This window comes from Schistocerca cancellata, chromosome 5 (assembly GCF_023864275.1).
Source record: "Schistocerca cancellata isolate TAMUIC-IGC-003103 chromosome 5, iqSchCanc2.1, whole genome shotgun sequence".
Lineage (NCBI taxonomy): Eukaryota > Metazoa > Arthropoda > Insecta > Orthoptera > Acrididae > Schistocerca > Schistocerca cancellata.
The window spans coordinates 794,210,632-794,354,810 of record NC_064630.1 but is presented as its reverse complement, the minus strand read 5'-3'; positions in this window follow the sequence as shown (position 1 = coordinate 794,354,810).

Here is a 144,179-nt window from a genome sequence, read left to right as displayed (position 1 = left end):
AAGGAACAAATAGATTGGAGGACGTAGAACTAAGTCCTCGGATTGAAAAGGGTGAAAGCCAGGGATGCTGTCTTTCACCAATGGTGTTCAATTTATACATCTAAGAAGCAATGGCGGAAGTAAAAGATACATTCAAGAGTGGGACGAAAATTCGGACATCAACAATAAAATCCGCTAATGTCATTCCTATCCTCAGAGAAAGTGAAGAATACTTACTGGTCCTGTGAATGGAATGAACAGTCTAATGAATACAGAATACGGATTGAGAGTAACACGGAAATGTGCAGAAGTAGTGAGAAGTAGCAGACACGAGAAATTAACACCAGAATTGGTGATAACGAAGTAGACGAAGTTACGGAATTCTGGTTCCTTGGAACCAAAGTAACATATGACGAACGGAGCAAGGAGGACATAAAAAGCAGACTAGCACAGGAAAACATTGCATTCCTAGCCAAGGTAACTCTACTTGAATCAAACATTGTCCTTAATTCGAGGAAGTACTTCTGAGAATGTACGTCAGGAGCACAGCACTGTATGATAGTGAATTAGGTACACAGGGAAAGCGAAATAGAAAAGAATTGAAGCGTCAGAGATGTTGTAATACAGAAATGTGTGGAAAAGTGGGAGGAGAGATTAGATAAAGAAGAGGAGCTTTTTCTGTGAAAAAAGGAAGATACGAAAAACGCTGACAAGAAGGAGGGACAGAATGGTGCGATCGTGCCGGTGTGATATGTGTTAAGACATCAGGAAATAACTTTCGTGGTACCAGAGGGAGCTTTAGAGTGTATAAACTGTAAGGAAAGACAGAAATGGAAATACAGCTTACATATAACTAATGATGTAGGGTACAAGCGCTGCTCTGAAAAGAAAAGTTTAGCGCAGTACAGAAATTCGTGTCAGGCAACTTCAAATTAGTCAAAAGTCTGATGGCTCAAGAAAATAATAATAATTTAAAGCTAGGTGACGAACTCTGAATTCTATTTGCTCACTGATTTTTAGTTTCCTGCCATTTGCCGTATCATTAGTCATACTAGCATTATCTATTAAGGGATTTAAAGCCTTAGAGTTTAGAAATAGACGGGCTACATGCTGTTTCTCTTTCTTTATTCATATGTGGCCCAATGGACACTGTCATTTAACTGCATTGTTACAAAGTAGTGTTTCACACACATATTTCAGTGCTGGAACAATTGCTATACTAAATGTGTGGGACTTACTAAGGGAACTGCGCCAAGGGACGGGCCTGAACGAATAGATTTTCTTTGTGTTTCCTCTACCTTCCAGTATTTTGTAGCCTCATTCAGTTAATTTACTCTCGTTTCTTCGAAGTATTAAAAGAGCATCTCATCCGTATTCTTCAAAGAACACATGCGAAATGATATTTTAAATATTTGATGACGTCTTTCATTCAACAAAAAGGGTGCTACCAGATGTCTGAGGGAAGCAAACATTTAATGAATAAAGAAGACACCATTAATAAAAGCACATGGTGCCCATTTCTTTCGGTGATCTGGCGTATACTGCGAACAAAAACTACTACTTTTTTAACCACCCATGTGAAACGCTTTGTATTTAGTTAGGTCACATACGTGTTCGGCCGTCCTTCTTTATATGATACGGGATTCGCCTTAATAAATTTACCAGAGAGCCAGGATGAGCATTTTCATATTACCTAGCAGACTTTGTCACTTTTATATTCCTCCCACTCTCCTCTGAACGCACTCTTTCACCTTGGATGTCTTAAAATATTTCGAAGCAGAAACTATCAAAACAGAATGTATGAACCGACTTACGTTTGGCAGACAGCATTTAAATTCCTAAGTAAAATATCGTAACTCTTAGCCGTACAGACTGAGTTAAGATGCGATGCAAAACATTCTGTTGTGCAATAAGGTAATGAGTAGATAAAGGCAACCATTGACAGACTCGGGAAATTAAAATTCCATAGCGCTGATTCAACTTGATAAATTTCATCTGATCCCTTAAAATCCTGTTTAAAATCCAGTGCAACAAATATCCCGATATCATAGTTACCAGAATGTTACATTGGGGGAAATTATTTCAATTACAATCATTCAAATAATTTGTAAAATCATTTAATATTCATTAGTAACCATGAAATCAATCAACAGAATTAATTTATAGAAATAGACCAAACGGACCACCTGTAATATGTATAACAATAAATGAACATAAAATTTAAAAGACGCACACACACACACACACACACACACACACACACACACACACACACACACATATACACACATAGTAGACATTATCTGCTCCGTGGAATACCTGACCACTAGACGCAGATCTGTGATGAAACTCACGTTAAAACAAGCGAGGAATATCGCAGTCACGAATTTTGACCTAGTTACACTTTGATAGATTTGAATGAAACTATGAACTCAAGAAGAAGGCCAACGTTTTAAGAAAATCTCTTACATCAATGGAAGGGGTAAGTGATGTACAGTCACTCATTACCGGATTGAATAGTTGGGTATTAGCCTAAAGAATAAGACTTTTATCCAATATGGACGAGCAACACTGTGACTGTGTTGAATACAGGTTATCAGATGTATCCGTAACCAGACATCTCGTTACAGTTGTCTCTGCAATACGTGAGCCAAAAGAATTTCTATCCCTCTTTCAGCAATGAATGTAGTCAAACCCATCAGCTGCGTCTGATAAGGAATGGAGGAAACTTTGGGCAAGATGAGCAGCCTGTACCGGTAGAGGCCACAGAGTTTACGGTAAATAGAGCGCAGAATACTTAACTACAGTGTTCAAAAATACTATGAAATTTGTAAATTGTGTTGTTTCGTATTCAATCGATACACTAAAGATGTTTTTAAGATGGAATTCCAAGTTAACTTTAGGAAAATCCTCCATATTAATTGTTGTTGTTGTTGTGGTCTTCAGTCCTGAGACTGGCTTGATGCAGCTCTCCATGCTACTCTATCCTGTGCAAGCTTCTTCATCTCCCAGTACCTACTGCATCCTACATCCTTCTGAATCTGCTTAGTGTATTCATCTCTTGGTCTCCCTCTACGATTTTTACCCTCCACGCTGCCCTCCAATACTAAATTGGTGATCCCTTGATGCCTGAGAACATGTCCTACCAACCGATCCCTTCTTCTGGTCAACTTGGGCCACAAACTTCTCTTCTCCCCAATCCTATTCAATACTTTCTCATTAGTTACGTGATCTACCCATCTAATCTTCAGCATTCTTCTGTAGCACCACATTTCGAAAGCTTCTATTTTCTTCTTGTCCAAACTATTTATCGTCCATGTTTCGCTTCCATACATGGCTACACTCCATACAAATATTTTCAGAAATGACTTCCTGACACTTAAATCTATACTGGATGTTAACAAATTTCTCTTCTTCAGAAACGCTTCCCTTGCCATTGCCAGTCTACATTTTATATCCTCTCTACTTCGACCATCATCAGTTATTTTGCTCCCCAAATAGCAAAACTCCTTTACTACTTTAAGTGTCTCATTTCCTAATCTAATACCCTCAACTTCACCTGACTTAATTCGACTACATTCCATTATCCTCGTTTTGCTTTTGTTGATGTTCATCTTATATCCTCCTTTCAAGACGCTGTCCATTCCGTTCAACTGCTCTTCCAAGTCATTTGCTGTCTCTGACAGAATTATAATGTCATCGGCGAACCTCAAAGTTTTTATTTCTTCTCCATGGATTTTAATACCTACTCCGAATTTTTCTTTTGTTTCCTTTACTGCTTGCTCAATATACAGATTGAATAACATCGGGGAGAGGCTACAACCCTGTCTTACTCCCTTCCCAAGCACTGCTTCCCTTTCATGTCCCTCGACTCTTATAACTGCCATCTGGTTTCTGTACAAATTGTAAATAGCCTTTCGCTCCCTGTATTTTACCCCTGCCACCTTTAGAATTTGAAAGAGAGTATTCCAGTCAACAATGTCAAAAGCTTTCTCTATATCTACAAATGCTAGAAACGTAGGTTTGCCTTTCCTTAATCTTTCTTCTAAGATAAGTCGTAAGGTCAGTATTGCCTCACATGTTCCAGTATTTCTACGGAATCCAAACTGATCTTCCCCGAGGTCGGCTTCTACTAGTTTTTCCATTCGTCTGTAAAGAATTCGTGTTAGTATTTTGCAGCTGTGGCTTATTAAACTGATTGTTCGGTAATTTTCACATCTGTCAACACCTGCTTTCTTTGGGATTGGAATTATTATATTCTTCTTGAAGTCTGAGGGTTTTTCGCCAGTTTCATACATCTTGCTCACCAGATGGTAGAGTTTTGTCAGGACTGGATCTCCCAAGGCCGTCAGTAGTTCCAATGGAACGTTGTCTACTCCAGGGGCCTTGTTTCGATTCAGGTCTTTCAGTGCTCTGTCAAACTCTTCACGCAGTATCGTATCTCTCATTTCATCTTCATCTACATCCTCTTCCATTTCCATAATATTGTCCTCAAGTACATCGCCCTTGTATAGACCCTCTATATACTCCTTCCACCTTTCTGCCTTCATTTCTTTGCTTAGAACTGGGCTTCAATCTGAGCTCTTGATGTTCATACAAGTGGTTCTCTTATCTCCAAAGGTCTCTTTAATTTTCCTGTAGGCAGTATCGATCTAACCCCTATTGAGATAAACCTCTACATCCTTGCATTTGTCCTCTAGCCTTCCCTGCTTAGCCATTTTGCACTTCCTGTCGATCTCATTTTTGAGACGTTTGTAATCCTTTTTGCCTGCTTCATTGACTGCATTTTTATATTTTCTCCTTTCATCAATTAAATTCAATTTTTCTTCTGTTACCCAAGGATTTCTACTAGCCCTCGTCTTTTTACCTACTAGATCCTCTGCTGCCTTCACTACTTCATCCCTCAAAGCTACCCATTCTTTTTCTACTGTATTTCTTTCCCCCATTCCTGTCAATTGTTCCCTTATGCTCTTCCTGAAACTCTGTACAACCTCTGGTTCTTTCAGTTTATCCAGTTCCCATCTCCTTAAATTCCCACCTTTTTGCAGTTTCTTCAGTTTTAATCTACAGGTCATAACCAATAGATTGTGGTCAGAGTCCACATCTGCCCCTGGAATTGTCTTACAATTTAAAACCGGGTTCCTAAATCTATGTCTTACCATTATATAATCTATCTGATACCTTTTAGTATCTCCAGTGTTCTTCCATGTATACAACCTTCTATCATGATTCTTAAACCAAGTGTTAGCTATGATTAAGTTGTGCTCTGTGCAAAATTCTACCAGGCGGCTTCCTCTTTCATTTCTTAGCCCCAATCCATATTCACCTACTACGTTTCCTTCTCTCCCTTTTCCTATACTCGAATTCCAGTCACCCATGACTATTAAATTTTCGTCTCCCTTCACTATCTGAATAATTCCTTTTATTTCATCATACATTTCTTCAATTTCTTCGTCATCTGCAGAGCTAGTTGGCATATAAACTTGTACTACTGTAGTAGGTGTGGGCTGCGTATCTATCTTGGCCACAATAATGCGTTCACTATGTTGTTTGTAGTATCTTACCCGCATTCCTATTTTCCTATTCATTATTAAACCTACTCCTGCATTACCCCTATTTGACTTTGTGTTTATAACCCTGTAGTCACCTGACCAGAAGTCTTGTCCTCCTACCACCGAACTTCACTAATTCCCACTATATCTAACTTGAACCTATCCATTTCCCTTTTTAAATTTTCTAACCTGCCTGCCCGATTAAGTGATCTGACATTCCACGCTCCGATCCGTAGAACGCCAGGTTTCTTTCTCCTGATAACGACGTCCTCTTGAGTAGTCCCCGCCCGGAGATCCGAATGGGGGACTATTTTACCTCCGGAATATTTTACCCAAGAGGACGCCATCATCATTTAATCATACAGTAAAGCTGCATGCCCTCGGGAAAAATTACGGCCGTAGTTTCCCCTTGCTTTCAGCCGTTCGCAGTACCAGCACAGCAAGGCCGTTTTGGTTATTGTTACAAGGCCAGATCAGTCAATCATCTAGACTGTTGCCCTTGCAACTACTGAAAAGGCTGCTGCCCCTCCTCAGGAACCACACGTTTGTCTGGCCTCTCAACAGATACCCCTCCGTTGTGGTTGTACCTACGGTACGCCTATCTGTATCGCTGAGGCACGCAAGCCTCCCCACCAACGGCAAGGTCCATGGTTCATGGAGGGTCATATTAATTATATCTGGTAATTATAAAAATGTGTGGTTGCTTGCAGCATTTGAGTTTAATAGAAGATAATGGTCGAAATATTCAAATAACTTACAGAAAAGCAGCCGGATGACGTTGACAGCCACCGATTTTTCGATAGGAAAATTTTTAAGAGAAAACTGCAGAATTTAAGCGCTGTGCAAGCCAATGTAAAACCTCCGTTACAGAGATAACACACACACACACACATACACACACACACACACACACACACACACACACACACACACACTGCAAACACCAGCACCATGAAAATAAAGATGCTCCGCTGTAGTAAGTATGTGTGCCACATATACTCAGTACTCCGGTCATCCACAGTCCTTATAGTCTTACCAATATATGACAAGCGACAAGTGCAAGGACCACGGTAGACACCCATCTTATAGAAACGAAGATCATTCTTCACAGAACCTGGAAGAATCATATTCGAAATGCTCCCTGCGTAAGCCAAAAATACGTAAGATTTTGGTGCTGTCTCGATATTATCATCACTCACCCAGTGCACAATTGGCTGATAGCGCAATACGGTGGAAGACAGATTAGACGTCCGTGGCGCTATCGACCGGGTGCATATTGATAATACTGAGGTAGCCCCAAAGTCTGTGGCCTTTCTCCTTTACGCTGAGAGCATTTAGAAGCGGATTGATCGTAATTGGGGGAAATATGTTCTGAAGTGTGTGTTTCGATCACCATCCTGGTCCTTTTACGTTCCGTAAAGGATGATCTTGGTTTGCATAAGGTGGATGTCCACCGTGCTCATAGTTACTTGATCATTGTATTCGGCGGTTGAAACTAAGGTGTCTTAGGTCTAAATCAACCATCAAAACGCAATTAGGGATAGAAATCTATTACTTTTATGTTTCACAAAGTAGCATTATTTGGAACTACGACAAAATGGGTTACACCTACATTTCGCAGTACTTATCTGAAACATGTAATATATTTCGAACCTACAATATGGACATTAAATGCAACGCTTAATCCTGTTGCGTTAGTAACATCACGCCATGGAGCCGCCAATCAATAAAATTCACATTATCGTTCCCTAGGGTATAAGTTATTACCTTACATGACGTCTAGTGAAATGGTTACCATTTTAATTACGACTGTTTATAAGACTTTCATATTTTCTCGATCCCTTAAAGACGAAAGTTATATTCTCACAGAGGCTATCTGGATCAAACTGGGAATCATCAGTGGTAACTTACGCCTTCTCGTGTGACAGTGGGTGGTGCATTTTCATTGGAATCTTATATTATATATGTGAAATTGGGACTGTGTATCCGACACAACTAAATCATCACCCATCAAAACACGGATATATAGGAATGTCAACTGGCTACGTAACTAAACGAGAACCTCAATGATCTCAGTTTATTACACACATTCATAATTAAATTTACAATAAATAGGTGGTTTAACAATCACTGAAAGAAACAGGTTAATGTCTTGGCGCAACTGGACAAGGTATCTAGAATGTGATTCAAGTGAATAAACCTTCATGTTTGTATGAGTCATACCGTGATTGCCGAAAGTTTACTGCATACATAGAGAAAATACTTCACAAGGATATACATGTGCACCTATTACCGCAGCTGAAAGGATGTTGGACATTTAATCGCCGGAAACTCTTCAGAATGAAGATCGAAATTATTATACGTCACTACAAATGATTCGTTTTTCCCTACAGTTCGCTTCGCTGCTGCAGCTGGGTGTCACTATCTCAGTGGCAACCGCGGTGGTGGTACTATATGTCACTGCGTCTGTACCAGCTACTCCTCACTGTCTCCATCTAAGTTCAGTTCAGCCACGTATGAGACTCTCGTTACAGACGAGCCTGGGGAATTCGCCTAGAAGGAAACTGTGCCCATGAGGACATTAGCTTGGGAGAAGTCTGCCCCCGAAGTAATTTTCCACTGAATGCTTCTGACAAACCCACTGTGGGCTCTCAGTTCTCCGATATTATGTAGTTACTGATTAACTAAATAATCATGCTTTCGAGTGATGACCCGTAAGAATTTGTCTTAACGTAAGACACGGTCTCTCCCTCACTTTTCCGGTGGTTAACTAACTACGAAATATGTTACTCTTGGCTCTTCAAAATTTGTTCCAGTGACTCCCATTCTCTGCCTCCTTTGTTAGACTGGTGGTCAGGCCTGAAGGACCTCTTTAAGAACAACCATAACAATTACTCTCACTTCTAAGTCTTTTATATGAACCAGTGGTAACCACTTTTACATTTCTTTAACCCCTCGGGTTTGTTGCTCCCGGGCGATGTGTCGGCAACTCACAGTCTTAAAAGGGGCCCTAATCGTTTTGTTCTCATTCCTGTTTCCAAGTTGTTATCTTAACAGCCGAGATTTTCTGCAAAATTTGGACTATCCTCTGTCCCTCTCCACAACTGTAATTCTTCTGGGACTCTACCGTTAAGTGGCACTACACAGCTTCCTCAAATATATCGCTGTTGTCCCTGCACATCCTAGAGATAAAATCTGCATTGCATGAGTTTGGACTTCTTTCAAAACACTGTCCAGCCCAGATCTAATAATTGCACACTGGGAAGAACGACGTTTCTGTAAGTATAAATGGCTTGTAGCTTTCCTCATTCTCCACAGAATCCATCTTCTTTCTGTTGTTGCTTCTCGTTTAGTTGTGCTTGCAAATTAAAGTAAAAATTGTAATCTAAGTAATTAGGTACTGGAGATTACTGGTCCAGGTTCACATTTCATTAGCCATTGAGGATTAATATATTCTGATTAGATTGACTTTTTCTTAAGGTTTTTACATGAGTTACGAAGCAGCATGAAAAAAAAAGAAAGAACGATCGTGTAATATCAGCATATAATGTACGTTTATACACTACCACCAAATATCACTGGTATAAGGAAAAGGTACAAAGTGACGACAGAGTGAAGCCTGTGGAGGGACAGCGACTTATACGGTGAAGACCGAATGCACCTGTACTGAAATGACTCATGAGTGGCTGCTTCGCAGACAGTTGCTCTATGTGTTACAGTTTGCTTTTTGAGAAATTTGTTTCGATAGCGTAACAACAAGCGATGTCTAAGTCAACAGCATGAAGCAGTATGCTGAAACATACCATTGCTAAAATGGTCATTCTGCGTCTATTAAGTGAGTGTCTCATGCCACTTTGTTTAATGGTGTTGGTTAGTCGTGGTGTGTTCTTAATGTCAAATAATAGTTCACATGTATGTCAGAAATATTACGATAGGATGTCAGCTAGTTATGAACATGTGATCGAAAGAGTTACATAATGAGGAGAGATAGTGACCTGTATGCAATCATTTCGTGATTCTAAATTACCATTCACTGGTATATGTTACATTAACTTGGTTTCTTCTTAGTTGTGTTGCCGCAAGTAATGAGATAGTAAGTGAATATAACACAAGTGTCAAGGTTCTGCTAATGTGCCATTTAATATCAAAAATGGTTCAAATGGCTCTGAGCACTATGGAACTTAACATGTGTGGTCATCAGTCCCCTAGAACTTAGAACTACTTAAACCTAACTAACCTAAGGACATCACACACATCCATGCCCGTGGCAGGATTCGAACCTGCGACCGTAGCGGTCGCCCGGTTCCAGACTGAAGCGCCTAGAACTGCACGGCCACACCGACCGGCCATTCCATGTCAATACTAGTCTTAAGGAGGGGTTTGAATGCCCCCACGCTATTTTCATTATGTGCTGTCACTATGGTGCAGTTAGACTAAGATGATCTACATCCAGAAATACAGTAAAGTTCCAAAATGGATGAGAAACTTTTTAATCCGGACTGTTTAAATGGAAGGACTCTGACAGTTTCTAGGATTAGTTGAGCTACCGTATGCTGATGATAATGCAATTGTATCTCAGTCCTAAGAAGAACTGGTGTTAATCCTGAATGCCTTCTCCACAGCATATAGAAAGATTGGTCCCAAACTCTCTATATGCAAAGTAAAGATTCTTCAGCAACCATCACCTCAGGAAAAACATAGAAATATCCATGGATTGATTGAGTCTTTAAGTAGTTCCCTTATCCTGTCTGTATCCTCTCTTGAAGAGCAAATATAGGTTCAGTTTCAGTTTTAATTGTACTGGTGCATAATTTTTCAGACTAATATATTATATCACATTCACAATGTCATTACTGCAACAGAGATCCTCATGTGCAATGCAGTCTTAATTCCCATTTTGCTTTATGGATCTAAATACTAAATACCATCTAAAGAAACCGAAACAATGTCACTTGCGATGCCTGAGGATTATTTTGCGGATGACATGATGACATAGACGCACAGAAAAGTGCTTTACTCTGCCTCAACAATGGCCAAAAGATGTGTGGCATGCCAAAGGTAACAATTTAAGGATGTAATTCAAACTAACCAGAAGATGTGTCACATAGAGGTGTGTTAACAAGTGGGAGACCTCAGACCTCAATCGTTCAATCTGGAGATAGCTAGTGAATTGCACTTCCTTTTGATGAAAACGTGTAACAAACTGTGCATTATAAGAGTCAGCGTAGAAATGGAAAGGTAATTCGGAGTCGAAATGGAAAAATAGAATCTGCTCCACCTGCAACCACCTCTCGTCACTGTGGCAAACTGTGTACCTCTCGCATTGGGTTGTACACCCACCTCTGTAGCCACATGGGATTAGAACAGAAACCTACTCGACTTCGAGTCTTTGCCATGACTGGTGATAGTAGAAAGAAACACAGGAAAATAGTTTCATGTGCCTCAAGATTCACACGTGGTTGGAACACAAATCCAGTCCACATCCAGTCGTTAGTGTGACTAGTGACACCGGTATCTATTAGAGGAATATATAGGAAAAGAGTTTCTCCGAACCCTCCAGAGTTTCGATGTATGATTGTTTTCATCTCACTGTTATACTGAGCAGCGACCTGTGTAACCGACGTCGAAGGTAACCTGTGCAATGCAATTCCTTATTGTAGACTGTGTCTCTAAACGTGAAAGGACAACTTGTGTGTTTCCTGTTCAACATAAACACATTGAGATAAATTGAGAGTTTCGCGGGCGCTTTGCCACTTTACGGTAAGTAACTTTGTCAGTACAGGAATTCGGCTCGGTACTGCTCCATACCAAAGTCATGTAATTCGAATATTTTTTGACGTTACAAGAGGCTGACGTATGCGCTTGTATCCCATGTCAGTCTGATCTGCCGCCACGGGGCCCAGGAAAGCAGGCAGAGGCTGACATTCAGGTACAGCTGAGTGTCAGAATATGGGCTGTTGCAGGGGGCAGGAGAGAGCATGCTTGCCTGCACAGGGAATCGGGACAACAGAGGATACAGAAGATTCAAAAGAGAGGATGAACATTAGACTTCTACAAAAATTTGGTTGCACAACATGCGAATGAAAAACCAAATCCACCTCCAAATTCATGGCCACGAGATGACATCTTTGCAGCTTTTGAGCATCACATTCTAACGCTGATATTTTAGAAGTTATCTTTGTTACAACAGTTCATAAAATCTACAGCAAATGAACATTGTGAGCATCTGATGTGTGATTAGAATGTTGCCAACGTCAGTAATCACCACAATACAGTGATTTTCAAATCAACTCCGTGCAGAAACAATAACAGATAAGTTTACTAAATTTATATGAAAAAATTTAGCCACTACTGTAAATTCTCTACAGATACACATAATATGAATGCAGCATGAGTTTGCCGGATCTTTTACTAGTGTTCATATGGATTATTAAAAATAATTTTTAATTTCAGAAGTATATATTACTTTGAGTTAAGTTTTTATATGTTGAAATGACAGATATAGCTCTGTATTAGTGAATTGCATTATTAAAATACTGTGTCCATATTTTAATGAAGAGGCACAAAGCGAGTGTAATATATTTCTTTGTCTATCAATATACTGTGCATATATGTAATATATCCTAGTCTACAGAGATATTTTACTAATGAAATATTCATTGAGAGAAGAAATATAGGTAGACAAGTGAGAACATGGAAACAGGATGTAGATGGAGCAATGTAAAGTAGAGATCTGTAATATGGAGACTAGCTGAACAAGGAGCAATAGAAAACTGGAAGCAAGAAATGGTGATAGCTGTATTAAACTCATGCATAATCTCTCCCTCTCTCTCTCTCCCTCTCTCTCTCTCTCTCTCTCTCACACACACACACACACACGCACGCACGCACGTATAAATAATATAAATCTGTGTGTTAATATTTATCGAGATACAGATACGCAATCATTTTAAGACGCTGCCCTATAGGCTACCCTGCATTACACATGTATTGTGTGGGCATGGTACTGACCTGCTTTGGAGGAGAGCATACATGTCATACCCCTTAGAGATAATCAGGTAGGCAGCCACCCATACTCCTATATATTCTCCCCCCCCCCCCCCCCCCTACGACAAGCCTACCCATTCCCATCTTTCAGCAGATAACAGTGTGTCAGTACATAATGGCAAGTCCACTAAAAGCGAGACCAACGTTGCACACTGAGTAATGTGACTGAATGACACTGACATGTCTCAACACTGGAGCTGAACACGATTCACATTTCCTCCACTGCAACAGACCCGCTGTTAATAGGCGAAATGTGCCAAGACGAAAGCACAACCCAATAGGTCGAGTTTGCACCTGTGCCAAACGCAAGAAAGTGTTACGCGCACCAGAATGGCCTCACGACAAGGAAAGACATCATACACAGATGTGATCAACTGCAGCAACATGTTGAACGTTCAAGTCTGCCGACGACTGTGCTGCGAGGTTTCAATAAATAACACCTCCCACTCAAGAGCACATTTGACTCCACTGCACGTGTGAGACACGGCTAAAAACATGAGACACAGTTAGAGCCACATCCACACATCTTTATGCTGGTCGATCATTATTTACCTCGCGAGACATATGCAGAGATACTAATTCTTTATGTGGGTGAAATGACGGCATTATGTTCACTTTGCAGCGCTAAACGGTTTCCTGCTGTACCATCCGGCATGTGTTATAAAAAATAGGCTGAAACACCCCCAACCCACCACAATGCTAATTACATGCATTCACACAAGAGGACACACCGCAGTAGAGATGTTTCTTACTACTAATAATACGAAAATATAATGCAATGTTCCAGATGACGTTCAGTTCAATAGCAACAACCATGCATACTGAAGTGATCAAATCATTCAAGATACCATATATACCTCTGAGTAGGCGCATGTTGCAAAGGCAGTGACTCCAAATACGTACAACCTCATTTCGTCGGTAATGATGTCCTCAAGCCCGACATATAATGCGAATACAACGATGGCTGACATGAATAAATATGTCCTGTCATACTATCTGTCATGCATGCATTTCATACCAAAGCCACAGGGTGCTAATAATTCAGAAGAGAAATCGAAGCAGTAGGTTTAAGAAGAAATACAAAGGACATTAAGTGAAATAGAAACTTATCTCGTATCTCCATCTGAAATATGGAATATCCACACAATTGTAAAAACTAAAATATCATGCGATGTGATTAATATCTCCAATAAGACACTGAAGAGGTGTGGTCCTATAATATGTATTCTACTTATTCTCTAACACGATGGATCATTAATTCATGCTGGTTTCCCCAACAGATTGAAATATTTCATTATTAGGCCTCATCATATATAGGGATGTTTGTAACTACCACCCACTGTCAGTCTGACAGTGATTATTGGTTACTGGAGGCTTCTCTGTATATTTTCCGATTTGTCGCCGGTTTATTTAGATATCCCACTGCTAAATGGGACATACTTAGGTTTCACTGGCGAACTCATCCAACGAACGTCTAGGTCATAGTGGTCGCAGTGAGCGAGTTGTATTTGAAAAGAGGAAAGGAGGCAGTTTCAAGGCGGCAGTTGTAAAGAGGGAGGTGTATGGAAGCAGTTGGATTGTTGTCATACGTGTACAGCCCGAAGTCGGCTTGTGATGTGGTGTGTGCATTTTATTATGAGTTAATCGGCACTGGCAAGTTTTATGCCCAGTTGTATCTCATTGTAAGGTCGTGTGAGTAGGCAGTGCTGAGCCGGAAGATGCCTGTTGGAAGTTGTTTGTATTAGACAGGCTGTTGTCCAATAATTCCATTGCCATTCAGTTGAAGAGAAAGAGTGCATGATATTGGTATTGAACAATGGAGAATCCAGGGTGGAATGTAACAATACCAGAGAAGGAAAGTGAGTAGCAACTTTCCTTCTCTGGTACTGATATTGGTATTGGTATTAAGGGTATCTGCAATATTAGTTTTGGAAGAGAAGCTATGTTTTTTTTATTGATTTTCATTAGCACATTTTGCTCTTGTCTTTGCACTTTGCTTAGCGATCCGACGTAAGGTGTTACTGCTTTCGTTTTCTTACGGCACGGAGTATATCTACTGGCAGTGCGACTGGCTAGGTTTCGCCTATCAGAGTGACGAATGGGCTGAGCTCAATATTCAGCACTAGTTACATTTGCGCCCAATCAGCCGTTAGTGAATCACTGCTGCCTGCATCTCGTGGTCGTGCGGTAGCGTTCTCGCTTCCCACGCCCGGGTTCCCGGGTTCGATTCCCGGCGGGGTCAGGGATTTTCTCTGCCTCGTGATGGCTGGGTGTTGTGTGCTGTCCTTAGGTTAGTTAGATTTAAGTAGTTCTAAGTTCTAGGGGACTTATGGCCACAGCAGTTGAGTCCCATAGTGCTCAGAGCCATTTGAATCACTGTTTTCATTCGCCAAGTAGGTAGGAAATATTTATGTATTTTATTCATATTTTCGTTTCAGGAATACAAACAAATGTAACTGTATTAAGTGTGAAAGATCCTTCGTGTTGTATTAATTTATGTGAGAAATTTCAATTTATTTACCTAACGTTATCTTCTCAAGCTTTTTCCAAAGCAGTTAAGAATAAATATTTTATGATTAAATTTTGTGTAGATTTTTGACTATTATTCCATCTATGGAATTTTTTACTTTTACTCCATCTATGAAGACTCCCAGTTTTACATTAAGGTCAACTTTGTAAAAATAATGTAACTGACACCGCCGAAAGATGAAACTGCTCCTGCCGAGTTTTTATCTTGTGCTGTACATGTGGTGTGGTATTGTCGGTTCATGTACGAATAATTGTACGTGTTATTTAATATTGGGCAGAACACATGTTGGTACCTGTCGAAAAGCCCAGGGGTTTTCTCAGATGCTCATCATCGATGTAGGTATCTTTTTTTAACAGGTATAATTTCCTTAAATCTCTGTGAAAGTAATGTACTCCACGGTTGTCACCCAACAGTGTAGCAATGGGATAACTTGAAGTTTGCATTTAGAATCGTAAATTATACTCAGTCATGTGCTTAAACATTCACTGAATACAAGGTGAAACCTTTAAATGGTAAAATATCACCAAATGGAGACTCCAGTGACTTATCGAAGGCCTCTGATAGTCTCATTCATAATATTCTATTATAAAAATTACAATTTTATGCTTCACAGACTTCAATACCTACTCTGTTTCGTACTTACTTATGAAAAAGAACACAGGAAGTTATCCTAGGTTGTTCGTGTAATGAAAAGAAGGTCGCCACATCATCCCCAAAGGGCTGAATTATAGTGAATGTCCCACAATGTTCGAAGGTTTGGGTTCTGTTAGCAGAAATTACAAGCTGTGCTGTGAAGATGAGCAAAGAAGCATCAACAGGAAAAATCGTAAATGAATTTTCTTTGAGAAAACGAGGTTCATCCAGTTTAATATTCCATATCCTAGAAATCTGGTATACCAATGAGAAATAATAGACTGGGTAAAAATATTAAATCCTCAGATAAGCGTGTTCATGAAAACTTAAAGTAGAAAAACTAAAACATTTGGGTTCAGTTACTCTTGACATAAGAATAATTGCCATCTTTACGCATATAGAAGTCAGTAAATTTATTTCATATATTTGTAACACTGATATTTTGTGGGATCCATCCTGGTGTAATCATTTAATTGGACTAGTAACATTCATTGCAGAACTGAAAGTAATAAAAATTATGTACAGGATTCAAGCGTGAATATCTTGTAGGCATATGTGTTTGAGGCAGGAGTATTAACCACAGTCTTGAAGTATATTTATTCACCTTTGGCGGTAACAGAGAATTCACGAGTACAACACTTGAATGGAAAATATTTGACAATCAATAAATCTGACTGTGGCGAGGAAGAGAGGTAATACCCAAATATAACAAAATATTTAGGGATAGTAGATGTAAAGCTTTATCTCCTCAGCAATTCATTACATATATATATATATATATACTCCTGGAAATGGAAAAAAGAACACATTGACACCGGTGTGTCAGAGCCACCATACTTGCTCCGGACACTGCGAGAGGGCTGTACAACCAATGATCACACGCACGGCACAGCGGACACACCAGGAACCGCGCTGTTGGCCATCGAATGGCGCTAGCTGCGCAGCATTTGTGCACCGCCGCCGTCAGTGTCAGCCAGTTTGCCGTGGCATACGGAGCTCCATCGCAGTCTTTAACACTGGTAGCATGCCGCGACAGAGTGGACGTGAACCGTATGTGCGAGGGCGTATAGTGGGCATGCGGGAGGCCGGGTGGACGTACCGCCGAATTGCTCAACACGTGGGGCGTGAGGTCTCCACAGTACATCGATGTTGTCGCCAGTGGTCGGCGGAAGGTGCACGTGCCCGTCGACCTGGGACCGGACCGCAGCGACGCACGGATGCACGCCAAGACCGTAGGATCCTACGCAGTGCCGTAGGGGACCGCACCGCCACTTCCCAGCAAATTAGGGACACTGTTGCTCCTGGGGTATCGGCGAGGACCATTCGCAACCGTCTCCATGAAGCTGGGCTACGGTCCCGCACACCGTTAGGCCGTCTTACGCTCACGCCCCAACATCGTGCAGCCCGCCTCCAGTGGTGTCGCGACAGGCGTGAATGGAGGGACGAATGGAGACGTGTCGTCTTCAGCGATGAGAGTCGCTTCTGCCTTGGTGCCAATGATGGTCGTATGCGTGTTTGGCGCCGTGCAGGTGAGCGCCACAATCAGGACTGCATACGACCGAGGCACACAGGGCCAACACCCGGCATCATGGTGTGGGGAGCGGTCTCCTACACTGGCCGTACACCACTGGTGATCGTCGGGGGGACACTGAATAGTGCACGGTACATCCAAACCGTCATCGAACCCATCGTTCTACCATTCCTAGACCGGCGAGGGAACTTGCTGTTCCAACAGGACAATGCACGTCCGCATGTATCCCGTGCCACCCAACGTGCTCTAGAAGGTGTAAGTCAACTACCCTGGCCAGCAAGATCTCCGGATCTGTCCCCCATTGAGCATGTTTGGGACTGGATGAAGCGTCGTCTCACGCGGTCTGCACGTCCAGCACGAACGCTGGTCCGACTGAGGCGCCAGGTGGAAATGGCATGGCAAGCCGTTCCACAGGACTACATCCAGCATCTCTACGATCGTCTCCATGGGAGAATAGCAGCCTGCATTGCTGCGAAAGGTGGATATACACTGTACTAGTGCCGACATTGTGCATGCTCTGTTGCCTGTGTCTATGTGCCTGTGGTTCTGTCAGTGTGATCATGTGATGTATCTGACCCCAGGAATGTGTCAATAAAGTTTCCCCTTCCTGGGACAATGAATTCACGGTGTTCTTATTTCAATTTCCAGGAGTGTATATATACTCGCAGCAATGTGGACATTTGACCCCACGCATTGTATTTCCACAGCTCTAGAAGAGCTTCCAAAGGAGGCAATTCCCAGATTCCCACAGAGTACCATCGGTACTAGACTCGTATTCGAGAGGATGGGCTCATAATTCGGGAGGACTACGGTTCACTTTTTTGACGGTCGTTCATATTCAAGTTCCTGTGGATTCCTTAAGTCACTTAGGGATAGGGTCGCAGTTCATTCATTTAAAAGGAGACCGATGCATTGATTTTCTTCTGTTACATGAAAGAGACATACCATGTCTGCCCAAAGTTACCAGACCGTTTCGTACTTATACTTTTTGATTAGTCTGATACCAATGTATTACTTACCCATACCACAGAGCTAATGCGAATAACGGAAAGGTAACTCACCAGTATCTGCCTGGCATCAGCCTCCCTTAAATAAAAGTATATATCCATATTTTGCAAACCAGAGTGAACTGTACGGGAAAGGGTACCAGTTTTTTGATTTCATCCTGTGCCATAATTCGTCCTGTGCCATAATTGCTTAAATGCAACTGTTTGTGCTGAAATTAGTATAATCTGATCCTCGCTGTCTCTATGGGACCGATATGTAGTGGGCTCTAACGCATTCCTAGAAACGTGTCTTAACTGAATGTCGATATTCTGTAAGTTGGATTTCGAGATCTAATTAACGACTACCCTCTGATGCCAGCCAGTATAGGGTTTTCAGCACTTCTCTGGCGCACTATCGCGCGCCAGGAAACCTGTGAACAGTTTTATAACTTTTCTTTGTGTTCGTTCAATAATCCCTATTAATCGTATTTGGTACGAGATCCGCTAGGTTTAGGAATATTCCGTGGTGCAACACACAGGCATTTTGTTAACGGCATAATTTATGTACTGATTCCTTTTTCCCAGGATCTCACCAATTAACTGAAGTCACGAACTTGCTTTATGATATCGTTCAGAGATCGCATTGCCAATGCAAAATCGACAACGTGAATCAATACCAGAGACTTTGTAATATTTCTGGCTTTACAACCATCATGTTCAACTGAAAAATGCTGTCTCAGAGCGTTTGTGATGTGAGCAGATGCATTAATGTGGTGTGAGGTACCGATGACAGATGGTTCGTTTGGTACTTGTGTCGTGACAAAGACCGCCTAAATTGCGGTCCCCTTCCTTCATTGGCTGCTGCATTCTGAAGTAGAGCGCCAAAATGTTGTAAATCTGTCATTAATATTGGAAAAAACTATGCAGTGGATTTATTTGTCTTTCCCATAAAAGCATCTCTCCATAGTAGGCTCTCATTCCATGATTTCGAAAGTGTTAGTTACCAGCAGAATAATAAACAATTGCTACACGGAAAGGCAGACGAAGCACTTCGGTGACCTTCGGAACCTGCCAAAGTTGGACAGTGGGCCATGCGGTTCGGCTTTAAGATTAGAACTGGTTCGGCAGTCTCGGAAGACCGATGTGTTGTCTGCTTTTGGTCGGTATGAGTTAAGACCTTAATTAGGAATCTATGCTTATTTGGATATGCAACTGAGAACTGATAGTAGCTACGCAAATACGCTGTTCATTGTTTTGTTTAGTTTATATGAATGGCTAAATAGAAATTACTTATGATTCATAAATTGGAATGTAATTGCGCAGTTTCTCGTATTCTGCTATTAAAAAGGGAATGGAATCCTGTATTATCAAAGCAACTGAAGATTTAATTATTCATCCTATATCAGTTCACCGCTAAGATAACCATTTCACTGCCTAGGTGCTGTTTTCTACACAGTAGAGAACAACTAAAGAAGACTGCAGGTTGGAGAACATAAGTACAACTTATGCATTCCACTCAGGGTGTTGAAAGCAAATAGACACCTCACGTGTACTGCAGTGTTGGTATAAATGACATAAGTGACACGTCATTTGAGGTAACACAGAGGACCTATGAAGGAGAGAAATTTTCGAGGGAGGGGTTTTATCATACACACTTAATTCCCTCTCACTAAAGATATCTCTCTCTCTCTCTCTCTCTCTCTCTCTCTCTCTCCCATTCATCATAATATCAGTGAGGCTTCACTGTAATCAATAAAAATAATCCCTCTGGGTCATTCCAGAACTCCACACAATCCCTCTCGTCATAGCAACGCCCTCACACTGAGGTCAATATAGTGTTGAACATGCAAGACCTCTGCCCAGTTAGAGATTCAACTGAAGCGTTAACATTATAGTATAGGACCCATGAGTAGTTGAAGTTTCAGGTGGGCTAATACTTTGGCTAATATTGAACATTGTACTCACCAGAACACTTCGTTAATTACTGCATTAAGCGGTACTTTGCTAATTCGTGACATTTGTAAACCATGCAGCACTGTTGTAGCAAAGATGTTTGTCTTGCTTCAGTAACTCTTTCATTTATTTATTTATGTAATAAAGTGAATTAATATTTCATGTGTTCCAATTTGATTAGCCTTCTCCCAGAGCAATGAAATAACCGACAGCTGCGGCGTCATGAACTTTCACCTGGTCACAACACACCTTACTTTATCTTTGCGCCTATATAATCGTTTGTAACGCACAGGTATTTGTATAGCTAACTGATATGTTAGTCACAGGGTAAAACGTTTTTCTTTTTCCTGAAGTGCACATTTATACATATATGGACATCATACGAAGATTTAAAAGTCAGGCTGGATATTTGTGCAGATGTGTCGGAAATTTTTCAAGGATATCATTATCATCGGCTAAAGTCTGAGATTAATTGAATCTTTTCCCAGATCATTAATATAAAACGTAAACCGAAAACGACCGAACACACATCTTTAGGGAACACTGAAGTTACATCTGCATCTGTTACGACTTTCGACCCAAGCTGCGATTATTTCTACCTCATCAGACAGTAGTTCCTTCACTTAGCGTTCGAATGGAGTTGAAGGAATTTCTTCTCAAAAATCAGTTTATACTACATCCAAGTGTTTGCCGTGATTAACGGCTTCGAAAACGTTCAGGTCATTCACGGCCCTGTTCTCGCTATTTAACCAACTGGCGCTACAGGTTGCTAGTAAACTAAGCTAATAGTAAATATGGATCACTCATTCCTTACCGTGAGATTACAAGAACGGATTCTCACCATAAAATCAAATTACGTAATAACTCCTTGGTTTTGCTTCTCACACAGCTTCCCATCCACGGGGACACCAAGTGGAAATTTCAATGAGAGGTTCAGTACGTCTTTATGTGCAATAGCGAGCTTGTGATTTAGACAGCACAGAACAACACCCGGATGGAATCTAGTGTTTACTTCCATGCTCCGCTCAAGCTCTGATGCACACTTCTAGCCAAGGTACAACACTGCCTCACTGGGAAGAGCGCAGGGTTATATCGGGAGTTCCTGTTACAAAGTGAGCTGACAGTCAAAGAGTCGGGAGCCGACGTAATTCCCGCAACCTCACGCATGCGAGCCGCCAGTTGCCACGAGACGGTCTCTTATACCGCTCTTCAAAGTTTCGCGCAGCACGTCCCACCACCTAGCGGAGAGGCAGAACACGCGCGGCAGCGGAATGTCTGAAATACACAGACACCGTCTCACTTTAAGTTTCTCTTAAGCGCTCGAGTCAAAAATCGGCATGATGCGATACACAAGTACGCGTTAACTTTGTCACTTCATCATTCCCCAAAACAAGAACGCTCTCTTTTTCTAATGAACTCGTCGCAGGGGTGATGTTAATCCTAACACTCTTTCCTTACTTCTTTCATTCACCTGCAGCACTAATACGAAATACAAGAGGTAACATGAATCTTGTATATTCCCTTTACGTACTTAGGGAATGGCGAAATCGCACTCATTTTTAGGCATATGTCTGAGTCTTTTGAAAGAGATCCTTTGACAATATTAACACTAAGTGCTTGCAATTTTTTACAACTATCGACACCAATAACACTTTCATTTTCCGCCTTCACCAAACTTTGTGTTTCACTGAAATCTCCGATACATAAATCATGTTAATAAATAGTTTCTGAAATCCCTTAATACATCTACAACATTTAAAAATGATTTCTGAGCATACCGTAAACATTACGCGCTGTAAAATGGGTAGTCTTTTAAGTTCATCGCTAAGGCGCACGAACAAAAATTACATCTGCTACTAAAAAGATCACAAAAATATGAAGCCCTAATGAAAAATATTTTCCTTTCTCTCTTAGTCTTTTCAGAAACAGTGCTGAATAAATGTCAAATAAAAAATCATGTTTGGTTTACTATGAAAACTGTGAAGCTCTACTGCTCTTTTCTCTGGTAAACGGAGCAGCCTCTGTGCGGGTTTCCTTGCTCACTTTGCACTGCTTGGAGTACGTTTACATAGAAACTAATATTGGCTATCTACATCTGGAGCTGCATGTCAGCCCCTGCTGAATCGACCCTTCAAACTCAACAACATTCGGCTACAAACAGCACTTGCAAATCCAATTGAAGTTTATTCGGCTGTGACAACGGCCTTGTCGCAGTGGATACACCGGTTCCTGTAGGATCACTGAAATTAAGCTCTGTTGGGCGTGGCCGGCACTTAAATGGGTGACCATCCAGCCGCCATGTGCTGTTGCCATTTTTCGTTGTGCACTCAGCCTCGTGATGCCAATTCAGGAGCTACTCGACCGAATAGTAGCGGCTTCGGTCAAGAATACCATCATAACGACCGGGAGAGCTTTGTGCTGACCCCATAGCCCTCCAGTGAGGATGACACGGCGGTCGGATGGTCTCGGTAGGCCACTCGTGGCCTGAATACGGAGTGCTTTTTATTCGTATGTCGTAACAAGTAGCGACCAACCAACTAATATCTCATTATTCAAGTATTAATTGCGTACACTAGGAATTTAGCTACATTGTTTGCTTTAAGTGAATGCAAGAGACTAAATAAAATAAGGGAAGGTATATTAAAATTTATCGACCGGTGGATACATGTCATCGGAGGCAGACCACAGTAACAGCATGACGAGAATAACCGTCTTAGTTCGGCCATAAGCGATTTAGAAAATTGCATGGGAACCCAAATGCAGGACGATACTGACGAGAAATAAGACGCGCCTTCTCCCCAGGGCCTGTGTGCTGTCTTAACAGAGCAGCAGCAGGGAGCTGGAGTTACCTAAGTAGTACCAAAGTTAACAGCTTCAAATAAACTAACATTAGCGTTGAATTTCGTCATGGTTGAAATTACCTCAGCTCTCCGGTAACCCACTAGCCGTGGAATAGTCCTCCATTCGGATCACCGGGAGGGGACTACTCAGGAGAATGTCGTCATCAAGAGAAACAAAATTGGCATACTACGGGTCAGAGCGTGGTTGTTAGATCCTTTAATCTGGTAGTTAGGTTACAAAATATAAAAGGCCTAATTATAAGCTGAACCTACATGGGATGGTAATTGGTGAAGTTCGATGGCAGGAGAAACAGGACTTCTGCTCAGGCGGATGCAGTTTTATAATTACAGTATCAAATAGGAGTAATGCAGGTGTGGGTTTAGTAATAAATAAGAAAATAGGAATGCTGCTAAGCTAGTATGAAAGCATATTGAAGGCCTTATCGCAGCCAAGACAGACAAGAAGCCCACACCTCCCACAGTAGAACACGTCTATATGCCAAATAGCTCCGCAGATTACGAACAGATTGTAGAAATGTATGAAAACACAAAAGAAGTTATCCAGGTAGTTAAAGGAGACTAAAATTAATTATTATGGGGCACTGGAATTCGATAGAAGGAAAAGGAAGAGAATAAACAATAGTAGGTGAATGCTAACTGGGGAAAAGGGAAGCAACCGGATATAATTCTGTACAGAGTGAAATTTCATCATTGATTAAACTTGGTTTAAGAATCATAGCAGAAGGCTGCATGCGTGGAAGAGTTCTGGAGACACCGGAAGGTTTGAGAGTGACTGCTCAATGGTTAGACCGAGATTTAGGAACCAGGTTTTAAACTGATCACAGGAGCATATATCTGATCACAATTTATTGGTGATGTACTGTAGACTGAAAAAGAAGAAATTGGAGAAAGGTAGGAAATTACGAAGATGGGACCTAGGTTAATATGAAAGAACCAGGGAATGTTGAGAGTTTCAGAGGGAGCGTCAGGCAACGGTTGACTAGAATATGGAAGGGAATACAACAGAAGACGAATGGGTAGCTTTAAAGGATGGACTAGTGAATGCAATTGAGGATCAAGTAGGTAACAGGGCAAGGCATAATAGAAATCCGTGGAAAACATGAGAGACAGTGAATTTAACTGATGAAAGGAGCAGCAAATAAAGCAGGTGACAGAGAAGACAAAAGTTTAAAAAACGAGACTGACAGGAAGTGCAAAACTGATAAGCAGGAATGACGAGAGGACAAATTTATGCATTTAGAAGCAAGGGCAAGCTGAATGGTGGAAGGTGTATATAGAAGGTCTATTCGAGGGAGATGACTTTCAAAGCAATATTATAGAAAGAGAAGTGGACGTAGATGAAGCTGAGGTGAAAGATATGATTCTGAAAGGTGAATCTGATAAAGCTTTGAAAGATCTAAATCGAAACAAGCCCCAGGAGTGGACAATATTCCGTAGTAACTGCGGATTGCCTTGGGAGAGCCAGCCATGATAAAACTCTTTTATCTGGTGTGCAAGATATATCAGACAGGCGAAATACTCTTAGACTTCAGGAAGAAGGTACTAATTACAATTACAAAGAAATCAGATGCCGATAGGTGTAAAAATTACCGAACTCTCAGTTTACCAAGGGATGTTTGCAAAATACTAACACGAATTCTCTACAGAAAAATGCAAAAACTGGTACAAACCGACCTCGAGGGAGATAAGCTTGGGCTACGGAGAAATTCAGGAACACTAGAGCCAATAGTAACCCTATGACATCCCATAAAAGACAAGTTAAGGAAAGGCGACCCTTCATTTATAGCTGTGGTGTCACCGCCAGACACCACTCTCGCTAGGTGGTAGCTTTTAAATCGGCCGCGGTCCGCTAGTATACGACGGACCCGCGTGTCGTCACTGTCAGTGATGGCAGACCGAGCGCCGCCACACGGCAGGTCTAGAGAGACGTACTAGCACTCGCCCCAGTTGTACAGCCGACTTTGCTAGCGATGCTACATTGACAAATACGCTCTCATTTGCCGAGACGATAGTTAGCATAGCCTTCAGCTACGTAATTTGCTACAAACCTAGCAAGGCGCCATAGCATATGATAATTAATATTGTAAAGCCTGTACAGTAACAAGAGCGATGTTCTACAATTGTGAATTAAAGTTAAGTATTCTACCAGTTACTCTTGTTTTGCTAGTCTTATTTCTCTGACCTGTTCCAGACCTCACGCCAGCCTGCGTGAGCTTAATCGCGTGCCTTTCGGCTTCCTCCAAACTCCGTGAATTGGCTCCTGCCAAATCACAACAATAGCATTTGTAGACTTAGACAATGTTTTTGAGGGTGTTGACTGGTACAAACTCTTCGAAATTCTGAAGGTAGCATGGATAAAATACACGGCGCGAAAGGCTATCTACAACTCGTACAGAAACCAGGCGCAGGGGTAAGACTCGAGGGCCTAGTTCACTAGGCATAGTTCACCTTCACATTTCTGCTAAGTCACATGAGTTATAGAGAAGAAATACAAAGAGTTTTAGTGTAATCACATTGTAATTGTTGCCTAAGCATTTTTATGTATATGTTGTAGGTATCCATATCGACAAATGGCTGCAAAACCCGTCAACTATGCAACAAACCAGGGATTTGGCAGCGGCTACGGCAAAGTCCAGAGATAGTCAACCATCGGAAATATCTGGCTGCTATACGACGCCGCGAGAGCTATTTCCTACAAAGAGAACATTATTGTGAAGTCAAAAAATTGTTTCATTTTGTCTGTGATGTGGTTCCTGGAGATATTGACATTGCCAGACAATTAGTTGAGATCCCGTTTCGCCATAGTGCGCGGTAGCTCGACCGATGTGGGATAATATTGGTAACAGGTAAATCTAACTCTGAGGGAGGTCGCAGTTAGCTTATTCTGAAATTTGTACGGCTTAGGAAATTCAGTAGTGGTTCTAGGCGGGAGGTTCTGCATGTTAGAACTTGATTAATTAAGCTGCGAATGCAGTTAAGAGGATTCGGGAGATCGCTTGTTTGTGTTAGGAGCTGTTTAGTTGTGAGGCTGGATGATTCCAGTGGAAGCTTATTTGCACTTTAGGGTTCTATAGTTCCGTGAAAGAGTCTGCTGGTCGGCTCCGAGGTGACAGAGTTCTTGTTTATTTGGTGGTTGTTGGTTGTAGGAATATTGTGATTTCCGGGTAGAGGCCTCGATGTAATTTATTTTTTGTTTAGCAGTCGCTAAGGGTTCATAGATTGGGAACTGTATCTTATTTAGCTACGGTACACAGCGTGTTATGTGAAGTTTACATGCAATGATGTGGAATTGAAGGTCAAAAAAGTTGGAACCATATTACGAGGCATTTTGTAACCATTTTAAGACACTTGAAGAGATCCGTGACGAGCAACTTTCGTAATTTTTTTGAAGTACTGGGACTACATATTGTCAACGCCTGAAGTGGTTGAGCTTTGAATCACAATTCAATTGCAGTATTTAAAGTAGCGGAGACGTGTAGGTTTTGTTATTATTATTATTATTATTATTATCGTTACTATCCGGTTCGGATGGACACTCAATCACACATGTATATGAAGTGTGTAAATGATAATTGAGGTTTTATCAATAAATAGAAAAGGTACCCAAGACTGGCAAAAGAAAGTAAAACTTAAACACTCGTCCACTAATTTCGTTGTCTGAGTCTGTTAACGAGTGCTGTGAGAAGCAACAAATTTTAAATAGTGGCGATATTTGAGGTATTATTTAGAAAGTTCTTTACTGACTATATGTATAGCAACAAGACAAAATTCCACGTACATTTTCTAGTTGTTCGAATGAGACTTGCATATGAGAAACTGTCTGTGAGTACGCTTGATGTATGACAGTATTTTGAACCAAAGATATTAATTATTCTTTGTGTTACATCAAACTAACTCGCGTTTGTTAAATGAATAAAACGTGAAATTTATTAAAAGGTGTCATATTTACTACGATTTAACTCCAAAGTGGAGATTAAAGAATAAAATTAAATGAAATGATCGTTAATATTTTAGTATTAGGAATTCTATGTCAGAGAGGCCATTTAGGTAATAGTGAGAAAGTGTATTATATCCTTGAGCCAGCGAAAGAAAAGGTATATTTTTACGCTAAATAAGAACACTTGAGAAATAATTACATGACAAAAGTATTAAAACAATTTAATCAGAGTTATTTCAACGAGGGCCTCAATATATACTGCAATCAGTAATAGTATAAGAGAATAAATCGACCGACCCTTAACATTTAGTTGGATTAATTAAACTGAATTACGTTGTATTATCGTATTGTGAAAGTACGGCTATGCATTAATTACGGTGGTTTTCTATTGGGAATAGCTCTGCTGTAGTAATTAAAAGGGTTTTTGAGAGTCTTTGTAAGTAATAAAATTACCACTAAAAAGTATTTTCGTTAATACGTTGTAGCTGTTAGTATAGGTTGTGTGGAGGTTTGAAAGTGAAAATACTGTTACGTTCTGTTTACGTATAAACCGTGGGTGTTATGTGGTTTTATTTAGTTTTCAAGTCATTGTCAGTCGTTAGAGTCTAACCAAGTTTAGGAACAATAGTTAAAGTCATCTCAGCTGATCTCAGAACGGTTCACTTTTTGCTACGTACTGGACACTGTGAAAGTTGTTGGACGCGACTGCGCATCGCGTATAGAAATTATTTTAGTTTTGCTGGATGTATGTATGTTAAATAACAGTGCGACGAGTGTCATTCTTATAATATGCTGATTAATAACGCTACTTACGTAGACTTACAGCACAAGCTATTCTAGATAGCGAGAGAACATTCTACAATGGGCGGACGACATCGTATACGTACCCTGTTGAACTCAGACATAGATCAAGGAGCACGAATGGGAGGCGTTTTGAAATGGGAGTGAAACAGGGTTTCCGCCTATCCGCAGTGTTCAGTGAGAAGAAAAAAACCTTCTAGATTTGCCGATGACGTAATTCTTTCAAAGCTAACAAAGGCCATGCTAGAAAATTCGAAATTTGTGGTAAGGACTCGTGAGATCATCCGTCCATAAGCTTACACACTACTTAATCTAACTTACAAGATACACACCCATGCCCGAGGGAGGACTCGAACCTCCGACGGGGACAGCCAAGCGGACCGTGGCAAGACGCCCGAGACCGCGTAGCTATTCCGCGCGGCCGCGATGCTAGAACAGTTGAACAAAATGGATAGTGTCTTGAAGGGACGATATAAGATGAACATCAGCGAAACCAAAATAAGGGTAATCGAACGTAGCCGAACTAAATCAGGTGATGGTAAGGGGATGAGATCAGGGAACGAGACACTTAAAGTATTAAATGATTTTCGCTATTTGAGAAGCAAAATAACTGACGATGGTCGAAGTAGGGAGTGTATAAAATGGTGGCTAGAAATGGCAAAAAAAGGGTTTCTGAAGAAGAGAAATTTGTATACACATATCAGTTAGGAAGCCTTTTCTGAAAGTATTCGTCTGGAGTGTAGCCATGTATGGAAGTGCAAAATGGACAATGAAGAGTTTGGATAAAAAGAGATAGGTTTCGAAATGTGGCGTTACAGGAGAATGCTGAAAATCAGATGGGTCGATCACGTAACTAAAGAGGAAGTCCTGAATGGAACTGGAGAGACAAGAAATTTGTGGTACAACTAAAGCAAAAAGAAACGGGGATCAGTTCATGATACATATTCTGAAACATCAAGGGATCACCAATTTAGTACTGAAGGGAAGTATGGAGGGTAAAAATCGTAGACGGAGACCAAGAGATGAATACACTAAGCAGATTCAGAAGGAAGTATAATATACGGAAGAATTAGTTAGTTGGCGATCAGTTTGGCATCAGAAAACATAAAGACGGCGTAGAGACAGTTCTGCCTCTGCGCTTGTTAATTGAAGCAATACAGAAAAAAAGTCGAGATACACTCATAGCATTTGGTCGATATAGAAAAAGCGTTCGACAATGTGAAAAGGTGCAAGATGTTCGAAATTCTGAGAAAAAGAAGAATAAGTTATAGGGCAAAACAGTAAGTATGAAACATGTACAATTACCAGTAGAGAATTATGAAACTGTAAGACCAAGAACGAAGAGCTCGGATTATACACTGTGCAGTTTTCAGTCTATACATCGAAGAATCAACGATGAGAATACAAGAAAGTTTCAGGAGTGGGAATAAAATTCAGGTTCAAAGGATATTAATCACAAATTTCGCTGGTAACACAGCTGTCCACAGTGAAAGTGATGAAGAGTTACAGGATCTGTTGAATGCAATGATCAATCGAGACTGTGGACTGGGGGTAAACAGGGAAAAGCCAAAGGTAATGAGAAATGGCCGAAATGTGAATAGCGATAAACTTAACAACGTAATTGGTGATAACGAACTAGCTGAAGTTACGAATCTCTGCCATCTCGAAGGAAAATAAGCCATGACGGATGAAGGAAGGAATAAAATGCAGATTAGTACAGACAAAGAAGGGAATGGAATGATCAATGTAAAGACTAAAGAGTATGAATTGATAGTAAACCACGAAAAGAAGAGACGATGAGCTGGATCAGAAAAGAGAATAACGAGAAACTTAACAACATAGCTAGTGATCGAGAAGTACACGAAGTTAAGAAATTCATCTACCTTGAAGGAAAATAAGCAATAACAGATGTAGAAGGAGGACATAAAATGCAAACCATTATAGCCAAAGGGGGGATTCCTAGCAAATGGACGTCTATTGGTGTCAAACATAGGCCCTAATTCGAGGAAGAAAATTCTGAGAATGTGTGTTTGGAGCACAGTAATGTATGATTCTAAACCACGGACAGTGTGGAAACTCGAACAGAGAGTAATCGGAGCGTTTGTGTTGTGGTGTCATAGTAGAATGTTGAAAATCAGGCGGACTGATAAAATAAGGAATGGGGCGCTTCTCAACAGAATCAAATATAAAAGGAACATATGGCAAACATTGACAATGACATGAGAGACGATAGTAGCACATATATTAAGACATCAAGGAATACCTTTCCTCGTAGTAGAGGAAATAGTATAGGGTAACTCTAAAGAAAGCAATGGAGAGAGAGTGGTAAGGGATATGATATTGCTAGAAGACTATAACAGACATCTGGAAGACTGAGGATAATGTGCATGAAGTTGATGACATTCCTTAACAACTAATAAGATCCTTGGGAATGCAACCATGACAATACAGTTAAACCTGGAATGTGAAGCATATGAAACAATAAAACCAACTGTATCTTAAAGAAAATTGATGATCCCAATAAAAATGAAGGTAACAGTTGACAACTTACTACAGAACGTTCAGTTTGAGCAAACTTCTCGCGTTTGCTGGCTGTCATTTGTTAAATCTGGATGTCCAATATAACAGCTGTGGTTGGTTCACCTTCTCTTCGCCACGCCATGATGACGCCCTTTCACAAAAGAGAGAAATAAGACCACACATCTTTCACTGCCAATTAAACCTTGCATTACTACAAAAATTAAGGACTGAGCGCGGCAGTAGAAGTCGCTTCAGCATATTAGCGTGTTACTTGCCGCTGCCACTACAATCTAAACTCTAAGGATTGGTCCACAGTGTTATCCCTCTATCAAGATCACTTAATGCATTATGTTGTTTATCAATTATTTTCTGCATCGTGTTCTTAAGCTTTTACCCATTTTTCTAATACAATGTTATAACTCTTTTGCTCTGCTAACTCTATATCTTATTTTTGTTCCTTATGAACAGCATTTGTAATTGCCGCAGCTCAACCAGCTAATGAGCCTGATACAGCAAAGAGTAATTTTAAATATCCACCTACATGTTGTGTTAGTCCAATAACTTCTGCCTTTTCATTAAATATCCGATAACCTTTTCCCATTAAAGCTATGTACTTCATCTTTGCTAAGTCTAGGTGTAACTGATTTTCATTTATGTTTATCGCTTGGTAGCACACTATACAGTGGGTTGTGTTTTAATTTTATTTTCCTAATACTACAGTCCACCTACCTTGTGATGCTTCGTAAGGTCTCCTCCAACAATCTGTGCTTGTAGATAATGGTTCAGCAGACAAAAAATGGTTCAAATGACTCTGAGCACTATGGGACTTAACTTGTGAGGTCATCAGTCCCCTAGAACTTAGAACTACTTAAACCTAACTAACCTAAGGACATCACACACTTCCATGCCCGAGGTAGGCTTCGAACCTGCGACCGTAGCGGTCAAGCGGTTCCAAACTGAACCGCCTAGAACCGCACGGCCACACTGGCTGGCTCAGCAGACAAAAGCAGCACTACAGAGTATTCAAATAAATACCTCCCATGCAAAGACTACATAATTCAAGCTTCAAAGCAGCACCTTTAAGCTCATAAGAATTTCATACATACAGTATTAAAAATAACTTGTGTGAAAAACTTTAATGACAACTTAATGACGTTACATTGCTTTTAAATAAAACTTTAAGTATATGTCAAGTCCCTGTTTTCGCCAAACTATTGTTGGTGCTACTTAGTTAGTGTCTTTGCAGCAAAGTTTAACACAAAGGAAGCTAGAAATTCACGAGTCCAACCCAAACAGTTTTCATATTCTATATGGAAACTGATCCACAGGTATTCATATGTTACTACATTAGGCCATTCAGAGTTATTCTAAAAAGAAGTCCGAAGCAAACTGTTCCGAGACATTCTTGAAACACGCCACACAATGTTTTAAGTAAGACAAGAATGTTCACTCACAAGTAACTTCCAAGCAAATTCTTCATGTACAGTTTCCAAATTTCCACTAAAACATAGTAAACTGTAGCTGCTTCACGATCACGATAAAGAAACCAAAGAATATAAGATATTCTTCGTCCAAAGAAAACATTATGTGGCTAGTTTCCACACTAATTTACATAATATGGCAGTTCCTGAACAGCTCCTAGGGACACAGAACTTCATCACAAAGCATGCAAACTCCTTTAATCATACTGGCGGGTGATTTAGGCAGCTAGCTAGTCAGATCCAACCTACAAATATTAGCAGTTATTCCTGTCATCTGTAAACCCACAATTTATCATTACAATTTATCGTTATTATCACAGGTTCCTGATTTCATGGACATGTTCAGTGACTGGTTTTCGATCGGATTTATTTTTAAAACATATGATAGTATTCCTCATTAATGTCTTGTACTCTCTCACATTATAGCTGATTTAGTTGATCTAATGGAATAAAAGGTTGTGTCTTATTATGAAGCTTTAAATAAATAGAATTATATGATTCTCAAGACTTACATTATTCATTTGGATTATTTAAGATAGTCCAAATTAGTATCTAAAATATTTAATGTCTTTCAGCAAATAATCTTTATATGATGATGGAATGGATCAATTGTCCTTTTATTTAAGAATTCTGATGCACAAAACTAATTAATCGTCTTCTGATTGTCAGGGCTCATCCTGTTAAAGATAGCCCTACAACAAAAGCTTTGCGCATATTCTTCATTCATCTCATCATTATAATCACCCTTTACTGACATATATTCACTACAAAAAATATTAAATATTTACTAAACATAAAAAAGCAATTGTGAATGGCAAGACTCTGAAAAAACTTATAGCCATCTAACACTGTTTGCTTTTCTTTTTTGCATGTGCCACGTCTCAATGAAGAGGAGGAAAAATTATCATTAAATACAGAGCATTCCATTCATTAAATTCAGGAAACATCTTGAGAACATCTATTTAATGCATGGGCAATTGAGATAGTGTAACTTTAGCTTCTTATGCTGTGTGTAGCATGTAGTACTGAAACTGTCATCCAGGTCATTCCATATCATTATATTCTATATCAGAAGTTTTGGCATTGTCCGTAAGGTTGTGTGAATTTACATCACAAGATGATTCACACAGTAATGTTTCATCAGCAATATGGTGTGCTCCTTTACATTGTTATACCAACATTTCTATTTCTGAGCATTTTTTTAATAAAGGCTAGTCATGGTTTATGCAAAAATATATTTTAATATACATTAGTATTATCGTCTATAGAAGTAAGATTTACAAAATGACTACACAAGAAGATAGTAATATAGATCTCAACTTTCGGCAGAAGGAGTCTACTGACATCTGAAAGTTGAAAATGCACAAGTTTTGGAGACTGATTTTGAATCGTGCTGTGAAAGTGACATAGGCGTTATGACAGATAATTTAGCATGTAAAATTGATGCTCATTGAGGTGATCTTTCACAAAGTCAGTTCATCAACCTGACAATAATATTTCACCTGAAGTAAATGTTCTGATAGGTGATATTTCTTAAGAAGGGAACATACTAATGGCTGGTCAAGCGAGTGATCTTATTGATTTATTGTGTGCAAGATTTTGAAGCAGTGAGGGAGACATAAACGCGCAGTTCGAAAAATAACCTACTAACACAGAGAAATTGACTGCTAATTTAAACGTGTTGTCATTGCAGTATGTCACTCCAGGAAACGATATTTCACAATTAAAGAAAGCTTATCTTAGACTTCTGGAAGCTGTGCCGACCTGGTCTAAAGATCAAAAACAATTATTACTTTATTTCTTTATTTCTAGGTCTGCATCATTTACCAATCGTGACTGGACAGACTGCATCAGGATTACATTTGTACGTATGTATACAACATACAGAAAAGTATTCACAATGAGGGCAGATATGACATATTAAGACAATATTATTTTGTACATTCACTTTGGTCAATAAAAAATTCTCCAATATAATATAATGGGTGTTCTTTCAAGTCCTGTGTAATTGTTTCGAACAGCCCTAGCGGCAGAGACTGCTCTTCTCAATCTTGTGTATTGAAATTTTAAAGCCTACCACTGGAAAACCATCTTGCGTTCCAGTCAGTTGACAGCTTGGTACTTCAGTGTTCCTCTTGTTGTGGGTGTCGTGATTATCAGTGTATTGCCTCCTGCTAAAATCACCTTGGTTTTCCTTTACACTGCTGAGGCACAGAAACACATATTGGCTGAATACTGTCACTATCCCCAAGCTGGTAAGAACAGGTTGGCAGTGATCCTGTTTTCTACTTGATGCAATGATCCTGACAGCATTTTTTGAAGCATTTACATCTCCTTACAAACTGCAGAGTATCCCCATAACAGCAGACCATAATTAATATGACTGTGAGATAGTGCCTAATAAAGTGTTAATAGGTACTGGTCAGTTAATACACCTTAAAAGGTATCGTTGGCCAGTTAGAAAATGAGGTACCGGTACACGAGGTAGAATATCGTTGTACTGTTGGAGCCTTAGGTGCTAAGTCATAAGCAGTCAAGTGCCAGACACAAGTAAACATTGTCATAGGAAATGGAGAGATGTTATGTATGTTCCTCTGTTCCTGCTTCTAAAATGTCTTGTTATCGACTTCTTGCTGGGTATGGTTTTCCTTAGAACAGGACATAAAATTAGACTTTCTTTTGGGTAAATTCTAATTAAGAATCGATGGCAGGGATACTGAAGTAGATTCAATGAAAATCTTTGTGGAATATGGTTATTAATACCAGAGAATGAAAGTAAAATTTTTAAAGGCAAAGGGTGTACGTGAAGATTTTTTCTGAAGCCACTATGGTTAAAACGATTATAATAAAGCATATATACAGGATAAGGCAATGGCATCTTCTTACCTTGATACACAACATCAACTATATTTAAGAAACGTAATACTGAAGTACTTACGTGTTTTTGAGGTGAAATGTGGCCCCATAAACATGCATATGAACTACATGGATGTGATGACATATGACACATTTTGTCGTAATTCTTTCTCTTTTCTGTGGGCGAAACGAACGGCTGTTGACCTATAACAAGACAATCCTTCAGTCGAAAGTAACTGAACCATCACATCCACCATACTGTTGCTCATTATCACAGGGAAATAAACCTAAAGGAAAATGTACGATTCGTTCTGGATGCATTTACTGTTAATAAAATAACTATACCAGTCTGCACGCAACCAGAAAATTTGGAAGAGCAATCACGAAAGTTTCATGCAGTACACTACTTGACTATCAAAGAAACCCGCTGATCCTATTGGCAATTCTTATTGTCAACTGATTCTGCTAAATATACAGCTTTTGTCCATGTTAGGAGAAGTTATCAGTACTGTGCTCTACCGCAACGACTTCACATTCTTGCGTATTTATTACTGCAATAGACGCAGTTCTCAGACCTGATCTCAAATTCAAAGTAACACTATGTGTTGGTTCGGTTTGAAACTGCTACACCATGAATATTCTACATCTACATCTACATATATACCCCTCTAGCCACCAAGCGGTGTGTGGCGGAGGGCAAAATTCGCTCCAAAGTCATATTTCCCGTCCCCCCCCCCCCACACCCCCCTTGTTCCACTCGTGGATCGTGCGAGAGAAAAACGACTGTCTGAACGCCTCAGTACGAGCTCATATTTCCCTTATCTTTGAATGGTGATGATTGCGCGATTTGAAACTTGGTGGTAATAATATATGCTCTACCTCCTCGGTGAAGATCGGATTTCGGAGTTTAGTGAGCAGCCCCTTCTGTTTAGCGCGCCGTCTTTCTGCAAGTGTGTCCGACTTCAAACTTTCTACGAGGTTTGTAACGCATTTGCGATGGCTAAATGTACCAGTCACGAATCTTGCCGCTCTTCTTTGGACCTTCTCAATCTCTTGAATCCGACCCAACTGGTAAGGGTCCCACAAAGACGAACAATACTCCAAGACTGGACGAACTAACTTATTGTAAGCTATTTCCTTCGTTGAAGGAGTGCATCCCTTCATGATTCTACCAATAAACCGCAATTTAGAGTTCGCCTTACCCATTACTTGGGTAACCTGATGCTTCCATTTGAGGTCATTTCGAATAGTCACACCCAGATACTTGACCGACGCTACCACTTCCAAAGACTGGGCATTTATTTTTTACTCGGCGTGGCTATGAAACGGCGATCCGTCATGGGGCTACATTGGAAATTCGTCCGCCAATGACAACACCGAACGGAATAATGTTTCGAAGAGGAGTTGAGCTGAGAGATGAAATGAGAAGGGAAATGGGGAGTCAGGGAAACACGCCGAAGCGAGAGGACAAGGGCGCTCTTCCAACTCGAACATCCGCCTTCCGACGCAGTGATAGCACAGCTTCGGCCACACAGCCGACGACGGGCAGACAAAGTGGCGATCTTACCTGGGACCCGCCGCAAAGCCGCGCTTCCTGATGAGGGCAGGCAACCCGCGCAGCACAGCTCCGACGCAACACGCCGCACCGACGCGGCGCCTGCCGCCGAAAGCAGTATACGACGCACGATAACGAAGAATAGTGAGACGATTCGTTCCACCCTACTTCTCCTTAATAACTGAGTCGTATACACGCCCAGTCAAATCGGCTCTGAGATTCATAATTTTGTTTCGTTTTGACTAAACAGCACGAAATTAAAAACTTTTATTTCATTTTTTGATCATATATGCAATCTTTTACTTTCATACATGAACCCCTTACTTACGAACCATTTGTGTTTGTTTTTTTTTCATTTAATTTCTCGAGTTCACTACCATTTTGGCACCCATCATGGGGCTACCTGATTGATGATTTTCATAGTATGTGATGTCAGAAAATAATTACTCGAGTTCACTACGCCTTCTAAATTTCTGAAGGTATCTTGCGTTCCCATTAATAACCTGCCTTTTTAATAACTTCTCTTCTGTGTCTAAAAGCAAAGCCTACTAATTAGTGCCACTACACGGATATACACTTTCTCTTACCAGCACAGCTAATACTAATTACGTCTCTTGACGTCAGCGGACCAATTTCCTCTGGAAGATGTGTCATCCAGAATTTAGTTTACTGAAATTATGTCAAGCTGTATTCTATAAGGTCGATGGTAGCATCTATTATTGTTAGGCAGATACTCTAACGTTGCACACAATTAGTTGACAGTCTGTATCATTCCTCACAGACAGTGCTTAGAATTTTACATGCAAAGCACTGAATGACGTTTCACAAGATAATAGTGTTAAGCAGATCTTGGGATCACAGTACCACCCTCAAAGTTCTCCAGCTAAACGCGTTTTCATTTGTAAGAACTTATACTGGTACACACACACAAAGGATGTAATTTGTTGACACAATAGGAAATATTGTAAATAATTTACCTATTTACATAGCTCAATATTACTTAATAATCTTAATGAAACTAACTAAACGGAAACCCTATTAACACTATTGCCCAAAGGAGAACACTCTCTGTGAGAAAACGTAAGGAACACATTTTTGCAGTTCCTGACCATACCAGAACTAGAAAAAACATATGTGACAAGAAGCTATGGCATCTTGGAGAAATAGTATTGCTTAAATCTCATCCGAAATCATCTGCTTTACGTAAAAAAAAAAGCAAGCGGCAATTACTCTCTATAGAATTGCATCGAACAGCTACTGTACCACACCGAGGTAGGTTATCTTTATTTCCTAAATTTGGTAAATTAAAAGACATAATGGTTAACAAGATCTGGAAAGATATCTTCATGTGTAACGGTAATGATCTATTAGATTTACTACCGTCTTTTACAAGTGATATGTGTGAAAACTGAAGTGAACAAAGAACGAAACGAACGATTTTATACTGTCAATATTACGTTAGTCAGATATGCGTAGAACAGAACAAAGGAACATATCACTACTTAAGATAACCTTCTGTAATAAGTGTGGTGTCACCGCCAGACACCACACTTGCTAGGTGGTAGCTTTAAATCGGCCGCGGTCCATTAGTACATGTCGGACCCGCGTGTCGCCACTGTCAGTGATCGCAGACCGAGCGCCACCACACGGCAGGTCTTGAGAGACTTACTAGCACTCGGCCCAGTTGTACGGACGACTTTGCTAGCGACTACACTGACGAAGCCTTTCTCTCATTTGCCGAGAGATAGTTAGAATAGCCTTCAGCTAAGTCCATGGCTACGACCTAGCAAGGCGCCATTAACCATTTGTAGAGAGAGTCTCACTTGTATTATCAAGAACGCTGTATACAAATTATGGATTAAAGTTAGGTATTCCAGCAGCTACGTACTTTTCTTTATAGCATTCATTACGTATCCTGTTTCAGACCTAACGCCAGCCTGCGTGAGTTGACGCGTGCATTTCGGCCTCCTCTAAATTAGTGTACGTTGTGTTGGCTAATCTGCCGACACAACAATAAGTACATATTTTGATAACTGTAGCGACTACTGCTTTTATTTATTGAACAAATTACTATTGTACCAGAGGTCCTGTAAATAATTACATCAAACGCTACATTTGTAAAGATATTACTTAACAATTCGTCTTACTGGAGGTACAGTGTGCTTAAATACGGAATTAACAGAGGATTAAGATGACTAATATTGAGTTATAAAACTGGAAGTATACTTACGAAAGGACTCATGTTTTCTTCAGACAAAATTTCTCACCAGCCATCACTTCTTCCCTCAAATACTATTTACTCATTGACGTACAATTAATATAGTCATTAAGGTCTATTATGCACTGAAATGGTCACTTAACCATGACCTTTAACTGATTGAAATTAGCCTGATCACAACTTGAGTACTAACAGCGAAATGTAAATGTTGTTGATAGGGTCAGTATGTTGAAGTGTAGATGAACTCTGTATTTGAAAAATGAGATCCTTGTGCTTAGATGAGTGGCTGACTCGTTAGCCTTCAGTAGCTTTTTACTGTTGTTATCTTCAGTCTCAAGATTGGTTTGATGCAGCTCTCTATGCTACAATACTGTGCGAGCTTCTTCATCTCTGAATAACTACCTACTGCAACCTACATCCTGATGAATCTGCTTAATGTAATTATCTCTTCGTCTCCCTCTGTGATTTTCACGCCTTACACTTCTCTCCAGTACTAAATTGGTGATCCCTTGATGACTCAGTGCGACCCATCAACCGATCCCATCTTTCGGGCAAGTTGTGCCACAAATTTATAGTCTTCCCAATTCTGTTCAGTGCCTACTCATCAGTTACGTGATCGACCGATCTGATCTTCAAAATTCTTCTGTAGCACTACGTTTCCATAGCTTCTATATTCTTTTTACCTAAAGCGCCTCCCCTCCATGTCTCACTCTATACATGCCTACAATCCAGACCAATATCTTCAGAAAAGTCTTCGTAATACTTAGATCTGTATCCAATGTTAACAAATTTCTCTGCTTCGGGAATGCTTTTCTTGCCATTGACAGTCTACATTTTATATCCTCTCTACTTCCGTCCTCATCAGTTATTTTGCTGCCAAAACAAACAAAAAAAAACAAAAAAAAACCTCACCTAGTACTTTAAATGTCTCGTTTACTAATCTAATTCCCTGATTTAATTGGACTACAGTCCATTACACTGATAATGTTCATCTTATATCCTGCTTTCGAGAGATTGTCCAATCTGTTCAACTGCTCTTCCAAGTTCTTTGCCGTCTCTGACATAATAACCACAACGGACGAAGCAATGTGGACAAAAAGGCAGCAAGCACAGGAAAAGAGGACATTTCCGGATAAGCGGAGTCTATTAGTATGAAACGCAAACCTTACTTTGAGGAAGAAATTTCAGAGAATGTACGTTTGGAGCACAGCGTAGTATGGTAGTGAATCATAGATAACGGGAAAAGCGGAACTGAAAAGAATCGCAGAGTTTGAGATGTGATGTTACAGCAGAGTGTAGAAAATCATGTTGCTGGAACGTAAGGAACATGAAGGTTCCTTGCAGCATCCATGAAGGAAGGAACATAATACGGAAGACGCTGACCAGAAGAAGGGACAAAGACCGTCACTTGGGGTATGGAAGAAAATTTGTGTCTTGACTGAAGATTTTCCGGAGGGAAGAGGTAGTATGTTACTTAGGATTGAGAGCCGTAGACAGAAAAAGAAGTAACTTCAGCTTTGTCCCTGTAATGTTTACTGGGAACATTACTGTTCATTTAATATATTAACTTTAGCAACATAAACACATTTTCCATAATGTGCATTAGCAAGGGACATGGGGGCTGGGAGTACGTCATGCCCACCATTAAAAATGGTTAATTCTTGTTGCCTTCTTTTTCACAATCGTATTGACCAACTAGAATCACGTTAACAACTCCAGTTCCTCTTCTTCCTTTGTTGTAATTTCCTATTTTCTAGTATTCCCTCATTTTCTCCCCGTGAAGTTTCTTCCTTTCTTCTGTCCTTGTTGTTAACAATTTTTTAATTCTTCTGCTTTGAAAGCTTTCCAAATTTAGTATTTTATTTTTAAAATGGTTTCTTCCTACTATTTCTGATTCTCTGATGTTTCTTTCTAGATCTTTCCTTACTTCTGTAATCCACGCTATTGTCGACTTCTTCTTCCAGGAATATAGGAGTATTGGTCTATTTTCATTCATTCGGTAGAGGTGTCCGAGATGCGTGAATCTTCGATTGGCCATTACTTGTTGCCTTATATTAACAACAATTTTTTCATGAGTTACTAGTATGTATGTTGGATCAAAAGCTAGAAAAGTATTCTAGCATAGACTTAGCAGTATCACCATACGTTCAGTAACTTGTAGTACAATGGGGAGAGAACTTTACGACCACCATAAAAAATAACAAACGCAGATTTCGTTCACCTTTGTTGACTTCTTTTCAAAGGAATATTGCTGTGTGAGCATGGTCCTAAACATGAAAGTACAAATATGATATTCAGTGGACAAAGTGACATCTACTATTATGACTTACAGTTTTGGGTTAAGCTTAACTAAAAAATTCAAAACAATTGTAGAATTTAAAATATAAAGTAACCGACTAAATTACAACAGTTTGAAAAGAACTGCATAAAGTAGACGCACTCCAACCCCCCCCCCCCCCCGGCCCATTTTATATTATTATATTGCGAGGACTAATGACTTGGAGCACAATTTTAACAATACCTCAGAATTTAGCAGTTAATGCCGTTATCCGTAATGAAGTATTAACTGAAAAAAGTATAGGAATCCTGATAGGATTTCAAAGAGGTAGAGAGACGGACAACTAGCTTTGAATTATCAGGAGTTTACATTGTGAGCTACTTGTGACTGGAATATCAATGAGTAACAATAGGCAGCAGTCAATTCAGACCGGTACCAGGGTATAACATATTGTATGTGAATGAAATTGAATGATCAAACAGAATCAACTGTAGGCGATGTAGGTGACAGATTTTGGTTTATTATACTACCAGAAAGCAGTGTACATTGGAGACTGCTTACAAAACAAGTTGGTGGCGCATGTTACTATAACGCGCAAGCATGTAGGACCCACACCAAATAGGAATAACAGGGGATAGGTTTGTTTAAAAAAAAAAGGCTTCACCAATGGCCACAGACTGGTTTGAATCATGAGAAGGCGCCACGAAAATGCTAAATAACCTCAATTGCCCGACTCTTGAAGAAATACGTCGATTTTTCCGCAAAAGCCTACTAGTAAAGTTGGGTGGTAGTATAAGATATGAATCTACAAATACAATTAAGCCTCAAAGATACCGCAAACACTGAGAGCACCAAGACAATTTTAAACTAATAACAGAGACCAAAGTGCTCTTTGAATGGACATTCGTCCCACTCCCTCAAACGTAATTAGAATGGGAAGAAACTTGAACATGTGGCACAACGCTAAGTACCCACTGGTGGTATCACAGTAGTCTGTATAACACATGAGGCAACGATAAGTATCCTCAGATACCACAGTAGTTTGTAGAATATGTTGGTATATGTAGAGTGGACTTTTAAGGACCTCTATTCCCAGCACAACTTCGTGTTGCACAATATGCGTCACTGACAGTCAGGTAGTATACGTATATCAGTGATATTATCCTGTAAAGTGAAACTGCTTCAGTCTTCTATCTACCTTATTAACACCTGTTAACTACTTGACATTTAACATGTAGATCGTTTACGGCTGAAGACACAAATTCCTAATAACACTATAAGGCAAAATAAACGACACTCTACGAAACAGTAATGCAAACTGGTCACAAATGGATATTCACACAGGCATCGACGGAAAACGCAAAATTGTTTACCTATTTGGTCCATGGATGAATATGTGATGCTACAGTGCAATTCCACCACACACCTTATTCACCTGATCTTACACTCTCGGAATTTCATTTTTCCCGCTCTCTATCGAACAACCTACAAGGAAGTTCCTTTCCGCATGAAAATGAGCTCCAAAGATGGCTCCTACGAGTTTTTCGCCTTATATCCGCGTGATTTATACAGTCGGGGAATCGAAAAGTTTCCCCAGCGTTGGCGGGCTGTTGTAAATAGTGAAGGAGAATATACTGGTGATGAGTAAATTCTCTGCTGTGTATCTGTTGTGCTTATTAAGAGAAAAACGCTGCGAATTTATACACCAAGTTGATTTGCTGTCATGGTATCTTCTCTGATAACCAAATTTGCGTAACTGACCTGCTAGCCGATACAGGAGCGCCGCGAGGCACTAGCCACCGTCCTGACTTACAAATCCGACTTCGTGGCAGCGCGTAACAAGCAAGTGGAACGGCAGCAGGGCGCCGTCTTCCGTCCAGGATTCTGCCGCTGGATACCAAACAATAGCCTACATATGAAAGAGGGGATCGCCCGGGAGACGGCTAACGAGGAGTAGGAAAGCCCTGGGTCTCTAATGAGGCGGAGCGCAGGACACCCTGATCCTGGGGGACAAAGGATGGGGGGGGGGGCGGCAGGAAAGGGGGGGGGGGCAGGGGCAGGACGGCGGCGGACGAGCGCAAATGAACAGGCAACAGGTGGACTGCACGAATCTTTGAAGCCTTTTGGAAATAACGCGCTTAATGGTACAGTGATTCTCTGTCTGTACCACAAAAGTAAGCTCACATCTCACAGCGTCAAAGGGTACAGATATTACACTAAAGAAACAAATTCCCTGACAGCTGCAAATGTCTCGAATTCGAAACTCAAGCAACACAGCTGAAATTACAATGTCTGGAGTTAAAAACTCACTCAAAAGCGCGCTGTGCAGGAGAATATTTTATTTAATTGGAGTTTTTGAGGTGATGACTATAGTTAGTAGACGAAAATGGTGTAATTACACGAGCTTCTGACAAAATAATGAGCAGATTTTTTTATCTTCCCAAAATAACAATAGTATTTTCTTCAAAGTCGTTAACAGGGAGCTACACACCGGCGGAGTCGTCGTTCCCAATCTCGGTAGCAACGCTGAAAGGCTTCAAGCGAGGTGGCATATTCTTTTGAAGGTATCCAGAATCTCAAAATGACGTCCTTTTAAGACATTTTCCTTAATTTTGGGAAAAGAAAACGTCACAAGCGCTCAGATCAGGTAAGAAAGGGGGCTAGGAAGCAACAGAAATGCCTTTTCACGATTGAAGTGGCCCTGTGAGATGGGGCGTTGCCGTGATGCAGCACCCACATGTCTGCAGGATCCATGTCTCACTAGATTCACCAATTTCCTGAGCTTTCCAAGGACGGTTAGTTGACAGACTGTTTTCGAGGAACAATCTCACCAGAACAAGCATAAGTTCGACGTTTTTGCTGGTTTTCGTTGTTTAAGTCCCGTCTGAGTGAGGTTAATCTTCAACGTGTTCACGGTCTTCCAGTATTGCTCAGTGCCTGTGGTACATTTCTGATCTTCGACAAGCAATGTTCGCCATAGGGCTGTTTCCACTTTTCAAAGGTCACACTAGCGGATTTCCCAAACTTAACAGGAAACGTGATGGCAGAACTTTGGTCTAAATTTCACTGCTCCATTTCTGTAACACACAACTTCACTGAAGGGCCAAAGAAACGTATTGACAGGCATATTCGAATACAGACATATGTAAACAGCCAGATAACGGTGCTGTCGTCGGCAACGCCTATGTAAGACAAGTGTCTGGTGCAGTTGTTAGATCGGTTACTGCTGCTACAATGACAGGTTATCAAGATTTAAGTGTGTTTGAACGAGATGTTATAGGCGGCGCACGAGCGATGGGACCAAATATCTAGTATCTCCGAGGTATCGTGAATATCAGGAATCCGGTAAAACATCAAATCTCCGACAATGCTGTGTCCGGAAAAAGATCCTGCAAGAACGGGACCAACGACGACTGGAGAGAACTATTCAATTTGAGAGAAGTGCAACCCTTTCATAAATTGTTGCAAATCTCAATGCTGAGCCGTCAATAAGTGTCATCATGCGTACCATCCAACAAAACATCATCGATACGGGCTTGTGTACTCGTGCGTACCATCCAACAAAACTTCATCAATACGGGCTTGTGTATTCTCGATGACTGCACGATACAAAGCTTTACGCCTTCCCAGGGCCCAGCAACACCGACATTAGACCATGACTAGAAATATGTTGTTTGGTCAGACGAGTCTCGTTTCAAATTGTACCGAGCGGATGGACGTGTATGGTTATGGACGAAAGCTCATGAATCCATGGACCCTGCATGTCAAGTGGGGACTGTTCAAGTTGGTAGAAGCTCTGTGATGGTGTGTGGACTGTGCAGTGGAGTGATATGGGACCCATGATACTTCTAGAAACGGCACAGGTGTGATCTGTCTGATCACCGGCATCCATTCATGTCCATTTTGCATTCTGACGCACCTGAGCAATTCCAGCAGGGGAATGCGACACCCCACGCTTCCAGAATTTCTACAGGGTGGCTCCAGGAACACTGTTCTGAGTTTGAACACTTTCGATGGCCACCAAACTCCACAGATATGAACATTGTTGAACATATCTGGGATGCCTTGCCACGTTCTGATCTCCACCCCCTCGTACTCTTACGGATTTATAGCCCTGAAGGATTCATGGTGTCATTTCCCTCCAGTACTACTTCAGACATTAGTCGAGTCCATGCCACTTCGTGTTCTACGTGCTCACGGGGGCCCTGCACTTGATCTTCAGAGTAAAACTCCACTGATAACGCTTTCAACAATAGCTTGATGTTTTCACTGAGCTAAAACACGGACTGACCTACTGAAAGGGATGACTACCCTGGTCTGCATAAGTAGAACGGCAGAGAGGTGTCAGATCTGTCGCAGTGTTATCTATTTCATTACTTCTCTAGCACACCAAGTAGCTTACTGCATGAACAGAAACATCATGATCACTGTTCACAGTGAGAGAACACCTACTGGTGTTGATGCTATCATATGACATCATAAAGGAAGTACAAGGGCGTACTTGTGGCGTCGCAACTAGTGCGCGATCGCCCATTTGTCTATTAAAAGCTTTACTTCAGAATGTATGTGGGCTGCAATGTAAGCCGGTAGAGTATCATACGGTCAGTAACGGACGAGTTGTGTCCTGCACACTGACGTCACGACCATCTGTTGCAGCTGCGCGTGTGAGAGCAGGGGAGTAGCGCTGGCAGGCCACTTACATTACACGAAACTAAAAATATTAATAACTATTAAAGGAATAACCTGAGGAACGTCATATTTGATGTTGTTTGTTGTGAAAACAAACAATATGTCAAAGTCTGAGATCAAAAATAGTTGTATTTTCGAAGTTAGTAGAATTCCTTAAAAAATCGTAATTTTTCGACAGTCAGGAATTTAAATAAATACAGTGATGTAATAGTTCACCTTCAGTGATTATGTACGATGATCTGATAAAACTTTCATTGTTCATATATAAATTTGGAAAGTTTTTAGTTGCAGAAAACCTCTGTGGCTTTTCTATAACAATAATTTCAAGATTCTAAGCAAATATGTGTATTGTGTGTTAGGGTGCGTGTGAATGAGGATGCGTGCGTGAGATTATGTGGGATGTTCGGCATTATTAAAAATCATTCATGTAATTCTCTACAGGAACTGGCAAGTATTCCAACTCTGTAACGTGGGAACGAATCCACTGGTGGTTCCCCTACTAGTAATTGTCGGGTGTCCAAGTATGTATGCTTATGTATAAGACAGCCAGAACATTCGTGACTACATAGTAAATTTCCAGATGTAGAGTAAAGCTTATAGTTCATTTTGTTTTGTTTATTTAATTAGAGAGTTTGAGTTACTTGTTTGATGACGTCAATGAGCCTAGAGAAGTGGTTGGTGCTTGCTAGATTTTTGGGCGAGCCGCGCCCTAGAAGTGAGTTCTCATTGGTCGTAATTGCTGACAGCCAATGAGAAGCGAGGCGGTTGGCCGCCTAGCGAGGAGATATCGTTTTGAGTAGCGGGAGAGTTAGAAGGAGAGTTGCGAGCTAGCTTTGATTGGGGGCGGTTATGGTGGATGTGACTTTTTGCATTATGTATAAGATGAAGTCTTGGGATGACTTCCGTATTATGGTCCGCTGTTAACAGTATCAGGTAGTGACCAGAAACTGTTTATGAAAACTGTAGAGTGTTGTGATAATTCGTTCCGACGAAAATCGCGAGTGAACTTTGAATCATATAGCGTGGCGGTATTGAGTATATTCTTACTGAGTATTTTATGGCGAGCATAAACTTTTACTAAAGACAACCACCGAATATCGTGTGCAGAAGTAATTGGCGGATCATTGACTGTGTTACAAGTAATTGGTTTCGGAATTTGGGAAGGTAAAAGTTCTGGCTGTTTTAGGTATGGTGATAACTGTGAGCAGAAACTTAGTAATTTTCGTAAATGTGGGCTGATGATCAGGCTTAACGGCAATAATGATCTATTGAAGGTTTTAATTGGAACTTCATGTTCAAAGTACGAGTGACATCCCCTTTCCGAATCATTTCTTTAAAGTACATAGACAATTTTCAGCAATTTTTCTTATAGCGGCCTCCGGCGTGTAGCTATGAGGTTACAGTTTCCTCAACACTGCTTTTCTGTGATCTCGTAAGTAGCTGCAGTCAGGAGCTTACGTGCGAAGATCTACCGCTGTAAAGAGGTAGGTGCACAAAAATTGTAAAAGAAATTCCATTGCAGCAGCAACGTATAATCCGTCGCAATTGGTGCATCGCACGTAAAAAAATCCGTCGCAAACTGAGCGGTAATGCCCCCGATTTCTTCAAGGGAAACATGTTAAGGCTTTTAAATTGAAACTAACCTATTTATTCCTAATCTCTACATATTTATTTCTCAACATACTCACCCAGACGAAGAACACATTCCTTCCAACGAGAGACCAGTTTGTTGATGCAGTCACTGTAGAATGTCTGACTCTGTTGCGGAACCACAACCTCACCATCGCGAGCACCGCTCCATCAATGTCAAAGTGAAGTGCTCGAGGTTCTTTAGGTTTTGGAAACAGATGAAAAACGGATGGGACCAAGTGGAAGCTGTATGGAGGATGCTCAATGCCAACGAAACGAAGGCATCGGATTGTTACACATGTAACAGTGCTCGTGTGTGGCGTGAAATTACGTTGAAGGAGATGGTGCTCTATGAGTGGGCAAACTCTTCCAATTCAAAAGTCGACTACAGCCCGCTTTTTCCCACGCAGCGACATAATTAAGTCACAGGTTACAATTCGGAGCTCCCTAACGGCAAAGGGCTGTAAATAAGTAAACATGAATAATAAAGATGCGCAATGCTAATAACTTTTGTCTTATTTGGAACATGTTTGAGAAATTTCTAATAAAAACTTTGGAAGCCTTTCTTTTCAGTACGCCCTTCTTTATACGCGGGACAGTGACAAATGGGAAATCGTTCTAACGACGCTACGAGATGAAAATGAGGAAGTCAGTTTGCGTAAGACACATCGACGAATGTCAGATTCTTATGGTCTGGACCCCAGGAAAGAGCGTCCCGACGTCGGCGGAATTGTTCTGGTGTTAACGTGATACTGTCGTGATCATCTATGAAAACTAATTGAAGGATGATGGAAAAGCCGGCCGCGGTGGTCTAGCGGTTCTGGCGCTGCAGTCCGGAACCGCGGGACTGCTACGGTCGCAGGTTCGAATCCTGCCTCGGGCATGGGTGTGTGTGATGTCCTTAGGTTAGTTAGGTTTAAGTAGTTCTAAGTTCTAGGGGACTTATGACCCAAGATGTTGAGTCCCATAGTGCTCAGAGCCATTTGAACCATTTGATGATGAAAAAGTGTTGGACACGAATCCTTCGTCACAGAACTTGCAGATAGGAAGCCTGATCGCTTCGTAAAGCAAGAAAAGCGGTGATATGTCACTGATCCGACTGCCGAATGGAATGGTGTTGCAGGATCTAGCGTTCTGCAACTCATCGTTCAGCGCACATTGTTGACAATGAGGCCTAGCAATAGTCGACTCCATTGTGTTCCCATGCTGAACCAAGGCCATCACCAGCAACAATAGCGGTAGACAATGGATCATTCTGATCTAACCCTGTATGAATGCCAATACCTGCTCGGATGAATCACATTCGGTATTACCACAGGTTGCAAGTCGTATCCAGATAATCCATCATCCAGTCGAATGACTGGTCGAAACACTAACTGCGCCGCTGACGCAAACCGGTGACGACTGCACTATGCACTGTCTAATGTCCTACCTTACCATAGGGAATGTCGCAGTAATCAAAGATTTCCTTCAGGGTGGTAGCAACTTTCAGCAGGGTAACTGTCGTATCACGAGGTCTATAATCTTGCTGTCGTGGTTTGAGGAGTATGGTAATGAAGTCACGTAGATGTCTTGTCCACCAAATTCGCCTAATCGGAGCCCGATGGAACATGTCTTGGGTGCTACGGGGCGCCAATTGGGCGCCAGCTTGGTATCATCGAACTATCCGCCCTTAAATTACAGGAACTGCGTGATCTGTACATAGACATTACAATGTTTTGCCAATCAAGACGATCAGCCTGCCGCCCTCACAACAGCTGCCTGGACGTGAGCCGACAGACTCTAGTACAGTAGGGAGTTGTATACCGAAAGGAGGCCTAGCTTTTTCAACCGGCCCGTATTGTGTGGGTGGCAGGTACTGTGTCGATCGCAGACCTTAACACTGGAGCAAAGCGAGCTTGCAAATACGAAGCCATAGACGACAAACGAGTGTGTTCGCAAGACCAGGGACGCCAATTCTTAACCGACGACTAGCAGTTTGCCAAGCGAGGAAATTCCTTCTAGAAATATCTTACTTGGCTATTGTGCGCAGTCTTTCTGCTGTGAGAATTGTGGATTGTACGAAGTAGTTAAAACTGATGTTGTAAAATAGTATATTGGCCGCAATGACATGGCCCTAGCCAATCCAGAGGAGAGAAAGAGCTCTTCAGAACGATAAGCAGTCGTGCCGAGTTACAGACTTGACATGGAAACTACGCACGGTACACTCCCCAGAGCTCTTCAAAAACCTAAGCGATCGTCCGTGGTGAGAGACGTGACTGGAACGCAGTGCACACTCGCCAACGAGAGTCGATGTACAGACGTTAATTGGAGACGGCAAAGCGGGTACTCTGATGAGAGCGCTGATATCTTCAGAGCACCCTGCAGTTAATGGTGTACACGCAGCTGTGGCCGCAGCTGTAGGAGTGGTAGCACGCACCGCATCCAGAGGGCCTGGTGCAAGATGCGACTAGCCGACTGGACAACCTCCTTGCCAGTAAACCGACCATCACCTGGTAAATGACCTGCACTACAGCAGTCCCATCGAAGTCCACCTGTGAAAAAAGCCTGTCTCTTAGCAAATATGATTTGAAACTCTAGTAACGACTCTCACAGTCTGTCTTGTTATAAGAGGCTTATTATTATTTTACTCTAATAGCAATAGCGATTTTAAAATATACGCTGGTTGCAAAGTTACAGATGAAAGTAACTTTCGCATAATGGGTCACTGTTGAGTAACACACGTCGATCGAACTTGAACCACACATAGAAACAAACTGATATTAAGGGCTTATTTTAATAGTGGTACAAGTCCATTACCTCAGCTTTTCTGATTATAGTGCTTCTGACATCAATGATCCAAACAAACAGAAAGAAAGGTATATCTCTAGCAAGAAGCCATATGCTTTAATATTTCGTGTATCTCAACTGCAGATTTTTCAGCGCTCATTTAACTTTAGGACTCTGTACCTCAAAATGAAAAGAAATGGGCTTGTACCACTATTGAAATAAGCCCTTCATATAATACATCACAGTAGGTAACTGAAAGAAATATGCAGTGAGACCATCTAAAATTACACTTTTATTGAAGCACAACAATTACATAGCAGTCATCGTGATTCTTGATGACCAGTTGGACATTACAAAGGATTGTACATGATTCTCTGCAATGTGTACCCCTGCTGCCCAAAATGTTGGTAAGTAGTTCTTGTGGTATGGTGTTACACTCCTCCAGCAGAGCAGCTGACAACATTTGTGCATGCGGACGTGCTGGAGTAAATCTACCCCTCACGTACCACAGGTCCCTGATGGGGCTTGTGTCAGGCAAACGCGCAATCCAGTCCTTTTGCTATATATTCTGTAGCACCAAGTGTCTTCCACCTGCATTGATTGAAGCCGTCGCGCATTTTTATCCATAAAACTGCTGGAAAGGTAGACATGGGGAAGGAGCACAGTGTTACAATGACACTGGCAGATACTGTGTTGACAACTAAGGTCAGTATGCCGCTGAAACATTATGCGTCCCCACGCTGCAACAGTTGAACCAACACAACGATCATGTGCGACAGTAGTTGATGTAACCCCACACAGCAAGAGTGGGAACACGTAGTGCCTCCAGAACATTCTCGAACATGGTCGGTTTCGTGGTTCATGTTCATGGTACAGGGAGGTATGATATTGCAGAGGCATGCTGACATCCAAATTTTTGAACGCGGTATACTAACCAGTCAACGTTACCGTGACGCTGTACGCCTGTATTGTAACGGTGTACTCCTTCGTACGTGCGCTTGTTAACGTGTACATTCAGTACTGACATAATTTTTATGGGTGACAACGAGGGTGGAGGAGTTTCTGGAAGGACAGAAAATTCTGCGAATTTAAATCCCATCGAGACTTTGAGAGATGTACTGGGAAGACGTATTGCAGTTTCTCTAAGTGAACCAACGACATTTCAGCGGTTGTCAGTTTTGCTGGTGTAAGTACGAGACGCCATATTACAAGAAATCCATAACAACTTTGAGGTCAGGATGGGAGCACGTTCCAGAGCATCCGCTGCCATCCCTGGTGATTATACATCTTATTAAGGGGCTCCGGAACGCCGTGTACTTGCAATGTTAAAATAACGCCTATAAATTACATCTTTCCTCACAAAGTATTTGAGGTAGGAAGTTGAACTTTTTACAGATTATTTATTGGAATATGGGCTACAACGTAACACAGGGATTTTACAAAATTTTAGTTCAGTTATTAAAGATGATTTTTTTTTCAATTGTAATGAAAATTCACAAAATTTTTTTGCATTTTTTTATTTATATATTCAAAAATATACAGTTTCTTGGAAAAAGGCTGTGTTAAATTATGCAGAAGGTACTGTGTAACATTTACTGAAAGTTTGAAACAAATATGTTTGGAAGATCCTTAGAAAACATGTAATTAGTATGAGAAAATAAAAGTTTTGGGAATCGAGCGACAAAGATTGGATTAACTTTTTATTGCATTCCAGGTCCATAGGATGGATTATCTTCATCCTCTGCAAACTCCTCCTCCAGCTTCCTCTTGTTCCTCCTCCTGTTTACTCTTGCTTGTATTTCTAGACTCTTTACAGCCCTGTCTGCAGCCCGAAGGCGTTCCTTGTCTAAAGCAAGCATCACTCGTACCACGTTAGAATGTTATTATTTACAGTAATAACACATACCTTTGGCTTTCCAACATTTCTCCTGTTCTTAAAAGCCTTCAGAGGATTTCTAATAACTTTACTTTTACTCATTATTATACTTCAACAAAACAGAGACTCAAGAAACAGAATTAATTACGAATATTTTCGAGATAACGACAGATTAAATAAACATGAAACAATCGACAATCACACCAGCGATATATATTCAACCATCACAGGTTAGCCACAACACATACTTTATCTCACATCACTAAAATGTACCTGATGAACACGAACGTTAATAATAACACCATTTGACAGCAGTTTAACAGCGCCACAGTGGGTCACGCCCATGTTGAACATATTTCAAAAAAAAATTAAAAATAGTTGTAGTCTTCGGAATTGAATAAATTATATATCTACTAAAAGGCAATAGTCTGCAAATTCAGAAAACGCAAAAAAGTAAAAATTGAACTTTTCATGATTTTGAGCCTTTCCGGAGCCCCTTAAGAGCCATGTCCCGCCCTCTGTGTTGTCCTAGGGAATATAACAAATCCGGTGACGTTGTTGTAAATATTGTCTTTGAATAAAAGTGTCATTTCTGTTCTTCTGATTGCGTAATTCTTCAGTTACCTTCTGCGATATACTGTGTAAGTAGGCTGTTTAGGATTTCATGTTGGTAACGGCAGGTAGCGCTCTGTATGAAAATCACTAACTGTGCTGTGTGCATTCTGTGGCTGGTTGGCATTGTTGGAATATTCGCTATTGTAGTGTTGGGCGGTTGGATGTGAACAGTGCGTAGCGTTGTTTAGTTAGAGGTGAGCCGCCAACAGTGGTGGATGTGGAGAGAGAGATCGCAGAGTTTTGAGAAGTTGTTGCGGACGATCTCGACGTGTGTCCACCAGAAAAAGGAAATTTGTAAAGAAGATGGTCTTCAATTAATAGATACATATATGATGACTTTTGCACATTCCTAAGGTAAATGCATTGTTTGTTCTCTATCAAAATCTTTTATTTGCTAACAATGCATATCAGTAGATAGTGTCTTCAGTATATACAACCTTTTATTTAGTTGGCAGTATTGGCGCTTGCTGTATTGCACTATTTCGAGTAACGAAGATTTTTGTGAGGTAAGTGATTCATGAAAGGTATAGGTTACTGTTAGTCAGAGCCATTCTTTTATAGGGATTATTGAAAGTCAGATTGCGTTGCACTAAAAATATTGTGTGTCAGTTTAGTGATGATCAGAATAAGTAAAGAGAGAAATGTCTGAGTAGTTCAGTTTTGCTCAGCTGTTTGAAAATCAAATAACGTAGAAGTTTACCTGCACAGTCATTCATAATGTTTATCGGGGAGGTTTCAAATGTACCAATTCTTTCCATGTGTGGCCCAAGTTTCGGAGAGCTAAGTCACGTTATCAGAAGAAAGAAAACTGGCGTTCTACGGATCGGAGCGTGGAATGTCAGATACCATAATTAGGCAGGTAGGTTTGAAAATTAAAAAAAGGAAAGGATAGGTTAAAGATAGATTTAGTGGGAGTTAGTAAAGTTCGGTGGCAGGAAGAGAATTTTGGTCAGGTGAATACAGGGTTATAAATACAACATCAAATAGGGGTAATGCAGGAGTAGGTTTAACAATGAAAAATAGGAGTACAGGTAAGCTAGTACAAACAGCATAGTGAACGCATTATTGTGGCCACGATAGACACGAAGCCCACGCCTACTACAGTTGTACAAGTTTATATGCCAACTAGCTCTGCAGACGACGAAGAAATTGATGAAATGTGTGATGAGATAAAATAAATTATTCAGGTAGTGAAGAGAGACGAAAGTTTAATAGTCATGGGGGACTGGAATTCGAGAGTAGGTAAAGGCAGAGAGGGAAACATAGTAGGTGAATATGCATTGGGGCTAAGAAATGGAAGAGGAAGCACCCTAGTAGAATTTTGCGCAAAGCATATCTTAATCATAGCTAACACTTGGTTCAAGAATCATGAAAGAAGGTTATATACTTGGAAGAACCCTGGAGATACTGAAAGGTATCAGATAGATTGTAAAATGGTAAGACAGAGATTTAGGAACCAGGTTTTCAATTGTAAGACATTTCCAGGGGCAGATGTCGACTCTGACCACAATGTATTGGTTATGAACAGTAGATTAAAACTGAAGAAACTGCAAAAAGGTGGGAATTTAAGGAGGTGGGACCTGGATAAACCGAAAGACCCAGAGGTTGTAGAGAGTTTCAGGGAGAGCATAACGGAACAATTGACAGGAATGGAGGAAGCAAATAAATTAGAATAAAAATGGATAGCTTTGAGGGATGGAATAGTGAAGGCAGCAGAGGATCAAACATCAAAAAGACTAGGGCCAGTAGAAACCCTTGGGTAACATAAGATATGTTGAATTTAATTGATGAAAGGAGAAAATATAAAAATACAGTAAATGAAGCAGGCAAAAAGGAATACAAACGCCTCAAAAATAAGATCAACAGGAAGTGCCAAATGGCTAAGCAGGGATGGTTAGAGGACAAATGTAAGGATTAGAGGCTTATCTCACTAGGGGTAAGAGAGATACTGCCTACAGGAAAACTAAAGAGACCTTTGGAGGAAGGAGAACCATTTGAATGAATATCAAGATTTCTAATGGAAACCCAGTTCTAAGTAAAGAAGGAAAAGCAGAAAGGTGGAAGGAATACATAGAGGGTCTATACAAGGGCGATGTACTTGAGGGCAATATTTTGGAAATGGAAGAGGATGTAGATGAAGATGAAAGGGGAGATATGATATTGCGTGAAGAGTTTGACAGTCACTGAAAGACCAGAGTCGAAACAAGGCCCCGGGAGTAGACAACATTCCATTAGAACTACCGACGGCCTTGGGAGAGCCAGTCATGACAAAACTCTACAATCTGGTGAGCAAGATGTATGAGACAGGCGAAATACCCTAAGACTTGAAGAAGAATATAATAATTCCAATCCCAAAGAAAACAAGTGTGGACAGATGTGAAAATTACTTAACTATCAGTTTAATAAGTCATGGCTGCAAAGTACTAACGCGAATTCTTTACAGATGAATGGAAAAACTGATAGAAGCTGACCTCGGGGAAGATCAGATTGGATTCCGTAGAAATGTTGGAGCACGTGAGGCAATACTGACCTTAGGACTTATCTTAGATGAAATATTAAGTAAAGGCAAACCTACGTTTCTAGCGTTTGTAGACTTAGATAAAGCTTTTGACAATGTTGATTGGAATACTCTCTTTCAAATTCTGAAGGTGGCAGGAGTAAAATACAGGGAGTGAAAGCTATTAACAATTTGTACAATTTGTATAACAGACGAGGAATCTGGAAGGGAAGCAGTGGTTGGGAAGGGAGTGAGACAGTGTTGTTACCTATCCCCGATCCTATTCTACCTGTATATTGAGCAAGCAGTAAAGGAAACAAAAAAAACTTGGAGTAGGAATTAAAATCCATGGACAAGAAATAAAAACTTTGAGGTTCACCGACGACATTGTAATTCTGTCAGAGACAGCAAAGGACTTGGAAGAGCAGTAGAACGGAATTGACAGTGTCTTGAAAGGACAGTATAAGATGAACATCAACAAAAGCGAAACGAGGATAATGGATTGTAGTCGAATTAAGTCGAGTGATGCTGAGGGAATTAGATTAGGAAATGAGACACTTAAAGTAGTAAAGGAGTATTGCTATTTGGGGAGCAAAATAACTGATGATGGTCGAAGTAGAGAGGATATAAATTGTAGACTGGCAATGGCAAGGAAAGCGTTTCTGAGGAAGAGAAATTTGTTAACATAGAGTATAGATTTAAATGTCAGGAAGTCGTTTCTGAAAGTATTTGTATGGAGTGTAGCCATGTATGGAAGTGAAATGTGGGCGATAAATAGTTTAGACAGGAAGAGAATATAAGCTTTCGAAATGTGGTGCTACAAAAGAATGCTGAAGATTAGATGGGTAGATCACATAACTAATGAGGAGGTATTGAATAGAATTGGGGACAAGAGGAGCTTGTGGCACAACTTGACTAGAAGAATGGATCGGTTGGTAGGACATGTTCTGAGACATCGAGGGATCACCAGTTTAGTATAGGAGGGCAGCGTGGTGGGTAAAAATCGTAGAGGGAGACCAAGAGCTGAATACACTAAGCAGATTCAGAATTATGTAGGCTACAGTAGGTACTGGGAGATAAAGAAGCTTGCAGAGGATAGAGTAGCATGGAGAGCTGCATCAAACCAATCTCAGGACTGAAGACCATAACAACAATATGTCACGTTGTAGCGAAGCATCATGCGAATGCGTCTCTCAGTTTTCATACGAGTCTATATGTATACCCACAGGCCAAAACACTTTTCTTGTTTAAAAAATGTGTGTGATTAGTTCAATTACATGTTTGCGGCTGAGGCTCCCTATCTCTTTGTTTGGTTTGCAACCTGTGATAAAATTAAAATATTGTAATTAGATAAAGCTAAATCGAGCATTGCAACATCTGTTCGAACATACCTCCAGTAGCCGGCCAAGGAATTTTCGAATCATTGTTGAGCAAAAACGTTACCGTATTGCGTCTAAATATGTACCAAAACGTTGTTAAGCAGGTAGAAACATAATATTGTGGCTCTTCAGTGTACAATAAAACGCAGCAGCAATGCAAAGCAGATACGCGGCACTCCAGATAGCTCATCATCATTGGAAAACAGTTCTAACAGTGAAATATTTCAATAATTTGTCAAACAAGTTACCCGCCATTTAGATTGGACCCGACGCAAACAATCGCCGATCAGCAGCGCTGGATTTTGTTTTTCAGAAACTGACTGCAGTTCTGTCGTATCACTCAGCAGGTCTTGCACCATCCAGACAGATGTTGAGTCTGAATCGCCACGGACATGAATCCGGCTCGTTTTAGTCTGAAGCACTTTGGACTGAGCAACCTCACTCCACCTCTCATAAAAATATCGCTTACTCTTGCTGGATAATGGACAACAATGTAGAGGAATTAATCCCCCTCTAACTGCGATGTCGACGTTTGTCAACCAGTGAAAAACCATCGCGAACTTGTTAGCCAGCGATGCGCATTGTGTGCCTGCCTGGAAATCGGATTGCCCGTCTTCACCCTATAACGTCGCAGTCTGGCTAACTAGCGGTAAAGCTGTATATATTGACGTTATATAAAAAATCTATTTGGGCTGCGCTGAAATCCCACCAAGTGCGTACTATTTGTCTCGATCAGGTATCCCCGGCGTATTTGAACACAGCTACGCGTAGGGATATATGTTCCTATTCCGGTATTAATCATAGCTTCAGTACATACATAACACCAATATCTCCACTAAAGTTTTTCAGTTTACTTGAGCCTAATAGTTCGCAACAGAGCGATAGTTTGTTAATGCGGCAAAGAGTACTTACGCACGCCGCGTTCCTTGGACAATCAGTTTCGTCGTAAAGATATTATTTACTGATTACACAGTATTGAATGGATTACAAGAAGTTACTAACGCAGTAAAAACACTGAATGCTGGTTAACTGCATTATTCTTACATCCTAACATTGCCGTACGGAAGAAGCTTTTCCTATCTGGGTGGAATTAATGACGTATACTTCAATCGAAGATTTTAAGCAAGTTCCAGAGCCCATTAACTGATTTTACGGAAGTTAATTCTTTTCTCACAATTCGGTCTCAAAGTTTCGTCTCTATATCGGTCCATCATTAACAGTTTCTATCTTTGGGTAATGTCAAGACTTTTATTGAAAATATTCAGTTTCAGACAATTTCGAATCTTTCACTATCTGGATTCTACGTGATATCCTATCTGAAGTTACTGATTTACTTCTTACATGTTCAGTGCATCGTTCTGAATCGCAAATATTTAGCATTCAAAAAACAATATCCTCACGCCCACGTATACGAGCACACGCTGAGGTACGACTTGCTCCGGCGAACTTCCGTAACACAGTAACAATGCAGGGCTCTTTCTTAGGTATTACACACGATTCTCAAAGAGTACTCATGAGGAGTATTCTTTGAGATCATTCATCCTACTCCGTGATTTCTAATTACGGTACCTTGCGGTCTACTATGATTTTACACTAGTGACCATTAAAATTGCTACACCAGGAAGATGACGTGCTAGGCGACATCGCGGTGAACGCACACTGGAAGCGCGTATTCGTCATCGCCATACTGGGGTATCATCCGGAGTGATGGTATGGGGTGCCATTGGTTACACGTCTCGATCACCTCTTGTTCGCACTGACGGCACTTTAGACAGTGGACATTACATTTCAGATGTGTTACGACCCGTGGCTCTACCCATCATTCGATCCCTGCGAAACTCTACATTTCAGCAGGATAATGAGCGACAGCATGTTCGAGGTCCTGTAAGGGCCTTTCTGGATAATGAAATGTTCGACTGCTGCCCTGGCCAGCACATTTCCCAGATGTCTCACCAACTGAAAACTTCTGGTCAATGGTGGTCGAGCAACTGGCTCGTCACAATACGCTAGTCAATACTCTTGATGAACTGTGGTATTGTGTTGAAGCTGCATGGGTAGCTGTACCTGTACACGCCATCCAAGCTCTGTTTGACCCAATGCCCAGGCGTATCAAGGCCGTTATTACGGCCAGAGGTTCTTGTTCTGGGTAATGATTTCTCAGGATCTATGCTGCCAAATTGCTTGAAAATGTAATCACATGTCAGTTCTAGTATAATATATTTGTCCAATGAATGCCCCTTTATCATCTGCATTTCTTCTTGGTGTAGCAATTTTTGCTGGCCAGTAGTGTATTTTGGAACTAATTGGATTCTATCTTTCTTCTTTCTTTCTTTTTCAATACACTAAGCTACTTGGTACTGAATTTCTTTTCTATCTACGTGCTACTATTCAAGCAATATTGTTCCAAAGGGGATTTTGTTTTTTTCTTTTTTTCGTTTATGAATCTCTCATGACGCAAAGTGAAACGAGTTCGACATGTCACAGAGAGATCACTAGCTACTCTCCACAGCAGCGGACGGAGACACATACAAGGCCCTGACTGCAGTTAGGTAGTGCAGACAGTTACATATATCGTTTCCACTACCTCTACAGTTCTTCCATCTGATCCCTTAGAGAAATGAACACGGCATCGGACCATACCAGGTGGTGGTAGGAAACCCTGGGCATTGATCTTTACGTTTATAGTCCACCTCCTGAGCTGGGTGGTAACGTGCTTGCCTCCCGTGCAAACGAGCATGGTTTCCATTACCGGCCGGGTTGGAGATTTTCTCCTTTAGTGGACTGGGTGTTGTGCTGGCCTCATCATCATTTCATCCTCATCACCGGCGCGCAAGTAGCCCAGTGTGGCGTCGAATGCAATAGGACTTGCACTTGGTGGCCGAATTTCCCAAGATGGGGCCTCCCGGCCAGCGATGCCATACGCTCATTTCCATTTGACCTTCATGTTTCCTTCTCTGTATTTCATTCTTTTTTTCGCTATTTTTTCTTTCTATTTGTTGATCTAATTTGACGATTCCAGAGGGTCAAACCCTAAGTAAGCTAAATCTGAAACAAATGCTGTTACTGCGAATCTCCATTGCGGCAGTGAGCCTGAACATGTTATACACTCTATGCTGCTGGGAGAAACAGTTGAATAATGACCTACTGAGGTACGTAAAATTCCGGTTAACCCAACATTGCTGCGTGCTCCCCGCTGCATGTGAAAAGCGAGCGCGGTAATAATTCAGGCCTGGAGATAGTGGGGCTGACTCCAGACAGGGCGGCGGTAATTCCAGGACCGGATAACGCGCTGAGTGCTGCTGGTCTGGCGCGCCGCACACACGGACTGCCTAATGGCGCCAGCCACACACACACGCGCGCACAGCGCTTTGCGGCGGGTCGTACACAGTGCCGCGGGGAACACCACTGGCTGCGCTGCCGCATTCGCGCAGATTGTTTGCTGGCACCAGTCTCTTGCCAGTCCTTTAAAGCAGTGCTCAGTGAAATTATATCCAAGATTATGGCGGCTGTGACACTGACACACAAACACACCCTGTTTTGAGTATGTAACACGCAAAATACAGAAACCTGCTAACAGCTGTTAACTTACATCACAAAACGTTTCAAATTGTCGCCCGGTAATTCCCACACTCAGTCACAAGTGCATGTATCCTATCTAACTGCTTCCAGGGGAAATAAAGAATTAACTTTCTGTATTTCATACAATTAATGACTGTATTTAAAAATTGAACATGTTGTCATAAGCTATTCATTAAGAAATATAAACTGGCGTCAAACGTTTATCAGAAATCAAATATTATAGCGGGAAAGTGTGTATATCTCTTGAGTCAGCATGTCACTGTGTGAAAGTTACCCACACACATTCACGCGTTATTTGAGGATGAGCGAACTCAGCGAATTCCATCGAGTTTTACACCTAATTTCAAAACACTTCCAAGCTTTCTCTAAGTGAGACACTCACAAAGTAATGAAAGAAAGAGGTTGATTGCTTACAGCATTTTTGCTGTTGATGCAGTAACTCTCCAGCATTAGGCCCGATTTTTTGGACTATGACTTCTTTACTATTAACTCTGTTAGCAACATATTTTACAGAACATATCGGTGTGCCACGCATCACTGCATGGCACACGGTTCAGGAGGTATGTCATAAACATTGAGATGATTGAAACGGATGGTTCATATACAAGAGGTTCCTTAAAGAATGGGGAATGTTGTGTTACTGCTTTCATGTTAACTGCCATAAATCTGGAACTGAATAACAAAATCATTGACAGCTACTTATGTGTAAAACAGATACCATAGCAACTTAGAACCAGAGAATGTACTTCGTCTCCTCAAGTTTTAAGCGCTTTTGTCAAATATCTCTGGAGCCGATAATTACGGAAGCTTATGTAACTGCTGTGATAAGTTTCCGTAATGTGCTGCTTTTTTATAATATGCGAAATACTGTCTACGGCAGATAACGAAACTGAAGGAGAAAGTGATAGGGCTATAACTGCCTTGCTTGACGAAACATGTACCTACTACAGGTTAACGAAAAAAATACCAACGAATACAGTAGGGGAAGTGTCGTTCCCAGAGGACAGTGTAACTACGAACACGTGATATATTTTTGACGACACCTCAGTGCAGTGAATGATTTTGTAATCACAATGCGAAGCACAGAGCGCTTTAAAGCAGTTTGTGCAACTTTCTGCAGTTTTTGCCGTTTTGAGACATAAGGTTGTCTTTTATGCTGAATTTGCAAAAACTCGTATTTAGAATTCTACATATTTAAGTGCTTCCTAATACATCGCGTCCGTAAAGTCATGATACAGTTACAAATGTTTGTTGCGGCCAAGGTGAGTGAAAAATAAAGCCTGGGACATAAGTTACATTGGACAGTGTCGTAGAGAGTTTCTGTAGTATAATGTTTAATGATATGTGCACAGGTGATGTTGTTACACAACGAACCGTGTGGCAGCTGCGGATCAGACCAATACAGTCGAGATGCGGACAGTGCAGAGTGTGTTCTCTGAGTTGCCGAATTCGAATCCGTGACCAAGGTTCAATGTGAATATAGTCATGTGTACAACGAAGAGCCATCAGACAGAAATAAAATTAATCGGTGGGATAAGCAATTAAAGCATATCGGTAGTTCTCTGGATATATATCGATCTGATGGGCTTTCGGTAAGCGACGAGTTAATACGAGCTATAAGGGAGAGCTATCTGAGAACTCAAAAAAAGAACCTAAGAACTAGGCCTAAAAATTCTGTAGTGGATAAGGTTTTAAAAAAAAGTCTGAGTTTTAGGCTTACAATTTGCATTTCTGCACCTTATCAAACTGACTGATGGACCCAAACGATTCGAGTTTCTTGCAGTTATGCTTAATTATTTCAACTGTGATGAACGATTTACGAAGAAGATTGTGTCTAGCAATGGAGCCACTTTCCATGTTTGTGGTCGTGTTCGTCGCTATACCGTCAGAATATGGGATTCTGCAGATTCTTGTGACTACATTTAGTAAGAGCGTAACACCTCTAAGATGAACGAGTGGTGTTTTCTCACGCATTATAATGCTATAGGCCCATTTTTCTTTGCGGAATAGAGAGTGACATGAAACGAGCACCTTGATGTGTTGCCGTTTTATGCAGTGTCAAGATTTCCAGAAGGTGTCGTGGTTCAACAGGACTGCATTTCTCCACACTACACCAAAAATATTTGCAAGTTTCAGGATATAAAATTTCTCCACAAGTCGACAGGACAGAGTGGTTTTAACCTATGGCAGCCGTGATCCCCGGACCTAACGTGATTAGACTTTTACTTTTGCAGTTATGTGAAGCAACGAGTGTACAGTGAGCGTATCAATTATATTATTCATTTACAACAGAGAATCACAGACGCTGTTCACTGTGTTGAACCATATGTCATTACATGTGTACGGGAAGAACTAAAGCGATGTAGGGAAAGTAATAGAAGCCACATCGAACTGCGCTAAACTGGTATGCACGCTTTGACATTTTCATTCCCAACTTGCTTCACACTTTTATCTTGTGTCATTACCTGTCTGTGTCCAATAAAATCTACATCTCGACTTCACGGATGCATTGCATATTACGGTTATTTCGAGAACTTTGTGATTTCTTCAGTTACAGAATTTTATAGAGAGTAAAATTCTTTACATTTTCAGAACTAGTTAATAACGTGTGGATGGTTTAGTCAGACATCGTCGGTAGTGCACGATGTTATACCCGGAAATGGCAGTGGATCTTCCACCATGGGATATGTGATGTTTGCGAGTGAACTAGGTTTCTTTAATGCCTTCACAGTTTCACCTGCCCTGAGAACGGAAACTTCTGTTAGGTGTCGGTATCCTAAACATATGTCTTCTTAGTTTCAGATCTTATAAAAGGCTACATTTCATCAACACTTGCTTGTAGACTTCTTTTATTTTCATTAAGGTAATACACTACTGGCCATTAAAACTGCTACACCACGAAGATGGCGTGCTACAGAAGCGAAATTTAACCGACAGGAAGAAGATGCTGTGATTTCTGATACACAAACAGCAGTTGACCCACGTTGCCTTGTGAAACATTGTTGTGATGCCTCGTGTAAGGAGGAGAAATGCGTACCATCACGTTTCCGACTTTGATAAAGGTCGGACAGTACCCTATCGCGATTGCGGTTTATCGTATCGCGACATTGCTGCTAGAGTTGGTCGAGATCCAATGACTGTTAGCAGAATATGGAATCTTTGGGTTCAGGATGGTAATACTGTACGCCGCGCTGGATCCCAACGGCCTCGTATCACTAGCAGTCGAGATGACAGGCACCTTATCCGCATGTCTGTAACGGATCGTGCAGCCACGTCTCGATCCCTGAGTCAGCAGATGGGGACGTTTGCAAGACAACAACCATCTGCACGAACAGTTCGATGACGTTTGCAGCAACATGGACCATCTGCTTGGAGACCATGGCTGCGGTTACCCTTGACGCTGCTTCGCAGACAGGAGCGCCTGCGATGGTGTACTCAACGACGAACCTGGGTGCTCGAATGGCAAAACGTCATTTTTTCGGATGAATCCAGGTTCTGTTTACAGCATCACGATGGTCTCATCCGTGTCTGGCGACATCGCGGTGAACGCACTTTGGAAGCGTGTATTCGTCATCGACATACTGGTCTAGCACCTGCCATGATGGTATGAGGTGCCATTGGTTACACGTCTCGCTGACCTCTTGTTCGCATTGACGGCACTTTGAACAGTGGACGTTACATGTCAGATGTGTTACGTCCGGTGGATCTACCCTTCATTCGATCCCTGCGAAACCCTACATTTCAGCATAATAATGCACGACCGCATGTTGCAGGTCCTGTACGGACCTTTCTGGATACAGAAAATGTTCGACTGCTGCCCTGGCCAGCACATTCTCCAGATCTCTCACCAATTGAAAACGGCTGGTCAATGGTGGCCGAGCAACTGCCTCCTCGCAATACGCCAATCACTACTCTGTGGTATCGAGTTGAAGCTGCATGGGTAGCTGTATCTGTACACGCCATACAAGCTCTGTTTGACTCAATGCCCAGGCGTACCAAGGCCGTTATTACGGCCAGACGTGGTTCTTCTGGCCACTGATTTCTCAGGATCTATGCACCCAAATTGTGTGAAAATGTAATCGCATGTCAATTCTTGTATAATATATTTGTCCAATGAATACCTTTTTATCATCTGCATTTCTTCTTGGTGTACCAATTTTAATGGCCAGTAGTGTACATATTCTTCCGAAAGGTAAAACGTAGAACAGTCTACACGGTAGAGAAGGTGATCCACTGCTGAAATGATTCAGACAGCTTCATTCTGCTGAGCCCGTGACTCAGAAGAAATGAGCAGTAGCTATCCGAAATCCAGAAGTGTTTCCAAGATATTAGCGAAACGAAAATTCTAGTGCTCGCTGGCGCAACAGCATCACATGTAACATGCTGAATTACACCCTACAGTATAGATCATTATAGCACGAAATATGACCAATTTGCAGAAAAATACACTGTAGGTTATGAGTTTGTAGGTGTTTATGTTGTATGGGCTAGTGTGGGAGTCAGCGACGTTACATACTATAAAGAAGAGCAGTTGCAATGGCCGTTGGCAGGAATCCAAAATGATATCTCCATAGTAAACTTTAAAATTAATGTAACACCTTTTCTACACAGAAGAGAACTATTACTTAACCTGTTGTGACTCTTATGTACAAGTATTATGACAGTCTATTACCACACGCAGAACCGCAGGCTAAGAATCGTCTCCCTAATAAACAGTACTTGAAATGGAAATGAGCGTTTGGCGTCATTGGCCGGTAGACCCCTTACGGGGCAGGTCCGGCCGCCTTGGTGCATATCTTATTACACTCGACGCCTCATTGAGCGACCAGCGCACCGGATGGGGATGAAATGATAATGAAGACAACACAACACCCAGTCCTTGAGCGGAGAAAGTCCCCGACCCAGACGGGAATCGAACCCGGGCCCGTAGGACGGCAATCCATCGCGCTGACCACCCAGCTATCGGGGCGGACAATACTCAGTACTGACGCTCTCGTAGACTGCGGCGGAACTGGGATGATCAGAGATGAGCGGTCGTTTAAATCGGCGTTGACGGGAGACGCTGAACTCTGTCTGCCTGGAGGTGTGGCGATACCCTCTCTTTTCACTGGCGCTCAGATCAGCGCATTCTTGACGCCGTTTCGCGGCGTGGCGTTGGTCGATTTGCGCTAACTAGATGCTTTAGGACTGCCCATTCCTCCCATCCCCCCCCCCCCCAAAAAAAAGAAAAAGGAACGCCGCACCGTTGACGTGTAAGGAGCCATCTTACGAGAACGGAGGTGAAGCCAGGAAGCTGGGTAGCGCGTCGAGCCGGCAGCCGCAACTGGGATCGACGCAGATTCCCCAGGCGCGCCGAGATATACGTCCTGCTGTCCGAGGGGAACGTCGGGCGGAAAACCCAGAAAGGGCGCCCACCTTCTCTCACTCTGAGCCGATCCCACGAGAAATGGAGAGGGCAGCGATGTCGACGGCGATGGCGCCGGGTCCAGGGCGGCCGCCGGGACAACCGTCGCGAAGTTATTCCGGAGTTGAGCTGCTGCGGCGGCGAAGGCGAACGGTCCAGCTCCATCTGATCTGTCGGGAGGATGCGAATCTGGGGACAGAAAATCTGCGGAAAAATCTCTCAACCGACGAGTAAGAATCTACATGGATACTCCGCAAATCACATTTAAGTGACTGGCACAGTGTTCATCGAACTACCTACACAATTTTCTATTATTCTAATCTCGTATAGCGCGGAATAAAAGAACACCTATATCTTTCCGTGCGAGCTCTGATTTCCCTTATTTTATTATGGTTATCGTTCCTCCATATGTAGGTCGGCCTCAAGAAAATATTTTGGCATTCAGAGGACAAACTGGGTGATTGAAATTTCGTGAGAAGATTCTGAAACAACGAAAAACGTCTTTGGTCCACCCCTATTTCGCGATAATACAAAACGTGCATGTCTTCTTTGAAATTTTTCGATGTACTCCGTCAGTCATATCTGGTAAGGATCCCAGGACGGACAAGCATAGTGTAGGTAGTCTCTTTAGTACATCTGTTCCATTTTATAAGTGTCCTGCTAATATAACGCAGTCTTTGGTTTTCTTCCCCACAACATTTTCTATCTGTTCCTTCCAATTTAAGTCGTTTATAATTGTAATTTCTAGGAATTTTTTTGAATTTATGATCTTTAGTTTTGACTGATTTATCGTGTAACCCATATTTAATGGATTTCTTTTAGCCCTCATGTAGTTGATCTCACACTTTTCGTTATTTAGGGTCAATTGTCAATTTTCGGACCAAACAGATAAATCATTTTGCTACTTGTTTTGATCATCTGATGGCTTTACTAGTCGATAAACGAAAGCGGCATCTGGAATCACCCTAAGACAACTGCTCATATTGTCACCCAAATGGTTTAAATACATAAGGAACAGCAAAGGCCACTACCTTGGGGAAAGCCAGATATTACTTCTGTTTCCTCGACGACTTTCCGTCAGTTACTACAAACAGTGACCTCTCTGACAGTAAATCACAAATCACGTCACATAACTGAAACAATATTCCGTAAGCACGCAATTTCTCTGTAAGCCGCTGTATAGAAATACGGAATCAATTTGAAATTCCTTATCAATAGCACTCAACACTTCGTGAGAGTGAAGAGCTAGTTGTGTTTCACAAGAACGATGTTCTCTAAAGCTGGGTTTACTGTGTGTCAATAGACTGGCAATATACACTCCTAGAAATTGAAATAAGAACACCGTGAATTCATTGTCCCAGGAAGGGGAAACTTTATTGACACATTCCTGGGGTCAGATACATCACATGATCAGACTGACAGAACCACAGGCACATAGACACAGGCAACAGAGCATGCACAATGTCGGCACTAGTACAGTGTATATCCACCTTTCGCAGCAATGCAGGCTGCTATTCTCCCATGGAGACGATCGTAGAGATGCTGGATGTAGTCCTGTGGAACGGCTTGCCATGCCATTTCCACCTGGCGCCTCAGTTGGACCAGCGCTCGTGCTGGACGTGCAGACCGCGTGAGACGACGCTTCATCCAGTCCCAAACATGCTCAATGGGGGACAGATCCGGAGATCTTGCTGGCCAGGGTAGTTGACTTACACCTTCTAGAGCACGTTGGGTGGCACGGGATACATGCGGACGTGCATTGTCCTGTTGGAACAGCAAGTTCCATTTCCGGTCTAGGAATGGTAGAACGTTGGGTTCGATGACGGTTTGGATGTACCGTGCACTATTCAGTGTCCCCTCGACGATCACCAGTGGTGTACGGCCAGTATAGGAGATCGCTCCCCACACCATGATGCCGGGTGTTGGCCCTGTGTGCCTCGGTCGTATGCAGTCCTGATTGTGGCGCTCACCTGCACGGCGCCAAACACGCATACGACCATCATTGGCACCAAGGCAGAAGCGACTCTCATCGCTGAAGACGACACGTCTCCATTCGTCCCTCCATTCACGCCTGTCGCGACACCACTGGAGGCGGGCTGCACGATGTTGGGGCGTGAGCGGAAGACGGCCTAACGGTGTGCGGGACCGTAGCCCAGCTTCATGGAGACGGTTGCGAATGGTCCTCGCCGATACCCCAGGAGCAACAGTGTCCCTAATTTGCTGGGAAGTGGCGGTGCAGTCCCCTACGGCACTGCGTAGGATCCTACGGTCTTGGCGTGCATCCGTGCGTCGCTGCGGTCCGGTCCCAGGTCGACGGGCACGTGCACCTTCCGCCGACCACTGGCGACAACATCGATGTACTGTGGAGACCTCAGGCCCCACGTGTTGAGCAATTCGGCGGTACGTCCACCCGGCCTCCCGCATGCCCACTATACGCCCTCGCTCAAAGTCCGTCAACTGCACATACGGTTCACGTCCACGCTGTCGCGGCATGCTACCAGTGTTAAAGACTGCGATGGAGCTCCGCATGCCACGGCAAACTGGCTGACACTGACGGCGGCGGTGCACAAATGCTGCGCAGCTAGCGCCATTCGACGGCCAACACCGCGGTTTCTGGTGTGTCCGCTGTGCCGTGCGTGTGATCATTGCTTGTACAGCCCTCTCGCAGTGTCCGGAGCAAGTATGGTGGGTCTGACACACCGGTGTCAATGTGTTCGTTTTTCCATTTCCAGGAGTGTAGATGACAAAACCTGAACAGCACTAAGTGACGTCGTCGAGTTCATGGGCAGTGGCAAGCGGATATTTGCTAATGGAGTCCCCAAGTCAACGAGTGTTCCAAAAGGAACCAGTAAAGTTAATACGCTCTCTTCGCCACTGCGATTGAGACTGCAAGCCGGCCGCGGTGGCCGTGCGGTTCTGGCGCTGCAGTCCGGAACCGCGGGACTGCTACGGTCGCAGGTTCGAATCCTGCCTCGGGCATGGGTGTGTGTGATGTCCTTAGGTTAGTTAGGTTTAAGTAGTTCTAAGTTCTAGGGGACTTATGACCTAAGATGTTGAGTCCCATAGTGCTCAGAGCCATTTGAACCATTTGGAGACTGAAAACGTTTTCAACACAAGTACGACACTGTGGCGTCATCTCTTCAATGTGGGCGTCCATGCTTGGCCACGTACAGCACCGACGCGCTAATTGTTTTCTGCTAACAATTCCCCAATATACTTGGTGTAGCAATCGCAAATCATCTTTTTGCAAGACTTTTGGAACAAGCACACGCGATTGTCCAGTCACATTTGCAATATAATCACAGCGTGCTGGACGGAAGGACTATGCCGACGAGCAAATTATCCGTGCACAAAAGAATTCTGAATGTTTTTCACTGAACGACACCAAGTAGTACGGATGTAGTGCAACGAAAGTTCAAGTTCAGCGCATGTGTCTGTGGCCTGTGCAATTTTCCTGCAGAGCAGTGGAGAAGTCTGTAAAATTTCAGTGTCTTGCGCATCCATTTGATAAGACAGTTCAGTAGCATCGAAACCCAAATCATGATCAAGAGAAAGGCGAGAAAGTTCGTCAGCATTTGGATGCTTCTGCGTTACCCTGTACAATATTTCGTACGGGTGCTGCGACAATAACAAAGCCAACCCTTTCAACTTCTGAGCCGTACGTGCGCATCCATTTGACAAGACACTTCAGTAGCATCGAAACCCAAATCATGATCAAGAGGAAGGCGAGAAAGTTCGTCAGCATTTGCATGCTTCTACGTTAGCCTGTACAATATTTCGTACGGGTGCCGCGACAATAACAAAGCCAACCCTTTCAACTTCGTGAAGGAACAGATTTGAACGGATGGAACAAAGACTGAAGTGGCTTATGGTCCGTCAGTAGGTAAAAATTCCGACCAAATACATAATGGTCAGTAACTTGGTACCGAAAGAAATCGCCCTGTCTGTGAACGTAATCTGTGTGAGACCACTCCTCAGATTCCGCACGAAGAAGCGTCGCTTGCAAAATCCACTGCCTTCGAGGGATCGAAATGAACAAGGCATGTGTCACTCAACAAGGCATTTTCTGGAATGCAACCTGGCTCTCTTTAGCCCAAACAGAAGGCACACACTTCCGCCGCAAACGATGCAATGCAACCACGATCCGGGCTCATTTGGATATAAACTGTATAAAAAATGTCAGCTTCCCGAGAACAGACTGCAATTCCGTCACATTCAGGCGAGCACAAGGTCCCGGATGGCCGGCAAATGTAAGAGAAGGGGATGAACACCCTGGCTATTAACAACGTGGCATAAGTACTAAATTTCCGACTGAAAAGAGTCACATTTGTCCAGGCGACACTTGGAAAAGCGTACGAAGGTTAGTGATATATTCCTCTGATGTGCATGGTGACACCACAGCATCTTCTAAGTAATTTGAACAGAACGGAACGTTTGCAGTAAGCTGTTCTAAGTAGCTTTGGAATATGGCAGGTGCGACAGCGCTGACAAAGGATAAGAACAAAAATGTGTATTGACCACAAACACTTTCTGAGACTCCTCATCAACCGGAATTTGCTAATATCTATCGCAAAAGTCATTTTTTTTTTAAATAGTGGCTTGCACCAAGCTTGTTCATTAATTACTCAGGACGAGGTAACGGTGAAATGTCAATTACTGTTTGTGGATTCAAAGTGGATACAAACAAAAAGAAGTCTTCCAGAAGGCTTTGGTAAGATTACTAAGGGAGAAGCCCATTGACTAGCTGGATAGAAGCAGTAACACCATTCTGTTGCCTTTCTTTAACTTCATTTGCATCTTTCTTACAGTAAGTTTCGTGCAACATTTTGTCAACTGTGGCGAGCTCATCTTGAGGCGTGGCGCTTTACATCGCTCCTGTCTAGAGCCCGTGTATCGGGAGAATGACTCATGCGTGCACACTGACAGATGGTCTGAAGCGGGTTCAGTCGAGTATGTAGTTCTAATTTCTATCCACCAGAGTACAGTAGCTCTCAGAGACACTCAAGTTGCAGGTCAAGAGTATGTTCTTGTGAATTTTTCTGTTGAAGGCTATTTTGTTTATTTATGTTTCTACAGTTTTGTATATGCTTTTAGTAGTGTGAATAATACGTGAATGTGGTCTAAAGTAAATATGTAGCTCATGATTTTATTGATAAACGCTTACGAACTAGCGAGAGAAATATTTTAAGACAGTGTGAATGCAGACGACGGGGAATTTTGTATCATAATATGTCAAGTAAGTTTATGGTAGAAGGAACGCCAATTCGAATGCAAATGAAAATAGTTAATAACGTAAAGTATAAACAAAATATCAGAATGTTAAATATTATTTTCGAGAAAAAGTACAGTTTGAAAGTGTGTTATTCGTTGATTGGTTAGTCATAAAAAGTGCGGACTAACGCGGGAGAGTAATGTTTTTCTATTGGCCGTAAGGAAAACTGACCAATCACAATGGAATATTCTTCGCGCGTCATTTCTCTTGGAGACAAGAGAACGCTTACAGCAGTCTAAGGGGTCGGATCCTGGCCTTACAATGATACGGTCGTGCGTAATATGAGTTCCGAAGCAAGTTATAGTTTGCCGGTTTTAGTAGTGCTACATGCTTCAGAAGTGTTTTAAAATGAAGACATATTTATTCCTGTGTATTTTTTAGAAAGTACAGATTTTTTGAGTAGTTTTGTGTATGAGAACAGACAGTAGTTTCGCGTGGCATATTCAGCAGATCAGTCACTGAAAACTGAAGTGCATTAGACACCGATAAACTTAATAGTATGGCGAACATTTTCATTTAAAAACAATCCGTGCTTAGTAACTGCTCAGGTTTCAGGAAATACGTTACCGTAAACTTGCTAACGTGAATGAAAGGCTTTGTGCATGACTGTGTAATGATTAGCACGGGCTTGGCACTGAATGTGTACATTATCAAGGTTCAGAATATACTGATGTTTTGCCTGTATTTGCCTGTATTTGCCTTTCATGCAAAATTAAGACCTTTTCCCGATTCTTGGAATAGTTACAATGTATGCAGCCTGTTGCGAGTTGCATTACAGTAGGTTTCTGCTCGGCTTTGCTACCGGTTGTCTGCTGCAATAAGTTCACACGTAGGTGCAGGTAAAGGACAGAAAATAACCGCACCGCCGCCAACTATTCGCAAGTAGCATGATTAAGCAATATAACGGAAGTGGCAGTATCTAAGTGGAGGTCCACACAGCGTATGGCAATGACTTAAGTTCACAAACAAGAAAAAAACTACATTCACTGAGTGAGAATGTGCTTCGCACTTACGAGAGCGAGCATAGAGACCAACAAGCAAAGCAAGACATGTTCCGCGAAGGGCAATGTGGTGTTTTATGCTTGAAAAAGTACTGAGAACATCATTTCATAAAAACGCACGAGTTGACATTTGTTTACTCTAGCCCTGGTGTGGTGGCCTATTTCCGTCTGGCGGTCGGTCACGAGGCAGACCTTTTCGTCGCTTTGCATGACACTGCAAATGGAAGCTACGTCAAAGTTTTCCACGGCAATGTCACACGAGTCCTCCTGTTCAACAATTTGTACTACTTGTTTAAAAGTAGGATCCGAATATTAGACAATTTGTTCATTAATCCTACTGTGTAGCACATTTTACAAAACTACACCACGAATCATGCCCTCACTGTAGTACTTTCCACAGCTACACCGAAAAGGACACTGTCGCATCAACCTCTGAAGGTCAGTGACCAACTAATAGTATGTCTGTTGTGGTTTCTTGCTCAACTGAAAGAACTCTTAACGAGCTGCAGCAACCCGTACCTGATTCTCATAATACTTAGTGAGGCAGGAAATGAAAAGTTCAAAAGCTAGGAAATCGAGCCCAGTATTCATCTACATCTAGATCTACATCTACGTGATTTTTCTGCAATTTACAATGAAGTACATGACAAAGGGAATAACTTCCCAGCTAGAGGTAAACTCCTGCGACTGCATTTACCAAGAGATAAGCAAGTTTCACAGCAACTTGCACTCGTTATACAGAACAATTGGGCGTTGAACCGAGCGTACCACCAGTTCTATTCTTCTCGTTGTTTATTGAAAGCTCGGAACAGGGGAATGAACGGAGGTGCTGTCGTGGATGTGGCTGGCTGTAGTGGCACAGTTGATGCAGCAGCGGCTTGTGCATTAATGAGCTGCTGGATGGCTGTCGTTAACTGCGAAATTTGTTGGTTCTCAAACAGAATAAACTGCATTAGATCAAAGCCGGCAGCAACTGGAGGCTTAGGAGCAGTGGTGTAGGTGATGGGTTGGAGGACATTTTAATGAGAGGAGAGCCCCAACAAACTATAAGTAACACAAATTGTAGCCATGCGCCTCTGAAAGAAAAGAGAGAAGTACTCGTGACGCGCCGCGACGGAGCAGCGAAGAGCGAAGGCAGCGTTGATTCTGGAAATCTCGTAGCCAGATGTTACGTCTGCTGCTTTGGGAGTCAACACCAGCACAAACAAGGAAGAAGAGAAGTTGCGATGGCCTTTTTTTTCTCTTTATTGTTATTTTGAAACCTGTATTACAGGCAGGCCTGCAGCAGCATACAACGCTGCTCTTTGGCCGCAGAGAAACACAAATATACAAATGAAGACATTGAGAGAAAAAAACATGGTGGACACATAAACGGAGACAAACACTTTTTAAAATACAAGGTGCCGTTCACGGGCGTAGTGTCCAAGATAAAATTGTTCAGACACTTGGACACAGACTGAGACGAAAATTGTCACACGTGAACGTAGGTGCACGAAACGAATGACACTGAACCACTTAAGCACAAAACGACGGCACACACAGAACACGAGGCGTTGATCTCCGGCGCGCAAATGTTCACTATCCGTGTACGAGTTTGGGGACCTGCCAAGACAGGAGGAGGGGGGGGGGAGAGGGAGAGGGGAGAGCAGATGCCACGGGCAGGGGAGATAGGGGGGAGGAAAGAGGAGGGGAAGCCCGGGGGAAGAGAGATGGTGGGAGGGGATGGGGAAAAAGGAAAGAGAAGGGAGGGAGGGTGCTTAAAGGAAAGGACACAGGAAGTGGGGGGGAGGATCAAAGTTGATAGGAGGGGTAGATGGAGGGGAGGAGGACATCATCAGGGAGGGGGAGCTGGCGGAAGCCACCTTGGGAGAGGGTGAGGAGGATGGAGAGATGGAGACCGTGTGGGACGTGGGAATACAGGCGCGGCAGCTGGCGGGGGTGGGAGAGGATGGGTGAGACAATCGGATGAGGAGGATCGAGTTTGCGGGAGATGTACAGGATCCGTATCCTTTCAAGGAAAAGGAGGAGGTGGGGGAAGGGGATGAGATCATACAGGATCCGCGTGGGGGAAGGGAGACGGATGCGATAGGCGAGGCGGAGAGCATGGCGTTCAAGGATTTGGAGGGATTTATAAAAGGTAGGGGGGTTTCGATGGCCGGTACCAGGAATACAAAATAATCTGTACGTTAAACTTTACTATTGTTATACAACATTATTTATAGAAAGAAGAAGAAAACCATTCCTTAACTTGTGCGTTGTATGCTCAAGTACGTTGACAATCTACGAGCTTTGCCCAGAAAGTAAATGCACCACATTTTTTTCCTCAGCCGAAACCAATATCACTAATGCGATTTGAAGTCTCCAGAGTTAGCGTGCCATGTTTCCGTCACTTCCGACAGATAGCGTAGCTGCAGGACATTTTCAAAATGGCGTCTGTAGATAATGTACGTTCCATTATTGAATTTCTCACTTCAGAGAAAGAAACAGCGAGGAATATTCACAAACGTATCTGCAAAGTCTACTGAGCATCTGCTATCAGAAGAAGTACAGTTAGTCACTGGGCACAGGGGATAAGGTTATTAGAAGACGGTTCGGCGGAGCTCCATGGTTTGCAGCGGTCGGGGAGGCTAAATAAGGCTGTCACACCTGACATGGCCCATTCGGACTTCCACTTGTGTGGGCCATTAAGTGACGCCAATCGTGGAAGACATTTCGAGAACTATGAGGAGGTGACTCACACAGTGAAGCACTGGTTCCGCCACCAGGACAAGGATTGGTATCGACAGGCCATACACGCTCTTGTTTCGCGGCGGAGGAAGGCCATAGAATGGGATGGAGATTACGTGGAAAAAACAGGGTGCGAAGATAACGCACACCATTCATTCGTGGGTGTAATTCTCATTGTTCAATAGAGAATTGTAGAAGAAAAAATGCGGTGCATTACTTCCTGGGACACCCTCCTATTCCTACTCGCAGAACGCAGGCGAAGTATCGTCTTGCTAACAGTACTGATGCTCTCGAAGACCGCGACCACACTGGGGTGATCAATGGTGCGCGGCTGGTTGAGTCAGCGTTCACAGGGGACGCTGGACTCTGTCCTCCAGGAACTGTGGCGCTGTCCTCTCTTTCCATAGGCGCTCGTGTCAGAGACTTCTAGATGCCATTTCGCGGCACTGCCCTGGTCGGTGTCCAGTCGACGCTTTAGCACTACACAGTTTACATGACCTACTGTCTTACTGTATGAGCAGCTTTTGTCAGCTATGAATAGAAAGCAAAGAAATATCAGTTCCTTAGAACGCAGCATTAATGGAGAAAGTAATTTCACACCTTTTGAGTCCACTCTTGGTTTGAAAACATAGCTTGCCAGGGGCATGCTACATCTCATTTTTGAGCAAGCAAGGAGCAAACGACAGGGTTGCAGTAACTGTTTTTCCATTCTCCAGTCTTATACCGCTTCTAATTCCGCGCAGAGAGGTTCATAGGTGAACTATCATCCATCACCTGTTCACCACTCGCCAGTCGCTCATCGTTCACTGCTCACCAGCCACTTACGGCCCACTGCTCAGCACCCACCACTCACTATCCACCAGCCATTCTCCACTCCGCAGCACATAACCGTTCGCCATTCGCCTGCTGCTCACTGTTTCCTGCTTGGCAATGACTCACTGCTCACCACTTATCAGCTGCTCACTATTCATTGTTCTGGCCACTTACTACTTCCCCACCGTCCCTGGCTCACCATTCATTGTTCTAGCCACTTACTACTTCCCTACCGTCCCTTGCTCTGAACGGAATGGATCGCAGGATAACTCACAACTCAGCTCAGTTTGGCTCTTTCAGTGATGCTGCTTGCAGAGGTCTGGCTTCATTCACGGATTCATTACACTGTTTGACCTTATGAACTCTTGAAACAGAATGCTGCATCCAAATTCAGCATATTGATGGTATTTTTTTATGTATTATTAATGTGATATAATTTTTAGTGCATTTATGGACTACAGAATACCCTGCACGTATATTTGTTGTGGTTTTATTTCCTTACTCTCTTTAAACTAGGCACCATAAAGTAAATGTTTTATCTATATAAGATGTTTGTGACTGTTTCACGATATGGGTCAAACACCTTGCGTCGTCATAGAAGACCTAACATATGATATCATGTTATCAAAATGGGAAGAGAAAAGGAAAATTCTTACATTTTTGTATCCTGATAAAACCTGAAGAGTTATCTAAATTCAAGCAATCAGGAGTACCTCGAGACCAGTGTAGGACAGGAAGCCTGTGAAGAATGTAATCGATCACTGATTCTTCTGCAGAAAATTCAAAAACTGCTGCTCATGGCCGGCCGCTGTGGCCGAGCGGTTCTAGGCGCTTCAGTCTGGAACCGCGTGACTGCTACGGTCGCAGGTTCTAATGCTGCCTTGGTCATGGATGTGTATGATGTCCTTAGGTTAGTGAGGTTTAAATAGTTCTAAGTTCTTGGGGACTGATGACCTCAGATGTTAAGTCCCATAGTGCTCAGAGACATTTGAACCATTTTGTTATTGTTCGCATTGGAAAAGTTAAAATTTTACATGATACCTCGTAAGTTCAGGCCAGAAGCCAACAGCCAGACGCTACTTCGGGTGTTGGTCAGTCCCTGAAAAACTGCGGGGGTAGCAAGTTGGGTAGACCGTATTTCGGCCCTTCCATTTGATGTTGCCCGGCTTAAAGGCGCCGAGAATCATGTCGCTGATGCCCTAAGCAGAATGTTTGAGCAGGAGGGAAGCGATGGGGAAACTGAAGCCTCGACATCTGCTGTAAATATGGAAATGCCTGGTATAGCACTGAATACTTTTAAAACCTTCAATCTGTAGGCTGCTGGATTTAAGAGCTTATACATTGCCAAGTCGTAACTGTACGTCTGACTAAGTATCAAGCAGCCACTGTCCATATCATTCCCTGTGACAGGATGGACTTAAGTGTAACATGCTGTTTTGCCAGTGATGAAATGGTTCAAATGGCTCTGAGAACTATGGGACATAACTGCTGTGGTCATCAGGCCCCTAGAACTTAGAACTACTTAAACCTAACTAACCTAGGGACATCACACACATCCATGCCTGAGGCAGGATTCGAACCTGCGACCGTAGCAGTCCCGCAGTTCCGGACTGCGCACCTAGAACCGCTAGACCACCGTGGCCGGCTCAGTGATGAAGCCTCCAGTAAATGCAAGTAGCACCAGTGTATGATAGAAGTGGCAACTGGATGGGGGTAAGGTGGAGGCTGGTGCAGGGAGGGGGGGGGTATATTAGGGGAGGGGTGGGGGACAGTGAAGTGCTACTGAGGAGCACGCAGGGACAAAGTAGAGAGATGTAGGGCATCTGTGTGTAGTCTGGAGGTTGGACAGTGGGCAGAGGAGCGGTGGGGGAGGGGGCTACAGCGACAAAGGAGAGAAGTGAAAAGAATGGGAGCAGGGAGCAGTGACCAGACTGGATGGGTGAGGACATATCGCAGAGAACCTTCCCACCTCTGCAATTCAGAAAATCTGGTGCTGTTGGAAAGGATCCAAATGCTCCTCTGTGGGTGGATGGTGAGACTTTTGGAGGTGTGAAGAGATTGAAAAGTTAAGGCATGGGAGATGTATTTCTGTACATTTTTGGAAGGATAATTATGGTCTATGAAGGCTTCAGTGAGCCCCTTGTTATATTTAGAGATGGATCACTCGTCACTGCAGATGCAATGACCATGGGTGGCTAAGTGGAAGTGAGTTCTGGGAGAGGTACAAGTGGTGTCGAAGTGGAGGTTTTGCTGGTGGTTATTGGGTTTTATGACAGAGGTACTGACGTAGCCATCCTTAGGGGGGAGGTGAACATCCAGGAAGGTGGCTTGTTGGGTTGAGTAGGACCAGGTGAAGCAAATAGGGGAAGAGCTGTTGTTCTGGAGGAATGTGCTTAAAGTGTCCTCATCCTCGATCCAGATCGCAAAGGTGTCAACAGTGAATCAGAACAGGGTCAGGCGTTTAGGATTCTGGGTGTTTGGGATGGATACCTCCAGATGGCCTATGAAAATGGTGGTACAGTATGGTGCCCTGAAGGTGCCCATAGCCATGCCACAGATTTTTTTGTAGGTAATGCCTTCAAATGAGAAGTAATCGTGGGTGAGAATGTAGACTGTCATGGCGACTAGGAAGGACGTTATTGGATTGGAATCAATTGGGCGTTGGGAGAGGTAGTGTTCAATACTCGTATCGACTTTATCACTATCGATGTTAGTATAAAAGGAAGTGACATCAATAGTGACGAGCAGGGGACCGTGTAGTAAGCGGACAGGAACTGTGGAGAATTGGTATCTTACATAGGAGGAAGGTACTGGCTAATAGGTTGGAGGTCTATGAGAGCAGAGATTCTCTCAGTGGGGAACAGTAAGTGGCCGCAATGGGCGTCCTGGGTGGTTACGTTTATGGACTTTAGGAACCATGTAGATGGTAGGACTGGAGGAACTGGTGGCGGTGAGCACTAAGATGGAGAGAGAGGTCCTGGGAAGAACCTGAGGATTTGAGGCGTGACTGGAGTTTCTGCTGGATTTTTGGAATGAGGTGTCGTGGCAAGGTTTGTAGGTGGATGTATCTGACAGCTGGCTGAATCCTTCCGCCAGGTAGTCCTTGCAGTTCAAAACAACAGTGGTGGAACCTTTGCCCGCTGGTAGGATTATAATGTCGAAATCAGTTTTTAGATAGTGGACTGTTGTTCTTTCTGTGGATGTAAGGTTATTTTGCTTGTTCAGCGAATGATTGTGAAGCACGGCTCATGGTTAAGAAATTCTTTAAAGATAAGGTATTTCGTTTTGGGGCAGTGAGGGCGGATCATCGTTGGATGGAGGAGTGAACTGAGTCAGGCAGGGTTCAAAATTGGTCTTTGATTGAATGTGATTGGTAAGGGTGGTGGCGAAAAAGCGTACCCACTGTAGGGGACTGAGAAAAGGAAGGAAGACCTTTAACAAATGCTGCATGTCTGAATTTTGGAGTGGGGCAAAAGGTGACACCTTTGGAAAGGACTGACATTTCTGTCGCTCTAAGGCTTCTGAAGGAAACGTTCATGACTGTGTTTCGGGTCTGTTTATTTTCAGGATTCTGTTAGATGGTGGGATGGAATTTTTGAGGATGGGATAACTGTAGTAGGGGCAAGCCATGGATTGTCAGTTATGAGGGGATTTTCGGCCGTTTGGAGTGGGTTGTATAGGTGGTGATCATTGATACTCCAACGTGGGAGCAGCAGATGAGCAGGGTGGAGAGTTTTTTGAGGTGACTTGTGCATGTTACTTTGGGTCAATTTGTTCAGGATTCAATGTGTGTTATGGGTTCTAGGAATTTGGGGGTTATAAAGTAGGAGAATTTTGTGGTTGCATAGAAGGTATTGCAAGGAGGTTTTTTGTTGGTTGATAAGGTTTGGTAAGGCTAGGTTGGTGGGAGTTAAGTATTCAGGGAGTCTTAACAGATGGAGGACATTGTGGAAGAAGGGCTAGCACCCAAAGATGGGTAATTTGATGATAGGGCCATTTGAGGCGATTCCATGAGCGAGCAACAACATAGGAACAGTATGTGGGACTGAGTTCTAGCAAGGGATAAGAAAACGTTTCTGTACTGCGCAGACTGAGGGAGCAGTAGTTCATGGTGGTGTAAAGAATGCAAAAAATGACGTAATTAACATAGAATAACGTCGGAAAAATTAGTAAAAATGCACTCAGATACATGGGAGAAACCACGAGAAGGGTGAAACAGATAAAAAAGGGCCAAAAAAGTCCGTGTTTAAGGTACTCGACGACAGCGAGTAGCTGAAAGTCGCTACAATTGGCGTGAAGTCACAATTAAATTAAAGAGAAGATATAAATAATAAAGTAATTATAATACTTTGGGTAGCAGGTCTGAAGGTGGATAAGTGTGAAGAAGAGGGCGTCAGGTGTGTCTGGATGAGGTGGAATTAGTGGGTTTGAAATGGAACAGAACGGAAAAAGTGTGGTGGCTGGGGAAGGGTTTGTAGGATTAGGTACAACAGGTACAATATCGTTAGGCAGTGGAAAGGTGCGGGATATAACATGCGAAAATACGGAGAGTGACGCAGGGAGAGTGATCAATTTCAAGGTATAGGATTAATGATATCATTGGGATTAATATGGGACGTAAGATGCTGCACCAACAATCATCGTGATCTTGTAACCGTATGTTATGCGCTGTCGAAACGGCTGATGCAACGTGGCTCGTGGATAGAGCGTGCAGTGCGGTTTGTAAGGAGACAAAAAAAAAAGACAATAAAGAAGAGAAAGATGGACGGGCATTAGACATTAGCAGACAAAATTTGAGCATGGTAACGCATTAGAAAATAGTAACAAAGAAGACAGCTTTGAGCTAGAAAAGCTGTCAGGCAAAAATCTGACAGTGGAAACTCCAGGATGGAACGTGAGGATATCATGAAACGAAAAGTTTCTACTCACCATAAGCACAACAAATGTGCTTTCGGCCAGCAGGGTGTTTATCAGAAATAGATGACAGATACAAACACACACACTCACAGACATACTCACCCAGATGCAACTCACACACATCTGCTACAGTCTCTGGCACCTGAGCCACAGTGCGAGCAGCAGAAGCAGAGCACGATGAGAGTGGCAGCTGGGTGTGGGTAAAGAGGAGGCTGGAGTGGGAAGGGGATAGGATGGTAGGCTAGGAGTGGGAGGAAGGTGAAGTACTGATGGGGAGTGCGCAGGGACAAGATGGAGAGAGGGTAATGCCACTATGTGCGATCTGGGGTTAGACGAAGGGCAGGGTGATGTGGGGCGCCGGGGTAGCGGAAAAGAAGAGAAATAGAAAGATTTAGTGTTGGTGTAATGAGGGCTCTGTAGAGCTGGAAATGGGAACAAAGCGGGTCTAGATGAGTGAGGACAATGACTAACGAAGAGTGACGCCAGGAGTGTTACAGTGTGTATTTCACAAAAGCGGTTGTGCTGGGAAGAATACATATGGCACAGGCTGTGAAGCAGTCGTTTAAATGAGGGATGTTGTGTTGGACAAGATGCTCAAAAATAAGGTTTTCCACTTGTTTCTTGGCCACTGTTTGTCGGTGGAAATTCATGTGGACAGACAGCTTGTTGGTTGTCATGCCTACATAGAATGCAGCATAGTGGTTGCTGCTTAGAATGAAGATGACATTATTGGTTTAACAGGCAGCACTGTCTGTGATGGGTTAGGTGATGTTTGTGACTGGCCTGGACTAGGTGATGTTGGGGGGACATATGGGACTGGCCATGCATCTAGTCTACTACAGGGATATGAGCCATGGGAGCAGGTATTGTGTGGAGATGGACGAGTAAATTACGTTCAGTGGATGATGAAATACCCCTGTGGGAGGGTTAGGAAGGATAGTAAACAGGACATTATCATTTCAGGACACAACAAGAGGTTGTCGAAATCCTAGTGGAGAATATAACTCCGTTGCTCAATTTCTGGATGGTAATGAGTTACTAGGGAAAGTCAAGACATTGGGAGGTGGCGAGAGATCTGAAAGATAAGGTAACGGAGATTGGTTTTTGTACAAGGTTGGGATTATAATTGTTGTCTGTAAGGATTCAGTCAGACCCTTGGGGCCGGCCGGTGTGGCCGAGCGATCCTCAGCGCTTCAATCTGGAACTGTGCGACCGCTGCGGTCGCGGGTTCGAATCCTGCCTCAGGCATGGAAGTGTGTGATGTCCTTAATTAGTTAGGTTTAAGTAGTTCTAAGTTCTCAGGGAGTGATGATCTATGATGTTAAGTCCTATAGTGCTCAAAGCCATTTATTTATTTATTTATTTTGGACTCTTGGTATATTTCGAGAGGGACCAATCATCACTGCTGATGCAACGATCACTGGTTGTTAGGCTGTACACAAGTTAGTTGTTGGTATGGAGTGGGTGGCAGCTGTCGAAGTGGGGGTATTGCTCTTGGTTTGCAGGTTTTATATGAATAGAGGGCAGGCCGTGGTGGCCGTGCGGTTCTAGGCGCTGCAGTCCGGAACCGCGGGACTGCTACGGTCGCAGGTTCGAATCCTGCCTCGGGCATGGATGTGTGTGATGTCCTTAGGTTAGTTAGGTTTAAGTAGTTCTAAGTTGTAGGGGACTGATGACCTAAGATGTTAAGTCCCATAGTGCTCAGAACCATTTGAACCATATGAATAGAGGTACTGATGTAGGCACCTTTGAGGTGGACGTAAACATCTAGGAAGTGGCTTGTTGGGTTGATTAGGACCAGGAGAACCAAATGTGAGAGAAGCTGTTGAAGTTCTGGAGGAATGAGGATAGGGTGTTCTCACCCTTTGTCGGGGAATGAAGACTCCTACGCCATCTGTTGGTGTTCTGTTAAGTCTGTACATTGTGCTGCCCTCTGCAGCGGATATATTTCAACTATAACTGTAAAATGGACGTGTGAGAATAAAGGTGTGTGTGAGCAGAAGTTTTACTGTGTCCTTGATTTCACTAGTGTGTAGCAACACCCTTAATCCAATTGCGAAGATCCATCAGTGAATCTGAAGCAGATGAGGGGTTTAGGATTCTCGATGTTTAGGGAGGATTTCTTAAGGTGGCTATTTATACGTTGGCATAGGGCGGTCCCATGTGGGTGCCTACGGCTGTGCCCTGGATTTGCTTTCAAAGGGGAAGTAACTGTTGGTGAGGATTTACATGGTAATCTTGACCAGGAAGGGGGCTGATGGTTTGTGATCTGTTAAGTGTTGGGAAAGGTAGTGTTAAATAGCAATAAGATCGTGTGTGTTAGTAATGTTAGTGTGAAGGAAGGTGGCATCTATAGGGCGAGCCTCTGTGGTAAAGGAGCGGAACTGTGGAGGAAATGGTTGCTATCTTTTATATAGGGGGCTAGGTTCAAGGTTGAAGACCTTCATTTAAGGAAGCAGAAATTATCACAGTGAAGGCACAGTAACTGTCCACAATGGGGCATCCTAGGTGTTTGGCTTTGAGGACTTTAGGGAACATGTAGGTGGTAGGAGTGTGGTGAGTGGCAGGGATGAGCAGAAAGATTGACTTCTGGGGTAGGGTTTTGGGATGGACCTCAGGATATGAAAAGTTACTGGAGATCTTGCTGGATTTCTGGAAATGATGTCATTGCAGCAAGGTTTTTAGGTGAATGTATCGTCAGCTATCAGAGTCCTTCTACCAGGTAATTCTTGTAGCTCAAAACAACAGTGGTGCAGCCTTTGCTCACAGTTAGGATTATAAAGTTGTGTTCTGTTGTTATATGGTGGACTGTGGCTTTCTCTGCCGATGTAACGTTAGTTTGCATGTTGAGAGAATACAGGAATGATGGTGGGGCAATGTTCGAGGTTAAGAACACTGGAAAGTGAACAGAGGTTGATTTCGGAGCGGTGGGTTCGGATCGCATTTGGATAGAGGAGTGAACTGAGTTGGGCGGGGTTCAACATTGGTCTTTGGTTGAATCTGATTGGATGGGTTGGTGGCGAATCAGTACCTCCACTGTAGGGACCAGCTGATGGAGAGAAGGTTTTAACAAGTCCTGCAATTATTGAATTTAGGAGTGGGTCAAAATGTAAAGCCTTTTGAAAGCACTGATATTTCTGTGGGTCTAATGCTACTAGACGAAACTTTAATGACTGAGTGTCAGACGTGTTCAGGTTATGGATTCTGTGTGGTGGTGGGAAGGAGGTTTGGAGGTAGGGGTAAATATAGTAAGCCTGCGAGATGTTGTTTGTCAGCCTTGGAGGGATGTGGGGGAAGTTTGGAGGTTATTGTAGAAATGGTGGACAGTTGTACTTCAAGGAGAAAGTAGGAAGTGAGCAGGGCTGAGACTTTTTTGAGATGGCGTTGTGAATATTTCTCTAGTTCCCAGAGGCCAAGAGTTTCAATGACAGTTACAGGTTCCAGAAATTTCTAGTTGCATAGCAGGAGAATTTTGTGGATGTGGAGAAGATACAGCTAGGAGGTTTGGGATTGGTTTTTATGGTTTTCTAAGGACTATGTAGGTCACAGTTAAGGATTGGCGGAATATAAACAGATAGAGGACATTGTGGAAGGACGGGTGGCAGCAGGAGATGGGTAATTTGATGGCAAGGCCTTTGGAGCAATTCTATGAGCCACGAATCGAAGCGGGAACAGAATGTGGCACTGGGTTCTGGCTAGGAGATACACAACCCCTGTTCCAACCCCTTAACTGGCTTACAACCTTGAAACAGACGTAGATACAAGATCTATCCCATACATCCTCCCACCACCACATACTCCAGTCGTGTAACAAACATCACCTATACCACCAAAGGCAGAGCCACCTGTGACACCAATCATGTAATCTACAAGTTAAGTTGCCACCACTGTGTTGCATTCAATGTGTGCATGACAACCAATAATCTCTCTCTTCTCATGAATGGCCAGCAACAGTCTGTGGTCAAGAAACTGGTAGACCACTCTGTTGGTGAGCGTGCTGCCCAACACAACATTCTTCATTTCAGTGACTGCTTTACGACTTGTGTCATATTCATTATTCCCATCTACTTCAGCTTTCCTGAATTGCGCAGGAGGCAACTTTACTTGCAGTATGTTCTACATTCCCGTAACCCTCCTGGCCTCAAGCTTTGTTAGTCATTGTCCTCGTCCATCCAGCCTGGTCCCTGTTCCTATGCCAGCACTACACAGCCCTCATTACACCATCGCCCTCAGACTTTTTAATTCTGTCCTTATCCACCACACTCACCCACCCACCCACCTCTAAAATGCCCTCCATCTAACCTCCTGAATGCACACAGCTGCCCTACCCTCTATCCACTACCTCCATGTACGCTCCCCACCAGCATTTTAATGTGCCCCAACCCCTACCCTTCTATACCTCCCCTCCCCCTGCTCCAGCCTCATCCTTAGGTCCACCCAGGCGCCACATCCATTATGCACTGGTGCTGCAGCTTGCAGTGTGGCTTCAGTTGCCATAGACAAGTCGTGGCTTCTCTTTGATGCAAGCCCAGTGCTGATTTCTTTTGTTAATATTTTCTAATGTCTGTCCTTCATTCTCTTCTTTACTGTTTTTCTCTTGTCGCCTTGTAAACCTCACTTCACGCTCTACTTACGACCCACACTGTTTCAACCGTCCCGGCCGCGCATAACAGACGGATACATGACCACCTGATTGTTGATGCAGCATATCATCTTCCTCATTACTCCGGTCGATATCATTAATGCTATACCGTCAAACTGATCACAATCCGTGTGTCCCTCTCCAGTATTTTTGCATGTTATTTCCTGCATCTTTCCAGTGGCAAATGATATTGTATCTCATCCTACACACCCCTTCTCAGCTGCCACATTTTCGCACTTGTGTCCCAGTTTGCACTCAGTAATTCCCCCTTCTTGACGCTTATAAACCCCCAGACGTACTACCTCCAGTAATACACTTTTCTTACTATTTACATCTTTTCTTTGATCCCATTGTGAATTTCCGCTGATTTTAGTGTGTTTCCACCTTTAGATATCGTCCACTCCCACAGGTTTCATATTTTTCCCGCTTTTGCATTCGTTTCATCCTTCTCGTGATTTTTCCCACGTATTTGTATTTTTGCGAATATTTTCGGATGTAATGCTACGTTATTTACGTTATATTTCGCAGTCTTTCCACCATCATAGATCCTTCTTCTTTCAGTCTGGGTCAATAGAGAAAAGTTTCAAGCTGCCTAGTCAGAACCCAGTCCCACATCCTGTTGCTGCGTTGTTATTTCGCTGAGGGAATCCCCCCAAGTGACCTTATCCATCAAATTACTCATCTCCTTTCTGAATGACGTCCATCTGTCCATATCGCTAACCAACCTAGTCCTGGAAAACCATTTCAACCAAATCTGTGTGGAGCACCTTATCTCCATCCACAAAATACTCCTGCTATGCAATCACAAATTCCTGGAACCCATAAAACTCGTTGAAATTCTTGCACTACGAGAAGTAGAGCGACATGCACAGCACCACTTCAAAATACACTCCACCCAGCACACTTCCTGCTCCTGCTTTGGACTGCTACTATGTACGATCTCTCAAAAACCTTCAAACCTCCCTCACATCCCATAAGAGCTGAAAAACTCTGCCTAGCAAATCTGCTAATTCTACCCCACCCACAAAAACTCCCTTGCACCGCCACAGGGAATCCAGAACCTAAACAGACACAAAACATAGTTACCAACCTTTCATCAGGAAGCTGTATCTCCACAGAAAGTCAGTTCTTTAGAAAAGCCTCACAATTTCCCTACTCCTGAATTCAACCATTGCAGGAGTTGATAATAACATTCACTCCTACTTCTGGTTCCTACAGTGGAAACGATTCTTCGCCAACAACCCTACCAATCAGACTCAATCAAAGACCAATGTTGAACCCTGTTTGAATAAATTAACTCCTCCATCCAGCCATAACCCACCCCCAACGTCACCAAACCCGCCCCTGTTAAATTTCACCAATTTTTTAACCTAGAACTTTGCCTCACCATCATTTGAAAATCTCTCAACATGCAAACTAACTTTACATCCACAGAAAGAACGGCGGTCCACCATATAACAACTCATCCCAACTTTATAATCATAACAAAGGCTCCACCACTGTTGGTTTGAACTGCTAAGGTTACCTGGCAGAAGGACTTCACCAGTTTCTCAAGCCACTTCGTAGATGTTTACCTCAATGATGGGTACATCAGTACCTCTATCCATATAAAACCTATTAATCAACAGCAATGCCTCCACATTGACAGCTGCCACCCATTCCATACTAAGAAGTCACTTCCATACAACCTAGCTTCCTATGGTCATCGTGTCTGTAGTGATGAGCGGTCCCTCTCGAAATATGCCCACAGTCTCGCCGAAGCCTTCACAAACCTTAATTATATTCCCAAAACCGTACAAAAACAATTCTCCCATGCCTTATCTTTCACGTCTCCCATCACTACCCAAAATCCCAACCGTCAACCGTCCAGCCACAGAGCAGCATTCCCCTTGTAACTCAAAACTATCCAGGACTGGAGCAACTGAGTTATATTGTCCACCATGGTGTCGACTACCTCTCATCATGCCTGAAATAAGACTGTTCTGTCCACCATCCTTTGCACGGCTACCACAGTGATATTTCTCCATCGACTGAACGTAATATATTTGTCCCTTCCTACACAACACCTGCTGCCATGGCTCATATCACTGAAATAGCCCTTGTTGTATATCCACATACCGTCACGAAATGCACTTTGTTCACAAACATCACATTTGCCATTTATGAAATGGTTAAGTTTGAAACCAGTTGTATGATCTACATGCTCAGATGCAACCACTGTACTGCATTCTGTGTGGGCATGGCAAGCAACGAACTGTCTGTCCACATGAACGACCACCGAATAGCTGTGGCCAAGAAACCAGAACACGACCCTGTTCCTGAGCACGCTGCCCAACACGACATCCTTCATTTCATCATTTCAGTGACTGCTTCATAGCCTGGGCCATATGGATCCTTTCCAACAACAATAGCTTTTCTGAATTACGCAGGTGGGAACTTTCTCTACCATTCATCCCACATTCCCGTAACCCTCCTGGCCTCAACCTTCATTAGTCATTGTTCTCACTTTTCCATCCTGGCCCCTGTTCCAATTCCAGCACTACACAGCCCTCATTACACCATCCCACCATGTCTTTTTATTTCTCTCCTTCTCCCGCCCCCTCTCACCTCTTCTCTGCCCACCATTTAACATCTCTACTACACACAGCTGCCCTATCTCTCTCCACCACGTCCCTGCACGCTCCCCATCAGCGCTTCACTGTGCCCCCTCACCTACCCTTCTATACCACCACTTCCCTGCCCCAGCCTCCTCCTTACGCCCACCCAGCGCACAGTCCCATCACGCACTGGTGAAGCTGCTCGCAGTGTAGCTTCAGTTGACAGAGACTGCAGTCATGTGTGTGTGAGTTGCGTCTGCGCTATTTTTGACGAAGGCCTTCCTGACAAAAACCTTATTTGTGACAGTTTTTTCATTGCATTTACCTGCTATTGAGTACGTCAAGGCAATGCACGATCTGTCTCGACATTCATCTTAAACTTGATGTGGCCATGAATGGTGTTCAGGTGTTCTAACAAGGGAACATCCCCATCGCACCCCCCTCAGATTTAGTTATAAGTTGGCACAATGGATAGGCCTTGAAAAACTGAACACAGATCAATCGAGAAAACAGGAAGAAGTTGTGTGGAACTATGAAAAAATAAGCAAAATATACAAACTGGGTCGTCCATGCGTGAGATAGGCAATATTAAGGGCAATGTGAGGCAAGGAGCTCTGTGGTCCTGTGGTTAGCGTGAACAGCTGCGGAACGACAGGTCCTTCGTTCAAATCTGCCCTCCACTGAAAATTTTGGTTTCTTTATTTTCGCAAAGTTATGATCTGTCCGTTCGTTCATTGACGTCTCTGTTCACTGTAATAAGTTTAGTGACTGTGTTTTGCGACCGCACCGCAAAACTGTGTGATTAGTTGACGAAAGGACGTGCCTCTCCAATGGGAACTGAAAACATTTGATCGCAAGATCATAGGTCAACCGATTCCTCCACAGGAAAACACGTCTGATATTTTGTATACGACACTGGTGACGGCATATGCGTCACATGACAGGAATATGTTGTCGCCCCACCTAACTTGTACACTGGGCGAATGGGTAAAAAGATTCTTCTACCTTGCCCGATTTAGGTTTTCTTGTAGATGTGATAATCACTCCCAAAAAAAGTGATGAAAACATAAGAGTTTTTCACATAAACTAAAAATAAAAAGTTAAAATTTTCGGTCGAGGGAAGATTTTTTTTTTACCGAAAATAAAAAATTAAAATTTTCGCTCGAGGGAATTCTTGAACCAAGAACCTCTTTTTTTTAACGTTTTTTCGCTCTTTTTTTTAAGTCGCATAAATTTAATTATAGTCATCTATTTTGATGGAACAGAATTTTGGTGTTGGCGCTGGGGCATTTTACTGAGCGATTTTTGTATAACTATGAAATATGCGCCAGTAGGTTGTTTTTTATTTATTTATTTTTTTTTTTTTTTTGGATGAGAAGGGGAAATCTTTTGTGGGAATTATTATTTATTTATTTATTTTTATTTACTGTTTTTAATACATTCTTAATGTGGTTTTACTTTATACCACAACAAAAATAAATGTATCTAGCACCGCATCGTGCTCTGAGAAAAAGAAAACAATATCTCGGCACTTTCCTACACCGAGGTAATGTATATGGGGAAAACGAAAAAAAAGTGCTTCATACAGGATCCAGAAGGGTGTGTCGCTACTCTCCTTACGCTTCATCATCCAGGTACATCTTCACGTATACCATGTTGTTCCACCGAGAATCGAACTTAGTCATGTCAGCTCACTCAATGGGTATCTTCTCCTACCTGTTGATGATCCAGCTGCGTGGAGGGTCGCGTAGGGCACTCCCTAAGTAATTAGAAAAATACTGTCTGTATTTTGGGTTCCGTACGATCTTGCAATGACGTTCTTGTAGGTAGTTCCAAAAGTCTAATACATCTTTAGGTCCATCGTGAAATAAGTAGTGTACCGCATGCGCACGGATCCACGTGACAGCGTTGGTCTTTGCGCGCGGGAAATACTGTTGATCCGGAATTAGTAGAAACCGAGGTGTAATGTGTTCCGGAGTTACTCGTAAAAAATACGACAAAATTTGTCGCACCAAGCGCCATACGTCTTCTGCCGCGCCACATGTGAGACGGTGTTCGTCCGTGTCTGGTATCCCGCAGTCTACGCAGAGAGGCGATTCCGCCATGTTTATCTTGTGGAGGCGTGATCGGGTGATCTGTTTACCATTGACGGTGATGTACCATGTGGATCGGACGGCTGTATCCAGTGGAATCGCGTGAATCGTCTTCCACACCACCTTCCAATTAACCTGAGGGCTTTTGGTCTCCACGATGTTTGGTGGGCGCTTCTGCTGTAGGACATGATATATATCCCGCGCCGAAGCCTGTTTCGTCGGTGGTACTGCGATACGGACATAGCTGTGTTCAATGTAAAAGTTCCCGAAGTAGTAGAAGGGTGGGGGTACGTCTTGCGTCGTCAGTGGGGGCATAATGGAGGGCGGAGCTAAGGACTCCAACAGCAAACCTGTCAAACTTTCCGGATGGTGGCGCCACAGCTTGATGTGTGAGCTGACATACAGGGCCACAGCTCTGTCGTGGACATGGACTAGACCAAGGCCTCCCCTTTCTGGGGGAAGGTTCAGTGACTCATAACTGACTTTGAAGAGCATGCCTGTACTGACGTAGGTTCCGAATGCCGCTAATAGACGTCGTGCCATCAGTAACGGTATTGGGAGAACACGCGCTATGTGTGGAAGGCGCGATGCGAGGTAAACATTGACGAAGTGTGTCCTTTGGAGAATGTCGAGGGTCCGCAGACGAAGGTTGAAGATCTGGACCCGAATTTTTGTAATAAGCGGCGGTAGTTCAGAGCCGCGGTGCGCCGTATGTCGTCGTGAAACTCTATTCCGAGACATTTGATAGTGCCACGAAGCTGTAGGGGTTCGACACACGCTGGGGTCCACCCGTCTCCTATGGCCATGGCGACCGATTTGGCTACGTTGAGACAGCTGCCGGAAGCCACACCGAACGTGGTAATCCATTCTAGTGCTCTGTTGACATCGTCGCGATTGCGGAACACGAGAACCAGGTCGTCGGCATATGCTGTACAGCGAAATGTGACGGCACGTAGGGTAAGACCGGTGAGGCGTTGACGGAGACCACAGAGGAGCGGTTCCAGTGCCAGAGCATACAGTAACGTCGACAAGGGGCAGCCTTGACGGACGGAGCGGAAAATCTGGAGGGACTGCGAGAGACGCCCGTTAACGAGCACTTTGGAAGTCGTCCCACGGAGGAGGCGCATCACGACGTCTGTGAATTGCTATGGGTACTGCATGTGCTGGAGAACGGACGTTAGGTACGCGTGATCTACTCGATCAAAAGCTTGGCTAAAATCTAGTGATGCCAGCGCTCCCGGGCTGGGAGAGATGACGTAAGGTAGGGTCGGTCGTAGACGGTTTGCTAATAGTCTGGTGAATATCTTCATGTCGCAGTTGACGAGAGTTAGCGGGCGGTAATCTTGTATTCGAGCCCCACCTTTAGGCTTGTGAACCGGTATAATTATTCCTTCTACGAAGGTCGCAGGGAGCGGCACCGCGGGGGACATAAGCTCCCGACAGATGTCTGTTAACTTGAGAGCCAGTAAATACTGGAAAGTTCTATAAAACTCCACAGGGAGCCCGTCGGGGCCGGTAGACTTATTCGCCGCTCCTTTACCGATGGCGTCGATAACTTCGTCTTCCGTAATGTCGGTCAATAATTCAGTTCGTAAATCCTGTGGGACAATGCCGTAAACCAGTTGTGAGACTGCTGTCACCGTCGTCGGGTCGGAACATTGAGCAGAATAAAGTCGTACGTAATAGTCGAAGAAGGCTGCAGCAATATCGCGTTGTGTGGTGTGATGATGGCCGTCCTCAGTGGTGATGGCATGTATCAGAGCCCGTCTTCGCAGTGTACGTTCTCGGATGACGTGGTACATGGTGGGTCGTTCCGTTGCGAGTCTGTCTTGTGTCCGCGCTCGGACGATCGTCCCTTCGAGGTGTCGGCTCATATGGGCTACGATCTGTGCTTTCGCACGCTGAACTGTCAACTGTCGTTCCGGTGTGGGTGGCAAGGAGGCGCAGTCGCGAAGGACGGTGAAATAAAAATCAAGGCTCTGCCGCCTCCAAGCAGCAGTATCACGACCATACGTAATAAAGGTTCGCCGTAGGGCCGGCTTGGCGCAGGTTAACCACCAACTAATCGACGTAGGATACGTTGGGAGGCGGCGGACGCACAAACTCCACGTGTCTTCGATGGCGCGTCGACAATCCGGAGAAGCGAGATGAGCAAGGTTTAATTTCCAGGGATATCGGCTGCGCCACACCCGTTGGCGACGAAGGGTGACGGCACATATATAGGCCTCGTGATCAGAAAAGGCTACTGGCCACACCTCCGCGTCACTCACCGTTGCCGCGAGAGAACGGGAGACGTAAATCCTATCGATGCGACTAGACGAGTGACTCGTGAAATGAGTGCATCCCGGTCTATTTCCTCGGACATGTTCCCATGTATCTACTAGCTGGAGATCGCCGATGAGTGTCCCAAGTTCGGGGCACGGTGAATGGCGTGGGAGCTGATCTTTAGGTGCTTGGGTGCAATTGAAATCGCCTCCTAATACCAAGTCATCCTGCCTGCCCTGAAAAAGCGGTGCTATTCCTTCTGCGAAGAAGAGCGATCGGTCACGACGGCGATTCGTTCCGGAAGGGGCGTACACATTGATAAACCGGACGCCTTGCACCGTTACGGCCATTCCTCTAGCGTCGGGGAGATATCGGACTTCGTCCGCCTCGAGGCCCTCTCTGAGGAGAATGGCGACTCCACTGTTAGTTGGCGAGGCGTGGGACACATGAGCCGTATAACCATACATACCCGGGAAATCGGCGACGAAGACTTCTTGGAGAAAGACAATGTCAACGTCTGCTGCATTGAGCATGTCTTGGAGCAGCGACAACTTCGTACGTGTCCGAATGGTGTTAATGTTGATGGTCGTTAAGCGATAGATTTGTAGATCGTCTCCTGCGGTGGGGGCCGCCGTCAGTGTCGCCGTAAAAGGTGGGGCCTGTGATCTGCTGGCCGCGTCCGCGCCGTCATCTGTTGCTACTCGGGAGAGGCCGAGGTGTGGGAGGAGAGACCCCTCTCCTCATCCACCACAGCGCCCGTAGAATCGTCTTCAATGTCATCCGCCCAAGGTCCGTAGGGTAACGGTGGCTGCGGTAGAACACTTGTGGGCTGAGTGACTAAGGGTGAACCCGCAGTTGTTTCCGGTTGTGTACCAACGGCGGGCGCTGTGCTGGCCATCCGTGTGTCCGAGGGAGCGGAATCGGGTTTGTCAAAATCAGACAAAGTGACAGGTGAGGGCGATCTCGTGACATCCATTTTCCTCGTCGTTTCGTCGGCCGTCCGGTCGTCAACTGGAGAAGACGTCCGCTGGAGGCAATCGGCTGAGGGTGTGCGACGTCGCTTTTTAAGTTTTCTCGGTGACCTTTGTTTGCGGATGTGAGTTTCTGTGTCCGAAAGAGTTTGTGGTTCCCGTATAGCATCCCCTTCAGGGAGAAAGGCAGCGGTCGGTACAACCTTAGCGTCGAGTTCCATTCTCTCGTCTGAATCTTCATGTGGTGGCGATGGGCGGCGTTCTTCAACCCCTGCAGACACCGTAATGTTGTTGGTCAATTCAGGACCGGCGGCAGGTGCGCATTCTAACGCTTCCTGTCTTCCGGAGGGGTTGTCGTCTGTCATGACGGTCGATCTTGTCACCTCTGCGTAATTGAGGGGGAGGGCCGTGAGCGTAGGAGGTGGTGTCGTGTCATGCAATGGAAGTTGTGTAACCCGACGTTGAATACACGCCGAGCGCACATGACCCTCCTGGCCGCAACCAGAACAAGTACGAGGTTGGCCGTCGTACATTATTATTGCTCGACAGCCACCTATGACTAAGTAGAACGGCACATGTTTCTTTAATTCAAGTTTCACTTGTCGGACGCCGTTGAGGACTTGGTAGGTCTCGAAGGTGTTCCATTTTTCGGCCACGTGGCTAATTACCGTCCCATAAGGGCGGAAAGCTGAGGTAACGACGTCCGGTGGTACTTCGAAAGGGAGTTCGAAGACACTTAGTGTGCGTAATCCTAGTCCAGCATGGTCAACAGTAACCTCTCCGATGTGACCATCGGAGTGTTTGAACTTGAGAGTGTTCGCGCATCTGTTCACAACTGCGTGACATAACTCGTCATCGACCATCTTGACGTAAACGACGCTGCTTGTGATGGATAGGTGGATACCGATGATGTGCTGTGTTGGTATTTGAACTTCGTCACGGATGAATCGCTCGACTTCAAAGGCTCGTGGTCGTGCGTAGTCGGGCTGGAAGCTGATCTTGATGGTAGCTTTTCTGTACGAATGAGCCATGGCGACTCAGTGTTAACGGACGCGAGTATTAGCTGCGGCGAGGAAGTAAACAAACTACGCGCGCTCGCGACTCTGCGGACGGGACCGCAACTCTGCGGACGGGACGTAAACAAGACGTCCTCGCCGCTCACCGGCCGAAAGCAGACTGTGATTTGAACCAAGGACCTCTTGTTCCGCAGCTGTTCACGCTAACCACGGGACCATGGAACTCCTCGCCTCACATTGCCCTTAATATTGCCTATCTTACGTATGGACGACCCAGTTTGTGTATTTTACCTATTTTTTCATAGTTCCACACAACTTCTTCTGTTTTCTCGATCGATCTGTGTTCAGTTTTTCAAGGCCTATCCACTGTGCCAACTTATAACTAAATCTGACGGAGGTGCGATGGGGATGTTCCCTTGTAAGCAGTTTACGATGGAAGTTGAGACGGATGGTGCGTTGCCCTTCCTTGACGGCCTCGTTCCATGGAAAACCAATGGGCACTTCAGCCACAGTGTCTACAGGAAACCTACACACACAGATCTGTATCTAGACGCACTCAGCCACCACCATCCGGCACAAAATCGTAGCGTTCTGAATACCCTCGTCCACGATGCCAAAGTCGTCTCGGACGCTGAAAGTCTGCCACCAGAACTGAAACACCTCCGAAAAGTTTTCCGGGAAAACAGGTACAACCATGGACAGGTGTCACAGGCTATATATGGTGTGACACGCAAGAAATACACCAACAGAGAAGAGAACACCACCGAAGAAGAAAGCAAGAAATTGTGTTTTTGCCTTTCTGTGGAACAGTGTCGGGGGAAAGATTAGCCATCTACGGAAGAGATATAACATTTCATCGGTGTTCAGACCCACAGAAACAATCCAACAGGTCATGAGGCCTGTGAAGAACGATCTAGGGCTTAGAACGCTTGGAGTGTACAAGATACCACGTCAGTGTGGCTGTTACTACGTCCGCCAAATAGTACGCACTGTGGCCCAGCGCCGGACGGAACACGAGAGCTGCTTACGCGTACGCTATCCAGAAAAATCAGCCGTGGCAGAACACGCCTTCGAGAAATGGACACCGAATTCTATTCGACGAAACATCTGCCGTTATGAGGACGAAGGGATTTTGGGTTGATTCTGGGTTACCGTCATAAAAGAAGCTATTGAAATAAAAACCTCTGAAAACACCATCAACAAGGACGGCGGATGGCAGCTCAGCGCAGCCTGGGACCCGGCCATCGCGGGGTTAAAACGGGCGCGACGGACGCGGGTTCAAAACGTTACCATGTATGGCGAGGATGAGAGCAGTAATGACGTCACAGCCAGCAGTGCGGCTTTATAACGACGCTGCCATGGCAACACAGCAGTCAGTCTTACCACTTGACAATGACTGAGGGGAGCTCGGTCGAAAGCTCGTGGGATTTTAACCACCTGACGCGGCTGGAAACCCGAGACAATTTTATTAATTCATATCGTCTCGAAACCATGCATTCATACATTCCATTAATAAGTTCCGAAAGAACAACCAATGCTAGTAGGACATTCCAAAGACGTTTCAGCCTCAGTTTTCACAATGCACATACACAAATGCATCATTTTGTTGAGTCTTTCGTTCAAACTCAGACAATCACCTACACAAAAATAAACGATAGGGACATGTCTCACAAATCAGACAATGCAGGTGATAAAATACCTGCAATATGTAAAGGAACTGATGTTAAACTACAGAAATGGAACTGTGGCACTTCTGAATTTTTTTAATAAGCGTTTACTTTCCTTATCACAAGAAATTAACATAGTTTCCGTACGATTTTAAATATCTTGATGGCCATGACTAGAGTGTCCTGTCTCTCAGAAAATTTGAAGGAAGATGCTGTAGTGCCAACATAACTTGTAATTTTCTTCGCACGCTGTTTACTTGACTCAAAAATTGACCACGACGCGCAGCTGACCTATTTCGAAAAGTGACCACGTGCGCGCAGCTGACAACTTCAAGAGTATGTAACATTTTGGGTCTGGGGGAGGAAAGGGAGGGAGGAACACGCAGCCGCGATATCCACAGCACAGGTAAGGTGAACTCCCTTTCATGGCCGTTAACCCCTCAGCTGGTCACGGAAACTGGGCTCCCGTCTTATGTAGCCTCATTTGGCGAACTCCGCGCAGTCTTGGCTTGCAGAACGTCTCTCGCCCACATATTCTGCGAGGGAAGCAGGATCGAGTTTGCTACGCTTTGAGTTTTCATATGGTACATATCCGCTGTTCCATCCTTAACAAATAAAACAATGTTGATAGTATACACAAAATACAATCGTTTATAGAAGCTGCATATTCCCTACTAATTGCAACTAAAAGGGATGGGGTTCTTATACTGTCGCGCTAACCCTACTCTCAGGACTGTTCTAAAATTTATCAGAAAAATAAATATATACAGACACTAATAAGGTTGGTTTTGTAAGACTTTCACTAAACATGGCTCACTTAATATAAACAGGTGCTCAACTCTGAAGAAAAAAATCACACTCTTTACTGATTTCGTCATCATATCTCCCATTTTCCCTTGTTTCCATATCTGTCTACCATCCGATAGTCATCTACTGTTCTACGGTATGCAGTAATTGCCAATAAGTTGAATAAGTAATATTATACTCTTTTATAAAGAGGTGGAGCCGCTCCACTCCCACACCGGCATCTCGGCTTAAGGGTTAGTTTTCACTGAAGTCTCGCAGGATGTGGATACTGCGATGTTTGCGTAAGTCTGGTTAAGGTTAAACACCAATACACGCTCATCTGGAGATAGATTGTGTCGAAAAATGAACGAATGGTAGCGGCTTGAAAGGCAGGGGGGAAAAAAGTACCAAGGCCAGAGCCAAGAAAAAAAAAATATCCTCTGCGATAGTTGGGTCGGGTAGTAAGAGCAGTAGCGGATATCTTGCTGAGTGCGACAAGTCGGGCCAGGATAGCTTAATAGCGGGTATCATGCAATCGGATACCGTGTCAATCCATCTGTTGGCCTTTACTGTGCGGCAGCACGGTGTGCTGCTGTTTTAGCTGTGAGAGCCCCCCGCGGCGCTGCATCAGTCGTGACTGGGCGCGGGGCAAGGCCCGGGTCACCCACCGGTGTGTGGTACGCGTGCATCGTAGCCGAACGACCGGAGAGGTACTGTCGCATAGTGGCACCACTCTTCCTCGGATGCTCTGAAGGCCCAGTGAGAGCCGCGGCTGAGGCTGCCCTGTGTGGCGGATGACGTAGCCGACACCATTGAGCGTCCTGATCGCTTTAACAGCCCACTACTTGGGAGCAGAGCTACTCGGAGCCATGGGTTTGGGTGTTTTCGCGGCGCAACCCGCCTTAACCCGTTTTCTTCTTCGGTGCGTCGGTCGCACTGTGTTTCTTCGCCGGCTGCTCCGTTGTCGCCCCTTCTCCTGTGGCGTCCGCAAGGAAATCGTGTGCCAGCTGCGAGCGCACCTGCCTCAGCTGGCTGCCAGCCTCCTCCACAGGGCCGGCCAAACGCCGCACACAGTGCAGACGTGCGGAAGTGCTGCATATGTGCGCACGTGTGCGACAGCGAGCGACAGCGACACCTGTTATTAGGCATGTGTCCTAAATGAACGGCAGCGGCTCCACTTCCCTGTTTATGTGGTACAAGCAAGGGCGCAACATACCCAGTCTCGTTTACCCCTGGTAACCGTAACCTTAACAGATAAGTACTGTGAGAAAGCTAAGGACGGGAGATCTACAGGGTGTTTGAAAAATGACCGGTATATTTGAAACGGCAATAAAAACTAAACGAGCAGCGATAGAAATACACCGTTTGTTGCAATATGCTTGGGAAAACAGTACATTTTCAGGCAGACAAACTTTCGAAATTACAGTAGTTACAATTTTCAACAACAGATGGCGCTGCGGTCTGGGAAACTCTATAGTACGATATTTTCCACATATCCACCATGCGTAGCAATAATATGGCGTAGTCTCTGAATGAAATTACCCGAAACCTTTGACAACGTGTCTGGCGGAATGGCTTCACATGCAGATGAGATCTACAGCTTCAGCTGTTCAATTGTTTCTGGATTCTGGCGGTACACCTGGTCTTTCAAGTGTCCCCACAGAAAGAAGTCACAGACGTTCATGTCTGGCGAATAGGGAGGCCAATTCACGCCGCCTCCTGTATGTTTCGGATAGCCCAAAGCAATCACACGATCATCGAAATATTCATTCAGGAAATTAAAGACGTCGGCCGTGCGATGTGGCCGGGCACCATCTTGCATAAACCACGAGGCGTTCGCAGTGTCGTCTAAGGCAGTTTGTACCGCCACAAATTCACGAAGAATGTTCAGATAGCGTGATGCAGTAATCGTTTCGGATCTGAGAAATGGGCCAATGATTCCTTTGGAAGAAATGGCGGCGCAGACCAGTACTTTTTAAGGATGCAGGGACGATGGGACTGCAACATGGGGTTTTTCGGTTCCCCATATGCGCCAGTTCTGTTTATTGACGAAGCCGTCCAGGTAAAAATAAGCTTCGTCAGTAAACCAAATGCTGCCCACATGCATATCGCCGTCATCAATCCTGTGCACTATATCGTTAGTGAATGTCTCTCATGCAGCAATGGTAGCGGCGCTGAGGGGTTGCCGTGTTTGAATTTTGTATGGCTAGAGGTGTAAACTCTGGCGCATGAGACGATACGTGGACGTTGGCGTCATTTGGACCGCAGCTGCAACACGGCGAACGGAAACCCGAGGCCACTGTTGGATCACCTGCTGCACTAGCTGCGCGTTGCCCTCTGTGGTTGCCGTACGCGGTCGCCCTACCTTTCCAGCACGTTCATCCGTCACGTTACCAGTCCGTTGAAATTTTTCACACAGATCCTTTATTGTATCGCTTTTCGGTCCTTTGGTTACATTAAACCTCCGTTAAAAACTTCGTCTTGTTGCAACAACACTGTGATCTAAGCGGTGGAATTCCAACACCAGAAAAATCCCCTGTTCTAAGGAATAAACCATGTTGTCTACAGCACACTTGCACGTTGTGAACAGCACACGCTTACAGCAGCAAGACGACGTACAGAATGGCGTACCCACAGACTGCGTTGTCTTCTATATCTTTCACATCACTTGCAGCGCCATCTGTTGTTGAAAATTGTAACTACTGTAATTTCGAAAGTTTGTCCGCCTGAAAATGTACTGTTGTCCCAAGCATATTGCAACAAACGGTGTATTTCTATCGCTGCTCGTTTAGTTTGTATTGCCGTTTCAAATATACCGGTCATTTTTGAAACACCCTATATGTTCTCAGTTGTTTAAGAATGACTGGGAACTGCAATTCTTTTTTGTAGCCGTTGGTGGAAACTCAAAGTGTTTGCTATGCCGCCGAATAACAGGCGGCCAGCGTAAGTTTTCAATTGAAAGACACTACAATACATATCACAAAGACGAGTGTAGTGTACTCAAGAGTGAAGAACGGCAAGCAAAGTTAAACGTCCTTAAGAAAATGGATGAGACACATCAACTCGATTATCATTTCTCATGACCAGTGATAAACGTGTTTGGATTTATTCCCTTCATAATTAAAAATAATTGTTTACTAACTGTGCATTAGTGCCTCATTCTGCTCCATGTTACATTATTATCAGGAAAGTTGGTCATTAAACCGATTGTTCCAATGTATACTTAGATTTAGGGTTTTTTTTAATGTGTGAAGTGCTACGCTCAGCTGAAGTCGATAAAACGTAACATTCATCTAATTGTCGGTTATTATGCAGATTTCAGACGGAGCTGATGAAAGATGTAGCAATAGTGGTACTGAAATAACAGGTGATCATCAAGAGGTCTGCGGTTATCACTCTGTTGAGAGGTCAGTGAGACAGAAATTATGTGGGTGTAACTAAGGGCACCGAGAATTAGTTATAGGAAACCTTGCATTAGTTTAATGTTATTTGAAATCATGAATAAGGTTCGTTGGAAGTCGATAAGTGCTCTCTTTCTTAAATACTAGATCAAAAACATTACTCGTATTTACGTGCCGTCAGTCAAGCTGCCTTAATAAAAACCCACGGTTGTTAACTGTATTACTTGTCTTACTGGGTTACATTGTTGACATAAAAGTAGACGTCTCAATGAGTAGACTGTAACAGTATTTTAAATGTTTAATACGCGAAATACCTTCCCATGGTTGGCTTGCAAGCTGTGGAAAGAGCACTAGAATGCGCCGGTACAGAGTATCCCAGCAAGTGGATAAAGCGACATCTGTGGGTAGGAACATGCACTACATGAACGCTGACGGCTGCAGCGTGCACGCTGTGACCCGGAAGTTGCACATGTGCAGGAGTACCGCACGCGTGCAGAATTTCTGGCCGGCTCTGCTCCTCCACATCTGCAGACAGGGTGGCCCTCTCTGCATCCGTGGCGAGTTAGAAGGCGACAATCGCCTCCCCTGCCGCTGCCGCTGGCGCCAGCATGGCGCGCACCTCCTGCTGTGCTACCGCCGCGCCGTCGGCCAGTCTCCGACGCCGCTCTCACGTGCGATATTCCGGCCGCCTGTGGGCGGTAGTGGAAGCTCTCTAGGTTTCGTCTTCGGCGGCGCTTGCGGCGTTTCTTCTCGGTTTGCACCCTGTCTCCAGGGGCCCTATTCTGTATCGTCCATATCGATCGGTGCAGTTGGTTCGTTTCGGTAGTGACGTCATTTTTGGTTCTTAATAGAAATATTCTATTCAGCCCTGTCGATCGGTGAGTTGTGGCTTATGTACACCTATAGTTTGTTATTTTAAACATATTTAGCGGTTTTAGCTTTGGATTTAGTGATTGTGTTACTAAAGAATCGCCAGAGGACCCATCCGGTTGGAAAGTGAGTTCATAATAGACTATTTTCCTTTGTTAGAAATATGGTTAGGTTAGGTTGTTACTATGAATGATTACATCCCAAAAGAAAACGTTTTCAGTCAATATTCTCTCAATATGTGTTTTTTAATGCAAATAAGAGTTCAAAGATTATTTAATAGCAAGACATCGGCTCTGCTTACGTGTATTACATGAGTGTGAACTGACGTTACTAGTGACTTTGTGTACTTTTTCCCACAAATGGTTTAGTTAGTAACTATCGAAACGTGTTTACAACTTTCAAGTAACAATGGAAAGCAATTATGTAAAGCCTGATATTAGAAACCTTCCAAACTATTACGCATTTCTGACTTACGCATCATCATTTGGCAACGAAGACAGCCTACGTTCCTCCGCAATAGTACAAGAATTGAGCCACAATTAGCCGTTGTTTAGCGTAGTCATGTGGTTAGCGCACGGATGGGTGCAAAAAATTTTTTTCCTCTTCATATATGCAAAATGTTCTGAGACATTGTTATTCGTGTAGGTTAAGATTCTTCTGCAATATTACTTACATGTAAGAACGCACTTCCTCAGCAATGATTTCGTGGTTTCTGTGTGTTTAAAATACGAAATATGAAATTGTTGCAGATCAAATTGCTGTGAGGGAAACAACCGACAGTGACCTTTATATTTTTTCGAATATGTAGCGATTTACGAGTATGCGGTTAGACAGGAATCTAAGAGCAGAACTTAAATTACTGGGGATGAGTCCGGCCCCTGTAGCTGACTGGTCAGCGTGACGGAATATCAATCCTAAAGTCCCGGGTTCGATTCCCGGTTGGGTCGGAGATTTTCTCCGCTCAGGGACTGGGTGTTGTGTTGTGCTAATAATCATCATTTCATCCCCATCGACGCGCAGGGCGCCGAAGTGGCGTCAATTCCAAAGACCTGCACCAGGCGAACGGTCTACCCGACGGGAGGCCCTAGCCACACGACATTTCATTTCATTTTTACTGGGAATGTAACTAGCAGAACACTACAGATGAAATCGAATCACGCCATCATCTAATGCTTACAATTTTTAGCACAGGCCACAAATACTGGCCAAAACTGTTCAATAATAAGTGCCTCTACATACCCAGGGTTGCTGTTTTTGTTTCAAATAAAATACCCATAAACGACAATCACAACAGCAAACGTTAACGCTCTTTCAGTGTCACTGAACTGTGAATCTGCCAACCTCATTTTCGTCCGACATTTCCGCTGGCATTTTAGCAACACTTCGTACTGGAAAACGCAAGTTCGGTACTGCGAAGAATAGCGCGCCTGTGTCATCTGCTAGCCGCTATGTGTTCGTGGCGCTGTGCGCGCTGCAGTGCGCATGCACGGATATGCGGCCGCTTGCTTTTGATTGGCTCGCGCGACGCGAACCGACAACAGCGCTTCGGTTCTCTAGACCCGAACGGTATCGCTACCGAAATGTATACTGGGTCAAGATGGGACTTAAATTCGAGTACTAGACCGTTCGGTGAACTTGAGTACCGAAACGATCGGCACAATGGCGGAAGGATACAGAATAGGCACCCAACGCATCCGTTGCTGGCAGAGGCCCGGCAGCCATGCCAGTTGGCCACGTGTGGCCCGCCGCAGCGAGCACAAGATGGAACTTTGACTCGTCATCTGTCACAGGCGTGCGTGTCTTGCGTGTCGGCGCACTTGACGCACCGCGGTGAGGTGCTGCAGTATTTAGCCACATCTCCCTCAGCTTGATACCTAAAGCACTGGGTCTTTGGGCCGATGCTGATGGAGAGAGTTTCGGCGGTCACACGGAAGCCTAAGAGCTTCCTTATAGCCCGTAAATGTCACCACCATCCGTCGCATTTTGCACGAAGACGATGTACAGCGGCGGTCGCCTCTTATTCGCTCGACTGAGCTATTTGGCAGTTGTACTCCAGAATCCGGCACGTAACAGCCCCTCTCTTCGAGGTTCTCCTCGTTGCAGATCCAAGGTTGACCCCTGAGCAGAACTTCGGACGCCTTCTCGCGGTCGTCTTATTCACGGTAGGAGGGTCGACGGTATGGAGGGCCACAGCGTTCTTCAGTGCGCGGTGATAGGCCACGCTCGCTGTCTGCAGCTGTACAACAGCGTCTTCGTCAAGAGAGTGTACTCCAACTTCTTCTCTGCAGCAGTCGACTATAACATCATTCACCTCTGTCCACGACCCTATGCTGCACTGGATGTACAGAGTGGGGAAAGCTGCACGAGCATCGCCACGCCTCAATTCCGCATTCCTAGTTGGTTGTGGTGTCCAAAACTTCTTCTCAGTGTCCGCTTTCTTCTTCTGGCCGTTTCTGTCCATACTGTGTGGTAATAATGACGCGCGAAAGCCGGCTGGAGTGGCCGAGCGGTTCTAGGCGCAATAGTCTGGAACCGCGCGACCGTTACGGAGGGAACCTGCCTCGGGCATGGATGTGTGTGATGTCCTTAGGTTAGTTAGGTTTATGCAGTTCTAGGGGACTGATGACCTCAGCAGTCAAGTCCCATTGTGCTCAGAGCCATTTGAACCATTTTGACGCACGAAAATACGCTATTCGTCATGCCACAGTTAGAGCTCAGCGTCTTAGCCCGTCTTCTGGCCAAGCTCAGAGACGTCGCAACACTAGAGATGCGGACGCCTCCGCTGCCCGAGCGCAGCTTCAATAAGTAACAGTGTGTAGATACACTGAAGCGACAAACTGATACACGGGTCTAATATCGTCTGGTATAGGCATCTGGTGAGCAAGATCTATGAAACAAGCGAAATACCCTCAGGCTTCAAGAAGAATATAATAATTCCAATCCCGAAGAAATCAGGTGTTGACAGATGTGAAAATTACCGAACAATCAGTTTAATAAGCCACAGCTGCATAATACTAACACTAATTCTTTACAGACGAATGGAAAAACTACTAGAAGCCGACCTCGGGGAAGATCAGTTTGGATTCCGTAGAAACCCTGGAACACGTGAGGCAATACTGACCTTACGACTTATCTTAGAAGAAAGATTAAGCAAAGGCAAACCTACTTTTCTAGCATTTGTAGACTTAGAAAAAGCTTTTGACAATTTTGACTGGAATACTCTCTTTCAAATTCTAAAGGGGTAAAACACAGGGAGCGAAAGGCTATTTACAATTTGTACAGAAACCAGATGGCAGTTATAAGAATCGAGGGACATGAAAGGGAAGCAGTGGTTGGGAAGGGAGTCAGACAGGGTTGTAGCCTCTCCCCGATGTTATTCAATGTGTATATTGAGCAAGCAGTGAAGGAAACAAAAGAAAAATTCGGAGTAGGTATTAAAATCCATGGAGAAGAAATAAAAATTTTGAGGTTCGCCGATGTCATTGTAATTCTGTCAGAGACAGCAAAGGACTTGGAAGATCAGTTGAATGGAATGGACAGTGTCTTGAAAGGCGGATATAAGATGAACTTCAACAAAAGAAAAACGAGGATAATGGAATGTAGTCGAATTAAGTCGGGTGATGCTGAGGGAAATAGATTAGGAAACGAGACACAGTAGTAAAGCAGTTTTGCTATTTGGGGAGCAAAATAACTGATGATGGTCGAAGTAGAGAGGATATAAAATGTAGACTGGCAATGGCAAGGAAAGCGTTTCTGAAGACGAGAAATTTGTTAACATCGAGTATAGATTTAAGTGTCAGGAAGTCGTTTCTGAAAGTATTTGTATGGAGTGTAGCCATGTATGGAAGTGAAACATGGACGATAAATAGTTTAGACAAAAAGAGAATAGAAGCTTTCGAAATGTGGTGCTACAGAAGAATGCTGAAGATTAGATGGGTTGATCACATAACTAATGAGGAAGTATTGAATAGGATTGGGGAGAAGAGACGTTTGTGGCACAACTTGACCAGAGGAAGGGATCGGTTGGTAGGACATGTTCTGGGGCATCAAGGGATCACCAATTTAGTATTGGAGGGCAGCGTGGAGGGGAAACATCGTAGAGGGAGACCAAGAGATGAATACACTAAGCAGATTCAGAAGGATGGTTCAAATGGCTCTGAGCACTATGGGACTCAACATCTTAGGTCATAAGTCCCCTAGAACTTAGAACTACTTAAACCTAACTAACCTAAGGACATCACACACACCCATGCCCGAGGCAGGATTCGAACCTGCGACCGTAGCAGTCCCGCGATTCCGGACTGCAGCGCCAGAACCGCTAGACCACCGCTGCCGGCGATTCAGAAGGACGTAGGTTGCAGTAGGTACTGGGAGATGAAGAAGCTTGCACAGGATAGAGTAGCATGGAGAGCTGCATCAAACCAGTCTCAGGACTGAAGACCACGACAACAACAATAGGCATGCGTAATCAACTGCGATGATGATGATGTCCCATACTCGAGGAGCTTAGGGGACGATGCAGGAGACCCGCACTGCTGACTAGGCAAGGTCCTAGCGGAGGTGATTTGCCATTACCTTCCTCCGAAAGTAATGGGGATGAATGATCGTAAAGACGACACAACACCCAGTCATCTCGAGGCAGGGAAAATCCTTTGACCCCTGCGGGAATCGAACCCGGGACCCCGGCGCGGGAAGTAAAAACGCTACCTCAAGACCACTAGCAGCGGACGTATTCAAATGCAGAGACATGTAAACAGGCTAAATACGGCACCGCGGTCCCCAGCGCCTAGTCTGGCGCAGTTGTTAGATCGGTTACTGCTCGTAAAGTGGCAGGTGTTAAAGTTGGGGCACGAGCGATGGGACACGGCATCTCCAAGGCACCGATGAAGTAGGGATTTTCCCATACGACTATATCACGATTGTACCGTGAATATCAGGAACCCGGTAAAACATCAAATCTCCGACATCTCTGCGACCGAAAAGACAACGGGACCAACGAGGACTGAAGAGAATCGCTCATCTTGACAGAAGTGCCACCATTCCCCAGACTGTTGCAGATTTCAGTGCTGGGACATCAACAAGTGTCAGCGTCCGAACCATTCAACGAAACAGCATTGATATGCGCTGTACGCCTCGCCTGGGCCCGTCAACACCGCTATTGGGCTGTTGATGAAATCGTGTTGCGTGATCGGACGAGACTTGTTCCAAATTTATCGAGCGGATGAATGTGTGTGTGGTTATGGACACAACCTCATGAATCATGGACTCTGCTTATGAGCAGGAGACTCTTCAGGCTGGTGGAGGCTCTGTCATAGTGTGGGGCGTGTGCAGTGGGAGTGACATGGGGGCCCTGATACGTCTAGATACGAATATGACAGGTGACACTTACGTAAGCATCCTGTCTGATCACCTGCATCCATTCGTGTTCACTGTGCATCCCGATGGACTTGGACAATTTAAGCAGGACAATGAGACACGCCACATGACCAGAATTTCTACACAGTGGCTCCAGGAACATTTTGAGTTTAAACACTTCCGCTGGCCACCAGATTCCCCGGACATGAACACTATTGAGCATGTCTGCGATGCCTGCAACGTGCTATTTAGTAGTTACTGATTTATGGACAGGCATACAGGATTCATGATGTCAGTTCCCACCAGCACTACTTCACACATCAGTCGGGTCCATGCCACGTCATGTTGTGGCACTTCTGCATGGTCGCGGAGGACCTACACGATGTTAGACAGTACCAGTTTCTTTGGCTCTTTGGTGTACTTGGACCGTTCGTCATTTCACAACACCTCGACCGAGGAACGTATCATATCTTCCTGCGGAATACTTGCTTGGGGTGCTTGAGAATGTGCCTCTGGCAGTAGGACGGGTGACGGCTTCAGAATGACTGAGCACGATGCACCTCCACATTACAATTCACCGACGCCTCAGCCAAATCTTCCCTGTACGCTGGAGAGAATACGGAGTCCCTGTAGTATGGCTGCTAATTCACCGGACTTCAGTGCCCTGGGATTTTATTTCTGGGGGCACCTGGAGAGTTTTGTGTGTGCTGTAACAGTGCCCGATGTGCAGAACCTTCAAGAGTGTGATCACGACGCCTGTGACGCTGTTCGGAGAGAGACCGGAACGGGAGAAAGAGTGCGGCCATCTATGACTCGACGTGTGAACGTGTACATTGCATCCCATGGGGGCCATGTTGAATATCTGTTGTGACGTGGATGCGATGCAGCTATATACTGTGTTCTGGGGAGATTTATTGCTGTTGGATGCGCACCATCCATTTTCGGACACATGTTCATAGGACATTTTTTCTCCATTTCCAGTCTTCAATCAGTCACTGCAGTTTGTAGGCTTTATTGGCGTTCATTCTGTACAGGATAAATATACCTAACTTCCAAGCAATTCAATCAAAATTATTTATACTCACCATGCATTTACATATTAATGGTTACTGTCTCAGCGTATCCACTTCCATAATCCATTCTCACATTGTGTTTCTGGGGAAGATGGTTATCTGCAAAATTTTTCCTCGGATCAGCGGAGAGTATTTTTAAACCTGCTGGAACTACAATCCTGCAATTACCCCTTATTACATTCTCATGTTGATTACCATTGCCGTATTTCAGCCAATTTCAATTGTTTATATCTGATCTCTCCCGTGGCGGACACCTTCCCCGCTCGTACTGATTGTTATGGTTCCGATTCCAAGCATTCCATTGTTAAATCTGTGTCACCAAGCATATCTACAACGACCCGGTGTCCTTTCCTGCCTTTTACCTGCAACTCCTATCACTCTGTCGCTCGTAGTAATAATTCTGGCATCCCTGGGCATTATGTACCACTTTATCCATCTTACGTTAAGACGATGCGTCTAAGATGTACTGGTATACGGGTTGTACAAAAACTAATTCTGTTGTACCACCTGTTCGAGGAACTGTGATGGACTCAAATACCCTGCCTGCTAATAGTGTTGAATTGTGCTGTCTCTTACGCCATCTTGCTCGCCATCAGACCAGCACACGGATAGAAATGCTAGGAAAACCTCTACATCATGGTACGCTCCCGTGCCATATACAGCATTGTAAGGACCGGTTCGATCTCCCAATAACCTCACACTAAATTATACTCGGTAGGTACTGGACCATGTAGGAGGTAAAGAAAGTGAAAACTGCTCCAATTAACACCTTAGGTGGATGCTGAGTAGCGGAAAACCTCAAATTTTCGTACTGAAAAGAAATAGTTGTAATCGAACCGCTGGATTTATTGCCGTGGCGAAAATCGTTGGACATTTCTATTGTTTCCAGAGTTTAATTTCTATTGTTATGTCTTTACTATGTGAAGCCGTATTCTTTTAGTTCACAGTCCCACTCATTCCCACGTTAGGAGTCAGGATGATCCGCCTCGTAACACTTACATTCAACAACGCTGCTGTTACCTCTGCCACTCCTACACTTTCCTTGACTTTAGCCACAGGCTCCTGTAATTCTTAAATGAGCCCTCTGTGACAACGATTGATGTCGCACTGATCTTCTCTGAAATTTAGCAGAGACTTAACTTCATCTGAAACAGCTGCAGCATTTCAATCCATTTAAAGTTGCTTCTCACTTTCAGCTACCTGGTGCACCATATTATTCCGAAGTAAATTGTGTTTCTCTGTTTTTAACCTCAACGACACTAATGTACTTACTTATGTATTTAGCCTGATCTGATTAGGACAGTCAGCCCTCTCTTAAATCGGAACACTGTTTCAGACATACAGTACTTTTTACCTCATACTTACTTAGGAAACAGCAATTTTAATATGACAGAGGGTATTAGAGTGTTTTGAGTGTCTGGAGTGACATTGTCAGTAATTTGTAATACTGGCAGTATTTGTGTAACTGCAGCTGCTGCCACTAATAATGTCAATAGCAGTAAGAATAACAGTAATAATATTGACAGTGGTAGCACTGACGATAGTGGCAGATACAAGAGGGTGTATAAAACACATGTTTCCGATAAAGCGACTTCTGAGGGGAAGTCAAGAGACTGCATGGGCCAAGCATACTGCGAAACGAAGAGATTGGAAACATGGATGTGTTGGGTAACGAGTGTGTACAGTGACAATATAATCCTTACTGTTGCCTTTCTAGAATTTCATTATATATCTTCTGAAACTGGAGATGTTATTCGGAGAGGTTATTCCAGAGTTAGGGTCGTGCTAGTGAGAATGATTTCGAGAAAGTTTCTGAACGATGGAATGTGACAAAAAATTATGCTCTGATGGGAGCAAGCGTTTCTGCCATGTTGTTCACAGAAGAGCGTTAAGGTCGAGGAAAGATGTGAGGGACATCGTACGTTGACAAGACAGTCGAGGAGACAGAGGTTCAGGAAAACTCTACACTTTCCCACATGCAGCCAGTCCATCCGTACATATAATGGTGAAACATGATCAAAGAGTTCAACAATACAGATACAACGAATTCGGGCATTCATAACCAGTCCCACCGAGGTCATCGGTCCCTAGACTTACACACTACTTAAACTAACCCAAGCTACGAACAACACACACACACACACACACACACACACACACACACGCCCGAAGGAGGGCTCGAACCTCCGGCAGGAAGGGCCGCGGAATCAGTGACGTGGCGCCTCTAACCACTCGGCCGCTCCGTACGGCGCAGGATAACATCGCTTCAACCAATAAGTGCAGGTATAATTGTTTGTGAAAGTTTGTTTCTCGCAGAAGAGCTTCTGTAAATTGTGGAAGGTAGGAGACGAGGTACTGGCAGAAGTGAAGCTGTGAGTACCGGGTGTGAGTCGTGCTTCGGTAGCTCAGTTGGAAGAGCACTTGCCCGCGAAAAGCAAAGGTCCCGAGTTCGACTCTCGGTCGGGCACACAGTTTTAATCTGCCAGGAAGTTTCAACCACTATTTTATTTTTGTGGAACATGGAGAGATGCTGATACCTTCTTGTACATTGCAGTTACGTGCTCAGTCCAGTTTAGATTTTTATCTATTATTACTCCTTAAGTCTTTGCTGAAGGAGAGATGTTGATATTTGTCCCTTTTAGGATTAAAGATGACGGGGATTCTGGATATTTCTGATTAATAAGCCTAGAATGAACAGCCATTACCGAATGGGTTTTGGATGAGTTGAGCTATAATTCTATATCCTGCACCCATATTAAAGCTACACACATGTCGGTCTGAGATTCTAGATAGCTGACTTCAGGTTTATTTGTTTTGCAGATTGATACAGAGGGAGGTCATCAGCGTACATGTAGCATTTGTAGTAGGAGAAAGTTAATGACGCTACTTTTATGTAGTATGAAAAGAGAATAGAATCGTGTATCGAACTCTGATGACAACTGATACTGTCTGTCTCCATTGCGACTTTATGTTGCCGGACATGACACCTCGCTGGCGAGACGACATGTATGACCCAAACCGTCACACTGCAGGTGGCGTGAAATTTAAGCTGCTAAGTTTGGCAAGTAAAATGTCATAGCCCACAATGTGAAACGCCTTGCTGAAATCTAAGAAGCACATGATAGTTGCCACTTGTGCATCCATGGCAAGCTTCAGGTTGTCTCTTACATTTATTAAGGTAGTGGTGCTACGATGTTCACGGTAAACGGATTGGTATTCTTCTGGAAGGATGTTTCTAATTAGGTAGTTTCATAGCCGGTCGTGGACTTTATATTCTAAGGCCTTGGACAGTGCAGGAAAAATGCAAACACGACGGTAATAAGAGGATGCTATGCCAACAACAAGGCCCCCGGAGTAGACAACATTCCATTAGAACTACTGACAGCCTTGGGAGAGCCAGTCCTGACAAACCTCTACCATCTGGTGAGCAAGATTTATGAGACAGGTGAAATACTCCCAGACTTCAAGAAGAATATAATAATTCCGATCCCAAAGAAAGCAGGTGTTGACAGATGCGAAAATTACCGAACTATCAGTTTAATAAGTCACAGCTCTGAGCACTATGGGACTAAACAGCTATGGTCATCAGTCTAAGTCACAGCTGCAAAATACTAACGCGAATTATTTACAGACGAATGGAAAAACTGATAGAAGCCGACCTTGGGGAATATCAGTTTGGATTCCGTAGAAATGGTGGAACACGTGAGGCAATACTGACCCTACGACTTATCGTAGAAGAAAGATTAAGGAAAGGCAAACCTACGTTTCTAGCATTTGTAGACTTAGAGAAAGCTTTTGACAATGTTGATTGGAATACTCTCTATCAAATTCTGAAGGTGGCAGGGGTAAAATACAGGGAGCGAAAGGCAATTTACAATTTGTACAGAAAGCAGTTGGCAGTTATTAGAGTCGAGGGGTATGAAAGGGAAGCAGTGGTTGGGAAGGAAGTGAGACAGGGCTGTAGCCTATCCCCGATGTTATTCAATCTGTATATTGAGCAAGAAATAAAGGAAACAAAAGAAAAGTTCGGAGCAGGTCTTAAAATCCATGGAGACGAAATAAAATCTTTGAGGTTCGCCGATAACATTGTAATTGTGTCAGAGACAGCAAAAGACTTGGAAGAGCTGTTGAACGGAATGGACAATGTCTTGAAAGGAGGGAATAAGATGAACATCAACAAAAGCAAAATGAGGATAATGGAAAGAAGTCGAATTAAGTCGGGTGTTGCTGAGGGAATTAGATTAGGAAATGAGACACTTAAAGTGGTAAAGGAGTTTTGCTATTTGGGGAGCAAAATAACTGATGATGGTCGAAGTAGAGAGGATATAAAATGTAGACTGGCAATGGCAAGGAAAGCGTTTCTGAAGGAGAAAAATTTGTTAACATCGAGTATAGATTTAAATGTCATGAAGTCGTTTCTGAAAGTATTTGTATGGAGTGTAGCCATGTATGGAAGTGAAACGTGGACGATAAATAGTTTAGACAAAAAGAGAATAGAAGCTTTCGAAATGTGATGCTGAAGGTTAGATGGGTAGATCACATAACTAATGAGGAGGTATTGAATAGAATTGGGGAGACGAGGAGCTTGTGGCACATCTTGACTAGAATAAGGGATCTGTTGGTGGGACAGGTTCTGAGACATCGAGGGATCACCAATTTAGTATTGGAGGGCAGCGTGGAGGCTAAAATTCGTAGATGGAGACCAAGAGATGAATACACTAAGCAGATTCAGAAGGATGTAGACTTCAGTAGGTACTGGGAGATGAAGAAGCTTGCACAGGGTAGAGTTGCATGGGGAGCTGAATCAAACCAGTCTCAGGACTGAAGACAACAACAACAACAACATGGCAACGTCCTTTTTAAGTAATTGGTTTACCACTCCCCGTTTCCAAGCCTCGGAGAAAACTCTTGGAGTTAAGGAGTGGTTGAAGATCCCTGTTATAGTGGGCAGTAGTGGGTCTATAATAAGCTCCATCATTTGGACTGTGATGCCACTGTGTCCTTTAGATGCTGATCTGATACACTTGATGACTACGTTGACGGTATTGGAAGTAGCTTGCTTTAGATAGAATTTTTCATGGGTACAGTCATTTCCCGGCGAAAGTAATAAATGAGTTTGTCCCGCTTGTGGTTCAGTTGTTGTTGTAGGTAATATGCGGTACCGTTTCAGTTCATTGGCTGAGCCAATGCGGTCTTCTGCAGCTTTCACTTTGCCTATACCTGGACCTAGGTTTTTTCATCATACATCTGGGTTATCTGTCTTTTCGTTGAAAGTATGTGCAGGGGTGGGTTTTACATTCTCACAGGTTGACTAACTCTGTTCCGCACTGCTTGTAAGTTTTCTTCTTACTTTCCTTGCCCTTAGGCGGCATATTTGTCACTTAATTGAGTAAGTTTGTTAGTAAATCCATAAAGTTTTTGTGTATGTCCAAGACTTGAACAGAAGTATCCCGTAAAGTATTTCTGGCACCTGAGTTGCAGCAGGACAGAAACGAAGAGATACAGATGATATACGAGGAGAACAGTTGTGGATTTAGCGCCGCCCTTGACGCCCCTGACAGAACATGCTTCCAAGACGACTTTCCAGTCCACGGACAAGAAGATGCAGTCAGTTCTTCAACTAGACTTCAATTCCCTTCAACGCATCATCTGAAAACTTCATCTTTTGTTTATTTCTCCGCATTTTGTCGAAGTTTGCTATGAAATATTTCTCGTCGTCGATTACCTTTATTACTGCAGTGTTTGTGATATACTGTTTACGAAAATTTGAAGGACAGTAATCTAAGTCAATATGCGTAAGAATTCATTAATTTGTTCTTGGGCCGGTCGCAGTGGCCGAGCGGTGCTAGACGCTTCAGTCTGGAGCCGCGCGACCGCTACGGTCGCAGGTGCGAATCCTGCCTCGGGCATGGATGTGTGTAATGTCCTTAGGTAAGTTAGGTTTAAGTAGTTCTAACTTCTAGGGGACTGATGACCTCAGATGTTAAGTCCCATAGTGCTCAGAGGCATTTGAACCATTTGTTCTTGAGCAATATGTTCTAGAACTTTAGACATAGCGAGTAACATTCTAATTGGCCGGTAACGACAGGGTGACTGTAGATTTTAGTTTCTAGAAAGCGATCGAACTTTTAATGTTTCAATTAAATGAGGTAAATATTAAACAGTTCAAGCCTGGTACTATGTTATCTGCAACATTTCTGATATTCTGTTGTTGATACCGTCGTTAACCTATAGACATGCTCGAGCAAATTATTATGTGTGCGCGCTGATTTGAGAGCAGATTGTCTAGTTGTAATGATAATTAAATCAAGACCATAAAGTGTCGACAGGCATTGATATACATCAACGGGAACAGTTAAAATGTGTGCACCAACCAGGGCCAGCCGTGGTGGCCGAGCGGTTCTCGGCGCTTCAGTCCGGAACCATGCGGCTGCTACGGTCTCAGGTTCGAATCCTGCCTCGGGCATGGATGTGTGTGATTTCCTTTGGTTAGTTACATTTACGTAGTTCTAAGTCTAGGGGACTGATGACCTCAGATGTTAAGTCCCATAGTTCTTAGAGACATTTTAACCATTTGAACCCCGACTGGGACTCGAACCCGGGACCTCCTGCTGACTTGGCAGACGCTCTATCGTAAGACACCCATTTAAGTTCGTTGTTGATCGATTAACTGAGTTTTTTTATTACAGAGGACAGCTAACCGTCTGACCGAACACGCTGAGCTACCGTGCGTGCGTCCATCTGTGCGACCAAGGGCACAGAGGATAGTGCGACTGTAGGGCTTTATCCCGTGCACTCTCCCCGTGAGACCCAGAGTCCCCGCGTATGTCCACACACTACGTTCGTAGTACCCCTGCCGACTACACTCATTACTCGAGGCAGAAAATCTTACTGAGCCCCGTAAGAGTTCAGGCAATGCGTGTGCTTCCGCACAGAAGATGAAGGTCAATGGCCGGTTAGCCCTAATTGTATGAAGAGGGTGTGGTGTCACCGCCAGACACCACACTTGCTAGGTGGTAGCTTTTAAATCGGCCGCGGTCCGCTAGTATACGACGGACCCGCGTGTCGCCACTGTCAGTAATTGCAGACCGAGCGCCGCCACACGGCAGTTCCAGAGACAGATCCTAGCACTCAGCCCAGTTGTACAGCCGACGTCGCTAGCCATGGTTCACTGAGAATTACGCTCTCATTTGCCGAGACGATAGTTAGCATAGCCTTCAGCTACATTTTCTACGGCCTAGCAAGGCGCCATTACCAGTATAGATATTGAGATTCTATTAATGTATCATCAAGAGCGATGTTCTACAAATGTGGATTAAAGTTAAGTATTCCAGAAGCTACGTACTTTTCTTTATAGGATTCATTACGTATCCTGTTTCAGACCTCACGCCAGCCTGCGTGAGATTAAGCACGTGCCTTTCGGCTTCCTTCCATTGTGTCTAGGCTGTCTTGTCTAGACACAACATATTGTATCTGTACTTTCGGACAGATACTATCTTCACATATGACTAGTTGTAGTTCTCTGAGATTAAGGAGGTATGGGAATAGAGAAATAACGTGGCAGAGATAGTGACGAGCGTCTTGAAAGTTTGATAGCAATCGAGTACAAAGGGCGAAATATAATAAGTAGATTATACAGTTCAGAGAAAATGAAAGAAAAAGAAAGAAAAAAAAGGCTATAACGTTCACAGTCTATACTGCCTGCGGGGAAAACTTAATCTGTACAAAGTTAACCTAAAATGGTAGAATTCCACAATAAAAAAAAATTATACACTGATACTTGGAGTAATTTTTCTGTTTAAGAATTAAGAGAAGCAAGAAGACGAGACATGAGCTGCTCAAGAAAGCGGCCAATATTACAGGCAGTTAAGAAATTGTAAGGCAAAAGAAAAATAACTGCTTTAGAAGTAACAAAAAAGAAGCTGTAGCTTGTGGAGACACTGTGTATGTAACTGAAATGCAGAATTTAACAATCACTGAACCCAAACAGATTTCTCGTGCTGTAAGCTTTAACGTACTTGTGGGCATCAACATCGCAAACAATGAATATTCTGCCGATGACTGCCGGTCGTTGTGGCCTAGTGGTTCTAGGCGCCTCAGTCAGGAACCGCACAGCTGCTAAGGTCGCAGGTTCGAATCCTGCCTAGGGCTTGGATGTGTGTGAAGTCCTTAGGTTAGTTAGATTTAAGTAGTTCTAAGTCTAGGGGACCGACCTCAAATTTTAAGTCCCATTGTGCTCAGAGCCACTTTCTGCCGAAGACTCACGCTAATGATGATGGTGAAGTTCACGTAGGAGATGAAGCTCAATCCGGAACACGCCGCTCTGTTTCCTGCTTATGAAGTACCACAGAATTTTTTGCCGTTTCACTCCTTGAACTAAAATAATGTATAACGGCTTCTCAAATTGCTGTACCTCTTTAGTCACTCTTCACTCTAGAAAAAAGAAAAGGATAGATCTTTCACGAGTTACCTCGTAGCGCTTAATGGTCGGAATTCTTTAAGAGATCAGGCCGTCCTGTAGTGGAAGAGTCTTTGAATTAGCAGCTGACACGAGTAATCGCAGTTACTGGCCGTAATCTGTTCGCGGGGCAGACGATCCTTCATCATAGCAGACACTTCGCAGACAACTCCCTAATTGTATCCAGCAAGTTCTCTGCCGCTTCTCAGCAGTTTCCCTCCGAATGCAAGCAGCGGCAGTGAAGCACCAGATGCTGCCTCAGCACAGCCCGCTCTGCGAGCGGAAATCCGTAGCTTCGAGTTCCACCATGTTTCTCATCTGTCAGAGCAACGTCTGGTGCTGGTATAGCACCTCAGCACCTAGCTCCACTGTCTCACTCTCCTGCTCCGACTGCAACGCCGCTCTGTCTTCAGCATCCTGAGGATAGGATCCAAGTATTTCCTGAGTCATATCTTCCACTGATATCGTATGGGAATCGTGAAATGTTTCGTATCTCACTAACACAAATGGACATCTTACGTCCATCTTATTACTATAAAAAAGGGATGTATGTATGTGTGTGTATCCATAGGTATATTCTACTTTTCTCTAGGAATTACTGGGCCGATTTCAACGAAACTTTGTACACATATCCCATACTGTCTGACAACAAACGTTATCGGGGCAAGAATCACCTACCTACCGTAGTTAAGGTGATATGTGATAAACACTGAGATGTATTAAGAACATTGCTAGTAAATGACGTTTAAACTGTTTTACATCTTTGCTACTAACACTATTAGTAAGACATTTTCCAGACAGTATCTACATTCGCCACTGAATGTAAATAAAAAATTATGTCATTGTGTGACACGTAGTTCTGGAGATATGTTGTCATAAACACTGCAATGCTCGATAGAATGCCGCATCGTGCATGACGTTTAAATTTAGTACTTCTTTGCTACTAACTCCACTCCAAATAAATTTTGTAGACAGTAGCGCCATGTACCAGTAGATGCACCGTCAAGGTTATGTCATTGTACGACTCATCGTTCAAGAGATACGATGTCATAAACATTGACCCGTGTGGAGATGAAATTGCAGGTCGAAATTTGCTACAGGTACAGATAAAATACGTGTGCAAATACGATAAATATACACTGACGAAAAGCCGGCCGCAGTGGCTGAGCGGTTCTAGGCGCTTCAGTCTGGAACTGCGCGACCGCTACGGCTGCAGGTTCGAATCCTACCTCAGGCGTGGATGTGTGTGATGTCCTTAGGTTGGTTAGGTTTAACTAGTTCTAACTTCTAGTGGACTGATGACCTCAGATGTTAAATCCCATAGTGCTCAGAGCCATTTTGAACCATTTTTTGAACGTTGACGAAACAAAAAATTTCAACACCAAAAACTAACGTAGAGTAACGAATCTTCGGGGATACATTTGTCTAGGTACCATATTGAATTGGTTGACATTAGAATATATCTGTTTAACGTAAGTGCGAGATATGACACTGCAATTGTGAAATGCTGGTACATTAATAACCAGTGAAGCCTCCTGAATGTTGAATGAAAATGCTCAAATTTCCATGAATTGTGTTGTACAGGTGCCGTGTGTCAGTTTAGGGGATGGAGTACCATGTCTGTTGCATTGGTCCGCCAATACAGCGACGGTTAATGTCTATGGACGCGCTGGAGTTGTTGTCTGATAATGTCCCATATGTGCTCGACTGGAGACAGATTAGTTCATAGGGCAGGCCAAGGCGATATGTTGACATTTTGTTCAAATGGTTCAAATGGCTCTGAGCACTATGGGACTTAACATCTATGGTCATTGTTGTGGCGTTGCATTAACCGACCCGCCAGGCGCGCTGCAAGGAACTGTAAACAGCCTTCGCGCACGTCCGCACCGCCACGTGTGCCGCGCAAGCCCGCAAATGTAGTGAAATCATGCCCGCGGTGTGCAACTAGACATTCGTGTGAGAATTGACCGTCACGCCAAGCTATTTGCTTTTTCTGTAATAAAAAAGGACATGTTCAAAGTGTTTGCCAGAAAAATCTTAGATCGGACACTCACAACCATTCCAGGCCCTTTGCTTCGCGCCCGAATCGAACCAAGGACACTCAGGCTCGGGAACCTTCGCCCATGGACATTCATGTCGTTAATGCCACTCCGCCCAGTGTTACTCTCTCTAACAGTGACTGTGTTCGTCCCACAAAAAGTGTGCGTCTACGTCGAAAGCAATCCCGTCACGTCGCAAGTGATTCTGTACCAGTGTCTGTTCACGTTGCACACAACAATCGCTCTTGTCGTCAGCAGGACAATAAACTTTTTGTAGATTTGGATTTTGCCCGACAAGTGATACCATTCCAGCTCGATACTGGAGCTGCAGTTTCATTGCTCAATCACGCCCGTCTGCGTTAGATTATAGAGAGCATTTCGGCCTCCTCTATCTACAAGGTGTTGGCACAATTGCCAACACATCAGTCATCAGTCCCCTAGAAGTTAGAACTACTTAAACCTAACTAACCTAAGGACAGCACACAACACCCAGCCATCACGAGGCAGAGAAAATCCCTGACCCCGCCGGGAATCGAACCCGGGAACCCGGGCGTGGGAAGCGAGAACGCTACCGCACGACCACGAGATGCGGGCTGACATTTTGTAGATCACGTTCGGTTACAACAGTTGAATGTGGCCAAGGGAGTGTTATCCTGTCAGAGAAGACACCCTGCAATGCTAATCATGAATGTCAGCACAACACGTCGAATCACCAGGTTGGCGCACAATTTTGCAGTGAGGGCGCGTGAGATAACCAGGAGAGCCGCACCACAGACCATTACACAAAGTGAGGGTCCAGTGTGTTTAGGACGCTGACAGGCTGGGTGCAGATCCTCAACTGGTCTCGTTCTAACCAACACACGACCATCACTTAAGGCGAGGCAGAGCCAGTTTTCGTCATAAAATACAGCAGACTTCCATCCTGTTCTCTGGTGAGCTCTCGCCTTATACCACTGAAACTGCAAGTGGCGGTGGTTTGGGGTCAGTGGAACACATGCTACAAGTCATCTGGCTGGGAGCTGTCCTTCAAGTAACCGATTTGTAACAATTTGTTGTGACACTGTGATGTCAAAAACCAAGCACGATGCTCTTCACGCTTGGTAGTGCCACGTGTCCGTCCGAAGCGTGGTTTCCTTGCGAGCGTACAGAGTCGTGATCATCGCTGCCAGCAATGATGTACAGTGCCAACATGTCTATTATAATTATCCGGGCTGTTATGCCGTGGCCGGTTGATGAATTCTGTGTCGAATCCCAACGTTTCGTCTCCGACTGCGGGAGACATCTTCAAGGGGGTCCGTAGCTCAATGGAAGGTCCTACACACCCACTGGCTCGCTACTGACTGCCGCTAAATTCCGTGTCCGCGCGCTCCCACGCCGCGGCGTGACGTCACGTGTTTTGAAAAAGTCAGTGCAATTGGCCGCTGTCCGTCGCCGTCCATCGCCGTTGCCATCACCCAGTAGTGGACGGTTGGTACACATCTTCTTTAACACCGGCATCCATATACCGTTTAATTTCACACCCTCCTCCTTTCGGTTGAAATTATTTCGGTGTTTAGCGATTTCGATTGCCTCCCTGTAGAGCCTTTCGTAATATCCGCTCGTGGCCGCTAGTACTTGCGTCTCCTCGAAACGAATATTGTGGTTCCCTGGCTGGAAAGCATGCTCCGCAACAGTTGATCGTTCCGTTTCTCCTCTTCTACAATTTCCCTTGTGCTCTTCCAAACGTTTAGAAACAGTTCTTTTAGTGGTAAACACATAAACATCACCACAGCTGCATGGGATCCTATACACTCCAGCTTTTTCCAGTGGTTTGCGAGCGTCCTTGGCAGGCTTAAGGTATTCCTGTATCTTCTTGGTGGGCTTGTAAACTACGGTAATATTTCGCTTCGTCAAGATCCTCCCTATTCTTTCCGATACATTTATAACAAACGGCAGGAAAACCTTAGATTTTGCAGTAGCCTGTACGTCAGTATGATTTCTGCGTGGCTGCCTCAACGCACGTTTTATTTCGGCGGACGAATATCCGTTCTCCGTTAGTGCATTGTGGAGATGTTCCATCGCAGCGTCGAGCAACTCAGGTTCACAAATATTTCTAGCTCTGTCCGCTAACGTCTTGATAACATCCCGCTTCTGTTGTGGGTGGTGGTTCGAATCCCGGTGCAAATAACGGTCCGTGTGCGTGGGTTTGCGGTATACTGAGTGGCCCAAACTACCATTTTCGTTTATACAAACAAGCACCTCCTCCTCCATTGTAAACTGAATTCTCGAGTTTATACTGTTCAGATGTTCGTGGAACCGGCTTAGTTCCTCCCTACCATGTCTCCACAGCACAGCGGTATACTGAGTGGCCCAAACTACCATTTTCGTTTCTAAAAACAAGCACATCGAGGAAATGTAACTTGCCGTCTACCTCCTCCTCCATTGTAAACTGAATTATCGAGTTTATACTGTTCAGATGTTCGTGGAACCGGCTTAGTTCCTCCCCACCATGTCTCCACAGCACAAACGTGTCATCCCCGTATCGGAACCACACATTTGGTTTTTGCTGGCAGTACCTAAGGCCTGTTCTTCGAATTTCTCCATGAGGAAGTTTGCAATTACGGGACTTTGGGGGCTACCCATAGCCACGCCATCCGTTTGCTCATAAAACTGTTCATTCCACTTGAAGTATGTGGTCGTCAAATAACCGACCACGGCATAACAGCCCGGATAATTATAATGGACATGATATTTCCGGCCGTGAAAGACTACATTTTAGTAAAAGTGCCAACAGTCCTGCCAAGTCTTTCTGCAGTATCGCAGAAGGAACATCCATCTTGTCATACCCCCTTGATTAGCGAACAAGTTATCGCAATGAACAGAAGATTTCTTTAAATTGCGCATCTCCAAGCGAACGAAGATTCACTGCAAAAAGTGCAGGGAGAAACAGAGCCCAACTAGCGCAGTCTCAGCAAGGGAGTGTCTTGCTGTAATAAGCATGAACTTTGGTGACTGAACCGCGACTGGACGGCATCTGCTTAGTGTCACACGGCGGAGTGGTTCCGAGATCAAGCGGGCCATCTCACTGCCACCACCACTCCTATATTATGGCGGCAGAGGGCACACTTCGTACAGATCCGCTGGGGGTGTGGCTCAGCGGACGGGCAGCATTGGGTCCGCCAGACCCCACGCGACCATTATTGGCGCGAGAAGCAAACAAGGAATTGCGTTATCAACCCCGATACGCCATGGGATGGCATCGATACGTAGTACCACACGTACCAAGTGGTATTCAAGGACGACATCGGAGCAACTCAGAGGCAGGCTGTTAAATTCGTTACCGGTTCGTTCAAACAGCACACAAATGTTACAGAGGTGCTTCACGATATCAAATGGGAATCCCTGGAAGGACGTTGAAACGTCCCCTTAGAACAATTTATACAAGACTGTGCTTAAACTGGTGATGACCTACCTACCAATCTTCTTCAAAACGTCGAATGACTCTGCTGTGGGTTTGCTCTGTTGTGGCCCATTACCTGTCTGCATGTCAAGAGTCAGCACTGTCTTTCCGTTGGAAGGACAACACTACTTCTTCAAGACTGCATGGAAATCCACTACTTCTGTGTGCAATTTCTTTTACTAATGAGACTTTGTGGAAAAAAAACTGTAATTACTATTATGATGAATGATCAGGACTATCTTTATGGACTGTGAGAAAATTTTAGCTTTGACCAACATTGTATCAATTAGTGTGTGCATTTGATTTCTTTGTTATTGTAATTACGATTATGAAAAATTTTAACAAATATGTATTGCCCAGTGCCCAAAACAATTTGTAAAATTTTTTGTGGGGAGCATGGGGGCTATGTAAGTAGGCTGTTTATGTTTTCTTTATGTAAGTAGGCTGTTTATGTTTTCTTATTGGCAACGTTACGTAGCGCTCTGTACGAAAATCACTGGCTGTGCTGTGTGCAGTGTGTGGCTAGTTTGCATTGTTGTCTGCCATTGTAGTGTTGGGCAGCGGCAGCTGGATGTGAACAGCGCGTAGCGTTGCGCAGTTGGAGGTGAGCCGCCAGCAGTGGTGGATGTGGGGAGAGAGATGGCGGAGTTTTGAAATTTGTAAAAATGGATGTCATGAGCTGCCCTATAGTTATTGACTTTTGATGACTATTAAGGTAAATACGTTGTTTGTTCTCTACTAAAATCTTTCATTTGCTACCTATGCCTATCAGTAGTTAGTGCCTTCAGTAGTTTGAAACTTTTATTTAGCTGGCAGTAGTGGCGCTCGCTGTATTGCAGTAGCTTGAGTAACGAAGATTTTTGTGAGGTAAGTGATTTGTGAAAGGTATAGGTTAATGTTAGTCAGGGCCATTCCTTTGTAGGGATTTTTGAAAGTCAGATTGCGTTGCGCTAAAAAATATTGTGTGTCAGTTTAAGCACAGTCTTGTATAAATTGTTCTAAGGGGACGTTTCAACGTTCGTTTCTAGGAGCCCCATTGAGATAATTTAGAGAATTGGCATTTTAAGCTGACTGCATAACGATTCTGCTGCCGCCAACATACGCTTCGCGTAAGAACCACAAAGAGGCATACAGACAGTCGTTTTTGCGTCGCTCTATTTGTGAGTGAAACAGGACAGGAAATGACTCGTAGTGGTACAAGATAACCTCCAACACGGACCGTACGGTGTCTTGTGGAGTTTATATGCGGACAAAGTATTGTTGAATAGATGTAGTCTATAATAATTAAAGATATCTGAATAACACTTTAACAAAGACCAAAAAATGAAAATGCGTGAGTTTGTGAGATGGTCAAGGAGTAATGACAGCATGTCGCGTCGTGGCAGCCAGTGAGATCATATGACTACTAATTTGTCACAGTGTCTCACAGAACTCGTGACACTCGTTGCACCATCCGTTGTCTTCATCTCACTCCATACTTACGTCATGCACCAGCTGATGGGTTCTCTCTCAACATGGGGCTTGGGGCTCAATATTACTGCTCCTAGAGTCAGATATGTTACAGTATGCAAGAGGAAGTTCTACTTTCTTAAATCATTTTAGAAAAGTTGCTGTTCGAAATTCCGCCTGCTTAGCAGAGTGCAAACGTGCTTGTACCCCGTGCACGCGGGCCCGGGTTCGATTTCCGGCCGGGTTGGAGATTTTCTTCGCTCGTGGACTGGGTGTTGTTTTGTCCTCATCATCATTTCATCCTCGTCACCGGCGCGAAAGTCGTCAAGTATTGTGCCGAGTGAAATAAGACTCGCAGTTGGCTGCTGAACTTTCCCGGCCAACGATTCCTTACGCTCATTTCACTTTTTTTTTCTATCGGTTTTTTTTTGTGATTAAGCATTTCGAAAGGTAAAATAGCTTTTTCACCTTATGCTTCATACACAAAGATCTTTCACGGATCCCATCTACTTTATGGTGACCAAAGTTTGACAACACCTGCACATTACGACTTATTTAAAAACGTACGAGGGTCGTCTGAAAAAGTCTTTCCCATTGCGCATGTGTGACCGTTACGATAGCGTGATCAAGTTGAAATTATTGTCACTTGTAAGCGAGACTGTAGGCGTAAAGCACATATCGGTGTTTACTGGTTCGTTTGCTGTGTCGTGAGTAATACAGCTGAAACCGAAACAGGTCGGGTTACTCGTAGTGACCGACGTTCTTACATCAAAACAGAATATCTGCGAAGAAAGAACAGCATGAAAACTTACCACTTTGAGAGAGGCGTGCAGATATGGCGTAAGGAATCGTACGGCTGTATCACGGTGGTCTGTTTGTTTCTGTGAGGACCGGGTAAGCATTGAACACAACCGAGAACTTGAGGATCATCAATTAAACAGACTACAAAAAATGTTTAAAATGGCTTTGAGCACTATGGGACTTAACATCGGAGGTCAACAAAAAAAAAAAAAAATGGCTCTGAGCACTATGGGACTTAACATCTGTGGTCACCAGTCCCCTAGAACTTAGAACTACTTTAACCTACCTAACCAAAGGACATCACACACATCCATACCCGAGGCAGGATTCGAACCTGCGACCATAGCAGTCTCGCGGTTCAGGACCGAGCGCCTAGAACCGCTAGACCACGGCGACCGGCGTAGGTCAACAGTCCCCTAGAACTTAGAACTACATAAACCTAACTAACATAAGGACATCACACACATCCATGACCGAGGCAGGATTCGAACCTACGACCGTAGCGGTCGCGCGGTTCCAGACTGAAGCGTCTAGAACCTCTCGGCCACAAAGGCTGGCCTAAACAGACTACACCACTCAGCTTATTTTTAATGACGTTTTGAGAGAGGATCGACAAAAATCATGTGAGGAAATTGCATACGATGTCAGAATGTCAGTCACTTCCTTTTACAGAATCGAAACTACAAATCAAAGATGAGAAAAGGTGCTGCCAGGTGGATTCCGTATCGTCTGAGTGAAGAGCAGGAAGATCGTGGCATAAAAGTCACTGAGCAACGGGTTCCGTGTTATCTAACAGTAGGAGAACAATTTCAGAAAGGGACTGTTGGACTTGATGAAACCTGGATACGACATCTGCGGTCATAAATGAATTCATAGTCGTCACAACTGTAAAAGTTCCGACATTCCACGCCCGAAAAAATTGCGCCACCAACAGTCAAAAATGAAACCGATGATGAGCTATGAGTACGGTACGAACAGAGTCATAGCTACAAACAGAGCGTGTACTTCAACGCTGTTTCTGTAAATTGTTTTGCGCTCGAAAATTCGTTCAAGAAGGTCTAACATGTTTGCAGCTCGTGTCTTCATTTTGCACCATAATGCATAACCGGTGAAATAACCGATCGACAAATATAGATGCAAAATACTCTCCCATGGATCAAACAAATATGAGCCCGCCGGACTTGTTTCCTAGACTGAAGCGAAAATTCCATCGAATATCATGTTAACCGGGTCATAATCGGTCTGTTGTCCATCATGATCAGGACACTGCAATCATCATCATATAAGGTGAGCAGTTTTCATTGAAGCACTGTGAGTGTGCTGGAAGTATGTGCCTCACGTCTTTGCAAATCATACCTTGGCCAATCATATGTACGTCAAGGATATAACTCACCTAACGTTGAAGTTGAAGCTATTGGCCAGAATAAACGAATCGTTATATTGTGAGTAAACTTGTGGTTTGTCTTCCTAACAATATAATTATTAGTCAGTTAACATTATCAAGATTAAGAAAAGGCAAAGTTACTTTTCTAGCATTTGTAGAATTAGAGAAAGCTTTTGACAATGTTGACTGGAATACTGTGGCACTAATAAGAGTCGAGGGACATGAAAGGGAAGCAGTGGTTGAGAAGGGAGTGAGACAAGGTTGTAGCCTCTCACCGATGTTATTCAATCTGTACACTGAGCAAGCACTAAAGGAAACAAAAGAAAAATTTCGATTAGGCATTAAAATCCATGGAGAAGAAATAAAACCTTTGAGGTTCACCGATGACATTGTAATTCTGTCAGAGACAGCAAAGGACTTGGAAGAGTAGTTGAACGAAGTGGGCAGTGTCTTGAAAGGAGAATATAAGGTGAACATCAACATAGGCGAAACGAGTATAATGGAATGTAGTCGAATTAAGTCGGGTAAGGCTGACGGAATTAGATTAGGAAATGAGGCACTTAAAGTAGTAAAGGAGTTTTGCTATTTGGCGAGCAAAATAACTGATGATGGTTGAAGTACAGAGGATATAAAATGTAAACTGGCAATGACAAGGAAAGCATTTCTGAAGAAGAGAAATTTGTTAACATCGATTATAGATATAAGCGTAAGGAAGTCGTTTCTGAAAGTATTTGTATGTAGCTATGTACGGAAGTGAAACATGGACGATAAATAGTTTGGACAAGGAGAGAATAGAAGCTTTCGAAATGTGGTGCTACAGAAGAATGCTGAAGATGAGAGGGGTAGATCACATAACTAATAAGGAGGTGCAGAATAGAATTGGAGAGAAGAGGAATTTGTGGCACAACTTGACTAGAAGACGGGATGGGTTGGTAGCAAATGTTCTGAGGCATCAAGGGATCACAAATTTAGTATTGGAGGGCAGCGTGGAGGGTAAAAATCGTAGGGGTGAGACCAAGAGATGAATGCACTAAGCAGATTCAGAAGGATGCAGGTTGCAGTAGGTACTGGGAGATGATGAAGCTTTCACAGGATAGAGTAGCACGGAGAGCTGCATCAAACCAGTCTCAGGACTGAAGACCACAACAACAACAATATTATCAAAGAAGTCTCTGTTTAGATCTACACTCTTCGTTAGCATACGGCTCATAAACGTTCCTAGAAACGTATCAGACCTAATATATAATGAACTGTAGGCTCCTGTATTTTGATACAGAATCTAGTTATCAGTTACGAATGTCGAAAAGAAAACAGATGACGATGTTACGTGAACTGATATGCAAATGACAGTCAGTTTCTCTCGCTCGAGCACTCCACTGCTTTTTCACCGAGAGAGAAGAGGAAACGTATTGTCAATATTGAAGAGTACGCTGGCCTCACAACAGATGGTGTTAGCAGTGCCGGCAGCACCGTCTCGGAGCTGCGTGTGGCAGATTCCTTGTCTGCTCTCACGCTAGTATCTACCGAACAGGTAGGTCAAAGGCATGACGTAAATGAAATGCTGAAATAAATAATTTATCGATCCTATTTCCGTACAATGTAGAGATGAAATGTACGTTTGTCATTTTTTTCTGGAGGTAATCTAGAAAGAAGAGCCTGCATTAAAAATTTTTTAAGGTAGGAATGCACTAAAGAAAAATCAGGACACGTTCATAGGATTTGTCGGCCTGGAAAAACCGTTCGAGAGTGTCACATGGTCCGATATGTTCGATATTCTGAGGAAAATTGGGTAAGCTAAAGGGAGAATGGAAGAAGCAATGAAGGAAATAAAAGAAAAGTACATGAGTCGAAATAAAATTCAATGCGAAAGGATATCAATGAAAAAAATCGCTGATGACATTGCTATCCACAGTGAAAATGTAGGAGAATTACAGTATCTCTTGAATGAAATGGACTGTTTAATGAGTACGAAATGTGGATTGAGAGGAAATCGTAGGAAGACAAAAGTAATGAGAAGTAACAGAGATGAGAACAGCGAGAAACTTCACGTCAGGATTGATGGTCACGAAGTAAATGAAGTTAAGGAAATCTGCTGCTTGGGCTGAGCAAGGGGAAAATAAAAAGCGGGCTAGCACTAGCAAGAAGGACATTCCTGGACGAGAAAAGTCTACTAGTATTAAACATACGCCTTAATTCGAGGAAGAAATTTCTGAATATGTATGTTTGAAGCATAGCATTGATGGTAGTGAAACATAGATTGTGGGAAAATCAGAAGAGAATCGAAGCATTTCAGATTGATGCTACAGACGAATGTCAAAAATTAGGTGAATTGATAAGGTATGAAATGAGGTTCTGCGCAGAATCGGAAAGGAATATATGGAAAACGCTGACAAGAAGAAGGGAAGGGATGATAGGACATCTGTTAAGACATCAGGGAATAAATTCCATGGTATTAGAGGAAGCTGTAAAGGATAAAAACAGTGGAGGAAGACAGAGATAGGAATACACCCAGCAAATAATTAAGAACGTGGGTTGCAAGAGCTACTCTGAGATAAAGAGGTTGGCACAGGAGTGGAATTCGTGGCAGGATGCATGAAACCAGTCAGAACACTTATAACAGAAAAAAGCATTCAGTATCCTCCACTGATGACACCGAAGAAGTAATGAAAGAAGTTGTAGTATAAATTTCAGGGTGAACGGATATGAATGATGAGATTCGGTGATGATATTCCTATCTTACGTGAGGGTGAGAGTCATTTGCACAATCGGTTAAATGAAATGAATGGTCTATTGAGGACAGAATATGACTATCGACCCATGAAGAGAAAGTACTGAGGTGCAGCAGGAAAAAGAATTATGAAAGTATGAGAGCATGTAGGAACGGTAAAGGCACCAGAGAGGCAAAATTGACCTAGCCTGTGATAACAATTCAAGACACGTTCATACATTTTACCGACGTCGACAAAATGTGCTAGATATCAGGGGAATAAGGGTGAGTTATAGGTAAATACCGCATGCAGACTGAAGTGAACAGAAGTGAAATTTAACAGAAATAAAGACAAGTTCGTCCGATTTGTCGACCATGGCAAATGGTATGCGATATTATCAGGAGAACAGTTGTAAGCTATAGGTATGCATGCAAACTGAAGCAACGAATCAAATTTTGTATCAGGCCCGGGGATTCGAACCTGGGTCTTCAGCTAACTAGGAAGATGCACTAACCCGTACGCTATCCTGGTACAGTGGCTTGGCAAAGTTGCACGAGCTACAATAGCACGCCTCCGTCCTCAGTTCAAATTGACACTCATGTCCCATCGCACGTGTTATTCCCCTGAGAGTTGTTGAGAACGTCAGACAATATATGACATGTGCAAGAACAACAATGGAAGAGCAAGAACGAAGTAACAGGATTAGAAGAGGGGCGAGAAAAGAATGTAGTCTTTCGCCTCAAATGTTCTATCTGTACGTCAAGGAAGAGTGACACAAATAGGCAAAAGGTTTCGGAGTGAGATTAACATTCATGCCGGAAGGCTATCAACGACAAATGATACCGCTTCAATTATAGAATCATTTTATTCTTAGGAACTACGTCCTTCACAGCTCCTAGAACACATCTTCAAGTGCGAATCTGCGAATAAGTAGAAAAACATTCATATATAAAAATAAATGATCCCAATCCGAATATGAAAAAATATTGGAACATGTACTCACTGGAGTTAGTTCATGATATACACAATATATTTCGGGAATACCAGTGTTCATTTATTATGTAGTCGTCAACTGACTACAGTGAGAACACTTTCGTTGCGTTTTCATCTTAGATTCGGGATGATTTATTATCCAACATGGCTGTTTTTCTACTTATATAAAGATTCGCATCTGAAGATTGAGCTGTAAATGCAGTGAAACCGATATTGCCGAAGAGTAAAAGGATTTTACAGCTGAAGCGGTTTTATTACCTAGTAAGATATATTGTGGCTGCGGTTGCCTACGCTATAAAGTTTTTTCTTTTTAATATCAGTGCCAAGATTTTGCTATCCTCAGTGAAAGCAAGGGAAAAGTATACAAGATTTTCAAAGGCGTGGCCTAATGAATACACATTATGTAGTGTGAGTAACCAGAACAAGCACATAAGTATTACGACATAGCAGAAATGAGATTAACGATACGCTGAACATCAAAACCGAGGACAAGTGATGAAATTCTGCAATTTTAAAAGGCTGTTAATCAAACAGGGAGCACGTACAATGTTTTCAAACGCAACCAAAGTGGGCATTTGGGACAACAAGAAGTCTACGAGTATCAAATATTGGTCGTAATCTCAAGAAGACATTTCTTATAATGAGCAGATGGAGTAAATGATCATACGGATGCAAATCATGGATTTCGAGAATATCGGAAAAGAACAGAATCGAAGTGTTCGAAACGTAAAGAACTAATATGATACAAAAATGGACAGGTCCTCCCCATAATCGGCAACAAGAGGAAAATGTGTAAAAAATTGATAAGAATAAGGGATAGGACGAGGAAACGAGTGATAAGACAACAAGGAATAACGTCTGTCTACTTGAGGGCAGTTTAGAGAGCAAAGGAATTGTTGGGAAAAACAGAGATAAGAATATATCTAAGAAGTAATTACGGGCTTTGCATGCGAATGTTACACTGAGATGAAGTGGTTGACATAGAACTGCATTCATGGCGGGCCGCATCAAACCAGTCTCGAATAAAAGAAAACGAAGCGAAGAAATCTGTTACCTTGGAACAAAATTACGTTTGAGAGACGAAGCAAAGATACAAGAACCGGATTGGCACAATGCAAGATCGCCTTCTTCGCTAACTGGAGTAATGTCAAACATAGGCGTTAGTATGAGGTAGAAAGTTACGTGAATGTGTGTCTGTAACGTATCATTGAATGGAGCTGAGTAGTGCTCTGTGGGGAAAATGAAGAGAATGGAAGTGCTTATAAAGCGATGTTATTTAGCATGCTCATGAGTAAGTCTACTGATAAAATAGAAGTTGTCCGTAGAATCTGTAGGGATTATCCTGTGGGAAACACTGACTAATTAACGGACTGCGCGACAGGACATGTGTTAATTAATCGAGGAAGAACGGTACTGTAGGTAGCCACTGAATGCACAACCAGTAGGGAAAGACAGAGAATGGAATACGTCCAAAAAATTACTGAAGACGTTGTGTAGAAATGCTCGTCTGAGATAAAGGTTTGCGGGCAAGGTTTGTTATAGGAGCCGGCCGCAGTGGCCGTGCGGTTCTAGGCTCTCAGTCCGGACCTGCGGTCGCAGGTTCGAATCCTGCCTTGGGCATGGCTGTGTTAGGTTTAAGTAGTTCTAAGTTCTAGGGGACTGATGACCACAGATGGTAAGTCCCATAGTGCTCAGAGTCATTTGAACCTTTTTTTTTTTTTGTTATAGGGTGTTAATATTTCGAGTAACGCAGATCTGAGAGCAATGTAACAAAGCGAATAGTATTTCACGATGTTAGTAATAATTTCTGGAAGTTGGTTGCAGATGAAAACTGTGCAACCAGACTAGTACTCGTCATGAGGCCTTACCGTTAGCCGGCATTGACGTCACCGAGCTAGCTTTGCAGCACCACCTTAGCCTGAAACCTAGGCTAGTTTCCAGACTTCATTCTCTTGCTGTGCTGGGACGGTATTACGGGTTATAACACGCATAAGTACAGGATGTGTACTGAACAACATTACAACAGTATTTACGCCATTTGTACGCTAATAATTTGGAAATTTGTGGTAAGGTCTTATGGGACCAAACTGCTGAGGTCATCGGTCCCTTAGCTTACACACTACTGAATCCGACTTAAACTAACTTACGCTGAGCACGATACAAACACACCCTTGCCCGAGGGAGTACTCGAACCTCCCACGGGGGCAGCCGCGCGGACCGTGAAAAGACGCCTGAGACCGCGCGGGTATACAGCGCGACGGGCCAATAATTATAGCCATTGCAAGACGTAAGTTTATAGGTTGCTTAGTACCTTCAAGTAAATGTGGCAGGAGAAAGCTGTTAATGCTTATTTCCCGCTGAGAAATGACAGGACGTTAAGTTCGTGACGCGTATGTGGGAAGACTGTTCGATGCAGAGATAAAACTACAACACATTAATGTTTGTGCATATTAACGTACCTCATATGAAAATATCTACACTTACGCCCGTTACACCCTATATAGGACACTTTCTGTCATGTTGGATAGGGGAGACTGGGGGTAGTTATAACAATTTAACGGTTATAGCGGTTTCCTCGTTTCTCCACCAGATGGTAGCACTGAGAGTCTCCCTCCTCCAATCCTTTACATATCGGCCGTCAGTTGGTAATAAGGCGCTAGCAATAGAAAACGTGCTTGTCTTGCTACGGTTGAACAACTTGCCACGAAGTGTTTTTGCTTTCCCTTAATTTCCTTCAGGTATAATGCGTAATTATAAAAGAGATACTGATAGAGGCATTTCGCCCTATGAAATACATGATGAAGCAGCAACTGAAGAGCTGAGTGGCTCATCTTCACTGCGAAAAGTGGTCCAAAAGTACAACATAAATTATATGAAGTTACAGAGGTTTCGTAAGCGAATGGAAGCAACAAAGGGAGGTAGGCAGCTTATTTTGCGTCGTCAGCGTCGCCCCCTGTGGGTTGCAAAATATTTCTGTAATATAACGATCAAATGAGTCAAAATGTATAAAGTAAAGTAATCTAAAAAATGGTTCAAATGGCTCTGAGCACTATGCGACTGAACTTCTGAGGTCATCAGTCGCCTAGAACTTAGAACTAATTAAACTTAACTAACCTAAGGACATCACACACATCCATGCCCGAGACAGGAATCGAACCTGCGACCGCAGCGGTCGCTCAGTTCCAGACTGTAGCGCCCAGAACCGCACGGCCACTCCGGGCAGCCTAAAGTAATCTCCTTGACAATAATAAATGTGTGCACAAAAGTGTATAGGAGCTGTTAAAATCTTTACTCTTAGAATCGGGCCTGTGGCAAGCATTCATTACAATATGCGACCTTGGCAGGTCTTCTACGACGAAGCAACGCCTGAAGAATACATTCAGAATGCTGTTAAGCTCTACTGTGGAATATCCTCGAAGGAAGTGATAAATTTATCATATCACTACTCCGTGAGCAATAACGTCAAATATTGCGTTGGTTGGAGTGATGCAAAACTAGATTTCGCTGAGTGGTTCGGAGGTTTCTTAGAAAGAAAGAAAATGCTTTCCATCCGCAGACCAGAGGCTACGAGCCTAAACAGGACTACAAGTTTCAACAGGCATAATTTCGGTAGATCTTTTACAAATTTGAGTGAGGTGAATGATCGATACAAATTTCAGTGCCAAGACGTTTACAATGTGGACGAGACTGTCGGCATTACGGTACAACCGCCAGCCTAACTTGTAGCAAGGAATGGCGTGAAACAAGTCAGTGCTGTAACCTCTATTGTTGCCCTGCCTGTAAATGCGTATGGACACTCCACCCCGCCTTTCTTTGTGTTTCTAAAAAAGAAATACGGAGATTATTTCCTGCGAAATGGACGAGAAGGAAGAGCAGGATCTGCAAATAAGTCAGGGTGAATGACAGGGCAAAACTTTAGCTCATTCCTGCATCATTTCAGCCACTCTTCCGCGGCTACACGACAGTGACCGGTCACCCTCCTTTTGGATAATCATCAGTTGCACCTTCATATTCCATTAATAGACGTAGCCAGAGAAGACGGCGTCATCCTGCTCTCTTTTCCGCCACAGACGTCTAACAAATAGCAAACTATAAATAGAGCGGTGTTTGGCCCATTTAACAAATATATTAAGTGTGCATCAGACAAGTGCATGAAAAGCAATCCTGAATGCACTATGAGAATATATGGCATTCCACTTATGAACCAAGCTTTCCTTGGCGCTGCTACGTCAAGGAACATCAAGGCTGGATTTCAGGTGACTGGAATATTGTCATTTAAGACAGAAATTTTTACACGCGATGACTTCTTCCCCCTCTGTCATGACGGACTGGCCATACAGAGACGATGAAACTCCGCTTTCTACGTCTGTTACGAACTCAGTTGGGGAAAGCGTTCCCAGCACAGCAACTGTGAAATTGTAAGTAGGCTGTTTAGGTTTTCTTATTGGTAACGCCACGTAGCGCTCTGTATGAAAATCACTGGCTGTGCTGTGTGCAGTCTGTGGCTAGTTGGCATTGTTGTGCGTTTTCTTTTACTGTTCAGACTTTGAGAAAAACACTGCAATTTTACTGTGATGAATGATCAGGACTGTCTTTATGGACTGTGAGAAAATTTTAGCTTTTGTCCAACATTGTATCAATAAGTGTGTGCATTTGATATCTTTGTTATTGTAATTATGAAAAATTTTATCAAATCATTATTGACCACTGCCCAAAACAATTTGTAAAATTTTTTGTGGGGAGCGTGGGGGCTATGTTAGTAGGCTGTTTAGGTTTTCTTATTGGTATCGCCACGTATGGCTCTGTATGAAAATCACTGGCAGTGCTGTGTGCAGTCTGTGGCTAGTTTGCATTGTTGTCTGCCATTGTTGTGTTGGACAGCTGGATGTGAACAGCGCGTACCGTTGCGCAGTTGGAGGTGAGCCGCCAGCAGTGGTGGATGTGGGGAGAGAAATGGCGGAGTTATGAAATTTGTAAGACTGGATGTCGTGAACTGCTATGTATATTATGATTTTTCAACACTATTGAGGTAAATACATTGTTTGTTCTCTATCAAAATATTTCATTTGCTAACTATGCCTATCAGTAATTAGTGCCTTCATTAGTTTGAATCATTTATTTAGCTGGCAGTAGTGGCGCTCGCTGTATTGCAGTAGTTCGAGTAACGAAGTTTTTTGTGAGGTAAGTGCTTTGTGAAAGGTATAGGTTAATGTTAGTCAGGGCCATTCTTTTGTAGGGATTTTTGAATGTCAGATTGTGTTGCGCTAAAAATATTGTGTGTCAGTTTAAGCACAGTCTTGTACAATTTTTCTAAGGGGACGTTTCAAAATCAATGCCCACACCCTGCACCTGCACAGTTGCTGCCGTACAGTCCACACACAAACATGTGCAGTCTGAACCACTGAGACCTTTCCCGATGGTACAGTAAGAAAGAATAAACCAGTGAGTGCTGCTCTGACTGATTCGCCACTAAAGGCGGCATTGGCAGCTGGGGAAAATAAGTAAAAGAAGCCTGGAAAACTGCCACTGGTGCTGTCCCAGCAAAATTAAAACATGAAACCCAAAAGATGAAGACGAAAATGGCAGATCAAGGAATCATCTGATGAGGAAGACGACTGTCCTACTCTTGATCAGGACCACTAACCACATGGCTATAGTGCAAAAAGAGCCGAAGAGGGGCACACGATACGTGTGCCATGCCTCATCGTTTTCTTTTTGCAAAAACGGCAAGTCCGATAAAGAAATTGATATTTCTTATTAGATTAATGATGACTATAAAGATTCGATATGCCAACGTCAGTACTGTGTTCAAGTTTTATACTTAGTTACAACCTAAAATTGTTTCTGTGCGATTTAAATTACTGATTAAATAAATCTATGTTATAGAACCAAAAAGAAGTTTCTTTTTAATTATTTTGTGACAACTAACCCCGTATAGTGTAAAAACGTGCCCCATGCTGGGGTTATTATACCATGCAAGTTAAAAAGAAATTAATGTGGAGATTAATATTCTGAACTCACATCTGGGATAAAATTTGTTATCTAAAGATTAAATGATGCGCTGACGTTAGGCGCTTTTCCCATGGGCATACGTGCTTTGTGTCGTGATATATGAACCTTCAAAAAACGTGTAACAATTAGTCCCGATCTCCCTTCCTGCCTGAAATGAGAAAGATTATTGCAGAGTGACACATTCGTTCTTTAAATGATATCCTTACATTCCTCACCAAGTTAGTAAAATGCTTATTCAAAACATTGTTTATGGTCCACGAGAGGGTTTGTAAGGATGGTGTGAGCAGTAAGTCGCCTTCCAAAGGCACGATTAGCATATTCTGCGTGTCGCATAACCATGTGGACCAAGCCATATACAGAGTTATTTGATATTAAGGCTATCACACATCGATCCAAGCTCTGCTGGGCTGAACGGTGAAGATAAGCGCCTTCAAACGCACCAGCATATACGGGAGCACAGAGAATGCCTGCTATATAGAAAATTTTCTATAGGAACATATGGCTGCGTTTTAACCTATTAATACATTCGGTGGAACATTGTATTGCTCTTCTTACCAACGCAGACACTTACATCTCAAATGGGGATTCAGCTTCACCGAAATAGGAACGTTCGATGGATAACTGAAGAGTAATTATACATCATTGCTCTTTGCCACCCCGAGCTACCTACACTCACCGTAAAATCCTCATCAGTAAGAAGAACTGTCCTCTATTCATCTAAATTCCATGGAACGTTTGGACACATTGTAAGTAGGCTGTTTATGTTTTCTTTATGTAAGTAGGCTGTTTATGTTTTCTTATTGGCAACGTTACGTAGCGCTCTGTATGAAAATCACTGGCTGTGCTGTGTGCAGTATGTGGCTAGTTTGCATTGTTGTCTGCCATTGTAGTGTTGGGCAGCGGCAGCTGGATGTGAACAGCGCGTAGCGTTGCGCAGTTGGAGGTGAGCCGCCAGCAGTGGTGGATGTGGGGAGAGAGATGGCGGAAGTTTTGAAATTGAACTGCTATATATATTATGATTATTAAGGTAAATACAGTGTTTGTTCTCTATTAAAATCTTTCATTTGCTAACTATCCCTACCAGTAGTTAGTGACTTCCGTAGTTTGAATCTTTTATTTAGCTGGCTGTAGTGGCGCTCGTTGTATTGCAGTAGTTCGAGTAATGAAGATTTTTATGTGGTAAGTGATTTCTGAAAGGTATAGTTTAATGTTACTCAGGGCCATTCTTTTGCAGGGATCTTTGATAGTCAGATTGCGTTGCGCTAAAAATATTGTGTGTCACTTTAGTGAATGTTTGAGTACGTTCAGTTTTGCTCAGCTGTTTGAAAAGCAAATAGTGTAAGAGGTTTATCAGCACAGTCGTGTATAAATTTTTCTAAGGGGACGTTTCAACATCACCCCTCCTGGAACCTCCAGGCACGCCACGGTCCCCCGCAGCACACCACCCCTCTGTTGCTTTCGTATTTGAAACGGTTTAGCAGTATTTCTCCATGGAGAGCGAAACAGCCAGTACCGATCAATAGCGCGATTCTTAAGACTTGTGCAGTCTCGGGTAAATGTACAGGATGTGGTTTGAGACTGATGTAGATCTAAACGTACATGATGTTGGTGAACCTACAATGACGTCGCAGTACCAATGTACGACGGACTCATTTCCAAACCTAAAATGCCACTTCATCGCAGTTGGTACAAAAAATGATGCCTCGAAACCATCCAAACAGCTTTACAACTTGTGTATATTCTACCTTACTCCCATATAAAGCACGCAATGGATTGCTACGCGTAGACAATACAAAATAATTGCACTTCTGCTGTATGTATAAAACTGGTTTTGTCAGTACTTCTGTGACGATAGTACGCTCAAGTTTCGTTTTACTTGCTGTATATCTTTACTTTTGTTTTCTCTTACTAATGGATTTAAATCGTCAAACAATAATCCGAACGTCTCATGTCCATTATGAAAGCGTATGTACGCGTTTCATTAGCGATATCTGACCTATTTTTAATCCAGTCGCTATAGGACAAGCACCGTTGGGCGCAATCGTTTTTGAAATGTAGGTGTTCTTCGTGGGTTATGGACATTCTTTTCGTTACAAACGCATGAAATATTACTTTTATGTGACATTTCAAGAGGGATTTCCTTGAACGCTGTTAGCAGTAAGTTCCATATGTGCTGGTCTGTAAGCCGCAAATTGTGCCACATGTTCCAGCTGTAGCTCCACTTTGTTTTTTTTCCCGTGATAACTTTTATACGGAACGCGACTCGATTAAAATACTCTTGTTGTTTCCATTGGATATTGGTTTCCAGAGAACCTGAAATAACAGTCGAGAACCAATGTACCATCAAAAACTCCACAAGCACGACCATCGACCACGTACTGAAAGATATGTTTACGCGTAGCGTTACACTTTCATGATGCTTGTTTCCGTGTTAGCGAGATAAACGTGTCACGGAAGTAACAAGAACGAGTGAGTGAGTGCGCAATACTGTTCGGCAGTAAACAACGCTGCGAATGTTTAAGGAACGCGGAACACAATATTGCTGTTTCCTGCATGTTTCCTTTAGTTCTGGACTCCGTACTTTAAGGAAACAGTGTTCTTTCTGCCAGCTTTGTTAATCTCTGCGAAGTATTAACTCGGTGCGGCTATACTAGCCTTGACGTAATTATTGTGTTAAAGTGTCTCATATTTCACAGAAAGGTATTTGTGTACTATTTCTCCCGTGCTATCCGTAGTCCTTCTCAAACTGGTGACTAAAATGCGAACAAATATACAGCGGAAATGGTCTGAGTATTCGGGATAGCGCCGGATTTTCCTCTGAAACTCTTGTAACGCAACGCGCCTCCATGAAGTAGCGGCGTAGTTGCTTACCATAACCCTGCTACCGGCTTTATACCACTCTCTTTAACGCAGCGTACTCACGCCGGCCGTTTTGCTTGAGCGGTTCTAGGCTCTTCAGTCCGGAACCGCGCGACCGCTACGGTCGTAGGTTCTAATCCTGACTCGGCCATGGATGTGTTTGATGTCCTTAGGTTGGTTAGGTTTAAGTAGTTCTAAGTTCTAGGGGACTGATGACCTCAGATGTTAAGTCCCATAGTGCTCAGAGCCATTTTTCAGCAGCGTACTCATAAATTCATATTTTTACCGAAGTTTTTTTCGTATAGCGTACGAGGCTGGCGTAACCATGGCATCAGCCGAGAATCACTGCGATTCTGTCACCATCATTGGCTATAGCCTGGAACCCACCACACTGACATTGGACGTCTTCTTTGAGATTTTATAGTCAAAAAGTTGTGTACCTAAGTCGAATATTACGTGTCACTTTCATCTGTTAAGGTCGCCTCATTGCTAGGTACGGCTAATATGCTACACAACAGTGCGTAGTATCATACGTGGGAGAAAATGTTAATTGAAGGTTGTGCTAAGTGTTGACTATCAAGATTCATTTTTTCTCTACTTAGTGCCATATTTACGGATATTCTGGGCCCAGTCTCTGCGCATTTCCTGTTGTTCTCTAGCTCTTAATGAATTACTTCAGTTCGTGATCAGTTCCCGATATTATTAGTTCGTCACGCTTTTCCGCCTTATCTTTATCTACCTTTCGTTTTTCGATCTCCTTTCATTTCCGTTTTTCATTTGCACTTCAAAAAAGTCAAATTGCTCTAGACACTATGGGAATTTACATCTTAGGTCATCAGTCCGCAGACTTAGAACTACTTAAACGTAACTAACCTAAGGACATCACACACATCCATACCCGCGGCAGGATTCGAACCTGTGACCGAAGCAGAAGCGCGGTTCCGGCATTTGCACGTTGTTTCTTAACTACATATTTTTACCAGAGTACCAGCCTAGCCCTCCGATTATGGCAAAGTAGCTGAATGCCGCAGCAGTTCCTCTCGTTTCTCCGTCTGGGTTACATTTAATGATGTAAAAATTAAGCATTTTCCTCATATGAGAAACTTAGTCGTATTTGCACACAGGCTGTTGTTGTTGTCACGGCTGGGGAAGATATCGTTTGGCAAAAGCCTGATGGGAAAACATGTTCGCTATGAGAATGAAATATCTTGAACGGTGTTTTCCAATGCGTTGGAAGGTTGAGTAAATGTTTGGACTCGAAAACTAGATCGTAGAAGCAGCAAGTGGAAAGGAAGCAAAATGCTATAATGGAATCAGGGACAAAGAGACAGGAACTGCTGATGATATTTCTGTCCTTTTGGAAAGTAAAGAAGAATGATAGCACCAGTCGAAATGGATGAACAACATGCTGAGAACAAAATATAGAGTAAGAGTAAATGTGAGAAGCCGCAAGTTTTTAAGAACAGGAGATAAGGGCGAACATAATTTTGCATAAACTTAGTAGACCTATCTATCTATCTATCTATCTACCGCTTGTGCCTTATCCCGCGGTTGCGCAGGATCGGCCATGGTTAATCGGATTTGGCATGTTAATTTAAGGGGTGGCCGGATGCCCCATACCCCCCCCCCCCCTCTCGCAGGACGGAATTAGCGTACCCCAACTGTCTGCATCTAATGTAATCCATGGAATAGTGAGAATGTGTTCAGATGTCTGCGAGCTGTGTGACTGAGGCGGAACGTGGGGACCAGCCTGGTATTCACCTAGCGGGATGTGGAAAACCGCCTAAACACCACATCCAGGATGGCCGGCACACCGGCCCACGTCGTTAATCCGGCGGACGGATTCGATCTAGGGCGGCGCGCCTATCCGAATCCAGGAAGCAGCGCGTTAGCGCTCTCGGTTACCCTAGCGGGCGTTCAAAAGCTTAGTACACCAACGCAGGCAAAATGTGCATTCCTATATTAAAATGGTCTACCAGTACGAAACTTAAGAATTCAGAAAGAAAAGTACAATATCGTGTGAGGGCGACTAGTGGAATATGCAGAAACCGGAATGACGCGTTTCATGTGACGCTCTACATCTCAGCCCTGGACATGGAGTTGTGTGATACTGTAACCAAATACGAGGTCTTCCAGGCAATCAGCGAATACAGGAATACATGTAAAACTCGAACTACAAGAAGGGTTCGAATGATAGGACAAGTGTTAAGGACATATGAAATAGCATCCAGGATACTAAAGGAACCAGTGAGGAAAAATATTGTAGGGGAAGACTGATATTATAATATACACAACAATTAATACAGCTATTTTATTCGTTTCAAGGTCCGATCGATCGCGAAATTAAAATCAGAGCGAGAATCTGAAGAAGCTTCATGCTGATGTCTTATACACCATCTCCACTATTCCTGTCGACTGATTTTTGACACACATTTCACTCTCAAGTGCACATTGAACACGTGAGGCTGCCTAGAACAATAGTCCCTCTAGCCAAGTGTGAAGCATTACTGTCATTCGATTTCCGTCTGATATCGTGCAGCCCTCAAAACGTACTATAATACGTGACACCAAAGTGCGGCAATAACCGGCAATAGTGCACGAATTTTGAAGCAAGACGAACAGACGTACATCATGCAGAGAATGTTGTCACGAGGTATTCGTCTTCATAACGACAACGCTCAGCCTCACACTGCAGGAGCAACAAAGACGCTTCTGCAGCGTTTTCGATGGGATATGCTCGATCACCCACAGTACAGTCTGGACTTGACTACGTCTGGTATTCGTGTCTTTGCTGACGTGAACCGCTGACTATGGCAGCATTTTGGCAGAGACAAGTCTAAAGAAGCGGCAGAAAGCCGATGCTGCTGCCTTCTATGACGAGGGCTTTGGAAAGTTGATACAAAGCTACGACAGATGCCTAAGTAGGAGCGGCGACGACGAAGAGAAGTAGCTGGAACGTGTGGCTAAATGTTGCTAATTACACATTTTTTGTTTTCACTGTGGTTTCAATTTCGCTACCGATCGGCCATTGAGAAAAAGAAAAGTGCTAGTCATCCGTAAAATGTGTGCAGTTTCCAGTCATGAAGAGATGTCAGATAGAGGAAATTGTGACGTGTCATATTACGCCAGTTAGGAAACTCACAAAAAGTAAGCAGTAGAGTGGCACGATCGAATTGGACGGTGCACAGCACGTGTACAGACAGCGGTTGAATAAGGAGCACGCGCTCGTTTCTGAAGACTCGATTTACAACTATTAATGTGAGTTACTTCAAAAGCAGGTGGACTAAGCATTAATATGCCGCGCGGAGTGGCCGCGTGGTTTCAGGCACCGTGTCACGTATTTTGCGGCCCCTATCGCAGGAGGTTCGAGTCCTTCCCACCGGCATGGGTGTCTGTGTTGTTCTTAGCATAAGTTAGTTTAGGTTAGTTTCAGTAGTGTGTAAATCTAGGGACCGATGACTTTAGCAGTTTTGTGCCTTAGGAATTCACAGACATTTGAAAACATCTCAACATTTTCGGCATTAATATTAGAACAAATGTCGTAAGCACTTCCTGATTTATTTCAGATTTGACCGTCCGGCAGCTGAAGCTTTCTCAAAATACCCCTACGCTAGCAACATATTTCAACCATGAAGTAAAACAAAGACGGCGGACATTCAACGAATAACAATACGTGTGCTGAGTAATACCTGCGTTAAGCAGGACATTGTAGGATACATCATAAAAACGCAAGCACTCCAGTATAGTACTCCTTTTCAGTTTCACTGCAACATCGTCTTTAATCATGATAAGCTGCAAATATGACTACTGTTCAACGCAGATATTATTCAGCTCATGTACAGGGCTATTACAAATGATTGAAGCGATTTCATAAATTCACTGTAGCTCCATTCATTGACATATGGTCACGACACGTAGACACGATACGTAGAAAAACTCATCAAGTTTTGTTCGGCTGAAGCCGCACTTCAGGTTTCTGCTGTCAGAGCGCTCGAGAGCGCAGTGAGACAAAATGGCGACCGGAGCCGAGAAAGCGTGTGTCGTGCTTGAAATCCACTCACATCAGTCAGTCATAACAGTGCAACGACACTTCAGGACGAAGTTCAATAAAGGTCCACCAACTGCTAACCCCATTCGGCGATGGTATGCGCAGTTTAAAGCTTCTGGATGCCTCTGCAAGGGGAAATCAACGGGTCGGCCTGCAGTGAGCGAAGAAACGGTTGAACGCGTGCGGGCAAGTTTCACGCGTAGCCCGCGGAAAATTGGCTCATGCCAGAACTGGAGACCGACAGCGCCGACTTCATTTTTCAACAGGATGCTGCTCCACCGCACTTCCATCATGATGTTCGGCATTTCTTAAACAGGAGATTGAAAAACCGATGGATCGGTCGTGGTGGAGATCATGATCAGCAATTCATGTCATGGCCTCCAAGCTCTCCCGACTTAACCCCATGCGATTTCTTTCTGTGGGGTTATGTGAAAGATTCAGTGTTTAAACCTCCTCTACCAAGAAACGTGCCAGAACTGCGAGCTCGCATCAACGATGCTTTCGAACTCATTGATGGGGACATGCTGCGCCGAGTGTGGGAGGAACTTGATTATCGGCTTGATGTCTGCCGAATCACTAAAGGGGCACATATCGAACATTTGTGAATGCCTAAACAAACTTTTTGAATTTTTGTATGTGTGCGCAAAGTATTGTGAAAATATCTCAAATAATAAAGTTATTGTGGAGCTGTGAAATCGCTTCAATCATTTGTAATAACCCTGTATATTTCTTCACTGAATGTCTGAATGACATTGCAGGGTACATCGTAGAAACACAGCCAACACAAGGCGCGACAATAATCATAGGTCTCTCTCTCTCTCTCCTTGTGCTGTAATCATAGCGATTGTGCAGGTACGGGATGTAGACACACGTTGACATATGGAAGTTTGGGTCTAGAGGGTTAAGGTGACAGGTCGTCCAGAGCCGGAAAACCGGGTTCGAAACACAATCCGGCAAAAACTTACATTGACACCACTGCACTATACAGATGGAGTCTGATCATATTCGCAGTATGAAAGAAGTAGTCTCCATAATTGTGTTTCACCAATTAACAAGCTGCAGTGTGGTAGCAGTGTGACAACGACGACAGCTCGAAATGTGTAAAAGGAACAACGGAGAGACGGATACATGGCTACGGTCTGGGACAATATTAAGACGCAGGTGAACAGAATAAAAGTGTTGTGCACAGGAATCTTCCGAGAGTTTTCCGAGATAAACGACGTTGGAGTGGTTGCACAATGAGGTAAAATCCCCAATAGTTGTGCCGTAGAGTGATGTAGTAGAAATATCGGTCACAGATAGCAGTTGATTGACGCAAGATGAGCTGCTCAGGAGATACCTAGACGACTGTTGTTGTTCGGTGTTTTCCACTGACACGATGGAATGGTGTAGCAGAATTTTGTATTTGGCAAAAATAACGGATAAAGGAGAGCCAAATATTTTTAAGAGAATATGGGCATCGTCCGTCTTTGAGATTCCGTTTTTACCATCATTCCAGGAAAGTAGAAGATTAACGTCTACCTTTCCAATTGCGATGTGCTCGTCAGAGACAAATACAACCTTTCTGTTCGCGTCCATTTTGCACTCAACTTTAAAATGGTTCAAATGGCTCTGAGCACTATGGGACTCAACTTCTGCGGTCATCAGTCCCCTAGAACTTAGAACTACTTAAACCTAACTAACCTAAGGACATCACACATTTCCATGCCGAGGCAGGATTCGAACCTGCGACCGTAGCGGTCTCGCGGTTTCAGACTGTAGCGCCAAGAACCGCACGGCCACTCCGGCCGGCACACACAACCTTATGCAGAGTAAAGTTACGATGTTTCGTACACCAGTTAATCACACTTCAAATTTCCAAAAAAAAAAAAAAAATGGTTCAAATGGCTCTGAGCACTATGGGATTTAACATCTATGGTCATCAGTCCCCTAGAATTACTTTTATTTTTATTTTTGATAAGCGATTCTTCCCACCCCTTTTTTTGGGGGGGGGGAGATGGATCTGGTAGTGGGTTGGCGCAGGTAAGGTGGGCAGGGGTCGCGACCCGAGGCCTGGCCACGATGTCTCCTCCCTCCCATCCTGGGGATATGTGGTACAGAGGGTGCAGTTGGTGTATTATTGTGATTTTTTATAGTTTATTTATTCATTTATTTATTTTTAATTTTTTTTAATTTTTTTGTATTTTTTTAACAGTAAGGAACTGAAAACTAGTAAGTGCACTCGTTGGGTCGAGTTGGGGACGCACATACCTAAAACCACGCTAATAGTTGTAGAAAACGGCATAAAGAAAGAGAGCAAAGTGCGGGGCGAAGGAAACCACAAAACAAAACTGAAGGGTGGAATCCTTACCACCATTAACCAGTGCTACATCTTGCACTGGATGGGAAAACAAAAACTGCGAAGACCTTTTCGCACCGGGGACAAAAAGAGGAAATGGGGCAAATACTGCTACAGAGTGTGAGGGTTCACAACGAAACCATCTGCTGTATCATCCAGGTATGACTTCTCGTAATGATGAAAGTAGATCCCACGTTGTACCGTGTAGTGTTCTATCATCGTCTTGTAATCTTAGCTTCTCTTACCCGTGATGTTCCAGCTACGTGGAGGGTCGTGTAACGCACTCCACAAAAAATTGGAAAAACATTGTCGATACTTTGGGTTACGGAGGATATTGCAATGTCGTTCCTGCAAATAGTTCCAAAAGTGTGAAGTGTCCTTAGTGCCGTCTTGAAACAAATAATGCACTGCATGTCCACGAATCCACGTCATTGCATTAGTTTTAGTGCGTGGGTAATACGTCTCATCCGGGAATAGGATAGTCTTGGGGTCGATATGATTCGGCGTTACCCGAAGGAAGTATGCTGACAGTTGCCTCACTAAGTGCCACACTGCCGTAGACTCGCCACAGCTAAAACGGTGTTCATCGTTGTCTTGAACGCCGCAGCTCGTGCACGTTTGTGAGTCGACCATGTGGATCGCATGTAGCCTTGATCTGGTCACCTGCTTACCGTTGACAGTGATATACCACATCGCCGTGACGTCAGTGACCAGTGTTACGTGGTGAATTGTCCTCCACACTACTCGCCAGTTGACATTCAGGTGCTTCCTCTCCACGACGTTATCGGGTCGTCCACGTTGCAGGACCTGGACTACTTAAACCTAACTAACCTAAGGACAGCACACAACACCCAGCCATCACGAGGCAGAGAAAATCCCTGACCCCGCCGGGAATCGAATCCGGGAACCCGGGCGTGGGAAGCGAGAACGCTACCGCACGACCACGAGATGCGGGCTCAAATTTCCACATATGGAACTTATTCATAGGTTTCCTTCATGTTTTCCTATTCATTAAATCCGCATAGTAAAT